The 140,362-nt window shown below is 59.1% G+C and overlaps 2 protein-coding genes and 3 pseudogenes across 2 annotated transcripts; 2 read left to right on the forward strand and 3 right to left on the reverse strand.

Annotated features, from left to right (window-relative positions):
* Positions 1-22,558: 22,558 nt before the first annotated feature.
* On the reverse strand, positions 22,559-26,118 carry LOC129133527 (Fc receptor-like protein 3). The gene is given in 11 exon segments (XM_077191908.1): positions 22,559-22,668; positions 22,926-22,947; positions 23,512-23,786; positions 23,876-24,145; positions 24,518-24,565; positions 24,568-24,750; positions 24,753-24,796; positions 24,897-25,149; positions 25,357-25,590; positions 25,679-25,696; positions 25,989-26,118. Coding segments are annotated over 11 exon segments (1,587 nt in total).
* A 12,262-nt stretch (positions 26,119-38,380) lies between these two features.
* Positions 38,381-84,571, reverse strand: LOC129133524 (Fc receptor-like protein 2; annotated as a pseudogene).
* Positions 84,572-85,685: 1,114 nt separating this feature from the next.
* LOC129133522 (Fc receptor-like protein 2) lies at positions 85,686-96,406 on the reverse strand (annotated as a pseudogene).
* Positions 96,407-99,560: 3,154 nt separating this feature from the next.
* On the forward strand, positions 99,561-119,042 carry LOC129133547 (Fc receptor-like B; annotated as a pseudogene).
* A 2,834-nt stretch (positions 119,043-121,876) lies between these two features.
* LOC143691893 (low affinity immunoglobulin gamma Fc region receptor III-A-like) lies at positions 121,877-124,390 on the forward strand. The gene is made up of 6 exons (XM_077191909.1): positions 121,877-121,907; positions 122,343-122,363; positions 122,451-122,681; positions 122,919-123,173; positions 123,676-123,945; positions 124,035-124,390. Exons 1-6 carry the CDS (start codon positions 121,877-121,879, stop codon positions 124,388-124,390), a joined length of 1,164 nt encoding a protein of 387 aa, XP_077048024.1.
* Positions 124,391-140,362: the final 15,972 nt, after the last annotated feature.

Below are 140,362 nucleotides of genomic sequence, written 5' to 3' on the forward strand. Positions count from 1 at the left end.
TGAAAGCTGGGCTAGGGGCAGGCTCAGGGGGCACCAGGCCCGCTGCTCCTCCTGCACCTGCCCTTGGGCCCTGCCCCATGGACACCTTGGCACTGAGCGCTGTCTCTGGCTGCTTCTTTTGCAGGCAGCTCTGGTGACTGTGCAGGTGCCCGGGTTGCTCAAGGCCATGATCCCTTATTCTGAGCAACTGTTTCTGGCACTGCTCTTCCATATTGTCATCACTACGCAGCAGCCGCCAGCAGAGGAAGTTGGTAGCTTCTGGGGAGCGTGCCAGGAGGAGCAGCGCCTTCCCATCACTCTTAACAGGTGCCAGTCCTCCTGTCCTTGCCGTGCCCTTGTGGCCAGCGCCAGCGCTCCTAGTGTGACCTGGGCTTTGCTCTGCACACAGGTTTGCAGTGCAGGCCATGAAGGTTCTGCTCTGCCGACTGCGGTGTGAGCACGTGGTGATGTCTATGGAGCGCAAGTGTGCCTGGGAGACGCTGCTGTGTGCTGACAGCCAGCACTATGCCATGGCTCTGCTGGCCAGGTGAGACCCCCTTGTCCCCGCTGTCCCCGGCATTTGTGCTCTGTGCTCCAGGCAGTCCCTGTGGTCATGGGCCACAGAGGCTCGTCACTGAGGGACGGCCAAGGAGGCTGAAAAAGGCTGGGAGAGGAGAGTGCCCAGAAGGGGCCACCTCCCAGAGCAGCCACATCCCCTGCAGGGATGCTGGGGAAAGAGCAGGCCTCTGTGAGTCAGTTCTGGGAGAGGTTTGTCCCCCACCTCAGGCTCTCGGTGCCTTTGTTCCCCCTGCCAGGGAGATGCGTTATGACTTGAGCCCACTGTGTTCCCATGTGGCATATCGCCTTCTCCTGCTGCTCAGCAGTGAAAAGCCAAGCTGGGATCTGCCCTTGCTGGCATTCCTTGTGGAGGTGAGCCTGGTGGCCAGCAGTGCCTGGCTGAGCTGCCTCGCAGCTCTCTGGCCTCTCAGAGCCACAGCTGCCTGGGCCAGTGGCCACGCCCTGTGCTGCTGCCTGGGCCCGGCCCTGTGGGGTTCTGGGCTCCTGCTGGATGGTTCCCCTGTCACTGCCCCGTGCCTTTCAGGTCCTCGAGTGCCTGCACTTGAGGAAATGTGCTGGCACTGTTGTGAAGATGATGTCAAGTTGCCTGCAGATGGAGTGCAGGGAGCGGCGGCGCCTGGCGCTCAGAGGCCTGGTGGTGCTCAGCAGGGAGCCCTGGATGGTGAGAAGGGGGCTGCGGCTGAAGCTGCGCTGTGCAAAGCAGCCCCTTGGGCGTGCAGGGCTTCAGGAGCTGAGGCAGCTGCTCCCAGCTCTCCTGCCTCAGCTGCCCCAGTGCTTTGGCTCAGGCCTTTGGCCTGTGGGCCCTGCAGCAGCAGCAGCAGCAGCAGCAGCAGCAGCAGCAGCAGGGTGGGCTTGCAGTGCCAGGGCGGTGTTGGCGGTGCAGCCGTCCATGGCTTTGCAGCGCAGCCTTGTGTTCCACGCAGGCCAGGAGAATGTGCAGCCTTTCTGAGAGCCTTCTGGAGCTGCTGGGTGAGGCCGATGGAAAGGTGGTCAGCATGTCCATGCATGTGTTGACAAATGTGCTCCAGGCAGACATGCTGGTATCCAGCTCCACTGCCCCCAAGCTGGCTGAGGCACTGCTGCTGCTCTTTGACCACGTAAGGCTCTGTGTGCCCAGCTGCGGGCACTGGCTGCTGCCCAGAAACTTTGGCCAGGTGAGCGTGGAGTATTTGGTGTAAAGGCCTGATCCTCTTGCATTCCTCCAGGACAACAGCTATGTGCAAGTGCTCTCCCTTGAGCTCTTCTTCAGGGTGATGGAGTCGGTAGTGGAGGAGGGAAAAAAGCCCCTTGCGAAGGTTTTGAGCCAAAGCCTCCTTCCACTCTTCTTCCAGTGCCATGATGAGAAGCGGTGTGTGGCAAAGGTGAGGTTTTGTGTGATGCTGGTGGATCTTGGGGAGGGGGCTGGGCTGCCTCCTGCCCTGGCACCTCCAGGAGTGCAGCCTGGTGCAGGCCTTGGCACAGGGATGTGGGTCCTGTGCCTTGGCCCGTGGGGCCATCTGTGGGTGTCTGGTGCCCTGCAGGCCTCTCGGGAAACGCTGCTTGGTGTGGCCAAGTTCCTGAAGAGGAGGAAGCTGAAGCAGCTGGTGAAGAAGGGGCAGCTGTCAAAGTTCAGCGAGGTGCTGGTAAGGAGGGCCTGGAAGGCCCAGGCTGAGGCTGGAGAAGGCCCCTGAGGGCGGTGCTCAGGGTGCGGGGCCGGGCAGCTGTGCCCCTGGCCGCTGCTGCAGGCAGAGGCCGCGCGGGCTCTTCTCCAGGCTCCCGTGGGCCCGAGGCGGGTGCCCATGGAGCCCCGGCCCGGCGGGGCTGCGGGGCGGCACGGCGGCTCCCCGGGCAGCAGCCGTCCCTCTGCCCCCTCCCCTCGGGAGCCCTTGGCCGGCGGCTGCTGTGGCCACGCCTCAGGGCGGTGCGGGCAGGGGAGGCCGGGGCTGGGCGCAGGCAGCGCCCGGCCCAGGGGCTGAGCCCGCGCCAACGCTTCCCTCCTGCCGCTCTCTGCAGCTGGCAGAGGACAGGAGCCGAGCGGCCGAGCACCTGCGCGGGGCCCTGCGCTACCTGCAGAGCCCACAGGAGCCCCTGCGAGAGGCGGCCGTCAGGATCATCGGTGAGTGCCGAGCCCGGGCTCCCTCCCCGGGCCGCCGCAGCTCGGCCCCGGCCCCGCCTGCTGCCCCGGCAGCGCCGGCCGGGCCCGGCGCCGTGGAGCCCCGGCCGGGCTGGGGGCTGCTGCCGCCCTCTGGCAGCCGCGCCCTGGGGCGGCAGCGTGCGGCAAGGGCGCGGGCTGAGCCCTGCCGGGCCAGCAGCCCGTGTGGCCGCGGCGCCGGCAGCGGCGCTGGCAGGGAGCTGCGCCGCTGCTGGGGCCGTGACAGGCTCTGTTTTGGCAGGGATGGCCGGGATGGTCATGAGGGGCCGCAAGGAAGAGCTCCAGCTCCTCAATGAGGGTGAGTGCGGGCAGCGGGCTGACAGCGGGGGCTGCCGCTGGGGGAACTGCAAATCCTGGCCTGGCTGTGGCAGGCTTCGCTCCCTGTGTGGACAAGCACAGAGAGATCTCAGGGAGATGCGCAGGGGAGATTGGTGGCCAGCACCTTCTAACCCATCCCATTGTCTCCTGCTGCCTCCTGTCCATGGCCAGAGTTAGGAGCTATGGCCCTGGCAGGAAGGCCTCCTTGGCTACCTGCAGATCCAGGCTCTGACCGTGGCTCTGCTCATGTCTCTTGCAGCCCTTCGAGGCCTGAGAAGAGATGACAGCCCTTCCCAAAGGAACATAGCGCTTCAGCAGAGAATCATGGAGAGATCTGCAGAACTCCGTTTATCTGGCGGCTCAGAAGAACCATTGCTGCTAAAAGGCCTGAAGACACCATGGAAGAGGAGATCACCTGGAGAGACCAGAAGAGACCAGGAGAGACCAGCTGGAGCTTCAGGCACAGCTGATGATTGGCACAGCTGAGCCTGTGGGAAGTTGCCATAGCTCCTGCCTTCTCCCTGCCTGTTGACAAGTGCGTGCCTCCCCAGCCCTCAGACCCTGCCCGTCCCCTTTCTTCCCTCACCACTCCTCCCTTTGCTTGGCCTTCCGTGAATAAACAGTTTGGCTTCTTCACTTTGCCCACATGCCTGTGGAGGTGAAGCAAATCCGGGGCCCTGGGACACACAGGCCCCTGCTGCCGTTCTCTGCCACGCCGTGTTTTGTGCACAGAGCCAGAGGAACAAGGGCAGGCCAGGCTGGAAAGGTCCCTGTGCTGAAGGTGCAGTTGCAGAGCACTGTGCATCCAGATCTTGCTGAGCACACTGGAGGCCAGCAGTGGCACAAGGAGCCTGTGTGTCAGGACCAAAGTGGTGTCAAAGGCCCTGCCATATTTGGACACACGCTGTTGTGCGTGTCAACAAGATAATGAAGAACAGACAATGAAGGAAACCTTATGGTTTAACTGGTGGGAATTTGACCCTTGAGGGAAACAATGGACTGGTCAATGGATGGGAAGCTGTGCCACAATGGAGCTGTGCTTGGCATGGAGGGAGTATCACAAGTCATTGCAGCCTCATCTCACGCACTGGCCAAGCGTGAGATGACGTTGTAACGGGAAAAGCTCCATTCCAGAGGAGGAGATGTCAGGCCTGGTTCTGGGCTGGAGGGATGAAAAGGACAAAATGCCCGTCCTTTTGACGCAGGGCATGGCCTGCATGTGGGTGGCCGGCCTGCCCCTCCCACTGGAGCAGCATGCTGCGATAGGCTGAGAGCAGCCCGGTGCTCCTTGCTCCTCTCTGCTGAGCCGGGAGCGTTTGTCTGCTTTCGGCATGGCCCTGGCTGTGTGTCAGGGCTGCTGCGTGGACACGAGACAGCCGGTCCTGTCCCGCTGGGTGCCAGCGGTGCCTGGCAGCAGCCCTGCATCCACATCAGGATGCTGGCCAAGAGAGGCCCTGGAAGCTGAGGCAGCTGATTTGAAGCTTTTGCGGATACGCACAGGGGATGGCCAGCAGCGTTCCCTCAGGATACAGCAGTGCTGAGGGGTCTCCCCAGAGCTGCCTGATGCCACCCAGTTCTTGTGGCAGCAGTGTCTTTCCTGTGGGATGTTCTAGCTCCCCCAAGAGTGAAGAAGGAGCTGGAGAAAGAGCTTGCCAGGCTGCTCTGGATCCTTTCCCAGCAGGCCTGCCAGAGTGGAGAAGTGCGAGCTGAGCGCAGATGTGCCCATGGAAGAGCCGTGCACGGGAAGGCTGGCTGGCAAGGATGACCCAGGAACCATAGGCCTGGCAGGCTGGCTTTGCTCCAAGCCAGGGAAGGCCTTGGAGCAGATCCTCCTGAGTGCCATCCCACGGCAGGTGCAGGGAAGCAGGGGCCCCGCTGGAGGCTGGGAAAGCTCTGCGGAGGGACGGGCAGAGCTGGGGGTCCTGGCAGGGTGTTGAGGGCTTCTGTGGGGGTGTTTGGGGGGGTGGGTTTTGGGGAAGGAGTTTTCTGGAAGGTGAGAGGTCTGGGCTTGAATTTGAGTCCCTTTGAAGGCAGCATCTGTGCTTTGGCACAGCTTTGGTTCTGGAGGGCAGAAAAAAATCTCTGTGACTATTTCTTTTCCTGGTCCTGTTTCTCCTGCAGGGAACAAGAGGGGAGAGCTGTACTTTCTTGGCCACTTAGATATCTGTACTGGGGGAGGATTAGCCCTTTTGCCATCTACTCATTTGTTTGGGTTACTCTTGTAACGCTGAGTGGTCTTTCATTTCTTGAGAGCTTTTATTCCTTTAAGAGAATGAGGAGATGATCATCCCTTCTTGGAAAAGCACTTGCCAATCAAAGAATGGCCTTCTTTTTGGCTCTGTGTAGTGTTATGTTTGGTCAAGTGACTTGCAGTGGATGATGTTAAGGCAAAGGAGTTGCTGCTTTGAGAAGGGAAGAAACTTCCAAAGCATTCCCATTCTCGTGGCTATTCATTGGAGAAGTTTGCAACTTTTGCAAGTGCTTGAGTTGAGCAATGGCAAGTAAAGCTTTCCTGAAGTGAGGATTCTTAACTGGCCCGAGCCCACAGAGCAGGGCAGCATTTGCTGATGTTTGGAGCAGTTGCAAGAGATCCTGTGGGGCTGCCTGAGACACGTGGGCGCAGGGATTGCTTCCAGCCTGGGCCACTTTGGCCGGGCTGGGGGCGGCCCCGGGGCAGGCGGCAGTGTGTGCAAGGGCCCTGGCTGGCACGCTGCAGCAGGGTGGGCGTTGCATGGAATGGAAGCCGGTGACCAAGGGCCCTTTGTGACACGTGGGAAATAGAAGCTTGCCCGGGTGCTCGGAACAGGCAACGGGACAGAAGGGGACAGAGCGGTGCCGTGAGGAGCCCCCGCACAGCTCGCTCGTTCCCGTCTCAGCCGGAGCTTTTCCGCAGCGTCATTCCCGCAGCTGAGCTCGAGGCCAGCCTGCGGGACTCTGTGACTCGGAGCTTTTCCGAGGCGTCTGCCATTCCTGCGGCCAGCGCCATCAAGTCCAGACGGTGGGATTTGGTCACCTGAATGGCTTAGGAGGAGTCTCCTGTCATTGTGGCAGGAGCCCTCAAGACCACAGTGCAGGACTTGCTGTCCTGCAGCCTTCCTGAGGCTTGTCTGTCACAGGTGCCTTGAAGGCACAAGCGCAGTTGTTGACTTGGTGATATCCTGAGGCATCTCTCTTGAAGGCACCCTCAAGAATAGACTCTGGCATGGCAGCCAGATTGCCCAGCTTGTTGAAAGTGTTCAGGGGGGAAAAAAAGAGAAGCCCTGGAGCCGCCCCAGCACAAGAGCCTGAAGACCCGGAGCAGATCCAGACGCTGCAGGATGGTGAGTAGCAGAGCTGGGCCATAGGGCTGATGGCTACAGCCAGCATGGCCCCATGCCATCCCATCCCATGCCCTGGGGACATGCCCATGGACAGGATGGACGAGGGGCAGAGCAGACAGCCCACAATGGCCGCGCTCCATCGCCTGGGTCATGCCGGGGCTCTCCCTGCCTGGGGAGCGCAGGGCTGGGCTGTGTTCTCCGGCCTCTCCCGCAGCCCCTCAGCTCTGGCTGCGCTCGCTCTTTGCCAGGTGCAGCCCTGGAGAAGACACAAGAGCAGGAAGCCGGCCGCAGCCGCTTGCTCAAAACCCTGAAGGTACCTGCAGTTACCCCCGGCTGGGCTGGGCCTGCTGTCCCTGCTGAGCCCAGCAGCATGCTTGGAGCATGCCACGGAGCATGCCTGGCTTCCCTGCCCTTTATTCTCCTGCAGATGTTTGGGAAATTGCTGCGCATTCGACGACGTAGAAAGGTGGGCCCCACAGCAGCTGAGGGCACAGCCCGGCCTGCCTCGGGGCTGACCGAGCTCCAGGCAGAGCCTGATGTCAACCCAGATTGGGCTGAGCGCTCAGCAGACTCTGAGGCTGCAATGAAGGAGGACAGGGCAAAGGCAGACGAGGCAGCGAGTGAGGATGTGGCCGTGACGAACAGCAACACCGCCGAGACCGAGGACATCTCAAATACTGGCAGCGGGCCCACTCTCACTGGGATTCATTCTCCCACTAGGGATCTTTTGGAGGACAGTGCTGCTCCTTCTCAGGAGCAGGTAAGCAGCCTGGGGCCGGGCCTGGAGGCCTGCCAGGATGGTGTGTCCCCTCAAGCCATGGTCCCTGGGCCCCTCAGCCTTTGAGGCCAGCAGAGTGTGGCGGGAAGGGAAGCACTTCTTGGGGGAAGCTGGGCAAGTTGCTCCCTTGGACAGCACTCCAAATCTCCCCCATGCCTCCTCCAGGTGCCGGCCATGGTAAGAAACATCCACCAGACTCTACTGTCCCATGGCACTGTGGACGCCAGGCTGCACAGCCACATTGTGAGGCTGGCTGAAGAGCACCCTGCCGACGTGGTGCTGACCCTCCTGCGCTGTGCCCCAACATGTGACAGGTACGGGGCCCACGTGCCTGGAGAGCTCAGGGCTCAGCAGCCTTTAGGGCCCGTGGCCCTGCGCAGCCTGTGCTATGGGGTCTGCCGGACAGGCAGAGAGGTCCAGGAGCCTCGGGCCCCTCTGTTTCCCGAGCCTGCTGCCAATGCTCCTCCCTGCCCCCCAGGGCACCGGGGCTCTTTCACCTGCACTCGCACAGCTGCACAGGGCACGGTACTGTGACTGAGATGCCCCTGACACAGAGATCTGATCCCACAGAGCTGCTGCGAGGATATGGAGAAGCATTGGCTCGTCAGGAGTAACAGTGGAGAAAGTGCTGCCAACACTGCTCCGTGTAATGGAGGATTGGCCACTGCACAGCGCATGCGCCTCTGCTGGGGACGACAGGGACCTTTTTGCCCTGGCTGTGAGTTTCTGGGCCCATGCTCAGGGCCGCCAGGTGGCCTCTGCAGTAGCTCTCAGTGCTCTCAGTGCCGGAGTCACTGGGCTGAAAGCTGGGCTAGGGGCAGGCTCAGGGGGCACCAGGCCCGCTGCTCCTCCTGCACCTGCCCTTGGGCCCTGCCCCATGGACACCTTGGCACTGAGCGCTGTCTCTGGCTGCTTCTTTTGCAGGCAGCTCTGGTGACTGTGCAGGTGCCCGGGTTGCTCAAGGCCATGATCCCTTATTCTGAGCAACTGTTTCTGGCACTGCTCTTCCATATTGTCATCACTACGCAGCAGCCGCCAGCAGAGGAAGTTGGTAGCTTCTGGGGAGCGTGCCAGGAGGAGCAGCGCCTTCCCATCACTCTTAACAGGTGCCAGTCCTCCTGTCCTTGCCATGCCCTTGTGGCCAGCGCCAGCGCTCCTAGTGTGACCTGGGCTTTGCTCTGCACACAGGTTTGCAGTGCAGGCCATGAAGGTTCTGCTCTGCCGACTGCGGTGTGAGCACGTGGTGATGTCTATGGAGCGCAAGTGTGCCTGGGAGACGCTGCTGTGTGCTGACAGCCAGCACTATGCCATGGCTCTGCTGGCCAGGTGAGACCCCCTTGTCCCCGCTGTCCCCGGCATTTGTGCTCTGTGCTCCAGGCAGTCCCTGTGGTCATGGGCCACAGAGGCTCGTCACTGAGGGACGGCCAAGGAGGCTGAAAAAGGCTGGGAGAGGAGAGTGCCCAGAAGGGGCCACCTCCCAGAGCAGCCACATCCCCTGCAGGGATGCTGGGGAAAGAGCAGGCCTCTGTGAGTCAGTTCTGGGAGAGGTTTGTCCCCCACCTCAGGCTCTCGGTGCCTTTGTTCCCCCTGCCAGGGAGATGCGTTATGACTTGAGCCCACTGTGTTCCCATGTGGCATATCGCCTTCTCCTGCTGCTCAGCAGTGAAAAGCCAAGCTGGGATCTGCCCTTGCTGGCATTCCTTGTGGAGGTGAGCCTGGTGGCCAGCAGTGCCTGGCTGAGCTGCCTCGCAGCTCTCTGGCCTCTCAGAGCCACAGCTGCCTGGGCCAGTGGCCACGCCCTGTGCTGCTGCCTGGGCCCGGCCCTGTGGGGTTCTGGGCTCCTGCTGGATGGTTCCCCTGTCACTGCCCCGTGCCTTTCAGGTCCTCGAGTGCCTGCACTTGAGGAAATGTGCTGGCACTGTTGTGAAGATGATGTCAAGTTGCCTGCAGATGGAGTGCAGGGAGCGGCGGCGCCTGGCGCTCAGAGGCCTGGTGGTGCTCAGCAGGGAGCCCTGGATGGTGAGAAGGGGGCTGCGGCTGAAGCTGCGCTGTGCAAAGCAGCCCCTTGGGCGTGCAGGGCTTCAGGAGCTGAGGCAGCTGCTCCCAGCTCTCCTGCCTCAGCTGCCCCAGTGCTTTGGCTCAGGCCTTTGGCCTGTGGGCCCTGCAGCAGCAGCAGCAGCAGCAGGGTGGGCTTGCAGTGCCAGGGCGGTGTTGGCGGTGCAGCCGTCCATGGCTTTGCAGCGCAGCCTTGTGTTCCACGCAGGCCAGGAGAATGTGCAGCCTTTCTGAGAGCCTTCTGGAGCTGCTGGGTGAGGCCGATGGAAAGGTGGTCAGCATGTCCATGCATGTGTTGACAAATGTGCTCCAGGCAGACATGCTGGTATCCAGCTCCACTGCCCCCAAGCTGGCTGAGGCACTGCTGCTGCTCTTTGACCACGTAAGGCTCTGTGTGCCCAGCTGCGGGCACTGGCTGCTGCCCAGAAACTTTGGCCAGGTGAGCGTGGAGTATTTGGTGTAAAGGCCTGATCCTCTTGCATTCCTCCAGGACAACAGCTATGTGCAAGTGCTCTCCCTTGAGCTCTTCTTCAGGGTGATGGAGTCGGTAGTGGAGGAGGGAAAAAAGCCCCTTGCGAAGGTTTTGAGCCAAAGCCTCCTTCCACTCTTCTTCCAGTGCCATGATGAGAAGCGGTGTGTGGCAAAGGTGAGGTTTTGTGTGATGCTGGTGGATCTTGGGGAGGGGGCTGGGCTGCCTCCTGCCCTGGCACCTCCAGGAGTGCAGCCTGGTGCAGGCCTTGGCACAGGGATGTGGGTCCTGTGCCTTGGCCCGTGGGGCCATCTGTGGGTGTCTGGTGCCCTGCAGGCCTCTCGGGAAACGCTGCTTGGTGTGGCCAAGTTCCTGAAGAGGAGGAAGCTGAAGCAGCTGGTGAAGAAGGGGCAGCTGTCAAAGTTCAGCGAGGTGCTGGTAAGGAGGGCCTGGAAGGCCCAGGCTGAGGCTGGAGAAGGCCCCTGAGGGCGGTGCTCAGGGTGCGGGGCCGGGCAGCTGTGCCCCTGGCCGCTGCTGCAGGCAGAGGCCGCGCGGGCTCTTCTCCAGGCTCCCGTGGGCCCGAGGCGGGTGCCCATGGAGCCCCGGCCCGGCGGGGCTGCGGGGCGGCACGGCGGCTCCCCGGGCAGCAGCCGTCCCTCTGCCCCCTCCCCTCGGGAGCCCTTGGCCGGCGGCTGCTGTGGCCACGCCTCAGGGCGGTGCGGGCAGGGGAGGCCGGGGCTGGGCGCAGGCAGCGCCCGGCCCAGGGGCTGAGCCCGCGCCAACGCTTCCCTCCTGCCGCTCTCTGCAGCTGGCAGAGGACAGGAGCCGAGCGGCCGAGCACCTGCGCGGGGCCCTGCGCTACCTGCAGAGCCCACAGGAGCCCCTGCGAGAGGCGGCCGTCGGGATCATCGGTGAGTGCCGAGCCCGGGCTCCCTCCCCGGGCCGCCGCAGCTCGGCCCCGGCCCCGCCTGCTGCCCCGGCAGCGCCGGCCGGGCCCGGCGCCGTGGAGCCCCGGCCGGGCTGGGGGCTGCTGCCGCCCTCTGGCAGCCGCGCCCTGGGGCGGCAGCGTGCGGCAAGGGCGCGGGCTGAGCCCTGCCGGGCCAGCAGCCCGTGTGGCCGCGGCGCCGGCAGCGGCGCTGGCAGGGAGCTGCGCCGCTGCTGGGGCCGTGACAGGCTCTGTTTTGGCAGGGATGGCCGGGATGGTCATGAGGGGCCGCAAGGAAGAGCTCCAGCTCCTCAATGAGGGTGAGTGCGGGCAGCGGGCTGACAGCGGGGGCTGCCGCTGGGGGAACTGCAAATCCTGGCCTGGCTGCGGCAGGCTTCGCTCCCTGTGTGGACAAGCACAGAGAGATCTCAGGGAGACGCGCAGGGGAGATTGGTGGCCAGCACCTTCTAACCCATCCCATTGTCTCCTGCTGCCTCCTGTCCATGGCCAGAGTTAGGAGCTATGGCCCTGGCAGGAAGGCCTCCTTGGCTACCTGCAGATCCAGGCTCTGACCGTGGCTCTGCTCATGTCTCTTGCAGCCCTTCGAGGCCTGAGAAGAGATGACAGCCCTTCCCAAAGGAACATAGCGCTTCAGCAGAGAATCATGGAGAGATCTGCAGAACTCCGTTTATCTGGCGGCTCAGAAGAACCATTGCTGCTAAAAGGCCTGAAGACACCATGGAAGAGGAGATCACCTGGAGAGACCAGAAGAGACCAGGAGAGACCAGCTGGAGCTTCAGGCACAGCTGATGATTGGCACAGCTGAGCCTGTGGGAAGTTGCCATAGCTCCTGCCTTCTCCCTGCCTGTTGACAAGTGCGTGCCTCCCCAGCCCTCAGACCCTGCCCGTCCCCTTTCTTCCCTCACCACTCCTCCCTTTGCTTGGCCTTCCGTGAATAAACAGTTTGGCTTCTTCACTTTGCCCGCATGCCTGTGGAGGTGAAGCAAATCCGGGGCCCTGGGACACACAGGCCCCTGCTGCCGTTCTCTGCCACGCCGTGTTTTGTGCACAGAGCCAGAGGAACAAGGGCAGGCCAGGCTGGAAAGGTCCCTGTGCTGAAGGTGCAGTTGCAGAGCACTGTGCATCCAGATCTTGCTGAGCACACTGGAGGCCAGCAGTGGCACAAGGAGCCTGTGTGTCAGGACCAAAGTGGTGTCAAAGGCCCTGCCATATTTGGACACACGCTGTTGTGCGTGTCAACAAGATAATGAAGAACAGACAATGAAGGAAACCTTATGGTTTAACTGGTGGGAATTTGACCCTTGAGGGAAACAATGGACTGGTCAATGGATGGGAAGCTGTGCCACAATGGAGCTGTGCTTGGCATGGAGGGAGTATCACAAGTCATTGCAGCCTCATCTCACGCACTGGCCAAGCGTGAGATGACGTTGTAACGGGAAAAGCTCCATTCCAGAGGAGGAGATGTCAGGCCTGGTTCTGGGCTGGAGGGATGAAAAGGACAAAATGCCCGTCCTTTTGACGCAGGGCATGGCCTGCATGTGGGTGGCCGGCCTGCCCCTCCCACTGGAGCAGCATGCTGCGATAGGCTGAGAGCAGCCCGGTGCTCCTTGCTCCTCTCTGCTGAGCCGGGAGCGTTTGTCTGCTTTCGGCATGGCCCTGGCTGTGTGTCAGGGCTGCTGCGTGGACACGAGACAGCCGGTCCTGTCCCGCTGGGTGCCAGCGGTGCCTGGCAGCAGCCCTGCATCCACATCAGGATGCTGGCCAAGAGAGGCCCTGGAAGCTGAGGCAGCTGATTTGAAGCTTTTGCGGATACGCACAGGGGATGGCCAGCAGCGTTCCCTCAGGATACAGCAGTGCTGAGGGGTCTCCCCAGAGCTGCCTGATGCCACCCACTTCTTGTGGCAGCAGTGTCTTTCCTGTGGGATGTTCTAGCTCCCCCAAGAGTGAAGAAGGAGCTGGAGAAAGAGCTTGCCAGGCTGCTCTGGATCCTTTCCCAGCAGGCCTGCCAGAGTGGAGAAGTGCGAGCTGAGCGCAGATGTGCCCATGGAAGAGCCGTGCACGGGAAGGCTGGCTGGCAAGGATGACCCAGGAACCATAGGCCTGGCAGGCTGGCTTTGCTCCAAGCCAGGGAAGGCCTTGGAGCAGATCCTCCTGAGTGCCATCCCACGGCAGGTGCAGGGAAGCAGGGGCCCCGCTGGAGGCTGGGAAAGCTCTGCGCAGGGACGGGCAGAGCTGGGGGTCCTGGCGGGGTGTTGAGGGCTTCTGTGGGGGTGTTTGGGGGGGTGGGTTTTGGGGAAGGAGTTTTCTGGAAGGTGAGAGGTCTGGGCTTGAATTTGAGTCCCTTTGAAGGCAGCATCTGTGCTTTGGCACAGCTTTGGTTCTGGAGGGCAGAAAAAAATCTCTGTGACTATTTCTTTTCCTGGTCCTGTTTCTCCTGCAGGGAACAAGAGGGGAGAGCTGTACTTTCTTGGCCACTTAGATATCTGTACTGGGGGAGGATTAGCCCTTTTGCCATCTACTCATTTGTTTGGGTTACTCTTGTAACGCTGAGTGGTCTTTCATTTCTTGAGAGCTTTTATTCCTTTAAGAGAATGAGGAGATGATCATCCCTTCTTGGAAAAGCACTTGCCAATCAAAGAATGGCCTTCTTTTTGGCTCTGTGTAGTGTTATGTTTGGTCAAGTGACTTGCAGTGGATGATGTTAAGGCAAAGGAGTTGCTGCTTTGAGAAGGGAAGAAACTTCCAAAGCATTCCCATTCTCGTGGCTATTCATTGGAGAAGTTTGCAACTTTTGCAAGTGCTTGAGTTGAGCAATGGCAAGTAAAGCTTTCCTGAAGTGAGGATTCTTAACTGGCCCGAGCCCACAGAGCAGGGCAGCATTTGCTGATGTTTGGAGCAGTTGCAAGAGATCCTGTGGGGCTGCCTGAGACACGTGGGCGCAGGGATTGCTTCCAGCCTGGGCCACTTTGGCCGGGCTGGGGGCGGCCCCGGGGCAGGCGGCAGTGTGTGCAAGGGCCCTGGCTGGCACGCTGCAGCAGGGTGGGCGTTGCATGGAATGGAAGCCGGTGACCAAGGGCCCTTTGTGACACGTGGGAAATAGAAGCTTGCCCGGGTGCTCGGAACAGGCGACGGGACAGAAGGGGACAGAGCGGTGCCGTGAGGAGCCCCCGCACAGCTCGCTCGTTCCCGTCTCAGCCGGAGCTTTTCCGCAGCGTCATTCCCGCAGCTGAGCTCGAGGCCAGCCTGCGGGACTCTGTGACTCGGAGCTTTTCCGAGGCGTCTGCCATTCCTGCGGCCAGCGCCATCAAGTCCAGACGGTGGGATTTGGTCACCTGAATGGCTTAGGAGGAGTCTCCTGTCATTGTGGCAGGAGCCCTCAAGACCACAGTGCAGGACTTGCTGTCCTGCAGCCTTCCTGAGGCTTGTCTGTCACAGGTGCCTTGAAGGCACAAGCGCAGTTGTTGACTTGGTGATATCCTGAGGCATCTCTCTTGAAGGCACCCTCAAGAATAGACTCTGGCATGGCAGCCAGATTGCCCAGCTTGTTGAAAGTGTTCAGGGGGGAAAAAAAGAGAAGCCCTGGAGCCGCCCCAGCACAAGAGCCTGAAGACCCGGAGCAGATCCAGACGCTGCAGGATGGTGAGTAGCAGAGCTGGGCCATAGGGCTGATGGCTACAGCCAGCATGGCCCCATGCCATCCCATCCCATGCCCTGGGGACATGCCCATGGACAGGATGGACGAGGGGCAGAGCAGACAGCCCACAATGGCCGCGCTCCATCGCCTGGGTCATGCCGGGGCTCTCCCTGCCTGGGGAGCGCAGGGCTGGGCTGTGTTCTCCGGCCTCTCCCGCAGCCCCTCAGCTCTGGCTGCGCTCGCTCTTTGCCAGGTGCAGCCCTGGAGAAGACACAAGAGCAGGAAGCCGGCCGCAGCCGCTTGCTCAAAACCCTGAAGGTACCTGCAGTTACCCCCGGCTGGGCTGGGCCTGCTGTCCCTGCTGAGCCCAGCAGCATGCTTGGAGCATGCCACGGAGCATGCTTGGCTTCCCTGCCCTTTATTCTCCTGCAGATGTTTGGGAAATTGCTGCGCATTCGACGACGTAGAAAGGTGGGCCCCACAGCAGCTGAGGGCACAGCCCGGCCTGCCTCGGGGCTGACCGAGCTCCAGGCAGAGCCTGATGTCAACCCAGATTGGGCTGAGCGCTCAGCAGACTCTGAGGCTGCAATGAAGGAGGACAGGGCAAAGGCAGACGAGGCAGCGAGTGAGGATGTGGCCGTGACGAACAGCAACACCGCCGAGACCGAGGACATCTCAAATACTGGCAGCGGGCCCACTCTCACTGGGATTCATTCTCCCACTAGGGATCTTTTGGAGGACAGTGCTGCTCCTTCTCAGGAGCAGGTAAGCAGCCTGGGGCCGGGCCTGGAGGCCTGCCAGGATGGTGTGTCCCCTCAAGCCATGGTCCCTGGGCCCCTCAGCCTTTGAGGCCAGCAGAGTGTGGCGGGAAGGGAAGCACTTCTTGGGGGAAGCTGGGCAAGTTGCTCCCTTGGACAGCACTCCAAATCTCCCCCATGCCTCCTCCAGGTGCCGGCCATGGTAAGAAACATCCACCAGACTCTACTGTCCCATGGCACTGTGGACGCCAGGCTGCACAGCCACATTGTGAGGCTGGCTGAAGAGCACCCTGCCGACGTGGTGCTGACCCTCCTGCGCTGTGCCCCAACATGTGACAGGTACGGGGCCCACGTGCCTGGAGAGCTCAGGGCTCAGCAGCCTTTAGGGCCCGTGGCCCTGCGCAGCCTGTGCTATGGGGTCTGCCGGACAGGCAGAGAGGTCCAGGAGCCTCGGGCCCCTCTGTTTCCCGAGCCTGCTGCCAATGCTCCTCCCTGCCCCCCAGGGCACCGGGGCTCTTTCACCTGCACTCGCACAGCTGCACAGGGCACGGTACTGTGACTGAGATGCCCCTGACACAGAGATCTGATCCCACAGAGCTGCTGCGAGGATATGGAGAAGCATTGGCTCGTCAGGAGTAACAGTGGAGAAAGTGCTGCCAACACTGCTCCGTGTAATGGAGGATTGGCCACTGCACAGCGCATGCGCCTCTGCTGGGGACGACAGGGACCTTTTTGCCCTGGCTGTGAGTTTCTGGGCCCATGCTCAGGGCCGCCAGGTGGCCTCTGCAGTAGCTCTCAGTGCTCTCAGTGCCGGAGTCACTGGGCTGAAAGCTGGGCTAGGGGCAGGCTCAGGGGGCACCAGGCCCGCTGCTCCTCCTGCACCTGCCCTTGGGCCCTGCCCCATGGACACCTTGGCACTGAGCGCTGTCTCTGGCTGCTTCTTTTGCAGGCAGCTCTGGTGACTGTGCAGGTGCCCGGGTTGCTCAAGGCCATGATCCCTTATTCTGAGCAACTGTTTCTGGCACTGCTCTTCCATATTGTCATCACTACGCAGCAGCCGCCAGCAGAGGAAGTTGGTAGCTTCTGGGGAGCGTGCCAGGAGGAGCAGCGCCTTCCCATCACTCTTAACAGGTGCCAGTCCTCCTGTCCTTGCCATGCCCTTGTGGCCAGCGCCAGCGCTCCTAGTGTGACCTGGGCTTTGCTCTGCACACAGGTTTGCAGTGCAGGCCATGAAGGTTCTGCTCTGCCGACTGCGGTGTGAGCACGTGGTGATGTCTATGGAGCGCAAGTGTGCCTGGGAGACGCTGCTGTGTGCTGACAGCCAGCACTATGCCATGGCTCTGCTGGCCAGGTGAGACCCCCTTGTCCCCGCTGTCCCCGGCATTTGTGCTCTGTGCTCCAGGCAGTCCCTGTGGTCATGGGCCACAGAGGCTCGTCACTGAGGGACGGCCAAGGAGGCTGAAAAAGGCTGGGAGAGGAGAGTGCCCAGAAGGGGCCACCTCCCAGAGCAGCCACATCCCCTGCAGGGATGCTGGGGAAAGAGCAGGCCTCTGTGAGTCAGTTCTGGGAGAGGTTTGTCCCCCACCTCAGGCTCTCGGTGCCTTTGTTCCCCCTGCCAGGGAGATGCGTTATGACTTGAGCCCACTGTGTTCCCATGTGGCATATCGCCTTCTCCTGCTGCTCAGCAGTGAAAAGCCAAGCTGGGATCTGCCCTTGCTGGCATTCCTTGTGGAGGTGAGCCTGGTGGCCAGCAGTGCCTGGCTGAGCTGCCTCGCAGCTCTCTGGCCTCTCAGAGCCACAGCTGCCTGGGCCAGTGGCCACGCCCTGTGCTGCTGCCTGGGCCCGGCCCTGTGGGGTTCTGGGCTCCTGCTGGATGGTTCCCCTGTCACTGCCCCGTGCCTTTCAGGTCCTCGAGTGCCTGCACTTGAGGAAATGTGCTGGCACTGTTGTGAAGATGATGTCAAGTTGCCTGCAGATGGAGTGCAGGGAGCGGCGGCGCCTGGCGCTCAGAGGCCTGGTGGTGCTCAGCAGGGAGCCCTGGATGGTGAGAAGGGGGCTGCGGCTGAAGCTGCGCTGTGCAAAGCAGCCCCTTGGGCGTGCAGGGCTTCAGGAGCTGAGGCAGCTGCTCCCAGCTCTCCTGCCTCAGCTGCCCCAGTGCTTTGGCTCAGGCCTTTGGCCTGTGGGCCCTGCAGCAGCAGCAGCAGCAGCAGGGTGGGCTTGCAGTGCCAGGGCGGTGTTGGCGGTGCAGCCGTCCATGGCTTTGCAGCGCAGCCTTGTGTTCCACGCAGGCCAGGAGAATGTGCAGCCTTTCTGAGAGCCTTCTGGAGCTGCTGGGTGAGGCCGATGGAAAGGTGGTCAGCATGTCCATGCATGTGTTGACAAATGTGCTCCAGGCAGACATGCTGGTATCCAGCTCCACTGCCCCCAAGCTGGCTGAGGCACTGCTGCTGCTCTTTGACCACGTAAGGCTCTGTGTGCCCAGCTGCGGGCACTGGCTGCTGCCCAGAAACTTTGGCCAGGTGAGCGTGGAGTATTTGGTGTAAAGGCCTGATCCTCTTGCATTCCTCCAGGACAACAGCTATGTGCAAGTGCTCTCCCTTGAGCTCTTCTTCAGGGTGATGGAGTCGGTAGTGGAGGAGGGAAAAAAGCCCCTTGCGAAGGTTTTGAGCCAAAGCCTCCTTCCACTCTTCTTCCAGTGCCATGATGAGAAGCGGTGTGTGGCAAAGGTGAGGTTTTGTGTGATGCTGGTGGATCTTGGGGAGGGGGCTGGGCTGCCTCCTGCCCTGGCACCTCCAGGAGTGCAGCCTGGTGCAGGCCTTGGCACAGGGATGTGGGTCCTGTGCCTTGGCCCGTGGGGCCATCTGTGGGTGTCTGGTGCCCTGCAGGCCTCTCGGGAAACGCTGCTTGGTGTGGCCAAGTTCCTGAAGAGGAGGAAGCTGAAGCAGCTGGTGAAGAAGGGGCAGCTGTCAAAGTTCAGCGAGGTGCTGGTAAGGAGGGCCTGGAAGGCCCAGGCTGAGGCTGGAGAAGGCCCCTGAGGGCGGTGCTCAGGGTGCGGGGCCGGGCAGCTGTGCCCCTGGCCGCTGCTGCAGGCAGAGGCCGCGCGGGCTCTTCTCCAGGCTCCCGTGGGCCCGAGGCGGGTGCCCATGGAGCCCCGGCCCGGCGGGGCTGCGGGGCGGCACGGCGGCTCCCCGGGCAGCAGCCGTCCCTCTGCCCCCTCCCCTCGGGAGCCCTTGGCCGGCGGCTGCTGTGGCCACGCCTCAGGGCGGTGCGGGCAGGGGAGGCCGGGGCTGGGCGCAGGCAGCGCCCGGCCCAGGGGCTGAGCCCGCGCCAACGCTTCCCTCCTGCCGCTCTCTGCAGCTGGCAGAGGACAGGAGCCGAGCGGCCGAGCACCTGCGCGGGGCCCTGCGCTACCTGCAGAGCCCACAGGAGCCCCTGCGAGAGGCGGCCGTCAGGATCATCGGTGAGTGCCGAGCCCGGGCTCCCTCCCCGGGCCGCCGCAGCTCGGCCCCGGCCCCGCCTGCTGCCCCGGCAGCGCCGGCCGGGCCCGGCGCCGTGGAGCCCCGGCCGGGCTGGGGGCTGCTGCCGCCCTCTGGCAGCCGCGCCCTGGGGCGGCAGCGTGCGGCAAGGGCGCGGGCTGAGCCCTGCCGGGCCAGCAGCCCGTGTGGCCGCGGCGCCGGCAGCGGCGCTGGCAGGGAGCTGCGCCGCTGCTGGGGCCGTGACAGGCTCTGTTTTGGCAGGGATGGCCGGGATGGTCATGAGGGGCCGCAAGGAAGAGCTCCAGCTCCTCAATGAGGGTGAGTGCGGGCAGCGGGCTGACAGCGGGGGCTGCCGCTGGGGGAACTGCAAATCCTGGCCTGGCTGTGGCAGGCTTCGCTCCCTGTGTGGACAAGCACAGAGAGATCTCAGGGAGATGCGCAGGGGAGATTGGTGGCCAGCACCTTCTAACCCATCCCATTGTCTCCTGCTGCCTCCTGTCCATGGCCAGAGTTAGGAGCTATGGCCCTGGCAGGAAGGCCTCCTTGGCTACCTGCAGATCCAGGCTCTGACCGTGGCTCTGCTCATGTCTCTTGCAGCCCTTCGAGGCCTGAGAAGAGATGACAGCCCTTCCCAAAGGAACATAGCGCTTCAGCAGAGAATCATGGAGAGATCTGCAGAACTCCGTTTATCTGGCGGCTCAGAAGAACCATTGCTGCTAAAAGGCCTGAAGACACCATGGAAGAGGAGATCACCTGGAGAGACCAGAAGAGACCAGGAGAGACCAGCTGGAGCTTCAGGCACAGCTGATGATTGGCACAGCTGAGCCTGTGGGAAGTTGCCATAGCTCCTGCCTTCTCCCTGCCTGTTGACAAGTGCGTGCCTCCCCAGCCCTCAGACCCTGCCCGTCCCCTTTCTTCCCTCACCACTCCTCCCTTTGCTTGGCCTTCCGTGAATAAACAGTTTGGCTTCTTCACTTTGCCCGCATGCCTGTGGAGGTGAAGCAAATCCGGGGCCCTGGGACACACAGGCCCCTGCTGCCGTTCTCTGCCACGCCGTGTTTTGTGCACAGAGCCAGAGGAACAAGGGCAGGCCAGGCTGGAAAGGTCCCTGTGCTGAAGGTGCAGTTGCAGAGCACTGTGCAGTTCCAGATCTTGCTGAGCACACTGGAGGCCAGCAGTGGCACAAGGAGCCTGTGTGTCAGGACCAAAGTGGTGTCAAAGGCCCTGCCATATTTGGACACACGCTGTTGTGCGTGTCAACAAGATAATGAAGAACAGACAATGAAGGAAACCTTATGGTTTAACTGGTGGGAATTTGACCCTTGAGGGAAACAATGGACTGGTCAATGGATGGGAAGCTGTGCCACAATGGAGCTGTGCTTGGCATGGAGGGAGTATCACAATTCATTGCAGCCTCATCTCACGCACTGGCCAAGCGTGAGATGACGTTGTAACGGGAAAAGCTCCATTCCAGAGGAGGAGATGTCAGGCCTGGCCATGGCACAGGCACTGAATCATCCCCAGCACACCCAAAAACCTTCCCAGCAATAAAGGAAGCTCTTTTTGGGCAGAGCTGGGGGCATCTGACCCCCAAATGGTATCAAATACTGCCTTGTGTAGCCAAAAAGCCCTGTGAGAGGCAGCAGAGCCCTGTGTTTGTGCACAGGGATACTTTAGGAGCACGGCTGAACTTCAGTAACTCCAGCTAAAATTACAACACCTCGTTAAGAGTCTGAGCTCCCAGAGCGGAACCGGGGCATTGGCCCAACCTGCTGCAGTTTTGCCGCATTTTGCCCTCCCAAGGCACTGCTTCCAGCCCAGGCTCTCCCTGTGCTCCAGGTGCAGCTGCACAGCCCTTGGGGCTGTGGCTCTGCTCTCCTCCTCCTCCTCCTCCCCCCCCACCCCCGTGAATACTGTGATGGGATCAGCAGTGGCCCAGGAAGAGCAGGAACTCCAAACGCGCTCTGGAGGTCCCGGACGAGCTCTGGCAGAGTCAGCACCGAGCACCAGCTTTCCTCAACATCGCAGGGCAATTCAGCAATCCCAGAGCTGCTGTATGAGGGCTGGAAAAGGAAAGAGGAGTGAAAGGCTGAGGGTTTGCAGGAATTGTGGCACAAAGCCAGCAGAGATGCTGCTGTGGACCCAAGACCTGCCTGAGGTCGGGCGCCGCATTCCTCCCATTCGGGATCATGGAGAGCGGTCGCGGGTGTTGTGCAGGGCGTGTGCCTGGCCCCGGGACACTGCTACGCTGCCAGTGGGCACTGGGATCCAACCTGCTGCCTTGGCAGCTTCTGCCCGCTGCCGGTGGTGGTGCCGGGACTGATTGGTGGCTGTGAGTTTGCAAAAGGAGCGATTTCCCCTCCTCCCTCGCGGCCGGGGCCGCCATGGCCCCTGAGGGGATGGAGGTGGAGCGGGGCGCCCCCTGCTGGCCGGGAGTGCTCCCTGCAGCACCCCCTGCTGGCCGCGGTGATAACTGCCACAAAAACCAACAGCGCTGAGCGGGAGGGCAAGTTCTGCGTTTGTGTTGTTGGTTCTGTTCTGCTTTATAAATTTCCTAGTAAAGAGCCCTATTACTTTTCTTACACTTTTGCCTGGAAGCCTCATCATTTTTGAAATTAAAACAAATTTTAGACATGTGTCTTCTTTCGATTCCAGGAATGTTCCCACTTTCCATGTGTCCTAGGGTGACGTTATGATGCTTGTATCCCCATTCATGTGTTCTGTTAATGTTGGATATTATGTTCTGTAACTTTAAGACCGGCTCTGAAGAGGGAAAGTTTTGTTTTGGTTTCCTTATCAGCCTGGCGGGACACAGAGACTGCAGCTTTTGCTTTTGCTGCTTTTGCTTTTGCTGCTTTTGCTCTCTCGCTCTTGCTTGCTTCACTTCTGCTTGCTTTTGCTCTTTAGCTAGTTCAGCTAAACTGTCCAATTTCTTCCCAGACGGTTTCTCCTTTCCTTTTTCTGATCATTTCGAACCTGCTCCGGACTGGGACCTGAGAAACACCAAGATCCTGCACCTTCTGGCCTGCAGCAGCTCCCCCAGTGCCGGAGTGACTGAGAACAGAGTGACCACCCCCAGAGAGACTTTCTGAATTTGTCATCTTTTTCAGAGCGGTGTCATCCGGTATTGTTCATTAGTGTGCTGGGGGGTGCTGTGCTTGTTAAATAAACAGGTTCTTTCCACTCCTCTCCGAGAAATCCTTCTCGAACCGGTTGGGGGGAGGGGCTGTGTGGGTTTGCTTACTGGAGGAGCCCTAATTTGGAAATTCTCCTCCAAATTTGCCCTAAACCTCGACACCATGGCAGATATTTCTCATTTAAATGAGTTGCCAACTCCTGGGTTCCAGTGTGGATGAGACAGACAACCCAAGAGCAGACACAGTCAGGGAGTTGGCCACCTCATGGTCTGCCTTTTGAGCCATTAGGGCCACCAAGGGCCCTCTCCCCAGCTGGCACTTCTGGTCATGTGGACACTCAGGAGCTGGCTTTGGCAGAGTGTCATGCTGTCCCCAATGTGCCAAGGCTGACAGACTGATGGACAGATGGGGCCCTGTCTCACCAAAAGCAAGGCCTGACCCACCCCTGCCACATGGAGGTGTTCCAAAATGTCTCCAGACATCAAACTTTTCCTGTCTCTGACACCCCACCCTGTGCCATGGCCTGATCCCGATGGCCCTGGGACAGGGAGAGGCTCTGGAATCCACCCAGGGCCTTTGTGACATTATGGTGTGGGGAACACAGCAGAGGAGGGGTTTGGGACAGAGGACAAGAGAATCCAGAGCCTCCTGAAGGCCACTTCAGAACAAGGAAGGTCCAGGGCCCTGCAGGTTCCCCTAGTGGAGAAAATGTGCTGGGGCAATCATCTGGGATTTGCCTCTATTTTGGGGGCTTTCCCAGGAAATCATTCGTTTTCTGATCCTTTGGACTCTGCACCTTGTTGCTGTTTCTGTTGGTTTTATTCTCTCTCATTGCTGTTTCAGGAAATTGTTCTTCTCTCAGCCCTTTGGCATCTTTGTGCCCCCACGGGGAGTAAGAGGGGCAGTTTTTAGTGGCAGCACAGACACGAGTGGGTGCCCATGGGTGGGGACTCCCAGTGCCCCCAGTTCCCCCCAGTGTCACAGCACATTCCCGTAGATGTCACCGGGTTCCCGTGGTCGCCCCTGGGGTCCCCGCAGCTCCGCGTAGGTCACCTGGGGATCCTGGAGGGTGGTGGCACGGGGGGACGCTGCGAGAGACACGGGCTGTGGGATCTGGGTGGGGTGACACTGGTGTGTAACGTGTCCCTCTGTGTGTGTCCCCCCCGTACTCACCCCCTGCCTTCTTGGTGACCACGACGTGGGTGTACAGCACCTCCCCCTCCTCTGGGGGGGCTGGGGGATCCGGGGGGGCCCTGAGGGAATTAAAGGGGATGTGGGGGAGGGAATGGGAGATCTTGGGGGGTTCAGGTAAAAGGGGAGAGTGTGGTTTGAGCACCCCACTCACCTTTCCTGGTGCTTCCTGGTAGCTGCAAAAGAAAGAGAGGAGGAGTCACTGTGGAGTCCCAGGGCCCTGACCCCTGTCAGGATTGCTGAACCCCCATGGGATGCCCAAGCATCCCTGAAGCCCCCCAGAATCTGTGAACCTCTCCAGTGGCCCCAACCAAGTCAGCCTCAAACACCCAAACCCAGCTGGGACAAATACCACCAAACACCCCCAGGGCCCCCGTGAAGAACCCCAAACATCCCTGCAGGACCATCCAGCAACTGCCCAAACCCTACAGGACTCCCAGCCAAAGTCACATTTCTGGGGCTGTGGGTGCTGCCCTATCGCTCCTCAACTATGTGGGCCTCTACGGCTCCCTGGGACCCCCGTCCCTGTTGTCACCCACCCACACGGTGCCACCAGTGCCAGGCAACGACACCCACGATCAGGAGCAGGAACAAAAGGGCCCCACTGACCCCTGCAGCCACAGCAAGAAACAGAGGGGGACACATCAGGGTCACCCATCACCCCTAGGGTCTTGCATCCCCGAGTAACCCTGTGTGACTCCACCTGTGACCCTGTGTTTCTCTGTGTCCCACGCTGTCACCTCCAGGGCCAGCTCAGGGCTGAGTGCCCGGAACACGCGGTGCCCGTCCTGTCCCAGCTGGTTGGTGGCCACGCACTGGTAGGTGCCCGAATGTCCCATATCGATGGCCCTGAGCTCCAGGAGGGGACCCTGGGCCACCTCCTTCCCGTTGTGCAGCCAGGTGAAGGTGACAGGGGCTGAGCCCACCTGCACTGAGCAGTGCAGGGTTACGTTGTCACCTGCATGCACCTGGTGTGATGGGGGACTGGGGATGATGGTTGCATTGGCCACAGGCACTGTGGGGACATAAAGAAGGCTGGCACTGGGTGAGGTGGGATGGGGGTGCTGCGGTTGGGGTCACCCCCAGCCCAAGGGTCCCGCTCACCCAGGACGGTGACATTCAGGGGGTCACTCTCGGCCACGCTGTCCCCATTGCTGACCCAGCATCGGTACTGGCCGCTGTCATTTTCCCCAGCGTGGTGCAGCTCTAGGTGGGAGCTGCTGCCCAGCAGTGCCCCTGAGCCCTTCCGGTGCCAGGAGAAGGACAGGGGACCTTTCCCTGCGGCCACCGTGCAGCTCAGCACCAGGCGGTCCCCCAGTGCCACCTGTCCCCTGAGGGGCTGTCCTGACAGGGACACGCCCGAGAGCCGGACCCCTATGAGAGGAGGTGACAGAAGGGGACAGTGAGGGACCTGGGGGGTAAGGGAGGGGAAGAGGGATCCCAGTGAGGGAGAGGCTGCGAAGAGACTGGGGGATCTTGAAAGGGACTCCGAGGAAGGATGCGAGGTCAGAGAAGGGACACCTGGTGAGGGAGGGGGCTGACACCAGGGAGGGTACAGGGACCCAAGGGAGGGGATGGTGAGGCCTGGGGAATGTGATGGGACTTCAGAGAGGGGGGAGGGGACCTCGGGAGGGGTGAAGGGACCCAGTGAGGGATGGGGTTTCCTGGCACTGATGGAGGTCCCCAGAGAGTGATGGGGGACCCAAGCAGACTGTGAGGGATCCCCATGCCCATCTCCGTACTCACTGCGCACCGTGACACGGAGCCGGGCTCTGCTCTTCCGCACGACCCCCCCTTGGAGTGCACCTGGCAGCTGTAATTCCCTGAGTGGGAGACCCCCAGGGCGGGCACCAGCAGCTGCGGGGACCCCTGCAGGCCCCCCACCACCTGCCCATCCCGGTAGAACACGTGCAGGAGGGGGGCTCGGGGCCGCAGGGGGCTGGGGGTGCTGAGGCAGCTGAGAGTCAGGGGGGACCCCTGGTGGGCTTTGGGGGACCCTCCAGCACCGGCACCAAGAAGAGCTCAGGGAAGGAGAGGGGAGGTGAGGACTGTGACTCTGAGTCTGCTGGGAAGGGGCTTTGGAGGTGTCAGGAGATCAGAATTCCAACTGTGGGGGTGCTCACCGTGCACTGTCACTGTCACTGTTGCTGACCGTGAAAGAAAGGGCCTCACAAAGCCACTGCAGCTGTAGTGACTGCTGTGGTGCAGCTGCAGAGGGGACAGGGACAGCTCGGTTCCCCTGAGGGACCCCCACAGATCCTTCTCCTCCCAGTAAAATCGCACCCTGGTGACTGGGTTGTCCTTCCGGCCCCGGCAGCGCAGTGTCACTGTGTCCCCCTCCAGCAGTGCCCGTGCTGGCACCTGCAGCACCAGCTCATCTGTGTGACAGGAGGGTCCCATCTCACTGAGAGGCTTGAGACAGGTCCAAGGAGGGTCCCCATGGCACTGGGGACATGTGGGTGCACTGGGATGAACTGGGATGTTCCTGTGTGCAGGGCACCACACAAGGGATGTGAGGCCACCCACAGAGTGGAGCCCACCCAGATCTATCAGCGCCACCCAGATGATTTAAGATCCCCACTCACCATCTAAGACTCTAACGGGGGGGCTGTGCCCACTGCCAGGTCTGTCACACGTGTAGGTGCCACTCTCAGTGACACTCAGGTGGTCGAGTCCCTGCTGCGCCCAGAGCTGCCCATCCTTATACCAAGTTGTGGCACCGGTGGTCCCCGAGCCCTGGCAGGTCAGTGTCACCCGGTCCCACAGCACCGCCGGCCTCCAGGGGGGCTCCACCAGGAGCTGGGTGGTCTGGGCACCTGTGGGTGACAGGGGACACCAGCCTGCCAGTGCCAGTGTGGGGCTGGGGACAGTGGGGTGGGGCCACGGCATCCCCTAAGGACTCATCAGCAAGGCCGAGGGTCTGGGCTGGAAGGGAGAAGGGACAGGGCTGGGTGAGGGTGGCACCGTGGAGACAGAGGCACTGGGGGCACAGGGTGTGGGAGATGTCCCCAAACTGTCCCCATGTGGACAGCAGTACATTCCTGTCCCCCTTCCTCTATCCCCACATCCACCCCATGGCTCTGGTGACCTCATGCTCTTGCTCTGCTTGCATTGGAGACCTCAGGGGACCCCACAGCCCCCCTGTGCCCCCTCCCTTCCCCATCCCCGGGGTGTCAGGCCCGTGCCCGGGGCAGTCACCCCACAGGAGCAGCGCCACCTTCCCGGCCATCCCGGTGTCTCCAGCCATGTGCACTGGCTGTCACTCGCTGCCGGGGGTGGCTGTCCCCTGGCTGGTGGCTCTTTGGCCAAAGAGGAAGGAAGCGAGGTCGGGTCTCGTCCTCATGCATAGGTGGCACCTGGTGGGGGCTGGGTGGCCACAAGCTGGGGACAGGCTGTGAGCAGGGTGGGGACAGGATGGGGACAAGGCTGGTTGGGACAAGGTGGGACTTGGGGTTCTCAGGAGTGGGGGGCTCAGAGGGTTTGGGAATGGGGAATGGGTGTCCAGGGGATGGGGGGTCCCAGGGATGGGGTCCCTGGGAATGGAGGTGCTGAGGAGGGAGAGTCATTGGGAATGGGGGTGCCATGGGAATGGGGGTGCCCAGGGCTTGGGGGACTCAGGGATGGGAGTCCCAGGGGAACATGGGCTACAGGGATTTGGGGTCATGGGATGGGGATGCTGGGGGAAAGGAGGGTCCCATGGGAGTGGGGGTCCTGGTAGAATCAAGGTCCTGGAGGAAGGAGGATTGCAGGAGATGAAATGAACAGGAGAGGTGTCGCAGACATCTTTCATGAAAAATCCTTTCTTAGGATTTTTCCTTGTGAGAAGCTGCAGTTTCAGCAACCAAAAGTAAACAATGGTTATCTGCTGCTGTGGAATGCAACTGGTAGACCCATGATTGGTCTCCTGTGGGTGTTTGGATTTCTTGACCACTCATGGCAGAGCTGGCTCTTGCTCTGTCTGAGACACAGATCTTTGTTATTCATTCTTTGCTATTCTTATCTTAGCTAGCTGCTGAAGAAACCTTTTCCTTTCTATTGCTTTTTAGTATAGTCTAATGTAACATATATCATAAAATATATATCATAAAACATATATCATAAAATAATAAATCAAGCCTTCTGATCATGGAGTCAACATTCTCGTCTCTTCTTCATCCTGAAAACCCTTGTGACCACAGGCACAGAGAGGGTTCCTTGGGAATGGGGTCCTGGGCCATGGACATCTTGGGGAATGTCAGTATTAGGATGGGGGTCCCAGGGAGGGGGGGACACAAGGAAAGGGGGGTCCCATGGTTGGTTCCCATGGGAATGGAGGTCCCAGGGATGGGCAATTGCTGGGTGGGCCTGTGGGTCAAAGCGCCTTCCCTGGGTGCCTCAGATTTTGGGGTGACCCAAGCCCAGCACAGGCCCCACAAGGTGCCGGCGGCCTGGGCGTCGCCCCAGAGAGATTCTGAGGGGCTCTGAGTCTATGGAGGTGCCGCAGAGGTGAGAATTCTGTGGGGGAAAAAGGCCTGCCTGTGGTTTGCTCAGCCCGGCAAGGAGCACAAAACCCAATGGGAGCCCAAGCAGTGGCTCTGCGAGGGCCTTTGATGGTTTTCAGAGCAGAGCTGGCTGGAAACCCCCCTACAAGGGCAGCTCTGGAGGAAGCAGTCCGGAAATGCAGCAATTGATCACTTTGTCCCTAGCAGCAAGGGTCTGAGATAGCTCCCTAACTTCTGCAAACACAATAATGTTTTGCACAACAACCTGACTGGGTCCCTCCTCATTCTGTCTAAAACCTGAAGCCCTTTGGAATGTCCTGGGAAGAATATTTGGGTTCTTGCTTGGCTGCCAGACAAGAGGGAAAAATGAGGGAATACAGAGCAGTGGCTCTGCCTGCTGCCGTGGTGGGGCTGTGGGGAGTGACCCTTTCTGGATTCCTGGTGTTCCCAAAGCTGCTCCATCCATGCGCTCCTCACTTGCACAGGGCACAGGGAATAGACAGGGCTCTGCCCTGCCCCTGCCCCGCCCCTTCCAGGGTCCCCCTCCACTTCCCGGAGCTGTGGGGGCCTTACCCTGGCAACGCTCGGTCCCGACACATCGCGACAGTGGCTTCGGACATGCTGCCACAGTCGGTTCAGACACCCCGTGACCATCCCGGCACTCACAGCGCGATGGCAGCTGGGCCCCTTCCCGGTGCTCCGGGACCACCATTGCGGTCCCTCCTTTCCGCAGACCCCACCGCAGGGTCTCTGCTCCCTCCTGTCCCGGGGTCTCCCCTCCGCCATTTCGCTCCCTCCACGCTCGGGGCTCCCCAGTGGGGTCCCGGTCCCTCCATCCCAGCCCCTCCCACCCGCTGCCCCCCGGCCCCTCCGGCCGCGCCCCCCGACAGCCCCGGGGCCGGCACCGCCAGAGGCTGCCGAGCTCCTGCAGGATGAGACGTTCCTGGGGCAGCGCCGGCTGAGCGGGGCCCGGCTCCCTCACGCTGTCCTTGCCCGCAGCACTCGGGCTCCAGCAGCCCCGGGCTGCTCCTTCGGGATGTGCCGACTGCTCCCGGAGCGCTGCCCTTTGTCAGGAATTAGCCCGAGAGTGCCCAAATCATCCCCAAGGTCTGGGCTGGGACCTCCTGTGAGGCTGTGCCTGAGCCCTGAGGGGTTTGGGAGCCCGATGGGTTTCACTGCTCTGTCCCAAAATCTGGGGGGAACAGGAATGGCAAGCGGTGCCCTGTGGCCTTCGTCTGAGCACCCTGCAGAATTCCCGGCACTTCTCACCATGGCCAGGTGCTGTTCCAGTGGCCCACTTGCTCCAGCTGCTGCTGCCTCAGTTGCAGGATCCCAAAATCCCCAGGAGAGGCACCAGAACCCTGTGTTTGTGCACAGGGATGTTTTAGGAGCATGGCTGAACTTTAGGAACTCCAGAACTAATTATAAAACCTCCTTAAGGGTCTGCCGGTCCCTGAGCAGAACAGGGGCATTAGCCCGACTAGATCCAGTTTCTCCCCATTTTTCCCTCCCAAGGCACTGCTCCCGGCCAGGGCTGTCCCTGTGCTCCAGCGGCAGCTTCAGAGCCCTTGGAATTGTGGCTCTGCTTTCCATCTGCTCTTCCTTTCCCTGCAGATGCTGTGTGGGGACCAGCAGTGGCCCAGGAAGAGCAGGAACTCCAAATGTGCTCTGGAGCGCCCCCCTGAGGAGCCCGGGCAGAGCCAGGACTGAACATCAGCTTTCCTCAACATTCCAGAGCAATTCAACATTTGCAGATTGGCTGTGACAGGGCTGAAAGAGGAAAAGGGAGAGAAAGGCTGAGGATTTGCAGGAATTGTGGTGTAAAACCACCAGAGGTGCTGCTGTGGACCCAAAACCAGTCAAGGGTCAGGTGCTGCTTTCCTTCCATTTGAGATCATGGAGAGCGGTCGTGGGTGTTGTGCAGGGCGTGTGCCTGGCCCCCGGACACTGCTACGCTGCCAGTGGGCACTGGGATCCAACCTGCTGCCTTGGCGGCTTCTGCCCGCTGCCGGTGGTGGTGCCGGGACCGATCGGTGGTCGTGAGTTTGCAAAAGGAGCGATTTCCCCTCCTCCCTTGCGGCCGGGGCCGCCGTGGCCCCTGAGGGGATGGAGCTGGAGCGGGGCGCCCCCTGCTGGCCGGGAGTGCTCCCTGCAGCGCCCCCTGCTGGCCGCGGTGATAACTGCCACAAAAACCAACAGCGCTGAGCGGGAGGGAAAGTTCTGCGTTTGTGTTTTTGCTTCTCTTCTGCTTTATAAATTTGTCAGTAAAGAGGTACTATTCCTTTTCCAACACTTTGGTCTGAAAGCCAAATAATTTTTGAAATGAAAAAAGAGTTTTATATGTGGGTCTTCTTTCCATTCCAGGAATGTTCCCACTTTCTTTCGCAGACATTTCTCATTTAAATGAGTTGCCGAATCCTGAGTTCCAGTTTGGATGGGACCAACCCCTCAAGAGAAGACACAGTCAGGGACTTGGTCACCTCATGCTCTGCCTTTTAAGCCAGTTGGGCCACCAAGGGCCATGTCCCCAGCTGGCACTTCTGGTCACCCGGCCACTCAGGAGCTGGCTTTGCCAGAGCATCAAACTGTCCCCAGTGTGCCATGGCTGACAGACTGATGGACAGATTGGGCCCTGTCTCACCAAAAGTACGGCCTGACCCACCCCTGCCACATGAAGGTGTTCCAAAATGTCTCCAGACATCAAACTTTTCCTGTCTCTGACACCCCACCCTGTGCCATGGCCTGATCCTGACTGCCCTGGAAAAGGGGAAGGCTCCAGAACCCCCACAGGGCCTTTGTGACATCCTCATGTGGGGAACAGGGCAGAGGAGGTGTTTGGGACAGGGGAGAAGAGAATCCAGAGCCACCTTGTGGTGGTTTGACAGGAAATGTGTTTTTTGGGATGCTGTGTTTTGGGCCAATGGATATTCAGGCTTTAATATTGGCATTTAACCCGGCCATTTAGGACATGGACATGCCTCTGAGAACACGGGGTTAAAAGCAGAGCTCTCCCTTGGGAGGGTCCTTTTGGGTTTCCAGCGGGAAAGAGTTCGGGTCTCTGCCCCGGCCCAGCTGCTGGCTGGGCAGGGGGAGGGGAAAAGCCATGTGGCTGAGAGAGGTAGGCCTGAGCCCGGGGGTGGAAGGGTGGAAGAGAGAGAGAGAGAGAGACCGGGAGCCACGGGGCAGCCCCCCCTGAGAGACAGAGAGAGAGAGAGAGAGAGAGCCGCTGCCTGGGACTGTAACCTTGAAACTGGATAAACATGGGCCTGTGCCGGCAGCACGGCTGGGAAGGAGAAGAAGGGGGGGGTGCAGCCGGCCACTTGTAGGAGCTTTTAACCCCTTTTTGGAGAATGAGAACTTTACAGATCATTGACCTCTCCTGGAAGATAGAGTGGAAGATGAGGAAGGAAATGTGCAAGTGTGAGAGAGGTCTGGGTGAGCGAGAGATAGTAGAAGAGTGGAGAAGAATCCTAGTGGGAAGAGATGATGGAGTGGCTTTTGCTGGACTCTTTTTGTATAGCCATGGACAGAACCATGTTCCTTGTGACACAGAGACTGCATTCTAGGGGGAGGCAATGGCCACAGAACCAAGAGGGTTCAGTGTTGGTGCCCCTCGGCCCCAGGGGGTGAAAAAATATGGGGGGGACAGGTGTCCCAAAGGAGAGACTGTGCCTTTTTTGGATTGGGACAGAGCATTCTTAAAAAAGACAACCCTAGAAGCAGCTCTGGTCCGTGTTCAGTGGTGAGAGCACTGGACATGAAAAGGAAGAGGTCATGACGGCAGATGTACTCCAGGCGGTGCCACGAGTGACACGGAAACACAGGAGGCTTCGACTGTGTTTCCAGGGGAAGCCCATGGTACAAGAAGGACTCCTCTCCTCTTGATGAACTGAGGATTGATTGTCTAAAAGATGGTGCTGGACCGAGAGTTGGTGATTTGAGGAATAGATGTATTGTGTTGGAAATTTGGTGGGGGGAGGAGGAAATGCATTTGTGAGGTTTTCATTTTCCCTGTGTGTGTGTTCCTTTTTATTTGTAGTTGTAGAGTAGTTAATAAAGTTCTGTTTTCTTTTCTTTCCTAAGTAAGAGCCTGCTTTGCTTATTCCTGGTCACATCTCACAGCAGCTGCCAGGGAGAGGGTATCTTCATGGGGGCACTGGCATTGTGCCAGTGTCAAACCATGACGCTCCTGAAAGCCGCTTTGGCCACCAGAGCAAGGAAGGTCCAGGGCCCTGCCAGTTCCTCTGGTGGAGAAACGTGCTGAGGGAAACATCTGGGGTTTGTTCCTCTTTGTGGCTTTCCCTGGAAATCGTTGCTTGTGTTCCATTTGGACTCTGAACCTTGTTGCTGTTGGTTTCATTCTCTCTCGTTGCTGTTTCAGGAAATTGTTCTTCTCTCAGCCCTTTGGCATCTTTGTGCCCCCACGGGGAGTAAGAGGGACAGTTTTTAGTGGCAGCACAGACATGAGTGGGTGCCCATGGGTGGGGACCCCCAGTGCCCCCAGTTCCCCCCAGTGTCACAGCACATTCCCGTAGATGTCACCAGGTTCCCGCGGTCGCCCCTGGGGTCCCCGCAGCTCCGCGTTGGTCACCTGGGGATGCTGGAGGGTGGTGGCACGGGGGGACGCTGCGAGAGACACGGGCTGTGGGATCTGGGTGGGGTGACACTGGTGGGTGACGTGTCCCTCTGCGTGTTTCCCCCCTGTATTCACCCCCTGCCCTCTTGGTGACCACGACGTGGGTGTACAGCACCTCCCCCTCCTCTGGGGGGGCGGGGGGATCCGGGGGGGCCCTGAGGGAATAAAGGAGATGTGGAGGAGGGAGTGGGAGGTCTTGGGGGTTGGGGGAAAAGGAGAGCAGTTGGTTTGAGCCCCCCACTCACCTTTCCTGCTGCTTCCTGGCAGCTTCAAAGGAAGGAGGGGACGGGTGACTGTGGGGTCCCAGGGCCCTGAACCTTATCAGGATTCCTGAAATCCCATGGTACCCCCAAGCATCCCTGAAGCCCCCCAGAATTCATGAACCTCTCTAAACCCCCTGACCAAGTCAGCCTCAAGGACCTAAAGCCTGCCAGGGACAGAAAAACCCATCACCCCCAGGGCCCCTGAAAGAATCCCCAACATCCCTGCAGGACCTTCCAGCACCTCACCATACTCTACAAGACCCCCAGGCAAGGTCACAATTCTGGGGCTGTGGGATCCTCCCTATTGCTCCCCAACTCTGGGGGCCTCTGCAGCTCCCTGGGACCCCTGTCTCCCCATTGTCACCCACCCACACAGTGCCACCGGTGCCAGGCCACAGTGACACCCACGAGCAGGAGCAGGAACAAAAGGGCCCCACTGACCCCTGCAGCCACTGCAAGAAACAGAGGGGGACACATCAGGGTCACCCATCACCCCAGGGGTCCTGCACCCTACAGTGACCCCGTGTAAACCCACCTATGTCCCTGTGTGTCCCTTTGTCCCACAGTGTATCCTCCAGGGCGAGCTCTGGGCTAAGAACCCGGAACACGCAGTGCCCGTCCTGTCCCAGCTGGTTGGTGGCCACGCACTGGTAGGTGCCCACATGTCCCACATTGATGTCCCTGAGCTCCAGGAGGGGACCTCGGGCCACCTCCTGCCCATTGTGCAGCCAGGTGAAGGTGACAGGGGCTGAGCCCACCTGCACTGAGCAGTGCAGGGTCACGTTGCCACCTGCATACACCTGGCGTGACAGGGGACTGGGAGTGATGGTGGCATTGGCCACAGGCACTATGGGGACAGAGACAGGGCTGAGGCCACAGGGAGGGGCTGGCAGCAGGTGTGGGGGGATAGGGACAGGGGGGATGGGTGTGGTGGGGGATTTTGGCTATGGGGTCACACCACAGAGGGGCGAGGGGACAAGGGGAGTGATGGAAGGACCCAAGAAAGGGGTCAGGGGGACATGGAGGTACCCAACCAGAAGACACAAGCAGGCCATGGGGGCTCCCCATGCCCATCCCCACACTCACTGCGCACCATGACCTGGAGCTCGGCACTGCTATTCCACACGGTCCCTCCTTGGAGCGCACGTGGCAGCCATAATTCCCCGAGTGGGAGACCCCCGTGGCGGGCACCAGCAGCTGCGGGGACCCCTGTGGGCCCCCCACCACCTGCCCGTCCCGGTAGAACACGTGCAGGAGGGGGGCTCGGGGCCGCAGGGGGCTGGGGGTGCTGAGGCAGCTGAGAGTCAGAGGGGACTCCTTGGTGGGCTTGGGGGGATCCCCCAACACCAGCACCGTGAAGAGCTCAGGGAAGAAGAGGAGAGTTGAGGACTGTGACTCTGAGTCTGATGGGAAGTGGCTTTGGGATGTGAGGACATTGGAGTTCCAGGCATGGGGGTCCTGACCATGCACTATCACTGTCACTGCTGCTGACCATGACATAAAGGACCTCACCAAGCCCCCGCAGCTGTAGCTGCTGCTGTGGTTCAGCTGCAGATGGGACAGGGACAGCTCAGTCCCATTGATGGGCCCCCTGAGATCCTTCTTGTCCCGGTAAATTCGCACCTTGGTGTCCGTGTGGTTCCACCAGTCCTGGCAGCGCAGGGTCACTGTGTCCCCCTCCAGCAGTGCCTGCGCTGCCACCTGCAGCACCAGCTCATCTGTGGGACAGGAGGGTTCCATTCCACTGAGGGGTTGAGACAGGTCCAAGGTGGGTGTCCAAGGCACCAGGGACATCTGGTTGCACTGGGGTGCCCTGGGGTGCACTGGGATGTCCAGGTGTCCTGTGGACAGGCTCTCGTGCTGAGAGCCAGGGGGTGTGAGGCCACCCACGGAGTGGAGCCCACGCAAACCTCTCAGGGGTAACCCTGATCATTAAAGATCCCCCCTCACCATTTGAGATTGTCAAGGGGGGGCTGCGCCCAGTGCTGGGTCTGTCACACGTGTAGGTGCCTCTCTCAGTGACAATGAGGCGGTCACGTCCCTGCTGCCCCCAGCGCTGCCCGTCCTTGTACCAGGTGCTGACACCGGCGGTCCCCAAGCCCTGGCAGGTCAGTGTCACCTGGTCCCACAGCACTGCCGGCCTCCAGGGGGGCTCCACCAGGAGCTGGGTAATCTGGGCACCTGTGGGTGACAGGGGACACCAGCCTGCCAGGGCCAGTGTGGGGCTGGGGACAGCAGGGTGGGGCCATGGCATCCCCCAAGGACTCACCAGCAAGGCCGAGGGTCTGGGCTGGAAGGGAGAAGGGACAGGGCTGGGTGGGGGTGGCATCGTGGGGACAGCAGCACGGGAGCATGGGGTGTGGTGGCTGTCCCCAAACTGTCTCGGTATGGACAGCAATTCTTGTGGGGAAGTGTGTCTGGATGGTCCCCAAAAGTTTTGGCAAGGCAGGGGTACATGTCTGTGTCACAGCCACCCATGCACCACATCTGTGTGGCACAGATGCCTTGGGAACAGGGACACTGAGGCCACCCTGGGCTAAGGAAGAACATGGGGACACTGTGGACACCCTGGGCACAAGGACACCACGGACACAGCCCATGCTGGCCCAGGTCAACCTCACCAGCTCATGATCCCATCCCCATGATCCCATCCCCATGGCCACATCCTCACATTTCTTCTCCCTGCATCCCAGTTCCCTTGTCCCTATCCACAGAGCTGCCTAAGCCCAAAGGTGCCAGTCCCCACATTCCTGTGCCCACATCCCCATCCCCAAATTCCTCCCCCCAAAGCCACCCTACATCCCCAGTGCCACCAAGGTCCACTGTGGGTAACATGGACTGGCACTGCTGGCATTGGGGACCCCAGGGTACCCTGCAGCCCCCTGTGCCCCCTCCCCTCCCTATCCCCAGGGTGTCATGCCCGTGCCCGGGGCACTCACCCCACAGGAGCAGCGCCACCTTCCTGGCCATCCCGGTGTCCCCAGCCATGTGCACTGGCTGTCACTCGCTGCTGTGGCCACCACTCCCCTGGCTGGCGGCTCTTGGGATGAAGGGGAAGGAAGCGAGGTCACGTCTGTCCCCATGTGTTGGTGGCCATGGTGGGGGCAGGGTGGGGACAGGCTGGGGACACGGGTGGGTGGGACAATGTAGGACATGGGGTTCCCAGGAGTGGGGGGCTCTGTGGGTTTGGGGAGGCAGGAATGGGGTCACTGGGAAATGGGGGTGGTGAGGAGGGGGAATGTCCGGCAATGGGTCTGCCATGGGAATGAGCGTCCCCATAGCTGGGGGGACTCAGGGATGGGAGTCCCAGGGGAGCGTGGGCTCCAGGGATTTGAGTTCATGGGATGGGGGAATGGTGGGTCCTAGGAGGATTTCAGGGGATGGAATGAACGGGAGGTGTTTCCTTGGGAATGGGGTCCTGGGCCATGGAGATCCTGGGGAATGTCAGTATTGGGATGGGGGTTGCAGAGTGGGTGGGACATAAGAAATGGGGGTCCCATGTTTCAGTTCCCGGACAAATGGGGGTGCCAGTGGCTGGGTGAGCCCATGGGTCGTAGCTCCTTCCCTGGATGCCTCCGATTTTGGACTGATCCAGAGCTCAACATAGCCCCCACAAGGTGCCGGCGGTGTGGGGATTACCACAGACAGATCCCAAGGGGCTCTGGGTCTGTGCGCCTCCAGACCCCAGTGACTTTTCCCTCTCTTTATTCCATTTTCACCATTTTACCCCTCAATTTCAGAAACCCCCAGTTTGTGCCTTGATGATCCTGGTGGGCACCTGAGCAGGGAACAGCTTGGGGGAAGCCCAGGGTGGGGGAAGCAGGGGTGAGGGGTCTGCAGGGAGGGCTGGGGAGGCTGTGGGGGATGGGGGAGTGCAGCTTTTACCGCTCCAACGCTTTCACTTTCTCTGTACTGTGGCAGAAGGAAGAGGCTGTTTGACACGTTTGTCACACGGAGGGGGGGTTCTGTCCTGGGGGGGCACATCCAGGGGGCTCCTGTCCTGGGGGGATCCTGTCCCAGGGGGGACACATGCTGGACAAGGGGCTCCTGTCCTGGAGCATGGCAGATTCGGAGGGGTCCAGACTTGTCCATTCTTGCTCGTCCCCTGCAGGATCTGAGCCAGCAAGAGCAGCTGGGGAATGGAGCCCCTGGGCAGGAAGGAGCTCCCAAACTCCTGCTCCTGGAAGCCAGAGGCCAGCCAAGGGTGGGGCCCAGTCATGACCCAGCCCCACTGCACAGGGATGGCCACTGCCCAGCCCTGCTCTGCCCAGCCCCAGGTGGCAGCCAGCACCTGAGGGTCCCCCCTGCCCCCTTGGCTTTGATTCTGGCAGCTTTAGAGCTGCTGCAGAGGTGAGAATTCTGTGGGGGGAAAAGGCCCTGCCTGTGGTTTGCACAGCCCAGCAAGAAGCACAAACCCCAAAGAAAGTACAAGCAGTGGCTCTCCCAGGGCCTTTGATGGTTTTCAGAGCAGGGCTGACTAGAAACCTCCCCTGCAGGGGCAGCTGAGAGGGAACCAGTCCAGCAATTGATCATTTCTTCCTCTTGGGAAGCGACTGACAGAGGCCCAGAACAACTGCAAATCCTACAATAATCTGCTCAAAACTGGAGCTTGACCATTGTCCGTGAACCAAACCTGCAGCCCACAGGATCCTCATGGAAAGAATGCTTGGATTTGGATTGTAGTGGCCAGATAAGAGAGAAATGTATGGAAATATCAGTCAGTGGATCTGCCTGTGGTCATGGAAAGGCTGTGGGGAGTGTCCCTTGCCTGGATTCCAGGTGTGCCCAAAACTGCTCCATCCCTGCCCTCCTCACCTGAGTGAAAGGCTGAGGATTTGCAGGAACTGTGGAGTAAAGGCACCAGAGGTGCTGCTGTAGACCCGAGACTTGCCCGGGGTCAGGTTCTGCCTTCCTTCCATTCGGGATCATTGAGAGCGGTCGCGGGTGTTGTGCAGGGCGTGTGCCTGGCCCCGGGACACTGCTATGCTGCCAGTGGGCACTGGGATCCAACCTGCTGCCTTGGCGGCTTCTGCCCGCTGCCGGTGGTGGTGCCGGGACCGATTGGTGGCCGTGAGTTTGCAAAAGGAGCGATTTGCCCTCCTCCCTCCCGGCCGAGGCCGCCATGGCCCCTGAGGGGATGGAGCTGGAGCGGGGCGCCCCCTGCTGGCCGGGAGTGCTCCCTGCAGCGCCCCCTGCTGGCCGTGGTTATAACTGCCACAAAAACCAACAGCGCTGAGCGGGAGGGAAAGTTCTGCGTTTGTGTTGTTGGTTCTGTTCTGCTTCATAAATTTCCTAGGAAACAGCTGTTATTCCTTTTCCTACCTTTTGGTCTGAAAGCCAAATAATTTTGAAATGAAAAAAGAGTTTTAGATGTGGGTCTTCTTTCCATTCCAGGAACGCTCCCATTTACCTTGGCAGATATTTCTCATTTAAACGAGTTTCTGAATCCTGAGTTCCAGCCTGGATGGGACAGACACTCTCAAGAGGAGACACAGTCAGGGACTTGGCCACCTCATGCTCTGCCTTTTAAGCCAGATGGGCCACCAAGGACCCTCTCCCCAGCTGGCACTTCTGGTCACCCAGCCACTCAGGGGCTGGCTTTGCCAGAGCATCATACTGTCCCCAGTGTGCCATGGCTGACAGACTGATGGACAGGCGGGGCCCTGTCTCACCAAAAGTAAGGCCTGACCCACCCCTGCCACATGGAGGTGTTCCAAAATGTCTCCAGACATCAAACTTTTCCTGTCTCTGACACCCGCCCTGTGCCATGGCCTGATCCCGACTGCCCTGGAAAAGGGGAAGGCTCCAGAACCCCCACAAGGCCTTAGTGACATCCTGGTGTAGGGAACAGGGCAGAGGAGGTGTTTGGGACAGGGAACAAGAGAATCCAGAGCCTCCTGAAGGCCACTTTGGCCACCAGAGCAAGGAAGGTCCAGGGCCCTGCAGGTTCCTCTGGTAGAGACACGTGCTGAGGGAAACATCTGGGGTTTGTTCCTCGTTGTGGCTTTCCCTGGAAATTGTTCCTTCTGTGATCCTTTGGACTCTCAACCCTTTTGCGGTTGCTGTTGGTTTCATTCTCTTGTTGCTGTTACAGCAAATTATTCTTCTCTCAGCCCTTTGGCATCTTTGTTCCTCGATGGGGTGCAGGAGGGGCAGTTTTTAGTGGCAGCACAGACACGAGTGGGTGCCCATGGGTGGGGACCCCCAGTGCCCCCAGTTCCCCCCAGTGTCACAGCACATTCCCGTAGATGTCACCGGGTTCCCGCGGTCGCCCCTGGGGTCCCCGCAGCTCCGCGTTGGTCACCTGGGCATCCTGGAGGGTGGTGGCACAGGGGGACGCTGCGAGAGACATGGGCTGTGGGATCTGGGTGGGGTGACACTGGTGTGTAACGTGTCCCTCTGCGTGTGTCCCCCCCGTACTCACCCCCTGCCTTCTTGGTGACCACGACGTGGGTGTACAGCACCTCCCCCTCCTCTGGGGGGGCTGGGGGATCCGGGGGGGCCCTGAGGGAACAAAGGGGATGTGGGGGAGGGAATGGGAGGTTTTGGGAGTTGGGGAAAAAGGAGAGCAGTTGGTTTGAGCCTCCCACTCATCTTTCCTGCTGCTTCCTGGCAGCTTCAAAGGAAGGAGGGGATGGGTGACTGTGGGGTCCCAGGGCCCTGAATATTATCAGGATTCCTAAACTCCCAAGGTACCCCCAAGAATCCCCGAAGCCCCCCAGAAATCATTAACCTCTCCCGACCCCCTGACCAAGTCAGCCTCAAGAACCCAAAGCCTGCCAAGGACAGAAAATCCATCACCCCCAGGGCCCCTGAAAGAAACCCCAACATCCATGCAGGACCTTCCAGCACCTCACCATATTCCACAGGACCCCCAAACAAGGTCACAATATTGGGGCTGGGGTGCTTCCCTATTGCTCCCCAACTCTGGGGGCCTCAGGAGCTCCCTGGGACCCCCATCCACCCACTGTCACCCACCGACATGGTGCCACCAGTGCCAGGCCACAATGACACCCATGAGCAGGAGCAGGAACAAAAGGGCCCCACCGACCCCTGCGTCCACTGCAAGAAACAGAGGGGAACACATCAGGGTCACCCATCACCCCAGGGGTCCTGCACCCTACAGTGACCCTGTGTAAACCCACCTATGTCCCTGTGTGTCCCTTTGTCCTGCGGTGTCACCTCCAGGGCCAGCTCAGGGCTGAGTGCCCGGAACACACAGTGCCTGTCCTTTCCCAGCTGGTTGGTGGCCATGCACTGGTAGGTGCCTGAATGTCCCACATTGATGTCCCTGAGCTCCAGGAGTGGACCCTGGGCCACCTCCTGCCTGTTGTGCAGCCAGGTGAAGGTGACAGGGGCTGAGCCCACCTGCACTGAGCAGTGCAGAGTCTCATTGTCACCTGCACACACCTGGCATGACAGGGGACTGGGAGTGATGGTGGCATTGGCCACAGGCACTGTGGGGACAGAGACAGGGCTGAGGCCACAGGGAGGGGCTGGCAGCAAGTGTGGGGGGATAGGGGCAGGGGGGATGGGTGTGGTGGGGGATTTTGGCTATGGGGTCACACCACAGAGGGGCGAGGGGACAAGGGGAGTGATGGAAGGACCCAAGAAAGGGGTCAGGGGGACATGGAGGTACCCAACCAGAAGACACAAGCAGGCCATGGGGGCTCCCCATGCCCATCCCCACACTCACTGCGCACCATGACCTGGAGCTCGGCACTGCTATTCCACACGGCCCCTCCTTGGAGCGCACCTGGCAGCTGTAATTCCCCGAGTGGGAAACCCCCGTGGCGGGCACCAGCAGCTGCGAGAACCCCTGCGCATCCCCCATCACCTGCCCGTCCCGGTAGAACTTGTGCAGGAGGGGGGCTCGGGGCTGCAGGGGGCTTGGGGTGCTGAGGCAGCTGAGAGTCAGGGGGGACCCCAGGGTGGGCTTGGGGGGACCCTCCAGCACTGGCACCAGAGGGGAGGGGGATTTGTGAGCCTGAGTCCCTGGGGAGGGGCTGTGGAGTTGTCAGGGTGGCAGCAGTGGGGTGCTCACCGTGCACTGTCACTGTCACTGGCACTGACTCCTTCCACCCCCAGGGTTTCACCCCGGCTTTGCAGCAAGAGCTGCCACTGTGGTTCAGCTGCTGAGGGGACAGGGACAGCTCGGTCCAATTGGGGACCACCTGCAGCTCTTTCTCCTCATGGTAGAAGGATACTTAGGTGACTGTTCTCTTCCGCCAGCCCCAGCAGCGCAGTGTCACCGTGTCCCCCTCCTGCAGTGCCCATGCTGGCACCTGCAGCACCAGCCAGTCTGGGGGACAGAGGGGTCCTGTCACATCTCAGGCATCTGGAGGGTGCCCATGTCACAAGGATGCCCCCACACAAGCTGGGGACAGGCTGTGGGCAGGGTGGGGACAGGATGGGGACAAGGCTGCGTGGGACACAGTGGGACATGGGGCTTCTAGGAGTGTGGGGGGCTCAGGGGTTTGGGGATGTGGGGATGGGTGTCCAGGGGAATGGGGGATCTCAGGGATGGGGTCCCTGGGAATGGGGGTGCTGAGGAGGGGGAGTCACTGGGAATGGGGGTCCCCAGGGCTGAGGGGACTCAGGGATGGGAGTGCCAGAGGAATGTGGGCTCCAGGGATTTGGGGTCATGGGATGGGGATGCTGGGGGAAAGGGGGATCCCGTGGGAATGGGGGTTCCTGGGAGAATCAAGGTTCCAGGGAATAGATTTCAGGGGATGAAATGAACAGGAGAGGGTTCCTTGGGAATGGGGTCCTGGGCCATGGAGATTCTTGGGAATGTGAGTACTGGGATACGGGTTCCAGAGAGGGGGATAAATAAGAAATGGGGTACAATGATTTGATTTCCAGGAGAATGGAGGTCCCAGGGATGGGCAATTGCTGGATGGGCCCATAGGTCTCAGCTCCTTCCCTGGGATCCTCAGATTTTGGGTCACCCAGAGCCCAGCACAGTCCCCACAAGGTGCCGGCGCCCTGGGCGTCACCCAAAATAGATTCCGAGAGGCTCTGGGTCTTTGGAGCTGCTGCAGAGGTGAGAATTATGCTGGTAGAAAAAGGCCTGGCTGTGGTTTGCTCAGCCCTGCAAGAAGCACAAAGCCCAAAGGGAGCCCAAGCAGTGGCTCTGCGAGGGCCTTTGATGGTTTTCAGAGCAGGGCTGGCTGGAAAGTGCCCCTGCAGGAGCAGCTGTGGGGGAAGCAGTCCAGAAATGCAGCAATTTTTCATTTGTTCCTCTTTGTAAGGGACAGAGAGAACCACAAAACTACTGCACAACCCACAACATTCTGCTCAACAACCTGACCCGGACCATCCTTCTTGAACAAAACCTGCAGCTTTCTGGAACCTCCTGGAAAGAATGGGTTTGGGTTTGGAATGTGTCCACCAGATAAGAGGGAAAGCTGTGGGAATACCGAGCAGGGGCTCTGCCCGTGGCCATGGTGGGGCAGTGGGAGTGTCCCTGTCTGGATTCCAGGTGGCCCCAAAGCTGCTCCATCCCTGCCCTCCTCACCTGAGTGAAAGGCTGAGGGTTTGCAGGAATTGTGGTGTAAAGCCACCAGAGGTGCTGCTGTGGACCCGAGACCTGCCTGGGGTCAGGTGCTGCCTTCCTTCCATTCAGGATCATGGAGAGCAGTCGCGGGTGTTGTGCAGGGCGTGTGCCTGGCCCCGGGACACTGCTACGCTGCCAGTGGGCACTGGGATCCAACCTGCTGCCTTGGTGGCTTCTGCCCGCTGCCGGTGGTGGTGCCGGGACCGATTGGTGGTCGTGAGTTTGCAAAAGGAGCGATTTGCCCTCCTCCCTCCTGCCCGAGGCCGCCATGGCCCCTGAGGGGATGGAGCTGGAGCGGGGCGCCCCCTGCTGGCCGGGAGTGCTCCCTGCAGCGCCCCCTGCTGGCCGCGGTGATAACTGCCACAAAAACCAACAGCGCTGAGCGGGAGGGAAAGTTCTGCGTTTGTGTTGTTGGTTCTGTTCTGCTTTATAAATTTCCCAGTAAAGAGCTGGTATTCCTTTTCCAACACTTTTGCCTGGAAGCCCCATCATTTTTGAAATTAAAAAGATTTTTAGACATGTGTCTTCTTTCCATTCCAGGAACATTCTCACTTTCTTTTGTAGATATTTAAATGAGTTGCCAACTCCTGTGTTCCAGTGTGGATGGGACAGACACTCCACAAGAAGACACGGTCAGGGACATGGCCACCTCATGCTTTGTCCTTTAAGCCAGTTGGGCCACCAAGGGCCCTCTCCATAGCTGGCACTTCTGATCATGCGGCCACTCAGGAGCTGGATTTGGCAAAGCATCACACTGTCCCCAGTGTGCCACGGCTGACAAACTGATGGACAGACGGGGCCCCATCTCACCAAAAGGAAGGCCTGACCCACCCCGGCCACACACAGCTGTTCCAAAATGTATCCTGACATCAAACTCTTCCTGTCTCTGACACCTGTCCTGTGCCATGGCCTGATCCCGACTGGGGGATCGGGGGATCAGGGCAGAGGAGGTGTTTGGGACATTGGAGAAGAGAATCCAGAGCTCCTAAAGGCTGTGTTGGCCATCAGAGGTAGGGAGCTCGAGGGCCCTGCCAGCTTCCTCTGGTGGAGGAAACGTGCTGGGGACAGTGTCTGGGGTTTGTTCCTTATTGGGGGCTTTCCCTGGAAATCGTTCCTTGTCTGACTATTTGGACTCTGAACCTTGTTGCTGTTGCTCTTGGTTTTGTTCACTTGCTGCTGATTCAGGAAATTGTTCTTCTCTCAGCTCTTTTGGATCTTTGTGCCTCCACTGGGAGGGTGAGGGGCATCAGCCCCTGGTTTTTAGTGCAGCCCAGAACTGGAGAATCCCATTGCCAAAGCCCGACAAAGCTGAACAAACACCATCTCTGCCAGTTTAACCAAAAAGCTGCATTTCGGACCAAATAAGAAGGAAATGGCTCCTGTGCCCCCTGGCACTGGGAGGAGCCTGGGGGGCCATGGGTGTACTGGATGCACTGGGATAGGGAAAGGAGTGCACTGGGGGCCCTGTGCTGCCCAACTCGTGATCATCACCCCAGGCAGGATGGGCCACAATGGGAGCCATGGGATGGGGACTCCCAGTGTCCCCCAGTGTCACAACACGTTCCCATGGATGTCACTGGTGTCCTGCAGTCGCCCGTGTGGTCCTGGCAGCTCTGCCTGGGTCACCTGGGGGTCCTTGGGGGGGACAGTAAGGGACACCTGGCTGGGGGTGACACCCATGGGTGACATGTCCGTGTCCCCACCCATCCCCCATACTCACCCCCTGCCCCCTCGGTGTCCAGCCCCTCCCCCTCCTCCAGGGGATAAGGGGCTTCTGGGGGGGCCCTGTGGGGATAAGGGGGGGTCTGAGGGATGTCTGGGGAGGGGGTCAAGGAGAGCCATGGCTGGAGCTCCCCACTCACCTGTCCTGGGATTTCCTGAGAGCTGCAAGAAAAAGAGGACGGGGTGATCATGGGGTGCCCTGGGGCCTTTCCCCACCTGGGGCCTTTAAATGCCCACTGGACCCCTGAGCCCCCACCAGACACTGATTTCTACTGGACTCCCAGGCCCCTGCACCCCAAACCACCCCTGAGGAGCCCCAGAACACCTGAGCCACCCAGGTACCCCAACCCCCTCCCCAGGACCCCTGAACTGCCTCGGGACCCTGATTCTTCACACAGCCCCTGAGCACCCCTCAAGCCCCCAAAAACCCCAAGAATGGAATGCAGGGAAGCCTCCAAACAGCTCCAGGATCCCTGGAGAGCTCTCAACATCGCTGCACAACTCTCCAACACCTCCCTAAAAGCCCCCAGGAGATCCCAGAGTCACCCCAATATTCCTCAAGGCCCTTCCTGGGACAGCCCAGGACCCTCCAAAATGTCCCCAATCCTGTTAGCACCCCAAGCAAATGTCACTGGGGGCTCAGCTTCCTCCAGGTCAGGAGCTTTGGGTGATGCCTCAAGTGCCCCCCAAGTGTGTGGGGCTTCCCCCCAGTTCCTGTAGGACCTCGTGCCCCCCCCATTGTCACCCACCGCGGCGGTGCCAGCAGTGACAGCCCCCGATGACAGCCAGGAGCAGGAGCAGGAACAGGAGGGTCCTGCCGACATTCACAGCCACTGCTGGGGACAGAGGGGACACATTGGGGTCACCTGGAACCCTGGAGGTCCTGAACACCCCAGTGACCCCATGTGACCCCACCTGTGACCCAGGGTGTGCCAGGTGTCACCTCCAGGCCCAGCTCTGGGCTGAGTGCCCGGAACACGCGGTGCCCGTCCTGTCCCAGCTGGTTGGTGGCCACGCACTGGTAGGTGCCCCACTGTCCCACATTGATGTCCCTGAGCTCCAGGAGGGGACCCTGGGCCACCTCCTGCCCATTGTGCAGCCAGGTGAAGGTGACAGGGGCTGAGCCCACCTGCACTGAGCAGTGCAGGGTCATGTTGTCACCTGCATGCACCTGGTGTAACAGGGGACCGGGGGTGATGGTGGCATTGGCCACGGGCACTGTGGGGACAGAGACGGGGCTGGCACCGGGCGAGGTGGGATGGGGGTGCTATGGGGGGGTCACTCCCAGCCCGAGGGTCCTGCTCACCCAGGACGGTGACATTCATGGGGTCACTCTTGGCCACGCTGTCCCCGTCACTGACCCGGCACCCAGCGGTACTGGCCGCTGTCATTGTCCCCAGCCTGGCTCAGCTCCAGGCAGGGGCCGGTCCCCAGCGGTGCCCCCGAGCCCTCCCGGTGCCAGGAGAAGGACAGGGGACCTGTCCCCATGGCCCCTGCGCAGCTCAGCCTCAGGCTGTCCCCAAGTGCCACCTGTCCCCCGGGGGGCTGTGCTGACAGGGACACCCCCGAGAGCGGGACACCTATGGGGGGGCACAGGAGGGATTGGGGACCCAGGGGAGGTGGGGGACATGGAGGGGAAAGAAGGGGATTGGAGGGGAGCAGAGAGGATCCCAGTGCGCACAAGAGTACCCTGGGAGGCACAATGGGCCTGGGGACAATGGCGAGACCCCATAGAAAGGGGGAGAGACCCAGGCAGGGATGGGGAATCAGACGAGAGACTGAGGAGCCTCAGGGAATGATTTGGGGTTTAGAGATGGGCGGGAGGACCCAGGGAAGGCACAGAGACCAGAGGGTAGAGCAGGGACCTTGGAAGGGGTGGGGAATCCAGGGAGGGCTGGGGAGGACAAAGAGAGGGATGAGGGATCTGCAGGGGGAACTGGGCAGTACTGGGGGAAACCAAGAGGGACTTGGGAAATTTGGGGTGACCCAGAGAGGAGTAAAGGGAGGGATGAAGGATTCAGGCAGTGCTGGGGAAACCCTCAAAGGATGTTGGGCTTCCCTGTCCCCATCCTTGCACTCACTGTGCCCTGTCACTATCACCCAGTTTGACATGCTTCACAGTGACACCACCTGGCCCGCGCAGTGGTAGAGGCCACTGTGGTGCAGCTGCAGAGGGGACAGGGACAACTCGGTCCTATCATGGAGCCCCTCCAGTTTCCTCCCCTCGTGGTAGAAGGACACCGAGGTGACCGTGCTGTTCCAAGAGCCCTGGCAGCGCAGTGTCACTGTGTCCCCCTCCAGCAGCGCCCACGCAGGCACCTGCAGCACCAGCCAGTCCGGGGGACAGAGGGGTCCTGCAACACACACAATGGCACCAGGACTCCCCATTCGGTGACACCCAGTACACCAGGGGTCCTCATTTCCCACATGGTTTTCCCCACTCTGGGATGCTCTGGGATGTCCCCAGAGCAGGGCACAGGCTCAGGTCACACAGGAGACGACCCATGGAGCAGAGCCCACCCAGAGCCCTCGAGGTCCCTGCAGGTGCCAGGCTGGGGACACCCAAACCCCCCTCACCATTTAAGACTGTTACGGGGGGGGCTGAGCCCGGTGCCAGGTCTGCCACACTCATAGGTGCCACTCTCAGAGACACTGAAGTTGTTGCATTGCTCCTGTCCCCAGTGCTGCCCGTCCTTGTACCACGTGGTGGCACCGGTGGTCCCCGAGCCCTGGCAGGTCAGTGTCACCCGGTCCCACAGCACCGCCGGCCTCCAGGGGGGCTCCACCAGGAGCTGGGTGGTCTGGGCACCTGTGGGTGACAGAGGACACCAGGCCTGCCAGGGCCAGCGTGGGGCTGGGGGCAGCGGGGTGGGGCCATGGCATCCCCCGAGGACTCACCAGCGAGGCCGAGGGTCTGGGCTGTAAAGAAGAAGGAATGGACAGGGCTGGGTTCCCAGCTGTTGCCTGGATGCTTCAGCCAGGAAATGCAGGGAGACAGGAAAAAGCCCAGGGGTGAGTGGGGCAGAGACACAGAACCTCCCAGGAGAGCCATGGGGTGCCCCAGGGTGGGGACTGTGCTGGGCTCTGAGTCACCCCAAAATCTGAGGGTACCACATGAAGGAGCTGTGACCCCCGTGGGCACCCAGCCACTGCCCATCCCTGGCACCCCCATTCCCCTGGGAACCCAACCATGGGACCCCCATTGCCTTGGTCTCTCCTCCCTGGGGACCCCCATGCCAGGACTGACATTGCCCAGCCCCACCATTGACTTGATCCCATCCCATGGGCTGCTTCTTCCCCAGAGCCCCTATTCCCAACGGTCCCCTTTTTCCTCCTGCACCCCCAGCCCTGGCACCCACATGCTATGACCCCAAATCCCTGGGGACCATGTTCCCACAGCACCCCCATCCCTGAATCCCCCCAGGCATGGAGACCCCAATTGCAGTGGATTCCCATTCTCCTGGACACCCATCCTTGGTTCCCCACATCCCCTGAGCCCCCCACTCCTGGCAACAGCATCCCCCACCATGTCCCCAGGCTGTCCCCACCCTGCCCACAGCCCTCTACCCAGCTTGTGGCCACCCTGCCCCCACCAAGGGCCACCTACACATGGGGACAGATGTGACCTCGCTTCCTTCCCCTTCATCCAAAGGGCCGCCAGCCAGGGGAGCGGTGGCCACAGCAGCGAGTGACAGCCAGCGCACATGGCTGGGACACCGGGATGGCCGGGAAGGTGGCGCTGCTCCTGTGGGGTGAGTGCCCCGGGCATGGGCCTGACACCCGGGGATAGGGAGGGAAGGGGGCACAGGGGGGCTGCGGGGCCCTGAGGTCCCCAATGCCAGCAGAGCCAGAGCAGGGCATGGAGCCCAGTGTGACCAGAGTTGTGGGGTGGCTTTAGGGACAGGAGCAGGGGAACTGGGATGTGGGGACAGGAACAGGGGGGTAGAGATGTGGGAACAAGTATGTGGCAGAAGTAAACTTGGGGCTTGGGTAGCTGTGGGGACCGGGACAGGCGAACAGGGATGCTGGGACAGGGACAAGGGCCATGTTGCATGGGGATGGGCCGGGAGAACAGGTGCCATTGGAATGGGATGATGGGCACAGGGCCATGGATTTATGGCTGTGGGGAAAGGTGCTGTAGGGCTGGTGGAGGTGATGTGTGCAAACATGGGGTGTCCACAGTGTCCCCATGACCCTCACCCAGCCCTGTCCCTTCTCCCTTCCAGCCCAGACCCTCGGCCTCAATAGTGAGTCCTCAGGGGATGCCATGGCCCCACCCTACTGTCCCCAGCCCCATGCTGGCCCTGGCAGGCTGGTGTCCCCTGTCACCCACAGGTGCCCAGACCACCCAGCTCCTGGTGGAGCCCCCCTGGAGGCCGGGTGTGCTGTGGGACCGGGTGACACTGACCTGCCAGGGCTTGGGGACCCCCGGTGCCACCACGTGGTACAAGGATGGGCAGCACTGGGGGCAGGAGGGACCTGAACACCTCACTGTCCCCGAGAGTGGCACCTACACATGTGACAGACGTGGCATCAGTCTCAGTCCCCCTGTGAGTGTCTGAGACATTGAGAGGGGTTTGGGTGTCCCCAGCCTTGCACCTGCAGGGACCTCAAGGGCTCTCAGTGGGCTCCACTCCATGGGTCACCTCCTGGTGTAACCAGAGCCTGTCCCCTGCTATGGGGACATCCCAGAGTATCCTAGTGTCAGGGAAACCATGTGGGAATTGGGGACCCCTGGTGCACTGGGTGTATCCCAGATGGGGTCCCGGTGCCATCGGGTGTGACAGGACCCCTCTGTCCCCCAGGCCCGCTGGTGCTGCAGGTGCCGGCACAGGCGCTGCTGGAGGGGGACACGGTGACACTGCGCTGCCAGGGCTGGTGGAACAGCACGGTCACCTCGGTGTCCCTCTACTGTGAGGAGAATGGTCCGGGGGGGCTCCATGATGGCACCGAGCTGTCCCTGTCCCCTCTGCAGCTGCACCACAGTGGTCGCTACAGCTGCAGGGTCTGGTGAAATCCTGGAGGTCAGGGAGGTCGTGAAATTCAGCACCGGTGAAGGTGCAGGGCACGGTGAGCACCCCACAGCTGCCACCCTGACACCCCCACAGCCCCTCCCCAGGGATTCAGGCTCACAAATCCCCCTCCCCTCTCCTTCCCAGAGCCTGAGCGGGCTCCATCATGGCACGGGGAAGGGCATGGGGAGCCCCCACAGCCTCCTCACCTCTCCCAGGCCTTCAAGAATGCCCAGTCCTTCCAGACACCTGCCCTGTGGCCCCAACCTTTCCCAGATTCCTCCCTTGCTCCCCTGCTCCCTTCTCATGTCCCTCTCAGGGTCCCCCACCCCTAGAGGGCTGCCCCCATCCTACCCCTACACATTTTCCGTGTCCTGCCATCCCTGCCCCGGGTCCCTCCCCAGGTCCCCCCATTCCTGGCTTGTGTCTCCCCATCCCTCTCTGAGTCCCCTCACCCCTCCCAGAATCCCTCCCACCCCTCTCTGAGGTCACCACACATTCCCCAGGTCACATCATTCCCTCCCTGAGTCCCCATACCCACCCTGGTGTCATCCGCCCTCCTCTCCAGGTGCCCCTTGGGGTTCCTTTCCAAGCCCCACCAATCTCTGCACCCCCTCTCCCTCACTGGGGTCTCCCTGCCGTTCCCCTACCACCCCCCCGGGTCCCTCCCTATCCCTTGCTATCCTCCCCTCCCGCAGGGGTCCTGCTCTCGGGGGTGTCCCTGTCAGTGCAGCCCCCCAGGGGACAGGTGGCACTCAGGGACAGGCTGGTTCTGAACTGCACGGTGGCCACGGGGACAGGTCCCCTGTCCTTCTCCTGGCACTGAGAGGGCTCGGGGGCACCGCTGGGCACTGGCTGCTGCCTGGAGCTGTGTCACACTGGGGACAATGACAGCGGCCAGTACCGGTGCCGGGTCAGCGATGGGGACTGCGTGGCCAAGAGTGACCCCATGAATGTCACTGTCCAGGATGAGCGGGACCCTCGGGCTGGGGATGAGCCCACCCAGAGCACTCCCATCCCACTTCACGAGGTGCCAGCCCCGTCTTTGTCGCCACAGTGCCCGTGGCCAATGCCACCATCACCCCTGGTCCCCTGGCACACCAGGTGTGTGCAGGTGACCCCATGACCCTGAACTTCTCAGTACAGGTGGGCTCAGCCCCTGTCACCTTCTCCTGGCTGCACAACAGGCTGGAGGTGCCCCAGGGTCCACTCCTGGAGCTCAGAGACATCAACGTGGGACATTTGGGCACCTACCAGTGTGTGGCCACCATCCAGCTGGGAGAGGACGGGCACCGCGTGTTCCGGGCACTCAGCCCTGAGCTGGCCCTGGAGGTGACACCACGGGGACACTGCAACAAAGGTGGGGTCACACAGGGTCACCAGGGAGTGCAGGACCCCTGGGGTGATGGGTGACCCTGATGTGTTCCCCTCTGTTTCTTGCAGTGGCCGCAGGGGTCAGTTGGGCCCTTTTATTCCTGCTCCTGCTCATGGGTGTCATTGTAGTCTGGCACCGGTGGCACCGTGTGGGTAGGTGACAATGGGGGCACAGGCGTCCCAGGGAGCTGTAGAGGCACCCAGTGTTGGACAATGATTGGGCAGCACCCACAGCCCCAAAACTGTGGCATTGTCTGGGGGTCCTTTAGGGTTTGGGGAGGTGCTGGAGGGTCCTGCAGGGATGCTGGGGGTTCTCTCAGAGGCCCTTGGGGCAGTTAGGAGGTCTCTGTCCCTGCTGGGCTTTGGGTTCTTGAGGCTGAGTTGGCTGGGGACACTGGGGAGGTTCCTGAATTCTGGGAGGCTTCAGGGATGCTTGAGGGTTCTGTTGTAAATTGAGGGTCCCGTGGGGGGTCAGGAATCCTGGGAGGGTTCAGGGCCCCGGGGAACCCCTGGAGTCACCCTTCCCCTCTTCCCTCTACAGCTGCCAGGAAGCACCAGGAAAGGTTGGTGAAGGGCTCCCGACATGACTCCCCTTTTACCCCCACCTCAAAGCTCACCATTCTCTCCCCCACATCCCCTTTATTCCCTCAGGGCCCCCCTGGATCCCCCGACCCCCCCAGAGCAGGGGGAGGTGCTGTACACCCACGTCGTGGTCACCAAGAGGGCAGGGGGTGAGTACGGGGGGGACACACACAGAGGGACACGTCACCCACCAGTGTCACCCCACCCAGATCCCACAGCCCGTGTCTCTCGCAGCGTCCCCCCGTGCCACCGCCCTCCAGGATCCTCAGGTGACCAACGCGGAGCTGCAGCGACCCCAGGGTCGACCACGGGAACCCGGTGACATCTACGGGAATGTGCTGTGACACTGGGGGGAACTGGGGGCACTGGGGGTCCCCACCCATGGGCACCCACTCGTGTCTGTGTTGCCACTAAAAACTGCCCTAATCCCTCCCCATGGGGGGGACAAAGATCCCAAAAGAGGTAAAAGATGAACAATTTCCTGAAACAGCAATGAGAGAGAATAAAACCAACAGAAACAGCAACAAGGTTCAGTGTCCAAGTTGTCACACAAGGAACAATTTCCAGGGAAAGCCCCCAAAAGGGAACAAACCCCAGACATTTCCCCCAGCAGGTTTCCTCCACCAGAGGAATCTTGCAGGGCCCTGGACCTTGCTTGCTCTGATGGCCAAAGCAGCCTTTAGGAGGCTCTGGATTCTCTTGTACCCTGTCCCAAACCATCCTCTGCCCTGTTCCCCCCACAAGGATGTCAGAAAGGCCCTGTGGGGGTTCCAGAGTCTCCCCCTTTTCCAGTGCAGTCGGGATCAGGCCATGGAACAGGGCGGGATGTCAGAGACAGGAAAAGTTTGATGTCTGGAGACATTTTGAAAGACCTGTGTGTGGCAGGGGTGGGCCAGGCCTTGCTTTTGGTGAGACAGGGCCCCGTCTGTCCATCAGTCTGTCAGCCATGGCACACTGGGGACAGTGTGATGCTCTGCCAAAACCAGCTCCTGAGTGGGCCGGGTGACCAGAAGTGCCAGCTATGGAGAGGGACCTTGGTGGCCCAACTGGCTTAAAAGGCAGAGCATGAGGCAGCCAAGTCCCTGACCGTGTCTCCTCTTGGGTTGTCTTTCCCATCCAGGCTGGAACCCAGGAGTTGGCAACTTGTTTAAATGAGAAATATCTGCCAAGGTAAATGGGAGCGCTCCTGGAATGGAAAGAAGACCCCTGTCTAAAACTTTTTTGAATTTTAAAACTGATAGGGCTTCCAGGCAAAAGTGTGGGAAAAGGAATACCAGCTCTTTACTGGGAAATTTATAAACCAGAAAAGAACCAACAACAGAAACCCAGAACTTTCCCTCCCGCTCAGCGCTGTTGGTTTTTGTGGCAGTTATAACCGCGGCCAGCAGGGGGCGCTGCACGGAGCACTCCCGGCCAGCAGGGGGCGCCCCGCTCCAGCTCCATCCCCTCAGGGGCCATGGCGGCCTCGGGCGGGAGGCAGGAGGGCAAATCGCTCCTTTTGCAAACTCACGGCCACCAATCGGTCCCGCACCACCACCGGCAGCGGGCAGAAGCCGCCAAGGCAGCAGGTTGGATCCCAGTGCCCAGTGGCAGTGTAGCAGTGTCCCGGGGCCAGGCACACGCCCTGTGCAACACCCGCGACTGCTCTCCATGATCCCGAATGGAAGGAAGGCAGTGCCTGACCCCAGGCACGTGTTGTGTCCACAGCAGCACCTCTGGTGGCTTAACACCACAATTCCTGCAAACCCTCAGCCTTTCACTCAGGTGAGGAGGGCAGGGAAGGAGCAGCTTTGGGGACACCTGGAATCCAGACAGGGTCACTCCCCACGGCCCCACCATGGCCGCGGGCAGAGCCCCTGCTCGGTATTCCCACAGCTTTCCCTCTTATCTGGTGGACACATTCCAAACCCAAACCCATTCTTTCCAGGAGGTTCCAGAAGGCTGCAGGTTTTGTTCAAGAAGGATGGTCCGGGTCAAGTTGTTGAGCAGAATGTTGTGGGTTGTGCAGTAGTTTTGTGGTTCTCTCTGTCCCTTACAAAGAGGAACAAATGAACAATTGCTGCATTTCCGGACTTGTACCCTCACAGGTGCCCGCCCCTGCAGGGGCACTTTCCAGCCAGCCCTGCTCTGAAAACCATCAAAGGCCTTCGCTTGGGCTCCCTTTGGGCTTTGTGCTTCTTGCAGGGCTGAGCAAACCACAGCCAGGCCTTTTTCTACTAACAGAATTCTCACCTCTGCAGCAGCTCCACAGACCCAGAGCCTCTCGGAATCTGTTTTGGGTGACCCCCAGGGCGCCGGCACCTTGTGGGGGCTGTGCTGGGCTCTGGGTGACCCAAAATCTGACGATCCCAGGGAAGGAGCTGAGACCTATGGGCCCATCCAGCAATTGCCCATCCCAGGGACCTCCATTCTCCTGGAAATCAAATCATTGTACCCCATTTCTTATGTCTCCCCCTCTCTGGAACCTGTATCCTGGTACTCACATTCCCCAGGATCTCCATGGCCCAAGACCCCCCATTCCCAAGGAAACCTCTCCTGTTCTTTCCATCCCCTGAAATCCTCCTTCCCCTGGCACCTTGATTCTCTCTGGAACCCCCATTCCCACGGGATCCCCCTTTCCCCCAGCATCCCCATCCCATGACCCCAAATCCCTGGAGCCCACATTCCTCTTGCACTCCCATCCCTGAGTCCCCTCAGCCCTGGGACCCCCATTCCCAGTGACTCCCCCTCCTCAGCACCCCCATTCCCAGGGACCCCATCCCTGAGACCCCCCATTCCCCTGGACACCCATCCAAACATCCCCAAACCCCCTGAGGACCCCACACTCCTGGGAGCCCCATGTCCCACTGTGTCCCACGCAGCCTTGTCCCCATCCTGTCCCCACCCTGCTCACAGCCTGTGCCCAGCTTGTGGCCACCCTGCCCCCACCAGGTGCCACCTATACATGGGGATGAGACCTGACCTCGCTTCCTTCCCCTTTGGCCAAAAAGCCACCAGCCAGGGGACAACCACACCTGGCAGCGAGTGACAGCCAGTGCACATGGCTGGGGACACCGGGATGGCCGGGAAGGTGGCGCTGCTCCTGTGGGGTGAGTGCCCCGGGCACGGGCCTGACACCCCAGGGATGGGGAGGGGGCACAGGGGGGCTGCGGGGTCCCCTGATGTCCCCAATGCCAGCAGGGTATGGAGGCAGTGTGACCAGAGCTGTGGGGTAGCTTTGAGGACAGAAACAAGAGACAGGAATGTGGGGACAGGGACAGGGGGATGAAGATGTGGGGACAAGGATGTGGCAGAAGGAACCTTGGGGCTGGGGCAGCTGTGGGGAAGGGGACACAGGGCTGAAGGGACAGGGACAAGGGGAGAAGCACCATGTGTTTGAGCCATGGGGACAGGTGCCACTGGAATGGGACCATGGGCACAGGGCCGTGGGGATGTGTCCGTGGGGCTGGCAGGGATGACCTGTGCTAGGACAGGGTCCCCATGCCTGAGCAAGGGTTGGCTGCTGTGTCCCTGTCCTCGAGACCTCTGTGCCACACCAGTGCACCCACTGAGTCTGTTTGGGAACAGCCCCTAAACCCCATGCCCTCGTGCTGCTGTCCCCACAGTGCCACCCCCACCCAGCCCTGTCCCTTCTCCCTTCCAGCCCAGACCCTCGGCCTCGCTGGTGAGTCCTTGGGGGATGCCATGGTCCCACCCCACTGTCCCCAGCCCCATGCTGGCCCTGGCAGGCTGGTGTCCCCTGTCACCCACAGGCGCCCAGACCACCCAGCTCCTGGTGGAGCCCCCCTGGAGGCCGGCGGTGCTGTGGGACCGGGTGACACTGACCTGCCAGGGCTCGGGGACCGCCGGTGCCACCACCTGGTACAAGGATGGGCAGCGCTGGGGACAGGAGCAACACGACAACTTCAGTGTCACTGAGAGTGGCACCTGTGAGTGTGGCAGACCTGGCACCGGGCTCAGCCCCCCCGTAACAGTCTTAAATAGTGAGGGGTGTTTGGGTGTCCCCAGCCTGGCACCTGCAGGGACCTCGAGGGCTCCGGGTGGGCTCTACTCCATGGGTCACCTCCTGTGTGACCTGAGCCTGTGCCCTGCTCTGGGGACATCCCAGAGCATCCCAGAGTGGGGAAAACCATGTGGGAAATGAGGACCCCTGCTGTGCTGGGTGTCACCGAATGGGGAGTCCTGGTGCCATCGGGTGTGACTGGACCCCTCTGTCCCCCGGACTGGCTGGTGCTGCAGGTGCCTGCGTTGCTGCTGTTGGAGGGGGACATGGTGACACTGTGCTGCCGGGGCTCTTGGAACAGCACGGTCACCTTGGTGTCCTTCTACCACGAGGGAAGGAAACTGGAGGGGCTCCATGATAGGACTGAGTTGTCCCTGTCCCCCCTGCAGCTGCACCACAGTGGCCTCTACCACTGCGCGGGCCAGGTGGTGTCACTGTGGAGCATGTCGAACTGGGTGACAGTGACAGTGCACAGTGAGTGCAAGGATGGGGACAGGGAAGCCCAACATCCTTTGAGGGTTTCCCCAGCACTGCCTGAATCCTTCATCCCTCCCTTTACTCCTCTCTGGGTCACCCCAAATTTCCCAAGTCCCTCTTGGTTTCCCCCAGTACTGCCCAGTTCCCCCTGCAGATCCCTCATCCCTCTCTTTGTCCTCCCCAGCCCTCCCTGGATTCCCCACCCCTTCCAAGGTCCCTGTTTTACCCTCTGGTCTCTGTGCCTTCCCTGGGTCCTCCCGCCCATCTCTAAACCCCAAATCATTCCCTGAGGCTCCTCAGTCTCTCGTCTGGTTCCCCATCCCTGCCTGGGTCTCTCCCCCTTTCTATGGGGTCTCGCCATTGTCCCCAGGTTCCAACGTGCCTCCCAGGGTCCCCTTCTGCTCACTGGGATCCTCTCTGCTCCCCTCCAATCCCCTTCTTTCCCCTCCTGTGTCCCCCACCCCCCCTGGCTCCCCAAAGCCTCCTGTGTCCCCCCCATAGTGGTTCTGCTCCGGGGGTGTCCCTATCACACAGACCCCGGGGGACAGGTGGCACTTGGGGACAGCCTGGGGCTGAGTTGTGCAGCAGAAGGTCCGCTGTCCTTCTCCTGGCACTGAGAGCGCTCGGGGGCACCGCTGGGCACTGGCTGCTGCCTGGAGCTGTGTCACACTGGGGACAATGACAGCGGCCAGTACCGGTGCTGGGTCAGCGACGGGGACAGCGTGGCCGAGAGTGACCCCCTGAATGTCACCGTCCTGGGTGAGCAGGACCCTCGGGCTGGGAGTGACCCCCCCATAGCACCCCCATCCCACCTCGCCCGGTGCCAGCCCCGTCTGTGTCCCCACAGTGTCTGTGGCCAATGCCACCATCACCCCCGGTCCCCTGTCACACCAGGTCCATGCAGGTGACAACATGACCCTGCACTGCTCAGTGCAGGTGGGCTCAGTCCCTGTCACCTTCACCTGGCTGCACAATGGGTAGGAGGTGGCCCAGGGTCCCCTCCTGGAGCTCGGTGACATCGATTTGGGACATTAAGGCACCTACCAGTGCGTGGCCACCAACCAGCTGGGACAGGACGGGCACCGCGTGTTCCAGGCACTCAGCCCAGAGCTGGCCCTGGAGGTGACACCTGGCACACCCTGGGTCACAGGTGGGGTCACACGGGGTCACCGGGGTGTTCAGGACCTCCAGGGTTCCAGGTGACCCCAATGTGTCCCCTCTGTCCCCAGCAGTGGCTGTGAATGTCGGCAGGACCCTCCTGTTCCTGCTCCTGCTCCTGGCTGTCATCGGGGGCTGTCACTGGTGGCACCACCAGGGTGGGTGACAATGGGGGGTCACGAGGTCCTACAGGAACTGGGGGGAAGCCCCACACACTGGGGGGGCACTTGAGGCATCACCCAAAGCTCCTGACCTGGAGGAAGCTGAGCCCCCAGTGACATTTGCTTGGGGTGCTCACAGGTTTGGGGACATTTTGGAGGGTCCTGGGCTGTCCCAGGAAGGGCCTTGAGGAATATTGGGGTGACTCTGGGATCTCCTGGGGGCTTTTAGGGAGGTGTTGGAGAGTTGTGCAGCGATGTTGAGAGCTCTCCAGGGATCCTGGAGCTGTTTGGAGGCTTCCCTGCATTCCATTCTTGGGGTTTTTGGGGGCTTGAGGGGTGCTCAGGGGCTGTGTGAAGAATCAGGGTCCCGAGGCAGTTCAGGGGTCCTGGGGAGGGGGTTGGAGTACCTGGGTGGCTCAGGTGTTCTGGGGCACCTCAGGGGTGGTTTGGGGTGCAGGGGCCTGGGAGTCCAATAGAAATCAGTGTCTGGTGGGGGCTCAGGGGTCCAGTGGGCATTAAAGGCCCCAGGGCACCCCATGATCACCCCGTCCTCTTTTTCTTGCAGCTCTCAGGAAATCCCAGGACAGGTGAGTGGGGAGCTCCAGCCATGGCTCTCCTTGACCCCCTCCCCAGACATCCCTCAGACCCCCCCTTATCCCCACAGGGCCCCCCCAGAAGCCCCTTATCCCCTGGAGGAGGGGGAGGGGCTGGACACAGAGGGGGCAGGGGGTGAGTATGGGGGATGGGTGGGGACACGGACATGTCACCCATGGGTGTCACCCCCAGCCAGGTGTCCCTTACTGTCCCCCCCAAGGACCCCCAGGTGACCCAGGCAGAGCTGCCAGGACCACACGGGCGACTGCAGGACACCAGTGACATCCATGGGAACGTGTTGTGACACTGGGGGACACTGGGAGTCCCCATCCCATGGCTCCCATTGTGGCCCATCCTGCCTGGGGTGATGATCACGAGTTGGGGGGGCAGCACAGGGCCCCCAGTGCACTCCTTTCCCTATCCCAGTGCATCCAGTACACCCATGGCCCCCCAGGCTCCTCCCAGTGCCAGGGGGCACAGGAGCCATTTCCTTCTTATTTGGTCCGAAATGCAGCTTTTTGGTTAAACTGGCAGAGATGGTGTTTGTTCAGCTTTGTCGGGCTTTGGCAATGGGATTCTCCAGTTCTGGGCTGCACTAAAAACCAGGGGCTGATGCCCCTCACCCTCCCAGTGGAGGCACAAAGATCCAAAAGAGCTGAGAGAAGAACAATTTCCTGAATCACCAATGAGAGAACAAAACCAAGAGCAACAGCAACAAGGTTCAGAGTCCAAATAGTCAGACAAGGAACGATTTCCAGGGAAAGCCCCCAATAAGGAACAAACCCCAGACACTGTCCCCAGCACGTTTCCTCCACCAGACGAACCTGGCAGGGCCTCAACCTTCCTTGCTCGGATGGCCAACACAGCCTTTAGGAGGCTCTGGATGCTCTTCTCCAATGTCCCAAACACCTCCTCTGCCCTGTTCTCCACACGAGGATGTCACAAAGGCCCTGTGGGGGTTCCGGAGCCTCCCCCTTTTCCAGGGCAGTCAGGATCAGGCCATGGCACAGGGTGGGTGTCAGAGACAGGAAAAGTTTGATGTCTGGAGATATTTTGGAACAGCTGTGTGTAGCAGGGGTGGGTCAAGCCTTGCTTTTGGTGAGACAGGGCCCCATCTGTCCATCAGTCTGTCAGCCGTGGCACACTGGGGACAGTTTGATGCTCTGGCAAAGCCAGCTCCTGAGTGGCCGGGTGACCAGAAGTGCCAGCTGGGGACATGGCCCTTGGTGGCCCAACTGGCTTAAAAGTCAGAGCATAAGGTGACCGTGTCCTTGATCCTGTCTCCTTTTGGGGTGTCTGTCCCCAACCGAGGAGTTGGCATCTAGTTTAAATGAGAAATATCTGCCAAGGAAAGTGGGAACCTTCCTGGAATGGAAAGAAGACCCGTGTGTAATATTTTCTTTAATTTCAAAAATGATGGGGCTTGCAGGCAAAAGTGTTGGAAAGGGAATAATAGCTCTGTAGTAGGAAATTTATAAAGCAGAAGAGAAGCAACAACACAAACCCAGAACTTCCCCTCCCGCTCAGCGCTGTTGGTTTTTGTGGCAGTTATCACCGCGGCCAGCAGGGGGCGCTGCAGGGAGCACTCCCGGCCAGCAGGGGGCGCCCCGCTCCAGCTCCATCCCCTCAGGGGCCATGGCGGCCTCGGGCGGGAGGCAGGAGGGCAAATCGCTCCTTTTGCAAACTCACGGCCACCAATCGGTCCCGGCACCACCACCGGCAGCGGGCAGAAGCCGCCAAGGCAGCAGGTTGGATCCCAGTGCCCACTGGCAGCGTAGCAGTGTCCCGGGGCCAGGCACACGCCCTGCACAACACCCGCGACCGCTCTCCATGATCCCGAATGGAAGGAAGGCAGCGCCTGACCCCAAGCAGGTGTCGTGTCCACAGCAGCACCTCTGGTGGTTTTACACCACAATTCCTGCAAATCTTCAACCTTTCACTCAGGTGAGGAGGGCAGGGAGCAGCTTTGGGGACACCTGGAATCCAGAGAGGGTCACTCCCCACAGCCCCACCATGGCTGTGGGTTAGAGCCCCTGCTCGTTATTCCCGCACATTTCCCTGTTGTCTTGGAGCCGAATCAGAACCCAATTATTCTTCCAGGGCCATTCCAAAGGGCTGCAGGTTTGAGACAGGAAGGACGTGGGTCCAGGTCAGGTTTTTGAGCAGACTGTTGTCTTTGCAGGGTTTCTGGGGCTCTCTCAGATCCTTGTTGCAAGGGACCTAATGATCAGTTGGTGCATTTCCAGACTGCTTGCCTCTTAGTTTCCAGCCAGCCCTGCTCTGAAAACCATCAAAGGCCCTCCCAGAGCCACTGCTTCGGCTCCCATTGGGTTCTGTGCTTCTTGCAGGGCTGAGCAAACCACAGGCAGGGCCTTTTTCCACCCACAGAATTCTCACCTCTGCAGCAGCTCTAAAGCTGCCAGAATCAAAGCCAAGGGGGCAGGGGGGACCCTCAGGTGCTGGCTGCCACCTGGGGCTGGGCAGAGCAGGGCTGGGCAATGGCCATCCCTGTGCAGTGGGGCTGGGCCAAGGCTGGGCCCCACCCTTGCATTGACAGGGGTCCCCAGGATGTGCCACCCCTGGGACAGGCGCCCGGCCAGGAATGTGCAGGGACATTTCCGGAACTGCCATACCTAGGACAGGACCCCCCATGCCAGGATGTGTCACCCCCTGGGACAGGATCCTCTCATGAGAGGACCCCCCCTGGATTTGCTGCTCAGGACAGAACCCTCCCCCCCCATTATACTCAGCACAAACGGCCTCTTCATTCTTCTGCAGGAGAGAGAAAGTGTTGGGGGGCACAGCTCAACACTCCCCTCCCCCACAGCCTCCCCACCCTTCCCTGCACCCCCCACTTCCCCGTTTCCTCCCTCCTCTGAGTCATCCCAACTCATTCCCTGCTCAGGTGCTCTCCAGGATTGCTGAGCTGGGAACGGGGCATGATGGGACCTGGCAGAAAAGTGAGGAAAATAAGAAAAAAGATAAATAAAGACTCAAAAAAGTCAAGGGCACAGCAGCAGAGCTACCCAGGACCCCTATGCCCAGGAAACGAGCACCCCAGGGGAGCAGCGCTAGGCCCTGATTCACCCCAAAATCGGAGGCACCCAGGGAAGGAGCTGTGACCCACCAGCCCACCCAAGCAACTGTTCATCTCTGGCACCCCCTTCCCCTGGCACCCCAGCCATATGATCCCCACTCCTTCCATCCCAACTTCCCTGGGCCATCATCCCAGGGCTGGCAGTCCCCAGGATCTTAATTCCCAAGGAACCCCAGCTTGGTAATTCTGGCCTCTGGGATCCCCCTTCCCCTGGGGGCCTTGGTTCCACCAGGAATCTCATTCCCATGGCATGCCAATCCCTCAGCCCCATCCCGTGATCACAAATCCCTGGAGGCCACGTTGTCCTGGGACCCTCACCCCAAGCCTGAGTCCACCAAATCCTTGGGTCCCCCATTCCCCTGAGACGCCATCCCTGGGCCTCCCATTCCCCTGAACACCCATCCCTGGCCCCCTATACCGCCTCAGCCTCAAAATTCTGGCAACACCATGTCCCCACCATGTCCCACCATCACAAACATGTGCCACCATCACCCCCATGTGCTACCAAACGTAGAGACGAAGTCCTTTGGTGCAGTCCAGCTGAGGATCTGCCTGTTACATCGGGGAGATCTTAGAGGTGCAGTTCATCTGGACTCCAATTTTACTCTCTTTCGATGGGGGAAGGGGGAATGGTATTTGCAAAGGGTACACAGAGTCCATGTTCTCAGCAGTGGGCGAGAGCCATTGTGTTCATGGTCCAATGCTCACACCTGCAACATCCATCTTGCTTTGGTCAGCTTGCCTCCCCCTGCACGTCTCTGCCGGGTTGGGGGTTTCAGTCCCAGGCCTTGGAAGGAGGAGAGGGGGCCTTCTCACATAGGGGTTTCATGTCTTGGTCTTTGATGGAAAGGCTTCTTACATCTCAGTCTGTCTGTCACAGTGGTTGCAAATGAGTGAGAAGGGTCTTCTGCAGGGGACCACCCAGAACTCAGGAAAAGTCCAGCCAGGCTGAGAGGTGGGACAGCTTCCAAGGCTATTGTTGCAAAAAGGGCATGGTGCCCCCTTCTTCTTCTCATTGGGCTTGGTGTAGCATACAGCAAACAACACCTGTGAAAACAAAAACATAGCAATGCTCTCAGGTCTCAGGGCTTGTTGGCATGTGACTTTCTCCTTCAGAGCCAGAGATTTTAGACAGGGGGGGTCTTCTCTTCAGTGGTTCCCCAATGACGATCGTGAGGCAGATGAGGGAAAATTCGGACTGACTCTCACAGGACTCCCAAAACTCCTCACCATTTAAGACTGTCCCAGGGGGGCTGAGCCCAGTTGGTGGCACCTGTCCCCATGGCCCAAACACATGGTGCTTGTCCCCTTGTCCCTGTCCCTGCATCTCTGTGTCCCTGTCCCCACAGCTGCCCCGGCCCCAAGGTTCCTTCTGCCACATCATTGTCACAACATCTCCATCCCATGCTCCTGTGCACTCATCCAAGTTCCCCTGTTCCTGTCCCCCTTTTCCTGTCCCCACAGCCATCCCACAGCTCTGGTCACACTGGGCTCCATGCCCTGGTGGCCCTGGGGATCTCAAGGAACTGTGCAGCCCCCCTGTGCCCCCTACCCACTCATCTCTCCCTCACCAGGGCCCATCACCAGGGTGTCAGACGCCTGCCCAGGGCACTCACCCCACAGGAGCAGCGCCACCTTCCCGGCCATCCCGGTGTCCCCAGCCATGTGCACTGGCTGTCACTCACTGCCAGGGGTGGCTGTCCCCTGGGTGGTGGCCCTTTGGCCAAAGGGGAAGGAAGAGAGGTCAGGTCTTGTCCTCATGCATAGGTGGCACCTGGTGGTGGCAGGGTGGCCACAAGCTGGGCACAGGCTGTTGGCAGGGTGGGGACAGGATGGGGACAAGGCTTGGTGGGACAAGGTGGGACATGGGGTTCCCAGGAGAATGGGGTCCTGGGCCATGGACATCTTGGGGAATGTCAGTATTAGGATGGGGGTCCCAGGGAGGGGGGGACACAAGGAAAGGGGGTTCCATGGTTGGTTCCCATGGGAATGGAGGTCCCAGGGATGGGCAATTGCTGAGTGGGCCTGTGGGTCAAAGCGCCTTCCCTGGGTGCCTTAGATTTTGGGGGGACCCAAGCCCAGCCATGGCCCCACAAGGTGCCGACGGCCTGGACGTCACCCCAGAGAGATTTTGAGGGGCTCTGAGTCTATGGAGGTGCTGCAGAGGTGAGAATTCTGTGGGTGGAAAAAGGCCTGCCTGTGGTTTGCTCAGCCCTGAAAGAAGCACAAAACCCAATGGGAGCCCAAGCAGTGGCTCTGCGAGGGCCTTTGGTGGTTTTCAGAGCAGGGCTGGCTGGAAACCGCCCTTGCAAGGGCAGCTCTGGAGGAAGCAGTCCGGAATTGCAGCAATTGATCACTTTTCCCTAGCAGCAAGGGGCTGAGATAGCTCCCTAACTTCTGCAAACACAATAATGTTTTGCACAACAACCTGACTGGGTCCCTCCTCCTTCCTGTCTCAAACCTGCAGCCCTTTGGAATGTCCTGGGAAGAATATTTGGGTTCTTGCTTGGCTGCCAGACAAGAGGGAAAAGTGAGGGAATACAGAGCAGTGGCTCTGCCTGCGGCCGTGGTGGGGCTGTGGGGAGTGACCCTGTCTGGATTCCAGGTGTTCCCAGAGCTGCTCCATCCCTGCCCTCCTCACCTGCACAGGGCACAGGGAATAGACAGGGCTCTGCCCTGCCCCTGCCCCGCCCCTTCCAGGGTCCCCCTCCACTTCCCGGAGCTGTGGGGGCCTTACCCTGGCAACGCTCGGTCCCGACACATCGCGACAGTGGCTTCGGACACGCTGCCACAGTCGGTTCGGACACCCCGGGACCGTCCCGGCACTCGCAGCGCGATGGCAGCTGGGCCCCGTCCCGGTGCTCCGGGACCACCATTGCGGTCCCTCCTTTCCGCAGACCCCACCGCAGAGTCTCTGCTCCCCCCTGTCCCAGGGTCTCCCCTCCGCCATTTCGCTCCCTCCACGCTCGGGGCTCCCCAGTGGGGTCCCGGTCCCTCCATCCTGGCCTCTCCCACCCGCTGCCCCCCGGCCCCTCCGGCCGCGCCCCCCGACAGCCCCGGGGCCGGCACCGGCAGAGGCTGCCGAGCTCCTGCAAGATGAGACGTCCCTGGGGCAGCGCTGGCTGAGCAGGGCCCGGCTCCCTCACTGCGTCCTTGCCCGCAGCACTCGGGCTCCAGCAGCCCCGGGCTGCTCCTTCGGGATGTGCCGACCGCTCCCGGAGTGCTGCCCTTTGTTGGGAACGAGCCTGAGAGTGCCCAAATCATCCCCAAGGCCTGGGCTGGGACCTCCTGTGAGGCTGTGCCCGAGCCCTGAGGGGTTTGGGAGCCCGATGGGTTTCACTGCTCCATCCGAAAATCTGGGGGGAGCAGGAATGGCAAGCGGTGCCCTGTGGCCCTCGTCTGAGCACCCTGCAGAATTCCCGGCACTCCTGCTCCTCTCCATGGCCAGGTGCTGTTCCAGTGGGCCACTTGCTGCAGCTGCTGCTGCCTCAGCTGCAGGATCCCAAAATCCCCAGGAGAGGCACCAGAACCCTGTGTTTGTGCCCAGAGATGTTTTAGGAGCATGGCTGAACTTTAGGAACTCCAGAACTAATTATAACACTTCCTTAAGGGTCTGCCAGTCCCTGAGCAGAACAGGGGCATCAGCCCAACGAGATCCAGTTTCTCCCCATTTTTCCCTCCCAAGGCACTGCTCCCGGCCAGGGCTGTCCCTGTGCTCCAGCGGCAGCTGCAGGGCCCTTGGAATTGTGGCTCCGCTCTCCATCTGCTCTTCCTTTCCCTGCAGATGTTGTGTTGGGACCAGCAGTGGCCCAGGAAGAGCAGGAACTCCAAATGTGCTCTGGAGCCCCCAGAGGAGCCCAGGCAGAGCCAGGACTGAACATCAGCTTTCCTCAACATTCCAGAGCAATTCAACATTTGCAGATTGGCTGTGACAGGGCTGAAAGAGGAAAAGGGAGAGAAAGGCTGAGGATTTGCAGGAATTGTGGTGTAAAACCACCAGAGGTGCGGCTGTGGACCCAAAACCTGTCAAGGGTCAGGTGCTGCTTTCCTTCCATCTGGGATCATAGAGAGCGGTCGCGGGTGTGGGGCAGGGCGTGTGCCTGGCCCCGGGACACTGCTACGCTGCCACTGGGCACTGGGATCCAACCTGCTGCCTTGGCGGCTTCTGCCCGCTGCCGGTGGTGGTGCCGGGACCGATTGGTGGCCGTGAGTTTGCAAAAGGAGCGATTTCCCCTCCTCCCTCCCGCCTGAGGCCGCCACGGCCCCTGAGGGGATGGAGCTGGAGCGGGGCGCCCCCTGCTGGCCGGGAGTGCTCCCTGCAGCACCCCCTGCTGGCCACGGTTATAACTGCCACAGAAACCAACAGCGCTGAGCGGGAGGGAAAGTTCTGGGTTTGTGTTGTTGGTTCTGTTCTGGTTTATAAATTTCCTAGAAAAGACCTGTTATTCCTTTTCCTACCTTTTGGTCTGAAAGCCAAATAGTTTTGAAATTAAAAAAGAGTTTTAGAAGTGGGTCTTCTTTCAATTCCAGGAATGTTCCCACTTTCCTTGGCAGATGTTTCTCATTTAAACGAGTTGCCGAAAACTGAGTTCCAGCCTGGATGGGACAGACACTCTCAAGAGGAGACACAGTCAGGGACTTGGTCACCTCATGCTCTGTCTTTTAAGCCAGTTGGGCCACCAAGGACCCTCTCCCCAGCTGGCACTCCTGGTCACCTGGCCACTCAGGAGCTGGCTTTGGCAGAGCATCACACTGTCCCTAGTGTGCCATGGCTGATAGACTGATGGACAGATGGGGCCCTGTCTCACCAAAAGCAAGGCCTGACCCACCCGGGCCACATGGAGGTGTTCCATGTCTCCAGACATCAAACTTTTCCTGTCTCTGACACCCTGCCCTGTGCCATGGCCTGATCCTGACTGCCCTGGAAAAGGGGGGGGCTCTGGAACCCCCACAGGGCCTTTGTGACATCCTGGTGTAGGGAACAGGGAAGAGGAGGGCTTTGGGACAGGGGAGAAGAGAATCCAGAGCCTCCTGAAGGCCACTTTGGCCACCAGAGCAAGGAAGGTCCAGGGCCGTGCCAGTTCCTCTGGTGGAGAAACGTGCTGAGGGAAACATCTGGGGTTTGTACCTGGTTGTGGCTTTTCCTGGAAATCGGTCCTTGCATGACCATTTGGACTCAACCTTTTTGCGGTTGCTGTTGGTTTCATTCTCTCTCGTTGCGGTTTCAGGAAATTGATCTTCTCTCAGCCCTTTGGCATCTTTGTGCCTCGATGGGGTGCAGGAGGGGCAGTTTTTTGTGGCAGCACAGACACGAGTGGGTGCCCATGGGTGGGGACCCCCAGTGCCCCCAGTTCCCCCCAGTGTCACAGCACATTCCCATAGATGTCACCGGGTTCCCGCGGTCACCCCTGGGGTCCCCGCAGCTCCGCGTTGGTCACCTGGGGATCCTGGAGGGTGGTGGCACAGGGGGACGCTGCGAGAGACACGGGCTGTGGGATCTGGGTGGGGTGACACTGGTGGGTGACGTGTCCCTCTGTGTGTGTGTCCCCCCCCGTACTCACCCCCTGCCCTCTTGGTGACCACGACGTGGCTGTGCAGCACCTCCCTCTCCTCTGGGGGGGCTGGAGGATGCGGGAGGGCCCTGAGGCAATAAAGGGGATGTGGGGGGAGGGGGGGTGAATGGGAGGTCTTGGGGGTTGGGGAAAAAGGAGAGCGGTTGGTTTGAGCCTCCCACTCACTTTTCCTGCTGCTTCCTGGCAGCTTCAAAGGAAGGAGGGGATGGGTGACTGGGGTCCCAGGGCGCTGAATATTATCAGGATTCCTAAACTCCCAAGGTACTCCTAAGAATCCCCGAAGCCCCCCAGAAATCATGAACCTCTCCCAACCCTCTGACCAAGTCAGCCAAAGCTTGCCAGGGACAGAAAACCCCATCACCCCCAGGGCCCCTGAAAGAAACGCCAACATCCATGCAGGACCTTCCAGCACCTAAGCATACTCCACAGGACCCTCAGACAAGGTCAAAATTTTGGGGCTGGGGTGCTTCCCTATTGCTCCCCAACTCTGGGGGCCTCAGGAGCTCCCTGGAACCCCCATCCACCCACTGTCACCCACCCACATGGTGCCACCAGTGCCAGGCCACAATGACACCCACGAGCAGGAGCAGGAACAAAAGGGCCCCACCGACCCCTACGGCCACTGCAAGAAACAGAGGGGGACACATCAGGGTCGCCCATCACCCCAGGGGTCCTGCACCCTACAGTGACCCTGTGTAAACCCACCTATGTCCCTGTGTGTCCCTTTGTCCCGCGGTGTCGCCTCCAGGGCCAGCTCAGGGCTTAGTGCCCGGAACACACAGTGCCTGTCCTGTCCCAGCTGGTTGGTGGCCATGCACTGGTAGGTGCCCACATGTCCCCCATCGATGTCCCTGAGCTCCAGGAGGGGACCCCGGGCCACCTCCTGCCCATTGTGCAGCCAGGTGAAGGTGACAGGGGCTGAGCCCACCTGCACTGAGCAGTGCAGGGTCACATTGTCACCTGCATGCACCTGGTGTGAGAGGGGACTGGGAGTGATGGTGGCATTGGCCACGGGCACTGCGGGGACAGAGACAGGGCTGAGGCCACAGGGAGGGGCTGGCAGCCGGTGTGGGGGGATAGGGGCAGGGGGGATGGGTGTGGTGGGGGATTTTGGCTATGGGGTCACACCACAGAGGGGCGAGGGGACAAGGGGAGTGATGGAAGGACCCAAGAAAGGTGTCAGGGGGACATGGAGGTACCCAACCAGAAGACACGAGCAGGCTGTGGATGCTCCCCATGCCCATCCCAACACTCACTGCACACTGTGACACAGAGCCAGGTGCTGCTCTTCCACACGGCCCCTCCTCAGAGTGCAGCTGGCAGCTGTAATTCCCCGAGTGGGAGACCCCCGTGGCGGGCACCAGCAGCTGCGAGAACCCTTGCACATCCCCCACCACCTGCCCGTCCCGGTAGAACACGTGCAGGAGGGGGGCTCCGGGCTGCAGGGGGCTGGGGGTGCTGAAGCAGCTGAGAGTCAGGGGGGACCCCAGAGTGGGCTTGGGGGGACCCTCCAGCACAGGCAGCAGAGGGGAGGGGGATTTGTGAGCCTGAGTCCCTGGGGAGGGGCTGTGGAGATGTCAGGGTGGCAGCAGTGGGGTACTCACCGCGCACTGTCACTGTCACTGGCGCTGACTCCTTCCACCCCCAGGGTTTCACCCAGGCTTTGCAGCAAGAGCTGCCACTGTGGTTCAGCTGCAGAGGGGACAGGGACAGCTCGGTCCAATTGAGGACCACCTGCAGCTCTTTCTTCTCATGGTAGAACGACACCGAGTTGACCGTTCTGTTCCGCCAGCCCCAGCAGCGCAGTGTCACCGTGTCCCCCTCCTGCAGTGCCCATGCTGGCACCTGCAGCACCAGCCAGTCTGGGGGACAGAGGGGTCCTGTCACATCTCAGGCATCTGGAGGGTGCCCATGTCACAAGGATCCCCCCACTGGGTGACACCCAGCGCACCAGGTGTCCCCAGCACCCACATGGTTTTCTGCACACTGGATGCTCTGGGATGTCCTCAAAGCAGGGGTGGGCTCTGGTAACACAGGAGGTGAACCATGGTGCGGAGCCCACCCAGAGCCCTCGGGGTCTAGAGGGTGCCAGGCTGGGGACAGCCAAACCTCCCTCACCATCTGAGATGTTCACAGGCAGGTTGAACACACTGTCAGGTCTGCCACAGGTGCAGGTGCCACTCAGGGTTACAGTGAGGAGGTCGAGTCCCTCCTGCCCCCAGCGCTGCCCGTTCTTGTACCAGGTGGTGGCACCGGCGGTCCCTGAGCCCTGGCAGGTCAGTGTCACCCGGTCCCACAGCACCACCGGCCTCCAGGGGGTTCCACCAGGAGCTGGGTGGTCTGGGCACCTGCGGGTGACAGGGGACACCAGCCTGCCAGGGCCAGTGTGGGGCTGGGGACAGTGGAGTGGGGCCATGGCATTCCCCGAGGACTCACCAGCGATGCCAAGGGTCTGGGCTGGAAAGGAGAAGTCCCCGTGGACTCACCAGCTGGGTGGGGCTGGCACTGTAGGGACAGCAGCATGAGGGCACAGGGTGTGGTGTCTGTCCCCAAAAGGTCTCTGTGGGGGCACTGGGGTGGCAAATATGTCTCGAGGACAGGGACACAGCAGCCAAGCTGTGTCCCTGTGCTGGTACAGGTCACCCCTGCCAGCCCCACAGCGACATTCCCATGGCCCTGTCCCCATGGTCCCATTTTGGTGGCACCTGTTCCCATGGCGCATCAACATGGTGCTTGTCCCCTTGTTCCTGTCCCTGCATCCCTGTGTCCCTGTCTCCACAGCGGCCCAAGCCCCAAGGTTACTTCTGCCACATCCTTGTCCCCACATCTCCATCCTCCTGTCCCTGTCTCCATATCCCATTTCCCCTGTTCCTGTCCCCCTGTTCCTGTCCCCAAAGCCACCCCACAACTCTGGTCACACTGGGGTCTTTGCCCTGTTGGCATTGGGGAGATCAGGGGACCCCGCAGCTCCCTGTACCCCCTCCCCTCCCCATCCCCGGGGTGTCAGGCCCATTCCCGGGGCACTCACCCCACAGGAGCAGCGCCACCTTCCCGGCCATCCCGGTGTCCCCAGCCATGTGCACTGGCTGTCACTCGCTGCTGTGGCCACCGCTCCCCTGGCTGGCAGCTCTTCGGATGAAGGGCAAGGAAGCGAGGTCACGTCCGTCCCCATGTGTAGGTGGCCCTTGGTGGGGGCAGTGGGTAGGGTGGGGACAGCCTGGGGACATGGTGGGGGGATGCTGTTGCCAGGAGTGGGGGGCTCAGGGGATTTGGGGAACCAAGGATGGGTGTCCAGGAGAATGGGCGTCCAGTGGAGTTGGGGTCTCCATGCCTGGGGGGGATTCAGGGATGGGGGTGCTGTGGGAACATGGTCCCCAGGGATTTGGGGTCATGGCAAGTGGGTGCCAGGGCTGGGGGTGCATGGGGGAAAAAGGGGACCCTCGGGAATAGGGGTTCTGGGGAAGAAGCAGCCCATGGGATGGGATCAAGGCAATGGTAGTGCTGGGCAATGTCAGTCCTGGGATGGGGGTCCCTAGGGAGGAGAGACCAAGGCAATGGGGGTCCCATGGTTGGGTTCCCAGGGGAATGGGGGTGCCAGGGATGGGCAGTGGCTGGGTGGCCACGGGGGTCACAGCTCCTTTCCAGGGTGCCTCAGATTTTTGAGTGACTCAGAGCCCAGCACAGTCCCCACCCTGGGGCACCCCAGGGCTCTCCTGGGAGTCTCTGTGTCCCTTCCCCACTCACCCCTGGGTCAGGTCCCCCCATTGCCTGGCTCAGCCATCCCAGGAAACACTTGATGCCCAATTGACTGTGACAAAATTATACATCCATAGAAAAAAGGCATAAATCTTCCCCACACCTTTTTTTTTTTCCCAATAAAGTACAAAATCAGCAAAAATCAATCTGGCAAGGTATAAAATACTCTGGTTTATAGAATCCATTGCTTTCTCAACAAGACCCTCACAATAAAACACAAATCACAATGAAATGAGACTTTTTGGTTCCCTTTAGCAGCCCCCTGCTGCATCCCATAGCAGCGTTTGCTTGTGGATAACACAGAGTGTGGAATCTCCCTGAGTGTCCAACAGCTCCATGGGATTGTTCCCTGCCTGCTGGGCAGCAACCCAGCCCCTAAGGAAGCCGTTTCTTGGGCCATATTTAGGAACTCTCCCCATTTTGCTCGTTCCCACCCTGAAACTTGATTGACTTCCCATGGAGGAAGGGGAGAAGCTCTGTCCATGCTTGGGACAGTGCACAGGAATCGGTGGAAATGCCCCTGTGTGCCTCAGGGTCTGATTCCCTGGTAAATCCACTCCAGCCTGCCCTGAATTCCCCTGCCTGGGCACTCCCTGCTCCTGCTGTGACACCCCTGTTCCCCAGCCCCTCGTGTGCAGCCCTTGCTCAATATTTCCACACTTTTCCCTCTTATTTGGTAGCCAGAGCCCAAACCCAAATATTCTTTCCATGATGTTCCAGAAGTCTGCAGATTTTCTTCAAGAAGGGGCGTTCCAGTCAGGTTGTTGAGCAGATTGTTATTGTCTTTACAGTAGTTTTGTGGTTTCCTCAGTCCCTTGTTGAGAGGGACAAAATGATCAATTGCTGCATTTCCGGATTCGTTCCCTCACAGTCGCCTCTGCAGGGGGGGTTTCCAGCCAGCCCTGCTCTGAAAACCATCAAAGGCCCTCACAGAGCCACTGCTTGAGCTCCCTTTGGGTTTTGTGCTTCTTGCAGGGCTGAGCAAACCACAGGCAGGGCATTTTTCGCCCACAGAATTCTCACCTCTGCAGTAGCTCTAAAGCTGCCAGAATCAAAGCCAAGGGGGCAGGGGGGACCCTCAGGTGCTGGCTGCCACCTGGGGCTGGGCAGAGCAGGGCTGGGCAATGGCCATCCCTGTGCAGTGGGGCTGAGCCATGGCTGGGCCCCACCCTTGCATTGACAGGGGTCCCCAGGATGTGCCACCCCTGGGACAGGCACCCGGCCAGGAATGTGCAGGGACATTTCTGGAACTGCCACACCTGGGACAGGACCCCCCATGCCAGGATGTGTCACCCCCTGGGACAGGATCCCCCCAGGACAGGAGCCTCTGGATGTGCCCCCCCAGGACAGAACCCCCCCTTTCCCATCTGACTCTCAGCACAAACGGCCTCTTCCTTCTTGTCCAGGAAAAAGAACGTGAAAGTGTTGAGGGGGCACAGCCCAACACCTCCATCCCCCCCAGCCTCCCCACCCTTCCCTGCATCCCCTGCTCCCATTTTCCCCCTCCTCTGGGTCCCCCAAACCCGTTCACTGCTCAGGTGCTCCCCGGGATTGTTGAGCAAGGAACGGGGGCAGAGGGGACATGGCACAAAAGTGAGGAAAATAAGGAAAGAAAAGCAATAAAAACACAAAAAAGTCAAGGACATTGGAGGGCACGGAGGCCGTGCTACCCAGGACCCCCATGTGATTCCTGCACAGGAAACAAGAATCCCAGGGGGGCTTTGCTTGCTCTGGGTCACCCCAAAATCTGAGGCACCCAGGGAAGGAGCTGAGACTCCTGAGCCCATCCAGCAACTCCTCATCCCTGGCACCCCCATTCCTCCTGGAATCTAAACATGGGATCCCCATTCCTTATGGCCCCACATCCCTGGGACCCCCATCCCAGTACTGACATTCCCCAGGATCTCCATGGCCCAGCACCCCTTTCCCAAGGAACCCTCTCCTGTTCATTCAGTCCTCTGATATCCCCCTTCCCCCATGACCTTGATTCTCTCAGGAATGCCATTCCCATGGACAACCCCCATTCCCCCAGCATCCCCATCTCATGACCCCAAATCCTGGAGCCCACGCTCACCTGGGACTCCCATCCCTGAGTCCCCTCAGCCCTGGACACCCCCAGACCCATGACTCCCCCTCCTCAGGAACCACATTCCCCTGGACATCCATCCCTGGCTCCCCAAACCCACCGAGCCCCCCACTCCTGCAAACCACATCTCCCACCTTGTCCCACACACCCTCATCCCCAATCTGTGCCCAGCTCCACCCTGCCCCCACCAAGGGCCCCCTATGCATGGGGACAGACGTGACCTCGCTTCCTTCCCCTTCATCCCAAGAGCCGCCAGCCAGGGGAGCCGTGGCCACAGCAGCGAGTGACAGCCAGTGCACATGGCTGGGGACACCGGGATGGCCGGGAAGGTGGCGCTGCTCCTGTGGGGTGAGTGCCCCGGGCATGGGCCTGACACCCCGGGGATGGGGAGAGGGCACAGGGGGGCGGCAGGGTCCCCAGAGGTCCCCAATGGCAGCAGAGCCAGTCTATGTTAACCACAGTGGACCTTGGCGGGATTGGGGATGTAGGTTGGCTTTGGGGACAGGAATAGGGGGGCAGGAATTTGGGGATGGGGATGTGGGGACAGGAATGTAAGGACTGCCACCTTTGGGCTCATGTAACTCTGGGGATAAGGACAAGGGAACTGGGATGCAGGGACAGAAGGGGACAAGAACCATGAGGATGTGGCCATGGGGATGGGATCATGGGGATGGGATCATGAGCTGGTGGGGGTGACCTGGGCCAGCATGGGCTGTGTCCATGGTGTCCTCATGCCAGGGGTGTCCACAGTGTCCCCATGTTCTGCCTCAGTCCAGGGTGGCCTCAGTGTCCCTGTGCCCAAGGTGTTTGTGCCACAGGGATGTGGTGCACGGGTGGCTGTGACACAGACATGTCCCCCTGCCTCTCCAAATCTTTTTGAGACCACCCACACACACTTTCCCACAAGAAATGCTATCCCCACGGGGACAGTTTTTGGGGACAGCCACCACACCCTGTACCCTGGTGCTTCCTTCCCTGCAGTGCCACCCCCACCCAGCCCTGTCCCTTCTCCCTTCCAGCCCAGACCCTCGGCCTCGCTGGTGAGTCCTCAGGGGATGCCATGGCCCCACCCCGCTGTCCCCAGCCCCGCACTGGCCCTGGCAGGCTGGTGTCCCCTGTCACCCACAGGTGCCCAGACCACCCAGCTCCTGGTGGAGCCCCCCTGGAGGCCGGCGGTGCTGTGGGACTGGGTGACACTGACCTGCCAGGGCTCGGGGACCACCGGTGCCACCACCTGGTACAAGGATGGGCAGCGCTGGGGGCAGCAGGGACGTGACCGCCTCAGTGTCACCAGGAGTGGCACCTACACATGTGGCAGACCCGGCACCAAGCACAGCCCCTCCGTGACAGTCTTAGATGGTGAGGGGGGATCTTTAATGATCAGGGTGGCCCCTGAGAGGTCAGGGTGGGCTCCACTCCATGGGTGGCCTCACACCCCTCATGTGGCAAGAGCCTGTGCCCTGCACACAGGGACATCCCAGTGCAGCCCAGTGCACTCCAGAGCACCCAGATGTCCCTGGCGCTATGGGCACCCACCTCAGAATGGTCTCATCAGAGAGATGTGACCTTCCTGTCCCACAGACCCACTGGTGCTGCAGGTGCCAGCGCGGGCATTGCTGGAGGGGGACACAGTGACACTGCGCTGCCGGTGCCAGCAGGAAAACCATCTCAGCAGGGTGCGATTTTACCGGGATGAGAAGGATCTTGGGGGGTCCCTCAGGGGAACCGAGCTGTCCCTGTCCCCCCTGCAGCTGCACCACAGCGGCCGCTACAGCTGTGCAGGCTTGGTGGGGTCCTGGCAGTCCCGGTCAGCACCAGTGACAGTGAAAGTGCAGGGTGAGCACCCCCATGGCTGGAACTCCAATATCTTGACAACCCCAAAGCCACTTCCCAGTGGATTCAGAGCCACAGTCCTCACCTCCCCTCTCCTTCCCAGAGCTCTTCTTGGTGCCGGTGCTGGAGGGTTCCCCCACACCCACCGAGGGGTCCCCCCTGACTCTCAGCTGCCTCAGCACCCCCAGCCCCCTGCGGCCCCGAGCCCCCCTCCTGCACGTGTTCTAGCAGGACGGGCAGGTGGTGGGGGGCGCGCAGGGGTCCCCGCAGCTGCTGGTGCCCGCCGTGGGGGTCTCCCACTCGGGGAATTATGGCTGTGAGGTGCACTCCCAGGGTGGGGCCGTGCGGAAGAGCAGCACCCGGCTCCGCGTCACGGTGCGCAGTGAGTGCGGGGATGGGCACGGGGAGCCCCCACAGCCTCCTTGGGTCCCCCACACTGCCTGGCATCGCCCAGCCCTCCCTGATGCCTGCTCTGGGCTACCCAACCTTTCCCAGATCCCTCCCTGGCTCCCACCCTTTTTTCTTGTGTCCCTCCCTGGGACCCCCCCAGCCCCTACATGGGTACCCCCATCCTTCCCTGGCACCGTTTCCATGTCCTGCCATTGCTGCCCCGGGTCCCTCCCCAGGTCCCCCCATTCCTGGCTTGTGTTTCCCTCCATCCCACATTGGGTACCCTCACCCCTCCCTGGGTCCCATCACCCCTCTCTGACTTCTCTGCACATTCCCTAGATCACACCCTCCCCTCCCTGGGTCCCCGTACCTGCCCTGGTGTTGCCCACCTCCCTCTCCAGGTGTTCCGTCCCTGACCCCCCCAGCATCCCTCAGGGTTCCTTTCGAAGCACTGCCCCCCCTCCATCTCTGCGCCCGCTCTCCTTCACTGGAGTTCCCCTGCCCCTCCCTGAACCCCCTGGGTCCCTCACTGTTCCCTGGTGTCCCCATCTCCTGCAGGGGTCCCGCCCTTGGGGGTGTCCCTGTCAGCACAGCCCCCCGGGGCACAGGTTGCACTCGGGGACAGCCTGGAGCTGAACTGCTCAGTGACCATGGGAACAGGTGCCCTGTCCTTCTCCTGGCACCGGGAGGGCTCGGGGGCACTGCTGGGCACCGGCCCCCGCCTGGAGCTGCGCCACGTTGGGGACAATGACAGCGGCCAGTACCAGTGCCGGGTCAGCGACGGGGACAGCGTGGCTGAGAGTGACCCCATGAATGTCACCGTCCTGGGTGAGCGGGACCCTCGGGCTGGGGATGACCCCACCCACAGCACCCCCATCCCACCCTGCCAGGTGCCAGCCCTGTCTCTGTCCCCACAGTGCCCGTGGCCAATGCCACCATCATCCCCAGTCCCCCATCACACCAGGTGCATGCAGGTGACAATGTGACCCTGCACTGCTCAGGGCAGGTGGGCTCAGCCCCTCTCACCTTCACCTGGCTGCACAACGGGCAGGTGGTGGCCCAGGGTTCCCTCCTGCAGCTCAGTGACATTGAAGTGGGACATTCGGGCACCTACCAGTGCGTGGCCACCAACCAGCTGGGACAGGACGGGCACCGTGTGTTCCGGGCACTCAGCCCTGAGCTGGCCCTGGAGGTGACACCTCAGTCATCCGTGCTCACAGGTGGAGTCACACGGGGTTGTTGGGGTGTTCAGGATGCCTGCAGTTCAGGGTGACCCCAATGTGTCCCCTCTGTCCCCAGCAGTGGCTGTGAATGTCAGCAGGACCCTCCTGTTCCTGCTCCTGCTCCTGGCTGTCATCGGGGACTGTCACTGGTGGCACCACCGGGGTGGGTGACAATGGGGGGGATGGGGGGTCCTGGAGTGAGGGGGAGCCCCCAGAGCTGAGGCAGAGATTGGCAGCACCCAGGGCCCCTGTGCTGGGGGACACTGAGCCTGCAGTGACCTCAGCTGGGGGTCCTGATTGATCTGGGGGAAATTTGGAGGGTCTTGGTTGGGCTCCAGGGCCTTCCCTGGGGGGGCTTTGAGGAACATTGGTGTGGCACAGGGAGCTCGTGGAGCATTTTTGGAGGTCCTGGATGTCTGTGCAGGGATGTTGGGGGATCTTTCTGGGGTCCTATGGGAGTTTGGGGGTGCCCATCCCTGCCAGGCTTGAGGTTCTGGGGGCTCATAGGGTTGGGGGCACCAGGAGGACTGGAGGCACTGCAGTGATGCAGAAGTTCCGGGGGGTTCAGTGGTGCTCAGAGTCTCTGGGGGGAGTCAGGGATCCATCAGGAATTGGGGCTGCAGTGGGGATTTGGGGGTCCCGTGGGTGGTTGGAACTGTCGAGGTCCCAGGAAGGTTCAGGGGTCCCAGTGTCCCCATGGTCACCCCCTCCCCTTTCCCTTGCAGCTGCCAGGAAGCTCCAGGACAGGTGAGTGGGGGGCTCAGGCTGGGACTCCCCTTTCCCCCTCCCCAGACACCACCCAGGCCCCCCTTTATCCCCACAGGATGTCCCCGTGGAGGAGGGGGCTGTGCTCAACACCCACATCAGGGGCACCAAGTGGGCAGAGGGTGAGTACAGGGGGGGACAGGGACACGTCACCCACAGGTGTCACCCCCCCAACCAGATCCCCACAACCGGTGTCTCTCTCAGGGCCCCCACGGGTGTCCCCCAGCCCTGCCCCACCTCAGGATCCACAAGTGACCAACACGGAGCTGTCGGGACCCCACGAGGGACAGTGGGACCCCTGTGACTACGATGATGTGCTGTGACACTGGGGGCACTGGGGGCATCGATTCCCCTCAGAGGTCTCTTCTTCCTCTTCACAGCACCCCACAGGGCTCCTCATTCCCCCTCCCAGAGCCAGGGGGGCACACAATGTTTTTCCCTCTTATTGTACACAAAGTGACACGTTTGATTAAACTGTGTGAGAAACAAGGCTCACTCTTTAAAATTTGTAAATGTTTAATAATGAATAAAAGGGACAGTAAACAGCATGCTGGGTGCTTGGCAACTGCCAGAGGCCTACAGTTAACTACAACAATTCTCCTTACATACCTTTTCATTATATTGGATAAATACATACTCAGGAGGGTTATACATATTCAAACACTCTTTCCAGTTTACATGTTCCGGGAATTCTTTTGCTTAGTTTGACCCTTGATTAATTTTCATAAAGTACACACCATACTGTAGATTAAATTTAAATATTTTATATTCTCACAAGTCCCCCCTGTTCTGTGGTTTGACAGTTCTTGATAAATGAAGGATCAGTGGTAAATTCCTCTTTGCATTCTCTTTTTTGATGTTTATTTACTCACTACTTGTCAATGTGTTCTTCTCATACAGATAAGATAATCCACTAGTACATTAAATCAACATTAGTTATTTCACAAAATTATCTGAGTTATTCTCACCATTGTCACTTAGTTACACAAAGAAAGGTATTAGCTACTTCTGCAACAGTTAATGTTGTAATACACAGCACATTGTCTCTATCTTGGTACTTTGTGAGTGCCTAAACTAGAATATATTTATTACACTATAAATATATATTTTACACGGGGATTAGGGTAAAAGGCTGACAAAAATTGTGTATCAAAAGCAGTTAAAAAGTGATTACAAACTGTATTATACCAAAATAATTTGGAAAAACCAATATAATAGTGAAAGCCAATGACTACACAGTTATTCATAACAGGGAGAAGGTGTGTGGAAGGGTTTATTTGATTTCTCCTTACCCTGCTCTGATTTTGTCAGCAATAAATTCAATTCATGTCTCTAATTCCGAGGCAGTTTTGCCCATGACAGGATTTGATGAGTGATCTCTCCTGGTCCTTGTCTCAACCCAGGAACCTTTCATTCAATTTTCTCTCCCCATCTGGGTGTGGAGGGCAGTGAGAGAGCGGCTGTGGTGGGTGCGGGGCATCCGGGCACTGTCCATGCATGGCAAGGCAGGGAGGAGGAGGAGGGTCCAGGTCAGGTTGTTGAGCAGATTGGTGTGGGATTTGCAGAAGTTTTGTGGATTTCTTAGTCCCTTGGGCAAAGGGACAGAGGATCAATTAATACACTTCTGGACTGGTTCCCCCACAGCTGCCTCTGCAGGGGCAGTTTCCAGCCAGCCCTGCTCTGAAAACCATCAAAGGCCCTCACAGAGCCACTGCTTGGGCTGCCTTTGTGATTTCTGCTTCTTGCAGGGCTGAGCAAACCACAGGCAGGGCCTTTTTCCCCCACAGAATTCTCACCTCTGCAGCAGCTCCAAAGCTGCCAGAATCAAAGCCAAGGGGGCAGGGGGGACCCTCAGGTGCTGGCTGCCACCTGGGGCTGGGCAGAGCAGGGCTGGGCAATGGCCATCCCTGTGCAGTGGGGCTGGGCCATGGCTGGGCCCCACCCTTGGATGGGCACCCCAACAACATCAGCCACTCCACAATACACAGCACTGTCCTAACAACATCACAATATTTAATCAACAAGATAATCAATAATGTAATATCAATTCATATATTATCACACGAAAGTCAACTTCCATTACTTTGTTTCTCACAATACATACCAGTAAAGAACTGTATTCCTGTTCCCACTTTTTTGCCTAAATGCCCCATAATTTCAATGTTACAATAATTCAGAGAGATGGGGGTTGTATTTTCCATTCTAATGGAGGTTCCCACCTTGTTCAGCTTCCTTGACAGAGCAGAACAAAGAAACACCATTTCTGCCTGTTTAACCAAAGAGCTGCATTTTTGTCCCAGGAGCAGGGAACCAGGTCCTGTACCCCTTTGGAACTGGGACGGGCACCAGTAAGCCACCTTAGTGGGAGCACTGGGAGGGGGATTGCAGAGCCACTAAGCACACTGGGGTTAAGAGGAAAAAATCTGATTTTGATTTCTGTCTCAACATATGCTACACATGAGGTGAAAAATGAACATGTGCTGGGAACCCTGTCCCTGGCGAGGCTTCACACAACAGAGAATCAGGGGAGAGAAAGCTCCAGTGATTGAGCTGTGAGTGATCCCTGCTGGCTGGTGGGACAGATGCGCAGGAAAAAAATCCCAGGAAATCCGGCTGTGGGAGGAGCCTTTGCAAATCAAAGCAGCAAACTGTGACACAACAGGAGTGTTTTGATTTGGCTTTCTTGGAGGGATCAGGGGCTTGCTCGGAGGGTCAGCTTGGCCCTCCTCCCCTGTGGGATTCACATTCTCTGAACCTGGGAGAAGCAGTGAGAGAAGCAAAGAATGATCCAAAGAGTTCTTACCTCATTTACTGCTCCTGTGTTTTTCACAAGTGGAATGCATTGTGGAAGATTGTGTACCTGAAGGGAATTGGTAACTGGATTCTGGTGTGAGTGTTTTGATTCACTGACCAATTGAATCCAGGTGTGTGCATGTCAGGACTGTTGGCTGACAGTCATGAGATTGTGTGCAGTGGAGGGCAGTTGAGTGCTTGGCAGATTCAGTTTAGATGTAATGTAATATGGCATAGAATAATAGAGTATAATAAAGTAATTAATTAGCCTTCTGATAAGATGGAGTCAGGTGCATCATTTCTCTCGGACATTGGGCAAAAATATCACCGATACTCCCCCCCTTTCACCTTTTCCTCCCGGTGGTCCTTCTTCCCTGTCCGCACCCGTTCTTCCCTGCTTCGCTGCTTCCCCGAGGCAGCTCATTCCTGCTCCTCCTGGACGTTCCTTCATTGCTTCCCCGATGGAGCGGATGCTGCCTGCACCCACTCGCCGCCTCTGCCGCGTTTCCCACGCTGCCCACAGCCCCGAGCCTGCTGCACCTGCCCACGGCAGCCCCAGCCCGCGGCAGCCAGCCCAGAGCCACCAGTGCCCAGCACCAGCTCGCAGCCAGCCCGCAGCAGCCCCTGCAGCCATCGCTCGCAATGCCAGAGACACGCAGGGGCCGTCCTTGGAAATCACGCCCAGCCACTCACAAAAGCCATGTGGGCTCGCCCTGGCTTGCAGCACACACACTCCATCTGCCGAGCTGATGCCCACAGAGCGCCCGGGCTTCTTGCGGTAACGCTGTCCCTGTCTTCTGTTTCTCTCTCTGTCCTTTTCCCTTTCTACTCCCTTCTCTCCCCCTTCAGTAAGAACCCTTACCCTCCTTTATCAATAAACAATTCTCAGATATAATATTGCCGTGTTTGTGCTTCATTTTCATCTGAGAAACCTTTCAGCAAGAATCCTCCCCAACTCCCCCTTTTACAGTGGGATGGGACAGGGGTAGTGGGAGGGGGAATGGGGCAGCCCTGGGTGTACTGCAAGCACAGTGGGGAGAGAATGGGGCAGTCCCTGAGGGTACTTGGGTACTTGGATGGGGCTGGGGAGCCCCTGCAGGTACGAGCAAAAGGGATGGGGGAGCCCTTGGGGGTACTGGGAGAGGAAATGGGGAGCACAGGGTGCCCTGTGTAGCCTCCCCCTGACCCATCCCTTGGAAGGATGGGCAACCACAGGAGCCATGGAGGGAGCACCCCCAGTGTCACCCAGTGCCTCCCGCTTCCCAGAGCATCACAACTTTTGGTGTAGATTGTCATAGATGTCACTGGGCTCCCACGGTTGCCTTTGCAGCTCCATGTATGTCGCCTGAGGATCCTCCACTGAGGGTGCCAGGGGGTCTTGGGGGGCCCTGTGGAATAAGGGGGTGTGTGGAAGGGGATGGGAGGTGCTGGGGGTTTGGGTAAAAGGTGTATCATGGCTGGAGCCTGCCCTCACCTTTCCTGGTGCTTCCTGGCATCTGCAAAGGAAAACTGGAGGGGTGAATTTGGAGGCCCAGGGGCCCCCATCCACCCTTGGGAATGTTGAACCACCACCAGACACACAATCCTCCCCAGGCCCCCCCCCAGTATCCCTAACCCACCCCACTTGCACCAACAGCCTGAGCCCCCAGAACCCCAAGCCTGGCAGGGAGGGGAACCCCTGACAGAACCCCCAACATCCCTGCAGGACCCTCCAACAGCTCCCAGGGCTCTGAGCCATGGACACTGAGGGCTCAGCCCCTCCCAAGTCAGGGGCTGTGGGTGCTGCCCTAGGGCCACACTTCTCTGGAGGCCTTTTCACCCCCTCCATGACCTCCGTCCCCCCATTGTCTCCCACCCACACGGTGCCACCAGTGCCAGGCCACAATGACACCCATGAGCAGAAGCAGGAACAAAAGGGCCCCACCGACCCCTGTGGCCACTGCAAGAAACGGAGGGGGACACATCAGGGTCACCCATCACCCCAGGGGTCCTGCACTCCCTGGTGACCCCGTGTGACCTCACCTGTATCCCTGTGTGTCCCTGTGTCCTGCAGTGTCACGTCCAGGACACTGGGTGTGATGGTGTCATTGGCCACGGGCACTGCGAGGACAGAGACAGGGCTGAGGACACAGAGAGGGGCTGACAGCCGGCAATGGGATAAAAGGGACGGGGGTTTGGGTGTGATGGGGGATGTCAGGGATGGGGTCACACCACAGAGGGGTGAGGCGACACAGTGCAGATGTGGGGGGACGAAACAAAGGTGTCTGGGGAACATGGAGGTGCCCAGGCAGGGGACCTCAGGAGGCTGGGAGGGCTCCCCGTGCCCATCCCCACACTCACTGTGCACCGTGACGCGGAGCCGGGCACTGCTCCTCCGCATGGCCCCCCCTTGGAGCGCACCTGGCAGCTGTAATTCCCCGAGTGGGAGACCCCCAGGGCGGGCACCAGCAGCTGCGGGGCCCCCTGCGGGCCCCCCACCACCTGCCCGTCCTGGTAGAACACGTGCAGGAGGGGGGCTCGGGGCCGCAGGGGGCTGGGGGTGCTGAGGCAGCTGAGAGTCAGAGGGGCCCCCAGGGTGGGCTTGGGGGGACCCTCCAGCACCGGCACAGGGAAGAGCTCTGGGAAGGAGAGAGGAGGTGAGGACTGTGACTCTGAGTGCACTGGGCTGTGCTTTTGGGGGTGTCAGGAGATTGGAGTTCCAGCCGTGGGGTGCTCACCCTGCACTGTCACTGTCACTGGTGCTGAGAGCGCCCATGGTGACACTTTGGACTCCACCCAGTCCCCGCAGCTGTAGTGGCCACTGTGGTGCAGCTGCAGGCAGGACAGGGACAGCTCGGCCCCATTGAGGGACCTCCCCACCTCCTTCTCTCCATGGTGGAATCACACCTCAGTGACTGGGTTGTTCTGCCAACGCCGGCAGCGCAGTGTCACCGTGTCCCCCTCCAGCAGCTCCCACGCTGACACCTGCCACTCTAACTGGGCTGCGCGACACGGGGGTCCTGTCACACCGGCGGTCCTGTTTGCATGAGCATTCCCCATTGGGTCATCCCCAGCACACCAGAGATCCCCACTTCCAACACGGGGCTCCCCCCACACTGGGATGCTCTGGGATGCTCACCATGCACTGTCACTGTCACAGGTGCTGACTCCTCCAACACTCAGGACCTCACCCAGCCCCTGCAGCTGTAGTTGCCGCTGTGGTGCAGCTGCAGAGGAGACAGGGACAGCTCAGTCCCATTGCGGAGCCCCTCCAGTTTCTTCCCCTTGTGGGAGAAGGACATGGATTTGACATTGAGGTTCCGCCAGCCCCGGCAGCGCAGTGTCACCATGTCCGCCTCCAGCAGTGCCTGTACTGACACCTGCAGCACCAGCCACACTGGGGGACAGAGGAGTCCTGTCACACCTGATGGCACCGTAACCCCCCCATAGGGTCACACCCAGTGCACCAGGGGTCCCCATATCCAGCATGGGGATCCTCCCAGCCTAGGATGCTCTGGGATGTCCCCTGAGCAGGGGGCAGGCTGTGATCACACAGGAGGTGACCCATGGAGGAGAGCCCACCCAGAGCCCTTGGGGTCCCCACGGGTGCCAGCCTGGGGACAGCCAAACCCCCTTCACCATCTGAGATTCTCACTGGGGGGCTGAGCCCAGTGTCGGGTCTGTCACACATGTTGGTGCCACTCACGATAACAGTGAAGGGGTCAGGTCCCTTCTGCCCCCAGGGCTTACTGTCCTTGTACCAGGTGGTGGCACCAGTGGTCCCCGAGCCCTGGCAGGTCAGTGTCACCCGGTCCCACAGCACACCCGGCCTCCAGGGAGGCTCCATTAGGAGCTGGGTGGTCTGGGCACCTGTGGGTGACAGGGGACACCAGCCTGCCAGGGCCAGCGTGGGGCTGGGGACAGCGGGGTGGGGCCATGGCATCCCCCGAGGACTCACCAGCGAGGCCAAGGGTCTGGGCTGGAAGGGAGAAGGGACAGGGCTGGGTGGGGGTGGCACTGCAGGGACAGAGGCACACAAGGTACAGGGCGTGAGGGCTGTCCCCAAATTGTCCTCATGGGGACAGCAGTTCTTGTGGGAAAGTGTGTCTGAGTGGTCCCCAAAAGATTTTTCGCTGCAGGGGGACATGTCTGTGTCACAGCCATCTGTGCACTACATCCCTGTGGAACAGACACCTTGGGAACAGGGACACCGAGGCCACCCTGGGCTGAGGCAGAACATGGGGACACTGTGGACTCTCCGGGCACAAGGACACCACAGACACAGCCCATGCTGTCCCAGGTCACCCCCACCAGCTCGTGATCCCATCCCCATGGCCATATTCTCACCGTTCTTGTTCCCTTCTGCCCCTGCATCCCAGGTCCCTTGTCCTTATCTCCACAGCTACCTGAGCCCAAAGGTGCCAGTCCCCACATTCCTGTGCCCACATCCCCATCCCCAAATTCCTGCCCCTCTATTCCTGTCCCCAAAGCCACCCTACATCCCCAGTCCCACCAAGGTCCACTGTGGGTAACATGGACTGGCACTGCTGCCATTGGGGACCTCAGGGGACCCCACAGCCCCCTGTGCCCCCTCCCCTCCCCATCCCCAGGGTGTCAGGCATGTGCCCAGGGCACTCACCCCACAGGAGCAGCGCCACCTTCCCGGCCATCCCGGTGTCCCCAGCCATGTGCACTGGCTGTCACTTGCTGCCAGGGGTGGCTGTCCCCTGGGTGGTGGCTCTTTGGCCAAAGGGGAAGGAAGCCAGGTCAGGCCTCTCCCTCATGTGTAGGTGGCCCTTGGTGGGGGCAGGGTGGCCACAAGCAGGGCACAGGCTGTGGGCAGGGTGGGGACAGGATGGGGACAAAACTGGGTGAGGCAAGGTGCAATATGGGGTTCCCAGTAGTGGGGGGCTCAGAGGGTTTGGGGACCAGGGATGGGTGTCCAGGAGAATGGGGGGTCCCAGGGATGGGGTCTGTGGGAATGAGGGTGCTTCAGAGGTGGAATCACCAGGGATGGGGGTGCCATGGGAATGGGGGTGCCCAGGGCTTGGGGGACTCAGGGATGGGAGTCCCAGGGGAATGTGGGCTCCAGGGTCATGGGATGAGGATGCTGGGGGAATGGGGGCTCCCGTGGGAATGGGGGTCCTGGGAGAATCAAGGTCGTGGGGGAAGGAGGATTTCAGAGGATAAAATGAACAGGACAGGGTTCCTTGGGAATGGGGTCTTGGGCCATGGAGATCCTGGGTAATGTCAGTACTGGGATAGGGGTCCCAGGTACAGTGGGACCTAAAGAATGGGACTCCCATGGTTTTATTTCCAGGGAAATGAGATTGCCAGGGAAGGGCAGGGGGTGGATGGACGCGTGGTCGCAGCTCCTTCCCTTGATGCCTCACATTTTGGGGTGGCCCACGACCTAACAGCCCCAACAAGGTGCCAGCAGCCTGGGCATCACCACGGACAGATTCCAAGGGGCTCTGGGTTTTTGGAGCTGCTGCAGAGGTGAGAATTCTGTGGGGGAAAAAGGCCCTGCCTGTGGTTTGCTCAGCCCTGCAAGAAGCACAAAGCCCAAAGGGAGCCCAAGCAGTGGCTCTGCGAGGGCCTTTGATGGTTTTCAGAGCAGGGCTGGCTGGAAACTGCCCCTGCAGGGGCAGCTGTGGGGGAACCAGTCTGGAAATGCAACAATTGTTCATTTGTTCCTCTTTGTAAGGGACAGAGAGAACCACAAAACTACTGCACAACCCACAACATTCTGCTCAACAATTTGACCTGGACCATCCTTCTTGAACAAAACCTGCAGCCTTCTGGAACCTCCTGGAAAGAATGGGTTTGGGTTTGGAATGTGTCCACCAGATAAGAGGGAAAGCTGTGGGAATACTGAGCAGGGGCTCTGCCCGCAGCCATGCTGGGGAAGTGAGGAGTGACCCTGTCTGGATTCCAGGTGTCTCCAAAGCTGCTCCATCCCTGCCCTCCTCACCTGAGTGAAAGGCTGAGGGATTGCAGGAATTGTGGTGTAAAGCCACCACAGATGCTGCTGTGGACCCGAGACCTGCCTGGGGTAAGGTGTTGCCTGCCTTCCATTCGGGATCATGGAGAGCGGTCGCGGGTGTTGTGCAGGGCGTGTGCCTGGCCCCGGGACACTGCTATGCTGCCAGTGGGCACTGGGATCCAACCTGCTGCCTTGGCGGCTTCTACCCGCTGCCGGTGGTGGTGCCGGGACCGATTGGTGGCCGTGAGTTTGCAGAAGGAGCGATTTCCCCTCCTCCCTCTCGCCCGAGGCCGCCATCGCCCCTGAGGGGATGGAGCTGGAGCGGGGCGCCCCCTGCTGGCCGGGAGTGCTCCCTGCAGCGCCCCCTGCTGGCCGCGGTTATAACTGCCACAAAAACCAACAGCACTGAGCGGGAGGGAAAGTTCTGGATTTGAGTTGTTTGTTCTGTTCTGGTTTATAAATTTCTCGGTAAAGAGGACTTATTCCTTTTCCTACACTTTTGCCTGGAAGCCTCATCATTTCTGAAACTAAAAAAAGTTTTAGAGATGGGTCTTCTTTCAATTCCAGAAACATTCCCAATTTCCTGGGTAGGTATTTCTCATTTAAATGAGTTGCCAACTCTTGGGTTCCAGTGTGGATGGGACAGACACCCCAAGAGGAGACATGGTCAGGGACTTGGCTACCTTATGCTCTGCCCTTTAAGCCAGTTGGGCCACCAAGGGCCCTCTCCCCAGCTGGCACTTCTTGTCACCCGGCCACTTAGGAGCTGGCTTTGGCAGACTGTCACACTGTCCCCAGTGTGCTGTGGCTGACAAACTGATAAACAGATGGGGCCCTGTCTCATCAAATGCCAGGCCTGACCCACCCCTGCCACACCCCTGCTACACACAGGTGTTCCAAAATGTCTCCCGACAGCAAAATTTTTCTGTCTCTGACACCTCGCCCTGTGCCATGGCCTGATCCCGACTGCCCTGGAAAAGGAGGAGGCTCCAGAACCCCCCTATGGCATTTGTGACATCCTTGTGTGGGGAAAAGGGAAGAGGAGGGGTTTGGGACAGGAGTGAAGAGAATCCAGAGCCTCCTGAAGGCCACTTTGGCCATCAGAGCAAAGAAGGTCGAGGCCCTGCCAGGTTCCTCTGGCAGAGGAAACGTGCTGGGGGAAACATCTGGGGTTCGTTCCTTTTTGAGGGCTTTCCAAGGAAATAGTTCATTTTTTGACCATTTAGACTCTGCACCTTGTTGCTGTTGGTTTTATTCTCTCTCATTGCTGTTTCAGGAAATTGTTCTTCTTTCAGACCTTTGAGATCTTTGTGCCCCCAGAGGGGAGGGATTGGGGCAGTTTTTAGTGGCAGCACATACACGAGTGGGTGCCCATGGGTGGGGACCCCCAGTGCCCCCAGTGCCCCCAGTGTCACAGCACATTCCCGTAGATGTCACCGGGTTCCCGTGGTCGCCCCTGGGGTCCCCGCAGCTCCACATTGGTCACCTGGGGATCCTGGAGGGTGGTGGCACGGGGGGACGCTGTGAGAGACACGGGCTGTGGGATCTGGGTGGGGTGACACTGGTGGGTGACGTGTCCCTCTGCGTGTGTCCCCCCCGTACTCACCCCCTGCCCTCTTGGTGACCATGATGTGGGTGTACAGCACCTCCCCCTCCTCTGGGTGGCCGAGGGATCCAGGGGGGCCCTGAGGGAAAAAAATGGATGTGGGGAGAAGAATGGGAGGCCTTGGGGGTTTGGGTAAAAAGGGGAGAGTGTGGTTTGAGCCCCCTACTCACCTTTCCTGGTGCTTCCTGGCAGCTGCAGACGAAAGAGGGAAGGGGTGATTAAGGAGTCCCCAGGGCCCTGAAACCTCTTAGGAATCCTTTACCTCCATGGGACCCTCAATTCCCCTCAGGACCCCCAAGAATCCCTGCAGCCCCCCAGAATTCATGAACCTCCCCAGTGGCCCCAAACAAATCACCCTCAAGAACCCAAAGCCCAGCAGGGACCGAGACCCCCGAACACCCCCAGGGCCCCTGAAAGAGCCCCCAGCATCCCTGCAGGACCCTCCAGCACCTCCCCAAACCCTACAGGACCCTCAGCCAAAGTCACAATTGTGGGTATGTGGGTCGTTTCTTATGGTTCCCCAATTCTGTGGGCCTCTACAGCTCCCTGGGACCCCCCATCCACCCACTGTCACCCACCCACACGGTGCCACCAGTGCCAGGTCACAACGACAGCCATGAGGAGGACCAGGAAGGAAAGGGCCCCACCAACCCCTGCAGCCACTGCAAGAAAGAGAGAGGGGCACATCAGGGTCACTCATCACCCCAGGGGTCCTGTACTCCCTGGTGACCCCACCTGTGTGACCCCACCTGTGACCCAGGGTGAGCCAGGTGTCACCTCCAGGGCCAGCTCAGGGCTGAGTGCCTGGAACATGCGGTGCCCATCCTGTCCCAGCTGGTTGGTGGCCACACACTGGTAGGTGCCCGAATGTCCCACTTCAACATCATTGAGCTGCAGGAGGGGACCCTGGGCCACCTCCTGCCTGTTGTGCAGCCAGGTGAAGGTGACAGGGGCTGAGCCCACCTGCACTGAGCAGTGCAGGGTCACGTTGTCACCTGTGCGCACCTGGTGTGACAGGGGACTGGGGGTGATGGTGGCATTACCCACGGGCACTGTGGGGACACAGACAGGGCTGGCACCTGGCAAGGTGGGATGGGAGTTTTCTGGGGGGGGGTCATCCCCAGCCCGAGGGTCCCGCTCACCCAGGACGGTGACATTCATGGGGTCACTCTCAGCCACGCTGTCCCCGTCGCTGACCTGGCACCGGTACTGGCCGCTGTCATTGTCCCCAGCGTGGCGAAGCTCCAGGCGGGGGCCGGTGCCCAGCAGTGCCTCCAAGCCCTCCCGGTGCCAGGAGAAGGACAGGGGACCTGTTCCCATGGTCACTGAGCAGTTCAGCTCCAGGCTGTCCCCGAGTGCCACCTGTCCCCCGGGGGGCTGCACTGACAGGGACACCCCCAAGGGCGGGACCCCTGCAGGAGAGGGGGACACCAGGGGACAGTGAGGGACCCAGGGGGTTCAGGGAGGGGCAGGGGAACTCCAGTGAAGGAGAGCGGGCGCAGAGATGGAGGGGGGGGGGGGCAGTGCTTCGAAAGGAACCCTGAGGGATGCCGGGGGGGTCAGGGAGGGAACACCTGGAAAGGGATGTGGGCAACACCAGGGCAAGTACAGGGACGCAGGGAGGGGAGGGTGTGATCTAGGGAATGTGTGGAGAACTCAGAGAGGGGTGATGGGACCCAGGGAGGGGTGAGGGGACCCAATGTGGGATGGAGGGAAACACGAGTCAGGAATGGGGGGACCTGGGGAGGGATCCACGGCAGCAATGGCAGGACATGGAAACGGTGCCAGGGAAGGATGGGGGTACCCATGTAGGGGCTGGGGGTCCCGGGGAGGGACACAAGAAAAAAGGGTGGGAGCCAGGGAGGGATCTGGGAAAGGTTGGGTAGCCCAGAGCAGGCATCAGGGAGGGCTGGGCGATGCCAGGCAGTGTGGGGGACCCAAGGAGGCTGTGGGGGCTCCCCGTGCCCATCCCCGCACTCACTGCGCACCGTGACGCGGAGCCGGGCACTGCTCTTCCGCACGGCCCCACCCTGGGAGTGCACCTCACAGCCATAATTCCCCGAGTGGGAGACCCCCACGGCGGGCACCAGCAGCTGCGGGGACCCCTGCGCGCCCCCCACCACCTGCCCGTCCTGGTAGAACACGTGCAGGAGGGGGGCTCGGGGCCACAGGGGGCTGGGGGTGCTGAGGCAGCTGAGAGTCAGGGGGGACCCCTCAATGGGTGTGGGGGGACCCTCCAGCACCGGCACCAAGAAGAGCTCTGGGAAGGAGAGGGGAGGTGAGGACTGTGGCTCTGAATCCACTGGGAAGTGGCTTTGGGGTTGTCAAGATATTGGAGTTCCAGCCCTGGGGGTGCTCACCGTGCACTGTCACTGTCACTGTCACTGCTGCTGACCGGGACTGCCAGGACCCCACCAAGCCTGCACAGCTGTAGCGGCCGCTGTGGTGCAGCTCCAGGGGGGACAGGGACAGCTCGGTTCCCCTGAGGGACCCCCTAAGATCCTTCTCATCCCGGTAAAATCGCACCCTGCTGAGATGGTTTTCCTGCCGGCACCGGCAGCACAGTGTCACTGTGTCCCCCTCCAGCAGTGCCCGTGCTGGCACCTGCAGCACCAGTGGGTCTGTGGGACAGGAAGGTCACATTTTACTGATGAGACCATTCTGAGGTGGGTGCCCATAGCACCAGGGACATCTGGGTGCTCTGGAGTGCACTGGGCTGCACTGGGATGTCCCTGTGTGCAGGGCACAGGCTCTCGCCACATGAGGGGTGTGAGGCCACCCATGGAGTGGAGCCCACCCTGACCTCTCAGGGGCCACCCTGATCATTAAAGATCCACCCTCACCATCTAAGACTGTCATGGGGGGGCTGCGCCTGTTGCTGGGTCTGTCACACGTGTAGGTGCCACTCTCAGTGTCACTAAGGCGGTCACGTCCCTGCTGCCCCCAGCGCTGCCCATCCTTGTACCAGGTGGTGGCACCAGCGGTCCCTGAGCCCAGGCAGGTCAGTGTCACCCGGTCCCACAGCACCGCCAGCCTCCAGGGGGGCTCCACCAGGAGCTGGGTGGTCTGGGCACCTGTGGGTGACAGGGGACACCAGCCTGCCAGGGCCAGCGTCGGGCAGGGGACAGCGGGGTGGGGCCATGGCATCCCCTGAGGACTCACCAGCGAGGCCGAGGGTCTGGGCTGGAAGGGAGAAGGGACAGGGCTGGGTGGGGGTGGCACTGCAGGGAAGGAAGCACCAGGGTACAGGGTGTGGTGGCTGTCCCCAAAAACTGTCCCTGTGGGGACAGCATTTCTTGTGGGAAAGTGTGTGTGGGTGGTCTCAAAAAGATTTGGAGAGGCAGGGGGACATGTCTGTGTCACAGCCACCTGTGCACCACATCCCTGTGACACAAACACCTTGGGCACAGGGACACTGAGGCCACCCTGGACTGAGGCAGAACATGGGGACACTGTGGATACCCACGAGGACACCACGGACACAGCCCATGCTGGCCCAGGTCACCCCACCAGCTCATGATCCCATCCCCATGATCCCATCTCCATGGGCACATCCTCATGGTGCTTGTTGCTTTCTGTCCCTGCATCCCAGTTCCCTTGTCCTTATCCCCAGATCTACCTGAGCCCAAAGGTGCCAGTCCCCACATTCCTGTCCCCACATCCCCATCCCCAAATTCCTGCCCCCTATTCCTGTCCCCAAAGTCACCCCACATCCCCAGTCCTGCCAAGATCCACTGTGGGTAACATGGACTGGCACTGCTGGCATTGGGGAGATCAGGGGACCCTGCAGCCCCCCTGTGCCCCCTCCCCTCCCCATCCCTGGGGTGTCAGTCCCGTGCCCGGGGCACTCACCCCACAGGAGCAGCGCCACCTTCCCGGCCATCCCGGTGTCCCCAGCCATGTGCACTGGCTGTCACTCGCTGCTGTGGCCACCGCTCCCCTGGCTGGCGGCTCTTGGGATGAAGGGGAAGGAAGCGAGGTCATGTCCGTCCCCATGCATAGGTGGCCCTTGGTGGGGGCAGGGTGGCCACAAGCTGGGCACAGGATGGGGATGAGGGTGGGTGGGACAAGGTGGGAGATGTGGTTTGCAGGAGTGGGGGGCTCGGTGGGTTTGGGGAGCCAGGGATGGATGTCCAGGGGAATGTGGTTCCTGAGGAGGGGGAGTCATGGGTCTGGGGGTATCCAGGGCTGAGGGGACTCAGGGATGGGAGTCCCAGGTGAGCATGGGCTCCAGGATTTGGGGTCATGAGATGGGGATGCTGAGGGAATGGGGGTTGTCCATGGGAATGGCATTCCTGAGAGAATCAAGGTCATGGAGGGAGGGGGATATCAGAGGACTGAATGAACAGGAGAGGGTTCCTTGGGAAAGGGGTGCTGGGCCATGGAGATCCTGGGGAATGTCATTACTGGAATGGGGGTCCCAGGGATGAAAGGGCATAAGGAATGGGGATCTCATGTTTAGATTCCAGGAGGAATGGGGGTGCCAGGCATGAGCAGTTGCTGGATGGGCACAGGAGTCAGCTCCTTCCCTGTGTGCCTCAGATTTTGGGGTGACCCAGAGCAAGCAAAGCCCCCCTGGGATGCTTGTTTCCTGTGCAGGCATCACATGGGGGTCCTGGGTAGCTCTGCCTCTGTGCCCTCCACTGTCCTTGACTTTTTTGTGTTTTTATTGCTATTTTTCCTTATTTTCCTCACTTTTGTGCCCGGTCCCCTCTCCCCCTGTTCCTGGCTCAGCAATCCCGGGGAGCACCTGAGCAGTGAACGGGTTTGGGGGACCCAGAGGAGGGGGAAAATGGGGGGAAGGAGGTGCAGGGAATGGTGGGGAGGCTGTGGGGGATGGAGGTGTTGGGCTGTGCCCCCTCAACACTTTCACTTTCTTTTTCCTGGACAAGGAGGAAGAGGCCGTTTGTGCTGAGAGTCAGATGGGAAAGGGGGGGTTTTGTCCTGGGGGGGCACATCCAGAGGCTCCTGTCCTGGGGGGATCCTGTCCCGGGGGTGACACATCCTCGCATGGGGGCTCCTGTCCCAGGGTGTGGCAGTTCCAGAAATGTCCCTGCACATTCCTGGCCGGGTGCCTGTCCCAGGGGTGGCACATCCTGGGGACCCCTGTCAATGCAAGGGTGGGGCCCAGCCATGGCCCAGCCCCACTGCACAGGGATGGCCATTGCCCAGCCCTGCTCTGCCCAGCCCCAGGTGGCAGCCAGCACCTGAGGGTCCCCCCTGCCCCCTTGGCTTTGATTCTGGCAGCTTTAGAGCTGCTGCAGAGGTGAGAATTCTGTGGGTGGAAAAAGGCCCTGCCTGTGGTTTGCTCAGCCCTGCAAGAAGAACAGAACCCAATGGGAGCCGAAGCAGTGGCTCTGGGAGGGCCTTTGATGGTTTTCAGAGCAGGGCTGGCTGGAAACTGCCCTGTGCAGGGGCAGCTAAGAGGCAAGCAGTCTGGAAATGCATCAACTGATCATTAGGTCCCTTGCAGCAAGGATCTGAGAGAGCCCCAGAAACCCTGCAAAGATAACAATCTGCTCAAAAACCTGACCTGGACCCACATCCTTCCTGTCTCAAACCTGAAGCCCTTTTAAATGGCCCGGGAAGAATAATTGGGTTCTGATTCGGCTCCAAGACAACAGGGAAATGTGTGGGAATACTGAGCAGGGGCTCTAACCCACAGTCATGGTGGGGCTGTGGGGAGTGACCCTGTCAGGTTTCCAGGTGTCCCCAAAGCTGCTCCATCCCTGCCCTCCTCACCTGAGTGAAAGGATGAGGGTTTGCAGGAATTGTGGTGTAAAGCCACCTGAGATGCTGCTGTAGGCCCGAGACATCCCTGGGGTCAGGCGCTGCCTTCCTTCCATTCGGGATCATGGAGAGCGGTCGTGGGTGTTGTGCAGGGCGTGTGCCTGGCCCCGGGACACTGCTACGCTGCCAGTGGGCACTGGGATCCAACCTGCTGCCTTGGCGGCTTCTGCCCGCTGCCGGTGGTGGTGCCGGGACCGATTGGTGGCCGTGAGTTTGTAAAAGGAGCGATTTGCCCTCCTCCCTCCCGCCCGAGGCCGCCATGGCCCTTGAGGGGATGGAGCTGGAGCGGGGCGCCCCCTGCTGGCCGGGAGTGCTCCCTGCAGCGCCCCCTGCTGGCCGCGGTTATAACTGCCACAAAAACCAACAGCACTGAGCGGGAGGGAAAGTTCTGGGCTTCTGTTGTTTGTTCTGTTCTGCTTTATAAATTTCCCAGTAAAGACCTGTTATTCCTTTTCCTACACTTTTGCCTGGAAACCCCATCATTTTTGAAATTAATGAAAATATTACACACATGTTTCTTTCAATTCCAGTAATGTTCCCACTTTCCTTGGCAGATATTTCTCATTTAAACGAGTTGCCAAGTCCTCGGTTGAGGACAGACACCCCAAAAGGAGCCAGGATCAAGGACTTGGTCACCTTATGCTCTTACTTTTATGGCAGTTGGGCCACCAAGGGCCATGTCGCCAGCTGGCACTTCTGGTCACCCGGCCACTCAGGAGCTGGCTTTGCCAGAGCATCAAACTGTCCCCAATATGCCACGGGTGACAGACTGATGGACAGGCGGGGCCCTGTCTCACCATAAGCAAGGCCTGACCCACCCCTGCCACACACAGGTGTTCCAAAATGTCTCCAGACATCAAAATTTCCTGTCTCTGACACCCCGCCCTGTGCCATGGCCTGATCCCGACTGCCCTGGGAAAGGAGGCGGCTCCAGAACCCCCACAGGTCCTTGGTGACATCCTCGTGTAGGGAACAGGGCAGAGGAGGTGTTTGGGACAGGGGAGAAGAGAATCCAGAGCCTCCTGAAGGCCACTTTGGCCATCAGAGCAAGGAAGCTCCAGAGCCCTGCCAGTTCCTCTGGTGGAGGAAACGTGCTGGGAGGAAATGTCTGGGGTTTGTTCCCTTTTGGGGGCTTTCCCTGGAAATTGTTCCTTGTGTGACAATTTGGACACTGAACCTGGTTGCTGTTGCTGTTGGTTTTATTCTCTCTCATTACTGTTTCAGGAAATTATTCTTCTCTCAGCCCTTTGGGATGTTTGTGCCCCCACGGGGAGGGATTGGGGCAGTTTTTAGTGGCAGCACAGACACGAGTGGGTGCCCATGGGTGGGGACCCCCAGTGCCCCCAGTTCTCCCCAGTGTCACAGCACATTCCCGTAGATGTCACCGGGTTCCCGCAGTCGCCCCTGGGGTCCCCGCAGCTCCGCGTAGGTCACCTGGGGGTCTTTGAGGGTGGTGGCACGGGGGGACGCTGCGAGAGACACGGGCTGTGGGATCTGGGTGGGGTGACACTGGTGGGTGACGTGTCCCTCTGCGTGTGTCCCCCCCGTACTCACCCCCTGCCCTCTTGGTGACCACGACGTGGGTGTACAGCACCTCCCCCTCCTCTGGGGGGGCCGGGGGATCCGGGAGGGCTCTGAGGGAATAAAGGGGATGTGGGGGAGGAAATAGGAGGTCTTTAGGGTTGGGGAAAATAGGGAGCGCGTAGTTTGAGCCTCCTACTCACCTTTCCTGGTTCTTCCTGGCAGCTGCAGAGGAAAGAGGGGAGGGGTGATTGAGGGGTCCCCAGGGGCCGGACTGCTCTCAGGATTCCTGAACTCCCATGGGACCCTCAATCTTCAACAGGACCCTCATGCATCCCTGGAGCCCCCCAGAATTCATGAACATCCTCAGTGCCCCGAATCAACTCAGCCTTAAGTACCAAAAGCCCAGGAGGTACAGAGGCCCCCCAGACACCCTAGGGCCCCTGAAAGAACCCTCAACCTGCCTGAACAACCATCCAGCACCTCCCCAAGCTCTACAGCACCCCCAGCCAATGTCACAATTCTGGGATTGTGAATGCCACACTATCGTTCCCCAATTATGGGGGCCTCTACAGGCCCCTGGGACCCCCGTCCCCCCATTGTCACCCACCCACACGGTGCCACCAGTTCCAGGCCACAATGACACCCACGAGCAGGAGCAGGAACAAAAGGGCCCCACCGACCCCTGCGGCCACTGCAAGAAACAGAGGGGGACACATCAGGGTCACCCATGACCCCAGGGGTCCTGCACTCCCTGGTTACCCTCTGGGACCCCACCTGTGTCCCTGTGTGTCCCTGTGTCCTGCGGTGTCACGTCCAGGGCACAGGGGGTGATGGTGGCATTGGCCACAAGCACTGCGGGGACAGAGACAGGGCTGACGGGACAGGGAGGGGCTGGCAGCCGGTGTGGGGGGACAGGGATGGGGGATAGGTGTGATGGGGGATGTCAGCGGTGGGGTCATAACACAGAAAGGTGTGGGCACAAGGGGAGTAATAGAAGGACCAAGGAAATTTTTGTTGGGGACTTGGAGATGCCCAATCAGGGGACCCGAGGTGTCTGTGGGGGCTCCCTGTGCCAATCCCGCACTCCCTGTGCACCATGACATGGAGCCAGGTGCTGCTTTTCCCCACGGCCCCCCGCCTCAGGGTGCAGCTGACAGCCATAATTCCCTGAGGGTGAGACCCCCAGGGCAGGCACCAGCAGCTGTGGGGACCCCTGCGGGTCTCCCACCATCTTCCCATCCTGGTAGAACACGTGCAGGAGGGGGGCTCGGGGCCGCAGGGGGCTGGGGGTGCTGAGGCAGCTGAGAGTCAGGAGGGACCCCGGGGTGGGCCGGGGGGACCCTCCAGCACCGGCACTGAGAAGAGCTCAGGGAAGGAGAGGGGAGAGGGAATTTTGGCCCCGAGTCCCTGGGGAGGGGCTTTGGAGGTGTCGGGGTGGGGACTTTATGGTGCTCACCGTGCACTGTCACTGTCACTGGTGGTGACTCCCTCCACCCCGAGGATCCCACCTTGCCTCTGCAGCTGTAGTGGCCACTGTGGCTCAGCTGCAGAGGGGACAGGGACATCTCAGTGACATCAGGGAACACCCCCAGTTCCTTCCCCTCGTGGTAGAAGGACACCGAGGTGACTGTGCTCTTCCAATAACCCCGGCAGCGCAGTGTCACCGTGTCCCCCTCCAGCAGCGCCCGCGCCGGCACCTGCAGCACCAGATCATCTGGGGGACAGAGGGGATTCATCACATCACAGGGATGTCAAGGGTCCCGCTGACATTGGGACCCTCACTGAGTCACACCCAGTGCACCAGAGGTCATCAATTCCACAAACAGGGTCCTCTTGCTCTGGGATGCTCTGGCTCCCCAGAGCAGGGGATGGGGTCTGGTCACACAGGAGGTGACCCATGGAGCGGAGCCCACCCAGAGCCCTTGGGGTCCCCATGGGTGCCAGGCGGTGGACGGCCAAACCCCTCTCACCTTCTGAGACAATCACAGGGGGGCTGAGCCCAGTGCCAGGTCTGTCACATGTGTAGGTGCCACTCATGGCGACAGTGAGGTGTTCAGGTCCCTCCTGCTCCCAGCGCTGCCCGTCCTTGTAGCAGGTGGTGGCACCGGCGGTCCCCGAGCCCTGGCAGGTCAGTGTCACCCAGTCCCACAGCACCGCCGGCCTCCAGGGGGGCTCCACCAGGAGCTGGGTGGTCTGGGCACCTGTGGGTGACAGGGGACACCAGCCTGCCAGGGCCAGCGAGGGGCTGGGGACAGCGGGGTGGGTCCATGGCATCCCCCGAGGACTCACCAGCGAGGCCGAGGGTCTGGGCTGGAAGGGAGAAGGAACAGGCCTGGGTGGGGGTGGCACTGTGCGGTCAGAGGCACAGGGGCAGGGGGCTGTCCCTGAAAAATGTCTGAGTGGTTGCATTGGTGTGACACAGAGGTCTAAAGGACAGGGGCCCCACAGCCCCCCTGTGCCCCCTCCCCTCCCCATCCCCGGGGTGTCAGGCCCGTGCCCGGGGCACTCACCCCACAGGAGCAGCGCCACCTTCCCGGCCATCCCGGTGTCCCTAGCCATGTGCACTGGCTGTCACTCGCTGCTGTGGCCACCGCTCCCCTGGCTGGCGGCTCTTTGGATGAAGGGGAAGGAAGCGAGGTCACGTCCGTCCCCATGCGTAGGTGGCCTTTGGTGGGGGCAGGGTGGCCACAAGCTGGGGACAGGCTGTGGGCAGGGTGGGGACAGCCTGGGGACATGGTGGGGGATGCTGTTGCCAGGAGTGGGGGGCTCAGGGGATGTGGGGAACCAAGGATGGGTGTCCAGGAGAATGGGAGTCCACTGGAATTGGGGTTTCCATGCCTGGGGGGGATTCAGGGATGGGGGTGCTGTGGGAACATGGTCCCCAGGGATTTGGGGTCATGGCAAGTGGGTGCCAGGGCTGGGGGTGCAGGGGAAAAAAGGGGACCCTCGGGAATAGGGGCTCTGGGGAAGAAGCAGCCCATGGGATGGGATCAAGGCACTGGTGGTGCTGGGCAATGTCAGTCCTGGGATGGGGGTCCCCAGGGAGGAGAGACCAAGGCAATGGGGGTCCCATGGTTGGGTTCCCAGGGGAATGGGGGTGCCAGGGATGGGCAGTGGCTGGGTGGCCACGGGGGTCACAGCTCCCTCATGGAGTTCCTCAGATTTTGGGGTGACTCAGAGCCCAGCACAGTCCCCACCCTGGGGCACCCCATGGCTCTCCTGGGAGGTTCTGTGTCTCTGCCCCACTCACCCCTGGGCTTTTTCCTGTCTCCCCGCATTTCCTGGCTGAACCATCCCAAGGAACAGCTGGGAGAATCCCAGGATGGGAAAAAAGGGGTTGGGGGGTGCAGGCAGTGGTTTCAGGGCTGTGGGGGATGGGGCTCCCTGTCTGTGACCCCCCAACTCTTTCTCTTTCCTGCAGCGGTTTGTGCTGAGGCAAGGACATGAATTCTGTCCAGGGGGCACATCCAGAGGGGTCCTGCCTTTAGGGAAAAGGGCAGCTCTGCTGTGCTGACACCCGGCTCTTGTCCCAGCCTCTTGTCCCTGGGAGCTCCTCCTCGTTCTGGGGGTGCCACATCCTTGGGGATTCCTTTCCCAGAGGTGGCACATCCTGGGGTCCTCTGTCCTGGCTGGGCCTTGAGCATTCCCACTGTCCCCCGTGGGTTACTGTGACCTCTGGGGTGCCCAACTTAAGGAGGCATCTCTTATGACCTTGCCCTGATGATGGTAAATCCCAGGATCAAGCTGGTTGAATTCCCTGATGCCCAATTGCTTTGGACAATTTTGGGGTCATATTTTGGTCTCAGATTTTGAGATGACTCAGAGCCCAGCACAGAGCCCACCCTGGGGCACCCCAGGCTTGTCCTGGGAGGCTCTGGGTCTCTGCCCCACAAATCCCTGGGCTTTTTCCTGTCACCCAAATTTCCTGTCTTAGCAATCTCAGGCAACACTTGATGCCCAATTGACTGTGACAAAATTATACATCCATAGAAAAAAGGCATAAATTTTTTCCTATATCATTATTTTCTCAACAAAAAACAAACTCCTGAAAAATCAAAGTGACAAGGTATAAAATGCTCTGGTTTAGAGAATCCTTTTAATCATTGCTTTCCCAACAAGAGGAAATCAAAACACAAAAAACCAAAAAAACGGGGATATAAAAACCACAATAAAACCACAAACAAATCACAGTGAAATGAGACTTTTTGGTTCCCTTTAGCAGCCCCCTGCTGCATCCCATAGCAGCGTTTGCTTGTGGATAACACAGGGGGTGGAATCTCCCTGAGTGTCCAACAGTTCCATGGGATTGTTCCCTGCCTGCTGGGCAGCAACCCAGCCCCTGAGGAAGCCTTTTTTGGGCCATATTAAGGAACTCTCCCCATTTTTCTCGTTCCCACTCTCAACTTGATTGACTTCCCATGGAGGAAGGGGAGAAGCTCTCCATGCTTGGGACAGTGCACAGGAATCTGTGGAAATGCCCCTGTGTGCCTCAGGGTCTGATTCCCTGGTAAATCCACTCCAGCCTGCCCTGAATTCCCCTGCCTGGGCACTCCCTGCTCCTGCTGTGACACCCCTGTTCCCCAGCCCCTCGTGTGCAGCCCTTGCTCAATATTTTCACACTTTTCCCTCTCTTCTGGTGTGCACATCCAGAACACAAACATTCTTTCCAGAAGTTCCAAAGGGCAGGAGGTTTTGTTCAAGAAGGACGGTGCAGGTCAGGTTGTTGAGAAAATCGGTGTGGGATTTGCAGCAGTTTTGGGACTCTCTCAGTCCCTTGTTGACAAGGACAAAATAATGAGTTGCTGCATTTCCGGACTGGTTCCCTCACTGCTGAACCTGCAGGGGCAGTTTCCAGCCAGCCCTGCTCTGAAAACCATCAAAGGCCCTCCCAGAGCCACTGCTTGAGCTCCCATTGGGGTTTGTGCTTCTTGCAGGGCTGAGCAAACCACAGGCAGGGCCTTTTTCCACCCACAGAATTCTCACCTCTGCAGCAGCTCTAAAGCTGCCAGAATCAAAGCCAAGGGGGCAGGGGGGACCCTCAGGTGCTGGCTGCCACCTGGGGCTGGGCAGAGCAGGGCTGGGTAATGGCCATCCCTGTGCAGTGGGGCTGGGCTATGGCTGGGCCCCACCCTTGCATTGACAGGGGTCCCCAGGATGTGCCACCCCTGGGACAGGCACCCAGCCAGGAATGTGCAGGGACATTTCCAGAACTGCCATACCCAGGACGGGACCCCCCATGCTAGGCTGTGTCACCCCCTGGGACAGGATCCTCTCATGAGAGGACCCCCCCCTGGATTTGCTGTCTAGGACAGAACTGCCCCCCTTTCCCATCTGACTCTCAGCACAAACGGCCTCTTCCTTCTTGTCCAGGAAAAGGAAAGTGAAAGTGTTGAGGGGGCACAGCCCAACACCTCCATCCCCCACAGCCTCCCCACCCTTCCCTGCACCTCCTTCCCCCCATTTTCCCCCTCCCCTGGGTCCCCCCAACCCGTTCACTGCTCAGGTGCTTCCCAGGATTGCTGAGCCAGGAATCGGGGGTGAGAGGACATGGCAAAATGTAAGGAGAATAAGGAAGAAAGAGAAATAAAGAGAGAAAAAAGTCAGGGAGGACACAGAGACTGAGCTGCCCAGGACCCCCATGCAATGCCTGACCAGGAAATGAGCACCCCAGGGGTGATTTTGCAGGGCCCTGGGTAACCCCAAAATCTGAGGCATCCAGGGAAGGAGCTGTGACCCCCCGGCCCCCCCAGCCACCGCCCATCCCTGGCACCCCCATTCGCCTGGGACCCCAACCTTGGGACCCAATTTCCTTCTGTCCCCCCTTCCCTGAGACCCCCATCCCTGGACTGCAATTCCCCAGGATTGCCAACCCCAAGGAACCCCATCCCAGTAATTCCAGTCCCTGGGACACCCCTTCCCTTGGGGACCTTGATTTCCCCAGGGCCCCCATTCTCACAGGGACCCCCTTGCCCCTGGCACCCCCATGCCATGGCCCCCATCCCATGATCACAAATCCCTGGAGGCCACGTTGTTCTGGGACCCTCATTCCCATGTCTGAGTCCACCCAACCCTTGGGACCCCCATTTCCCTGGGACCCCATCCCTGGGCACCCCATTCCCCTGGACACCCATCCCTGGCTCCCTACACAGCCTTAGACCCCAGATTCTGGCAACACCATGTCCCCACCATGTCCCAGCATCCCCCCCATGTCCCACAGCGTCCCCACCCTGCCCCCACCAAGGGCCACCTACACATGGGGACAGATGTGACCTCGCTTCCTTCCCCTTCATCCAAAGAGCTGCCAGCCAGGGGAGCGGTGGCCACAGCAGCGAGTGACAGCCAGTGCACATGGCTGGGGACACCGGGATGGCCGGGAAGGTGGCGCTGCTCCTGTGGGGTGAGTGCCCCGGGGACGGGCCTGACACCCCGGGGATGGGGAGGGGAGGGGACACAGGGGGGCTGCGGGATCCCCTGAGGTCCCCAATGCCAGCAGAGCCAGAGCAGGGCATGGAGCCCAGTGTGACCAGAGTTGGGGAGTGGCTTTAGGGCCAGCAACAGGGGAACGGGGATGTGGGGACAGGAACAGGGGGGTAGAGATTTGGGAACAAGGATGTAGCAGAAGGAGCCTTGGGGCTTGGGTAGCTGTGGGGACAGGGACAGGGGAACAGGGATGCAGGGACAGGGACAAGGGCCATGTTGCGTGGGGATGGACCGGGAGAACAGGTGCCATTGGAATGGGATGATGGGCACAGGGCCATGGATTTATGGCTGTGCGGACAGGTGCTGTAGGGCTGCTGGAGGTGACGTGTGCAAACATGGGGTGTCCACAGTGCCCACATGACCCCCACCCAGCCCTGTCCCTTCTCCCTTCCAGCCCAGACCCTCGGCCTCGCTGTTGAGTCCTCAGGGGATGCCATGGCCCCACCCCACTGTCCCCAGCCCCACACTGGCCCTGGCAGGCTGGTGTCCCCTGTCACCCACAGGTGCCCAGACCACCCAGCTCCTGGTGGAGCCCCCCTGGAGGCCGGCGGTGCTGTGGGACTGGGTGACACTGACCTGCCAGGGCTCGGGGATCGCCGGTGCCACCACCTGGTACAAGGATGGGCAGCGCTGGGGGCAGGAGGTACCTGAACACCTCACTGTCACCAAGAGTGGCACGTACACATGTGACAGACCTGGCATTGGTCTCTGTCCCCCTGTGACTGTCTCAGACATTGAGAGGCGTTTGGGTGTCCCCAGCCTGGCACCCAGGGGACCCTGAGGGCTCTCAGTGGGCTCCACTCCATGGTTCACCTCCTGCTGTAACCAGAGCCTGTCTCCTGCTATGGGGACATCCCAGATTATCCTAGTGTTGGGGAAACCATGTGGGAATTTGTAGTAAACCCCGTAGATTTTGGAAAAGCACCATGGAGGATATGAACAATAGGAATGCTGAAACAGCAAAAGAAAATTCCTGTTTTCCTGTCCTCCACCCCTTAACCTACCTCTGTAACCCTATAAGGCAATGTCATGTTAACCCCTTACCCATTGGTCAAGCTTGGATCCTTTCCAACCCTATAGAAGAAGCATGCTGTACCCCATTAGGGGAGAAAGAAGAAGAGCAGAGACCCTTCACGGACCTCCCCAAATAAAGCCATCTTCATGGAACAGCCTGCGCCTTCTCCTTCTCCTCTCTCTCCGTCTGCTGCAGCCTCCAGCCCAGGGCACCACTACCTAGCAAGCAGAGCTGAAATCCTGAGAGCTTGTAATCACTATAGAGCTGATAATCACCATGCTTGCTAGATGGTAGCCCCGCGGCCTTGGCATGAGCGAGCTAGCTTTGGGCACCCAGTCCGTACTCAGGCACTGAGCTCCTGAGCCCTATTGCTCTGCTTTATGTTAAGGCCGAATGAGGCTTTATTAAGTGGCGTCCCAACAACTTCGGACAATGGACTCCCCCAGAGGCGACATCCATCGGTTGAGCAACGAAGCCCCCCCCAGGGTTTTCTGTGATTGCCTGTTTGGGAAGCCGCTACTTCTGTGAAGGGTCTTTTCGTTTTAGAAAATCCTTTCCCCAGGATGGTCAGTTCGACACTCAAAACTTACATCTGAACGAGAGAAAATTCCGAGTAGAACTGACGACAGCAGACCCCTTTCACAGATCTTGGACCCCAGAATCTGTAAGTATTAGCTAATATTGCGCGCATAACTTCGGGGCTCTAAAACTTTTTTTTTCGTTTTTTTTCTTTTTTTTCATGTTTTTTCTGCTGGAAGGGCTAACCATTAACATGGGTACAATTTTTAGTACATTAAAACTAAGTAAAACCGAGAGAGAGATATATTCAACTATTTTAGAAATCTTATCTGCTAACAACTTCTCCTTTTCTAAAGGCAAGCTCTCAAAAACTAACCTTAAAAAATTTGTAACTTGGATTATTTCGCAATACCCTGATACTGATAAGAAAGCAGTCATTGAAAATTCATTTTGGGATGTGATCGGGAACACAATATGTATCTCCCAAACAAACCAGGATTTCTCTGTAACTAACTATTTGCCTTTATTCCATATAGTAACTAAAACCGTTGAAAGATTTAACAGAGAAAAAATCTTGCAGGGCTTAACAGACACTTCCTCTTCAAATACTAATGAGATTGATAAGGACTCAGAGGAATGTCACTTGCATATCTCACACCACCCCTTCGTTCCTAAAGTCCCCCTCGCCTCCGTTACTCCTAAAGCAGAGGTTACGCTGCCCACCCCAGTTCCCCCCCCCACATCCTCCACCCCTGTGGGGCCTGCGCTGCCCAACTCCGCGGATCCTGTCTTATCTATAATTCCACACATCCCCCCTACCCCTGGCTTGGCTTTCTCCTTGCTTCCAGTCCCGGGGGTCCCTTTTCCTGCCTCTGCCGCCCCCTCCACCCCTGCGTCGGCTCTGCCCCCCTCCGCTGCGGCCCCCCCCACCCCCGCGCTGGTGTCCCCCACCGTCCCTCCCGCCGCTGCGCCCGCCGCCCCCACTCCCCCCGCCCCGGCTCCAACCGGCCCGGCCCCTCCCGAGGGCTCCCCGAGCCTCACCCCCGCCGCTCCCGAGCCCGTGTCCATCCCCGCCCCCTCCCCCTGCTCCCTGCCTGCCACAGCAGGGACATCTCACACAAGCCCAATCCCAGACACCCCCCACGGTGCTACCCCCCCCACCCGGTCCTGTGCGTGCTGTGCTGCCATCCCAGCTCCATTGGCACCTCCCCCTAGCCGGGTCATGCCATGTCTCCCCCCCCAGCCACTGAAACCTTTGAAAAACGCTTCTAAACGAAAAAAGCGCAAGTCACAGATAGCAACCCTCCCTCAGTCCTCCTCAGAGGACCAGAGCTCTTGCAGTGAATCTGATTCTGATACGATCCACACGGATCCATGGGCTCTTATTAAATTAGAAGCGACAAAGGCTGGAGATTGGGAGCTGGCACAGAAAATTAATGCTTTCCCAGTAGAATATAAGCAAGGACGGAATGGTGGCGAGTCCGCTATAAAGACGTGGAAAGCTAACTCGAACAAGGAACTAGTGCAATTAAGAAATATAGCCAAAGAACATGGGCAAAGCTCACATATTTTTAGAAATTTCTTAGAAGCCATGTTCTCAGCACATGTCTTACTTCCCCACAATATAAAAAATATTTCACACTGCCTCCTGTCCCCAGCAGAATATTTGTTATGGGACAGGCATTGGAAAAGACATTTAAAAACATTATCAGATTCATATTCTGCGGATGCTAATAAGACGAATTTTACGGTAGCCCAACTAGCTGGTGAAGGTGACTTACAGAAACCAGCAGACCAATTGGAAACCTTGAATAAAGAGGCACTGCAGGACATCGCTCTCGCAGCAAAAACCTCTTTACTTCTCGTGCATGATGAGTCAATGCCAACAATGCATTTTTCTACTATTAAACAAGAGATAGATGAAAGTTTTATCAAATTTGTGGACAGACTTAGAGATGCTCTGGAGAAACAGATAGAGAGCACAGAGGCAAAGAAGGAACTCTTATGTAAACTTGCCTTGTGTAACTCAAATGAAAAATGCAAAGCCATTTTGAGGTCTCTACCCATGGATACAGACCCCACCATAGAGCAAATGCTGGAATGCTGTACACGCCACATGTCCACTGAAAATACAGTGGCCCAAGCAGTTGCTAAAGGTATTGCTGATGGAGTTTCTGGTACATATGCAGTAATAGCTTCTAAAGACCAAGCTAAATGCTATCACTGTGGGGATCTTGGACATTATATAAAGGACTGCCCAGAGAGATCACACCCCCGATACCACCGTAACAATTACCAAAGACCCCAGAATCAGCAGCGCTACCAGCAGCATTTGGGAAACTTCTTGCGCAGCCCAGTCGAGCCCCGGGCGCTGACAACAAATCCAAGGCCACCCAGACCCAACCCCGCACCATCCCAGGACGTTCCGGACCACAAGAAGAGGATCCAACCCATGGGGCAACCCAGATGGGAACCCGCTGTCAACTGGTAACTGCTTTGTCCATTGACTTTATTAATGAGAATATTCACCGTGTTCCCACAGGCAAATATGGGCCAAAAGGTGGTCCTTCGCACATTTTAATTATAGGTGACTCTCTTAATAGCCCAAAGGAGATCTTTGTTGTTCCAGAAGTGCTGACAGTGCAGCCAGGACAAGAGATTCTCGTCCAGGTGTACTGCATAGACTCACCATTTTTTCTTTCAAAGGGAACTCCAATAGCACAAGCCTTTTTACTCCCAAAGGATCACAGGGAACAGATTCCTCTCAACCCTACAGCTATGTGGGCACAAGTCGTGGGACCATCCAAGCCTACCATCGAGTGCGGCCTCACCTGCAAAGGCAAGACCCACCTACCAGGGATGCTGGACACCGGTGCTGATGTGACCATCATTGCCCGCTCAGAATGGCCAGCACACTGGGATCTACAACCTGTTGCAGGCATGATTTCAGGGATTGGTGGAGCCACAGTGTCCATGAGAAGCAAGAACAACATCCTCGTGGAAGGGCCTGAAGGCAAGCTGGCAACCATTCGTCCATTTGTGGTAAGGGCCCCCATCACCCTTTGGGGCAGAGACGTTCTATCCCAGTGGGGAGCTTCCCTACGTATTCCCACTCAGGATTTCTAACTGGGGCCACTGAGCTAAGTGCGCTGCCAGAAACACCTCGTCTCACCTGGAAAAGTCACAAGCCACTCTGGATTGAACAGTGGCCCCTCAATAAAGCCAAACTGTGCAACCTAAACACCCTTGTGGAAGAACAGCTCACGAAAGGCCACATAGTGGAGTCCAACAGCCCTTGGAACTCTCCAGTCTTCGTTCTACCAAAACCTGGGACAAACAGGTGGAGGCTCCTCCACGACCTTCGCAGAATCAACGAGGTCATCGAGGACATGGGCCCCCTCCAGCCTGGCCTGCCCTCCCCATCGACGCTGCCTAGAGACTGGACACTTGCTATCATAGACATTAAGGACTGTTTCTTCAGCATTCCTCTGCACCCTGAGGATGCTCCACGGTTTGCTTTTTCCATTCCCTCTCTTAACAAGGAGACCCCGTGAAAAAGATATCATTGGCGTTATCTTCCTCAAAGCCTGAAAAACAGCCCCACTATTTGCCAGTGGTACGTAGCTCACATCCTGTCTCCCATTCGGAAATCATTCCCCGATGCTATCATCCATCACTATATGGATGACATCCTGGTGTGTGCTTCAGACAAAGCTTACTTGGACAAAACAGTTAAAAAGACTATTGAAACCATAGAAAAGGCAGGAATGGAGATTCGAGAGGACAAAATCCAGTACACCAAGCCATGGACTTACCTTGGAGTCCAGATCCGGGAAAGAACCATCGTACCTCAGCAGATCACCATAAATGACGACCCAAAAACCCTCAGGGACTTACACAGCCTTTGCGGATCCATCAACTGGGTACGTCCACTGCTAGGAATTACAACAGAGGACCTTGCTCCCTTGTTCAACCTTCTTCGCGGACCTAAGGACCTGGACTCTCCCTGCACTCTCACAGAAGAAGCCAGAGGTGCCATCACCAAAGTCCAGGAAGCCCTGTCTTCACGCAAAGCCCATCGCTTCGAGCCCAGCCTGCCTTTCCAGTTCATCATCCTGGGAAAAGCACCTCGATTCCATGGACTGATTTTCCAGAATGGGTCTTTACAAACAGCCAGCCCACAAAGACACTCACCACCTACCAGGAGGTCATAGCACATTTAATAAAAAAGGCTAGGACTTGCCTTCGCTCTCTTTCAGGTTGTGAGTTCAAATGCGTACACTTACCAATAACTTACAGACTTTGAGGATTTGATCCAGACCAATGAAAGCCTCCAGTTTGCCCTGGATAGCTACATGGGCCAAATTTCAGTTAGGATCCCAAAACACAAACTTTTTAACCCTGATGTAACCTTCCGTTTGATTCCAAAACAAATCCAAAGTAGAAAACCTCTCAAGGCTCTAACCCTCTTTACAGATGGCTCAGGGTCTTCCCACAAGTCGGTGGTTACATGGAGAGACCCTCAAACACAAGATTGGTACTCTGACATACAAATAGTGGAGGGATCTCCACAGAATGCAGAATTAGCAGCTGTTGTCAGAGCCTTTGAAAAGTTTAAAAACGAGCCTTTCAATCTGGTTACAGATTCAGCTTATGTTGCTGGGATAGCGATGTGAGCAGAACATGCTCTTCTCAAAGAGGTCTCTAATACAAAGTTGTGCCAACTGCTCTCTAAATTAATATACCTAATCTCCCACAGAAAGCAACCTTACCATATAATGCATGTGAGGTCACACACAGACCTCCCAGGTTTTGTTGCAGAAGGCAACAGAAAAGCGGATGCATTAGCAATGGCAGCAGAAACTGCTAATGTTCCTAACATCTTTGCCCAGGCAAAGTTGTCACACGCGTTTTTTCATCAAAATATACCTGCCCTTATGAGAATGTTTAAGCTCTCAAAGGATCAGGCAAAGGCTATCGTCGCTACGTGTCCGAACTGGCAGAACTATCAGATACCATCCATGGGGATGGGAGTCAATCCCCGAGGTCTGAATAGCTGCCAGCTGTGGCAGACAGATGTAACTCACTTCGCACATTTTGGAAGATCAAAATACGTGCATGTATCGGTTGACACATTTTCAGGAGCAGTATTTGCATCATCACATGCAGGAGAAAATACCATGCACACAATAAAACACTTTCTCCTCGCTTTTGCCACCCTGGGTGTACCAAAAGAGATTAAAACAGATAATGGACCAGCCTACACTTCCTGCAAGGTAAAGGAGTTCTTCAATGAATGGGGAATAGCACACAAGACCGGCATACCTGTAAACCCCACAGGATAATCCATCGTGGAAAGGACACATCAAAGCCTCAAAAGAGTCCTTGAGCAACAGAACAGAGACACGAGAATCACATCTCCAGTGGAAAGACTTTGCAAGGCTCTCTACGTCATCAACTTCCTGAACTGTACAGCATCAGAGCCTGACCCACCAATCCTTCGCCACTTTGCAAATACCACCCAAGCAAAGCTCACCGAGAAACCACCTGTGCTCGTGAAGGACCCTGAAACACACCAAATTTCTGGGCCTCATCAGTTGATTACCTGGGGTAGAGGATATGCATGCGTGCTACTACCTGCCGGTCCGAGGTGGTACCCAGGAAAAAACATAAAGCCTTACTTAGGCACTGCGAACACTCCTCCTGCAAACGGGGACAAGAACTCTCCAGAGGCAAACACAAGACCACCTCAAAACCAAACCAGCTCTGCCTGGAGATGAAGACGTCGCCGCATACCCACAAACACAAGAACAGACCACCCCATTACAAGACAGCAGACAAAACTGATAGCTAAACAACAGTCTGCTGCATCAGACCATAGATAGCCTTAACACAAAATGTTCTCTGAACTATATGTTGTTACACTGGTTTTTTTTTGTATTTAAAGAAAGAAAAAAGAAAAAAAAAAAACCCTGTTATTCCCCCTCCCTAACCTTTTAAAACCCCTTAACCTTCTACCCACTCCTCCTCCCTTAGTGTAGCTTAGAAATTAAAAGAAAAAGGGGGAGAGGAGGGGAACACAGAAAAGAACAAGGCAGAAAACCCTCTCATCATAAAGATAACAAATTCTGCTTATATTCCCTATCAGAAGCCCTATTCCTGCCCAAAGATGAAAAATATCTATGTTGCTACTGTCCTCATTGCTGCCTGGATGTTCTTCACTGTATCGCGTGCCTTCGGCTGGATTAGCCCACAGCCCAGCCATAATGTTTGGGTAACCTTAGCAAAAAAATTAAAACTGGACAACATGTGCTTGTCCATGGGAAGCATTGATAACCCACTTTCCACATGTCTAGTAGGAATTCCCTTTGTAGCAGATGACTGGCCTGTCTATAACTCAGAGCTTCTCCGCACCACAGGTAAGAGACCCAATGTGGCTGATACTTAGGACGAGTGGACAAAAATTCTGCCAGATGCTCGAGAGGAACCCCAAGAATTGGATCTGTTGGGATCCTCCAAGGCCACATACTGTGTCAAATTTTACTTTAGAGGTCCAAAAAACAATTGGCCAGAAATTGACCAGAACAAAAACACATATCGAAAAGAGATATCACCAATTAACAAAGCCTATAACTCTCACGATTGGTGCAATTACATGGCTCGTGTGATTTCTGTGTCCTCTCTCCATCTCAAAGTATTACCCAAGGGAATGTTTCTCATCTGTGGTGACAGAGTATGGACTGGGATCCCCTCCCGTCTCCAGGGAGGTCCCTGTACCCTTGGAAAACTTTCCACCCTTACTCCAAACATCACCCTGTTACATAATTGGAAAAAAGAAAGCGAATCAAAACGACAAAAAAGGTCCTACACTGAATTTGATGAAAATTATGATCCTAAATTATATGATTGGAACAAACCAAAAAAGATTGCTGTCTCCCTGTTTTTACCCTGGGTAGCTGCAGCTAAAGCCCTCGGTGAAATCAATCACCTTGGGTGCTGGCTCAGTAAACAAGCTAACAGTACATCTGCAGCCTTGAGTGATCTCTTAAAGGAAGAAGAAACCACAAGACAGGCTTCGCTCCAAAATCGAGCAGCAATTGACTTCCTGCTACTTGCCCATGGACACGGCTGTGAAGACTTCGAAGGGATGTGCTGCTTCAACCTCTCTTCACGCTCAGAATCCATCCATGCGAACATCCAGAAACTGAAAGATCTCGTGAAGGACTTGAAAGTAGAAAGAATCCCAGACTGGGTCAATGAACTTTTCGGGCAATGGGGATTAACAGGATGGGCTGCATCCTTGGTTAAGGGAATGTTGTTGATTCTCCTTGTAGTTGTTATTGAGTTAGCTATGTTCTCGTGCCTTGTTCACTGTCAAAAGAGCTATAGCGAATGCCTTTTTTGTAAAAACAGAAAGTGGAGTTGTAGTAAACCCCATAGATTTAGGAAAAGCACCATGAAGAATCTGAACAATAGGAATGCTGAAACAGCAAAAGAAAATTCCTGTTTCCCTGTCCTCCACCCTTAACCTATCTCTGTAACCCTATAAGGCAATGTCATGTTAACCCCTTACCATTGGTCAAGCTTGGATCCTTTCCAACCCTATAAAAGAAGCATACTGTACCCCATTAGGGGAGAAAGAAGAAGAGCAGAGACCCTTCACGGACCTCCCCAAATAAAGCCATCTTCGTGGAACAGCCTGCGCCTTCTCCTTCTCCTCTCTCTCCGTCTGCTGCAGCCTCCAGCCCAGGGCACCACTACCTAGCAAGCAGAGCTGAAATCCTAAGAGCTTGCAATCACTATAGAGCTGATAATCACCATGCTTGCTAGATGGTAGCCCCACGGCGTTGGCATGAGCAAGCCAGCTTCGGGCACCCGGTCCCTACCCAGGGACTGAGCTCCTGAGCCCTATTGCTCTGCTTTATGATAAGGCCAAATCAGAGAGGCTGTTACTCAGGGACATCGATGTGGGACATTCGGGCACCTACCAGTGCATGGCCACTAACCAAATGGGACAGGATGGGCATCGCGTATTCTGGGCACTAAGCCCTGAGCTGGCCCTGGACGTGACACTGTGGGACAAAGGTACACACAGGGACATAGGTGGGTTTACACGGGGTCACTATAGGGTGCAGCACCCCTGGGGTGATGGGTGACTCTGATGTGTCCCCCTCTGTTTCTTGCAGTGGCCGCAGGGGTCAGTGGGGCCCTTTTGTTCCTGCTCCTGCTCGTGGGTGTCATTGTGGCCTGGCACTGGTGGCACCATGTCGGTGGGTGACAGTGGGTGGATGGGGCTCCCAGGGAGCTCCTGAGGCCCTCAGAGTTGGGGAGCAATAGGGAAGCACCCCAGCCCCAAAATTGTGACCTTGTCTGGGGGTCCTGTAGAGTATGGTGAGGTTCTGGAAGGTCCTGCATGGATGTTGGGGGTTCTTTCAGGGGCCCTGGCGGTGATGGGTTTTTCTGTCCCTGGCAGGCTTTGGGTTCTTGAGGCTGACTTGGTAAGGGGGTTTGGAGAGGTTCATGAATTCTGGGGGGCTTCGGGGATGCTTGGGGGTGCCATGGGATTTTAGGAATCCTGATAAGGTTCAGGGCCTTGGGACCCCACAGTCACCCATCCCTTCCTAGGTTTGAAGCTGCCAGGAAGCAGCAGGAAAGGTGAGTGGGAGGCTCAAACCAACTGCTCTCCTTTTTCCCTAATCCCAAGACCTCCCATTCTGCCCCCCCCCCCCCCCCCCCCACATTCCCTTTCTTCCCTCAGGGCCCCCCCAGATACCCTGGCCACCCAGAGGAGGGGGAGGTGCTGTACACCCACGTCGTGGTCACCAAGAGGGCAGGGGGTGAGTACGGGGGGGACACACGCAGAGGGACGCGTCACCCACCAGTGTCACCCCACCCAGATCCCACAGCCCGTGTCTCTTGCAGCGTCCCCCCGTGCCACCACCCTCCAGGATCCCCAGGTGAACAACATGGAGCTGCGGGGACCCCAGGGGCGACCGTGGGAACCCAGTGACATCTACAGGAATGTGCTGTGACACTGGGGGGAACTGGGGGGCACAGGAGGTCCCCACCCATGGGCACCCACTCGTGTCTGTGCTGCCACTAAAAACTGCCCCTCCTGCACCCCATTGAGGTACAAAGATTCCAAAGGGCTGAGAGAAGAACAATTTCCTGAAACAGCAACCACAGAGAATGAAACCAACAGCAACCACAACAAGGTTGAGAGTCCAAATGGTCACTCAAGGACTGATTTCCAGGAAAAGTCACAACAAGGAACAAACCCCAGATGTTTCCCTCAGCACGTTTCTCCACCAGAGGAACTGGCAGGGCCCTGGACCTTCCTTCTCTGGTGGCCAAAGTGGCTTTCAGGAGGCTCTGGATTCTCTTGTTTCCTGTCCCAAAGCCCTCCTCTGCCATGTTCCCAACACCAGGATGCCAGAAAGGCCCTGTAGGGGTTCTGGAGCCTCCCCCTTTTCCAGGGCAGTCAGGATCAGACCATGGCACAGGGTGGGGTGTCAGAGAAAGGAAAAGTTTTGATGTCTGGAGACATTTTGGAACAGCTGTGTGTGGCAGGGGTGGGTCAGGCCTTGCTTTGGTGAGACAGGGCCCCTTCTGTCCATCAGTCTGTCAGCCATGGCACATTGGGGACAGTGTGACACTCTGCCAAAGCCAGCTCCTGAGTGGCTGGGTGACCAGAAGTGCCAGCTGGGGAGAGGGTCCTTGGTGGGCTTACTGCCTTAAAAGGCAGAGCATAAGGTGGCCATGTCCCTGACTGTGTCTTCTCTCTAGAGTGTCTGTCCCATCCACACTGGAACTCAGGAGCTGGCATCTCATTTAAATGAGAAATGTCTGCCAAAGAAAGTGGGAACCTTCCTAGAATGGAAAGAAGACCCATCTCTAAAACTTTTTTTAATTTCAAAAATTTTTTGTCTTCCAGGCCAAAATATATGGAAAGAAATAACAGCTCTTTTCTAGGAAATTTATAAACCAGAACAGAACAAACAACAGAAACCCAGAACTTTCCCTCCCGCTCAGCGCTGTTGGTTTTTGTGGCAGTTATAACCGCGGCCAGCAGGGGGCGCTGCACGGAGCACTCCCGGCCAGCAGGGGGCGCCCCGCTCCAGCTCCATCCCCTCAGGGGCCATGGCGGCCTCGGCCGGGAGGGAGGAGGGGAAATCGCTCCTTTTGCAAACTCACGGCCACCAATCGGTCCCGGCACCACCACCGGCAGCGGGCAGAAGCTGCCAAGGCAGCAGGTTGGATCCCAGTGCCCACTGGCAGCGTAGCAGTGTCCCGGGGCCAGGCACACGCCCTGCACAACACCTGCAACCACTCTGTATGATCCCGAATGGAAGGAAAGCGGCACCTGACCCCAGGCAGGTCTTGGGTCCACAGCAGCACCTCTGGTGGCTTTAAACCCCAATTCCTGCAAACCCTCAGCCTTTCACTTAATTTTCCTCCTTCAGCCCTGACACACCAGCTCTGGGAATGTTGAATCACCCTGAGATGTTGAGGAAAGCTGGTGCTGCTGCTGAGTCTGCCCGGGCCCCTGAATGGGCTCCAGAGCATGTTTGGAGCTCCTGCTCTTCCTGGGCCACTGCAGGTCCCGACACAGCAGCCACAGGGGGAGGAGGAGTAGGAGAGCAGAGCCACTGCCCTGAGTGCTCTGCAGCTGCAGCTGGAGCACAGGGACAGCCCAGGCTGGGAGCAGTGCCTTGGGCGGGTGAAAATGGGGTGAAACAGGAGGTGGTTGGGCCAATGCCCCAGTTCCGCTCTGGGAGCTGCAGACCCTTAAAGAGGTGTTGCAATTAGGGTTCCTGAAGTGTTCCTGAAGTTCAGCTGTTGCTCCTAAAGCATCCCTGTGCACAAACACACAGCTTTGCTGCCTTTCCTGGGGATTTTTGGCTACACAAGGCAGCATTGGGTAACATTTGGAGGTCGGATGTACCCAGGTCTGCCAACAAGGAGCTTTCTTTACTGCCAGCAAGGTTTTTGCTGCTGCTGGGGATGATTCAGTGCCTGTGCCATGTGGCTGCTGCTTCCTGCTGTCCGGCTGGGAAGCCCAAGCTGGAGCAACAGCTGAGGTGGGAGCGGCTGGAACAGGTGACCCATGGGAACAGCACCTGGCCATGCAGGTGGAGCAGGAGCACCATGAATATCGTAAAGTGCTCAGGTGAGGCCCATGGGGCTGGATCATGGTGGGGCACCACTTACCATTCCTGCTTCCCCCAGATTTTGGGACGAAGCAGTGACACCCATGGGGTTGTGACACACTGACAGCCCTCACGGCTCAGGCTCATCCTAGCCTCACAGGAGGTCCCAGGGATGATTTGGGTGTTCCCAGGCTCGTTCCAGACAAAGGGCAGCACTCCAGGAGCGGTCGGCACATCATGAAGGAGCAGCCTGGGGCTGCTGGAGCCCGAGTGCTGCAGGCAAGGGCGGCGTGAGGGAGCCGGGCCCCGCTCAGCCGGCACTGCCCCAGGAACGTCTCATCCTGCAGGAGCTCGGCAGCCTCTGCCGGTGCCGGCCCCGGGGCTGTCGGGGGGCGCGGCCGGAGGGGCCGGGGGGCAGCGGGTGGGAGGGGCCGGGATGGAGGGACCGGGACACCACTGGGGAGCCCCGAGCGTGGAGGGAGCGAAATGGTGGAGGGGAGACCCCGGGACAGGGGGGAGCAGAGACCCTGCGGTGGGGTCTGCGGAAAGAAGGGACCGCAATGGTGGTCCTGGAGCACTGGGAAGGGGCCCAGCTGCCATCGCGCTGCGAGTGCCGGGACGGTCACGGGGTGTCCGAACCGACTGTGGCAGCGTGTCCGAAGCCACTGTCGCGATGTGTCGGGACTGAGCGTTGCCAGGGTAAGGCCCCCCCAGCTCCGGGAAGTGGAGGGGGACCCTGGAAGGGGCGGGGCAGGGGCGGGGCAGAGCCCTGTCTATTCCCTGTGCCGGTGAGGAGGGCAGGGATGCAGCAGCTCTGGGAACACCTGGAATCCAGACATGGTCACTCCCTACAGCCCCACCATGGCCACAGGCAGAGCCACTGCTCTGTATTCCCTCACTTTTCCCTCTTGTCTGGCAGCCGAGCAAGAATCCAAATATTCTTCTCAGGACATTCCAAAGGGCTGCAGGTTTGAGACAGGAAGGAGGAGGGATGTGACGGTGTTCACAGGGGTCTCAGGTTGAGGGAAGAGATGAGGATTTGACTCCATGTTTCAGAAGGCTTGATTTATTATTTTATTATATATATTACATTAAAAGTATACTAAAAGAATAGAAGAAAAGATTTCATCAGAAGGCTAGGTAAGAATAGAATAGGAAGGAATAATAACAAAGGTTTGTGGCTCAGAGAGAGAGCCTGAGCCAGCTGGGCTGTGATTGGCCATTAATTACAAACATTCAACATGGGCCAATCAAAGTTCCACCTGTTGCATTCCACAGCAGCAGATAATCACTTTTTACATTTTGTTCCTGAGGCCTCTCAGCTTCTCAGGAGGAAAAATCCTAAGGAAAGGATTTTTCATAAAAGTTGTCTGTGACATATCACTCTTTTTTATTTTAGTTAAATTAAAAGAAAATTGTTTGTAATTTTCTCTGCTGGGCTCATGCAGAAGTGAGAACAAACACTTGACAGGTTATCTGTTGCCAATCCAAATCTCAATCCAGTGCTGATGTGGAATGATCAGGGAAATTCTTCACCTGTAGAACATAAAACTCTTATCATATCACTTAAAACAATCTTACAATATAAGAAAATGCAAAAACAATGCAAAGAAAGTTCATTGCTCCAAGTCCAGACAGCTGAGTTTCAGGACAAAGTCCATGGACTGAAGATGTTCCTCTTTGACATCTCTGAAAGTCCCTTTTGGTCCTGAAACAGGCTTTCAGAATCTTGAAACAAAATACTGCTAAAGAAAATCATCAATGATTATCAAACATCCATTGACAGTTCTCAAACAATTTTGAGAAAATTTCTGGAATGTCTTGGCCACAGCCCTTTTTTGAACCACTTGGGCTGAGGCTAATTTTTGGCTCTTCAATGCTTTTGAGCTGCTACTAGCTCTTTCAACTCCTTTTATTTTTTTTTTTTTTTATTTTCCAGAAAGAGCACCACCAGAGAGGAGCCTCTCAGGCCCTGAGGGGGTCTGGCCCTCGTGGAAGGATCAGGAACCCCAGACCTGGCCCACAGAACGGTGGCCCAGGTCCTGACAGGGGAAGCAAAGCCCCCCAACCCAACAGCCGGCCAGGCGGTGACCCTGGCCCAGGGAACCGAGCCAAACGGCCCAGGCCCAGCCCGCGAGGCGGGCTCTGTGTTCTCACAACCCAGCACCCTGCTGCCAATTCCTGGGCAGCAGTGACCAAACGCTTCCCTCTCCCTGGACTACCGGTACATACCAGCACTTGTGGGAAGAGAAGCTTTCCCAGGGACCACCACCCCGGTTCGGGGGGTGTTTTGTCCCCACAGCAAGTGAGCAATGGTCGCTTTCTGCTGTTCCTCCTGCCTCTGCAATGCAAATGCAAAAGGTGTTCCTGCTTCCAGCCCCTCGGTACCACCCCAACCCCGTCTAGGCTGGGGACCAGAGGCAGAACTTTCGGGACCCACCTCCCCCTCGCTGTTGGGGTGCGCAAGGGACGGCAGGGAACTTTGGTCAGGAGCTTCCCGTTGGGGGTTGGAAGCTCCCTACCAAACGAGAGCCGGCCCGCGAAAAACGCTGAGTTTGAAAGCAGGCAGCCGGGCTGCGCCCACACTCAGCTGTCAGGCCGTGCCTCCTCCACAGAAGGACAGGCTGACGCCCCCTTCCCTGTCCCAGCTCTCTCTGCAGGGCCAGCCCCAGGACAGCCCGAAAAACTCCGGGGGGAAGCCAGGCTGGTCGCAGGTGCCGCGGCAGCTGCCACTGGGGGCGGCGGGACCGCGGGCAGCTCCGAAGACGGTCCCACGGGCTCAGCGCCGTTTTCAGCATCATCTTGAACTTGGATCGTGCCGGCAGAAGGTCAGCAGAACCACCGGGGGGGCCAGTAGGGGTGGTGCCGCTTGCTGATCGCGGTTCTCAGCTTCAACCTCCTCCACCGGCACGGCTGGTGAAGGCGGGGCTGCCGCGGCTGGAGCCCCCACAGGCTCTGCTGGAGGGGCGACAGCGGGAGGGGCTGCAGGGACCGACAGGGTCCGCGGCGCTGGCAGGGGTGGGACCTGCAGTACTGGTGCTCCTGTGCCCTCCCCTGCCCTGGATTTTTTCCTCTCTTTATTTCTCTTTTTTCCTTATTTTCTTCACTTTTGTGCCATGTACCCTTACCCCTGGTTCCTGGCTCAGCAATCCTGGGAAGCACTTGAGCAGGGAACGGGTTGGGGGGAGACAGGGGAGGCAGAAAATGTGCTGTGGGGGGTGCAGGGAAGGGTGAGGAGGCTTTGGGGGATGGGGCTGTCTGGCTGTCCCCCCCCATCATTTTCACTTTCTTTTTCCTGGACAAGAAGGAAGAGGCCGTTTGTGCTGAGAGTTAGATGGGAAAGGGTGGGGTTCTGTCCTGGGGGGGCACATCCAGAGGCTCCTGTCCTGGGAGGATCCTGTCCCAGGGGGTGACCCACCCTGGCATGGCGGGTCCTGTCCCAGGTGGTGGCAGTTCTGGAAATGTCCCTGCACATTCCTGGCCGGGTGCCTGTCCCAGGGGTGGCACATCCTGGGGACCCCTGTCAATGCAAGGGTGGGGCCCAGCCATGGCCCAGCCCCACTGCACAGGGATGGCCATTGCCCAGCCCTGCTCTGCCCAGCCCCAGGTGGCAGCCAGCACCTGAGGGTCCCCCCTGCCCCCTTGACCCAAAGGGAGCCTAAGGAGGGGCTCTGTGAGGGCCTTTGATGGTTTTCAGAGCAGGACTAGTTGGAAACCTCCCCTGCAGGGGCAGCTGAGAGGCAACCAGTCTGGAAATGCAGCAATTGATCCTTTTCTCACTGTCCCCAAAGGAGAGAGAGAGCCCAAGAACTACACCAAAGACAAAAAAAGTTGGGCTCCCTTTGGGGTTTTGTGCTTCTTGCAGGGCTGAGCAAACCACTGGCCTCTGTGGGGGCCTTTTTCCCCCACAGAATTCTCACTTCTGAAGCAGCTCTAAAGCTGCCAGAATCAAAGCCAAGGGGGCAGGGGGGACCTCTCCTTCATGTGCCCAGCTTGTGGCCACCCTGCCCCCACCAAGGGCCACCTACACATGGGGATGGACGTGACCTCGCTCCCTTCCCCTTCATCCAAAGAGCCGCCAACCAGGGGAGCAGTGGCCACAGCAGCGAGTGACAGCCAGTGCACATGGCTGGGGACACCGGGATGGCCGGGAAGGTGGCGCTGCTCCTGTGGGGTGAGTGCCCTGAGCACGGGCCTGACACTTCTGGGATGAATAGGGGAGGGGGCACAGGGGGGCAGTGGGGTCCCCTGAGGTCCCCAATGCCAGCAGAGCCAGAACATGAGGTGACCGCAGCCATGGGGTGGCTGTGGGGACAGATGAGAGAGGACAATGGCCACAGTGTCACTGCAAGTGGCACCTATATGTGTGACAGACCCGGCACTGGGTTCAGCCCCCCATGATGGTCTCAGATGATGAGGGGGGGCTCTTAAATGATCAGGGTGCCCCCTGACAGGTCTGGGTGGGCTCTACGCCGTGGGTGACCTCACACCTGTCGTGTGGCAAGAGCCTTTGCCCTGCCCATAGGGACATCCCAGTTCATCCCAGTGCACCCAGATGTCCCCAGGGCCATGGGGACCTGTATTGGACCTGTCTCGAGCCTCTCAGTGAGATGGGACCCTCCAGTCCATTAGATGATCTGGTGCTGAAGGTGCCAGCACGGGCACTGCTGGAGGGGAACACAGTGACACTGCGCTGCCAGGGCTGGTGGGACTGCCTGGTCACCAGGGTGCGATTTCACTGGGATGAGAAGGATCTGGGGTGGCCCCTCTATGGCCAGCTGTCCCTGTCCCCTCTGCAGCTGAACCATAGTGGCAGCAACTGCTGCGAGGGCTTGGTGAGGTCCTTTATGTCACGGTCAGCAGCAGTGACAGTGACAGTGCATGGTCAGCACCCCCATGGCTTGAACTCCAATATCCTGACACCCCAAAAGCCACTTCCCAGTGGACTCAGAGTCACAGTCCTCACCTCCCCTCTCCTTCCCTGAGCTCTTCTTGGTGCTGGTGCTGGAGGGTCCCCCCAAGCCCACCCAGGGGTCCCCCCTGACTCTCAGCTGCCTCAGCACCCCCATCCCCCTGCGGGCTCGAGCCCCCCTCCTGCACGTGTTCTACCGGGATGGGCAGGTGGTGGGGGGCCCGCAGGGGTCCCTGCAGCTGCTGGTGCCCGCCCTGGGGGTCTCCCACTCAGGGAATTACAGCTGCCAGGTGCGCTCCTAGGGGGGGCCATGCAGAATAGCAGCAACTGGCTCCGTGTCACGGTGTGCAGTGAGTGTGGGGATGGGCTCGTGGAGCCCCCACAGCCTCCTCGGGTCCCCCTGCCTTTGTACCTCCATGTCCCCCTGACACGTTTCTTCTGTCCCCCACCTGTGCTCTGTATCCCCTCAACCCTCCCTGTTGTGACCCCATCCCTGACATCTCCCACCACACCCATCCCCCTCGTCCCTATCCCCCCACATCGGCTGCCAACCCTTCTCTGTGGCCTCAGCCCTGTCTCTTTCCCTGCAGTGCCTGTGGCCAATGCCACCATCAACCCCGGTCCCCTGTCATGCCAGATCAGCGCAGGTGACAACGTGACCCTGCGCTGCTCAGTGCAGATGGACTCAGAACCTGTCACCTTTACCTGGCTGCACAATGGACAGGAGGTGGCCCGGAGTCCCCTCCTGGAGCTCAGGGACATCGATGTGGGACATTCAGGCACCTACCAGTGCGTGGCCTCCAACCAGCTGGGACAGGACGGGCACCACATGTTCCGGGCATTCAGCCCTGAGCTGGCACTGGAGGTGTCACCTGGCTCACCCTGGGTCACAGGTGGGGTCCCATGGGGTCACTGGGTGTTCAGGAGCCTCAGGGTTCTGGGTGACCCCAATGTGTCCCCTCTGTCCCCAGCAGTGGCTGTGAATGTCGGCAGGACCCTCCTGTTCCTGCTCCTGCTCCTGGCTGTCATCGGGGGCTGTCACTGGTGGCACCACCGGGGTGGGTGACAATGGGGGGGATGGGGGTCCTGAAATGATGGGAAGCCCCCAGAGTGGTAGCAGAGGTAAGGGAATCAGGGATGCAGTGGAGATTTGAGAGCTGCATGGGTCATTGTAGCTGCTGAGGTCCCAGGAAGGTTCAGGGGTGCTGGGGTCCCCTCGGTCACCCCCTCCCCTTTTCTTGCAGCCATCAGGAAGCTCCAGGACAGGTGAGTGGGGGGCTTGGACTGGGACTCCCCTTTCCCCCTCCCCAGACATCACCCATACTCCCCCCCCCCTTATCCCCACAAGACCCCCCATGGAGGAGGGGGCTGTTCTCAACACCCACGTTATGGGCACCAAGTGGGCAGGGGATGAGTACAGTTGGTTACACTGGGACCGTCACCCACAGGTGTCACCCCCCACCCAGGTCCCCACAACTGGTGTCACTCTCATGACCCCCACGGGTGTCCCCCAGCCCTGCCCCACTTCGGGATCCACAAGTGACCAACATGGAGCTGTCGGGACCCCACGAGGGACAGTGGGACCCCCGTGACTACGAGAATGTGCTGTGACACTGGGGGCACTGGGAGGTACTGGGGGCATCAATTCCCCTCAGAGGTCCCTTCTTCCTCTTTACAGCACCCCACAGGGCTCCTCATTCTCCTCCAAGAGCGAGGGGGGCACATGTCGTTTTTTCCCTCTTATTGTACCCAAAATGCAGTTTTTTGGTTAAACAGTGTGAGAAGCAAGGCTCACTCTTTAAAATTTGTAAATGTTTAATAAGGGATAAAAGGGACAGTAAACTGTGGGCTGGGTGCTTGGCAACTATCAGAGGCACAGGAGTAACTATATGAATTCTTCCTACATACCTTTTCATTCTGTTGGCAAATACATACTCAGGAGAGTTATACATATTCAAACATTCTTTCCAGTTTACATGTTCTGGGAATTCTTTCACTTGGTTTGACCCTTGATTCATTTTCATAAAGTCCATGCCATACTGCAGATTAAGTTTATATAGTTTATGTCCTCACAAGGTCCCCCCTGTTCTGTGGTTTGACAGTTCTTGATAAATGAAGGGTCAGTGGTAAATTCCTCTTTGCATTCTTCCTTTTGATGTTTATTTACTTGCTACTTTTCAATGTGTTCTTCTCATACAGGTGAGACCCTCCACCAGTACATTAAATCAACATTAGCGATTTCACAAATTTATCTGAGTTATTCTCACCATTGTCAGTTAGTCACACAAATAAAGGCATTAGCTACTTCTACCACAGTTAATGTTATAACACACGGCACATTGTCTCTATCTTGATATTTTTTGAAAGCCTAAACTATAACATATTTATCACACTAAAATATATATTGTACACATAGATTAGGGTAAAAGGCTGACAAAAATTGTAGTGTATCAAAAGCAGTTAAAAAGTGATTACAAACTATATTATACCAAAATAATTTGGAAAAACCAATATAATAGTGAAAGCCAATGACTACATAGTTATTCATAACAGGGAGAAGGTGTATGGAAGGGTTTATTTGACTTCTCCTTATCCTGTTCTGATTTTGTCAGCAATAAATTCAATTCATATCTCTAATTCCGAGGCAGTTTTGCCCGTGACAGGATTTGATGAGTGATCTCTCCTAGTCCTTGTCTCAATCCAGGAACCTTTCATTCAATTTTCTCTCCCCATCCAGGTGTGGAGGGCAGTGAGAGAGCGGCTGTGGTGGGTGCGGGGCATCCGGGCACTGTCCATCCATGGCAAGGCAGGGAGGAGGAGGAGGGTCCAGGTCAGGTTGTTGAGCAGCTTGGTGTGGGATTGGCAGTAGTTCTGGGGCTCTCCCAGACCCTTGGGGACAGGGACAAAGTGATCAATTGCTGCATTTCCAGACTGGTTCCCTCTCAGCTGCCCCTGCAGGGGTGGTTTCCAGCCCGCCCTGCTCTGAAAACCATCAAAGGCCCTCCCAGAGCCACTGCTTGGGCTCCCATTGGGGTTTGTGCTTCTTGCAGGGCTGAGCAAACCACAGGCAGGGCCTTTTTCCCCCACAGAATTCTCACCTCTGCAGCAGCTCTAAAGCTGCCAGAATCAAAGCCAAGGGGGCAGAGGGGACCCTCAGGTGCTGGCTGCCACCTGGGGCTGGGCAGAGCAGGGCTGGGCAATGGCCATCCCTGTGCAGTGGGGCTGGGCCATGGCTGGGCCCCAGTCTTGGATGGCCACTGGCTTCAAGGAGCAGGAGTTTGTGTCTTCTTCCTGCCTGGGGCTCCATTCCCCAGCTGCTCTTGCTGGCTCAGATCCTGCAGGGGAGGATCAAGAATGGAGAAGTCTGGACCCCTCTGGAGCTGTCATCCCCCAGGACAGGAGCCCCTTGCCCAGCATGTGTCCCCCCTGGGAAAGGATCCTCACAGGACAGGAGCCCCCTGGATGTGCCCCCCCAGAACAGAACCTGCCCCCCCTCTCCCCCCCGTGTGACACTCAGCACAAACGGCCTCTTCCATTTTCTGCAGCAGAGAGAAAGTGAAAGTGTTGGGGAGGGCACAGTTGGACACCCCCATCCCCCACAGCCTCCCCAGCCCTCCCTGCAGACCCCTCACCCCTGCTTCCCCCACCCTGGGCTTCCCCCAACCCCTTCCCTGCTCTGGTGCCCACCAGGATCATCAGGGCACAAACTGGGGACTTATGAAATTGAGGGGTAAAATGATGGAAATGGAAATAAAGAGAGGGAAAAGTCCCTGGGGGCTGGGGGGACACAGACCCAGAGCACCTCAGACTCTGTCTGGAGTGACCCCCGGGCTGCCAGCACCTTGTGGGGGCAGGACTGGGCCCTGGGTCACCCCAAAATCTGAGGCACCCAGGGAAGGAGCTGTGAACCACGGGCTCACCAAGCCACTGCCCATCCCCGTGACCTCCATTCCCCTGGAAATCAAATCATGGGACCCCCATTTCTTGTGTCCCTCCCCTCTGCAACCCCTATCCCAGCACTGACATTGCCCAGTATCTCCATGGCCCAGCAGCCTACTCCCAAGGAACCCTCTCCAGTTCATTCCATCTCCTGAAATCCTCCTTTCCCCAGGACCTTGATTCTTCCAGGACCTCCATTCCCACGGGATCCACTATTCCCCCAGCATCCCCATCCCATGACCCAAAATCCCTGGAGCCCACGTTACCCTGGGACTCCCATCCCTGAGTCCCTCCAGCTCTGGGGACCCCCATTCCCATGGCAACCCCATTCCCAGTAACTCCCCCAGTTCAGGACTGCCATTCCCTGGCACCCCATCCCTGGCTCCCCAAATCCCTGAGCCCCCCACTCCTGGGAAACCCATGTCCCACTTCGTCCACCCAGCCTTGTACCCAGACTGTTTGCACCCTTCCCACAGCTGTCCCCATGGCCACATTCCCATGATCCTGTGCTTGTGGCCACCCTGCCCCCACCAGAGGCCACCAACACGTGAGGACAAGACCTGACCTCGCTTCATTCCCCATTGGCCAAAGAGCCACCACCGGGGGGACAGGGACAGCCACCCCCGGCAGCAAGTGACAGCCAGTGCACATGGCTGGGGACACCGGGATGGCCGGGAAGGTGGTGCTGCTCCTGTGGGGTGAATGCCCTGAGCACGGGCCTGACACCACTGAGATGGGGAGGGGAGGGGGCACAGGGGTCTGTGGGGTCCCCAGAGGTCCCCAAGGCCATCAGAACCAGTGCATGAGGTGCCTGGGGTCATGGGGTGGCTGTGGGGGCAGGGGAAGGGGGACAGGAATGTGGGGACAATAACAGGGGGTCAGAGATTTGGGGAGGCATCATGGGGCTTCTGGGGGTGACCTGTGCCAGCATGGGGTGGCTGTGACATCCCCAGTTCAGGGGTGCCCACAGTGTCCCCATGTCCTTCCTGAGCAAGTTGCAACCGCAGTGTCCCTGACCCCAAGGGGTCCATGTCACACAAGGGCACTTTGGGCACATCCCCCACACTCCCTATCCCTGTGTCTCTGTCCCCATGGTTCCATCCCCACCCAGCCCTGTCCCTTCTCTCTTCCAGCCCAGACCCTCGGTCTCGCTGGTGAGTCCTAAGGGGATGCCATGGCCCCACCCCACTGCCCCAGCCCCACACTGGCCCTGGCAGGCTGGTGTCCCCTGTCACCCACAGGTGCCCAGACCACCCAGCTCCTGGTGGAGCCCCCCTGGAGGCCGGTGGTGCTGTGGGACCGGGTGACACTGACCTGCCAGGGCTCGGGGACCGCCGGTGCCACCACCTGGTACAAGGATGGGCAGCGCTGGGGACAGCAGGGACGTGACCACCTCATTGTCACCGAAGGTGGCACCTACACGTGTGACAGACCTGGCACCGGGCACAGCCCTATGGTGACAGTGTTACATGGTGAGGGGGGTTTGGGTGTCCCCAGCCTGGCACCTATGGGGACCCCAAGGGTTCTGGGTGGGCTCTGCCCCATGGGTCACCTCTGTGTGACCAGAGCGCGTCCCCTGCTCTGGGGACATCCCAGACCATCCCTGTGCAAGGAGACTTCTCTCTCACAATGGGCAGCTCCTGGTGCCTCCTGGTGCCATCATGACCCTCCTGATGGCCCTGGTGTGACAAGACCCCTCTCTCCCCCAGACCGGCTGGTGCTGCAGGTGCCAGCACGGGCACTGCTGGAGGGGGACACGGTGACACTGCGCTGCCGGAGCTGGCAGAACAAACCACTCACGGATGTGTACTTCTGCCATGATGGGAAGAAACTGGAGGGGCTCCATGATGGGACTGAGCTCTCCCTGTCCTCCCTGCGGCTGCATCACAGTGGCCGCTACCTCTGCGGGGGCCGGGTGGTGTCACAGTGGAGAGAGTCAGAGCAGGTGACAGTGCCAGTGCACAGTGAGTGCAGGGATGGGGACAGGGAAGCCTGACATTCTCCGAGGGTTTCCCGAGGACTACCTGAATCCTACATCCCTCCCTTTACTTCTCTCTGGGTCACCCCAAATTTCCCAAGTCCCTCTTGGTTTCCCCCATGACTTCCCAGTTCCCCCTGCAGATCCCACATTCCTCTCTTTGTCCTCCCCATCACTCCCTGGATTCCCCACCCCTTCCAAGGTCCCTGCTCCACCCTCTGGTCTCTGTGCCTTCCCTGGGTCCTCCCGGCCATCTCTAAACCCCAAATCATTTCCTGAGGCTCCTCAGTCTCTCATCTGGTTCCCCATCCCTGCCTGGGTCTCTCCCCCTTTCCATGGGATCTCACCATTGTCCCCAGGTCCCAACATGCCTCCCAGGGTCCCCTTCTGCTCACTGAGATCCTCTCTGCTCCCCTCCAATCCCCTTCTTTCCCCTCCATGTCCCCCATCCCTCCGGGGTCACCAATCCCTCTGGTGTCCCCCTGCAGGGGTCCCGCCCTTGGGGGTGTATCTGTCAGCGCAGCCCCCCGGAGGACAGGTGGCACTTGGGGACAGCCTGGTGCTGAGCTGCATGGTGGCCATGGGGACAGGACCCCTGTCCTTCTCCTGGCACCGGGAGGGCTCATGGGCACTACTGGGCACTGGCCCCCACCTGGAGCTGCACCACGTTGGGGACAATGACAGCGGCCAGTACCAGTGCCGGGTCAGTGACAGGGACAGCGTGGCTGAGTGTGACCCCCTGAATGTCACCGTCCTGGGTGAGCAGGACCCTTGGGGTGGAGGTGACCCCACCCATTGCACCCCCATCTCACCTTTCTTTGTGCCAGCCCTTTCCCTGTCCCCACAGTGCCCGTGGCCAATGCCACCATCAACCCTGGTCCCCTGTCACACCAGGTGCGTGCAGGTGACCCCGTGACCCTGCGCTGCTCAGTGCAGGTGGACTCAGAACCTGTCACCTTTACCTGGCTGCACAATGGACAGGAGGTGGCCCGGAGTCCCCTCCTGGAGCTCAGGGACATCGATGCGGGACATTTGGGCATCTACCAGTGCGTGCCCACTAACCAGCTGGGACAGGACGGGCACCGCGTGTTCCGGGCACTCAGCCCTGAGCTGGCACTGGAGGTGAGACCTTGGTCACCCTGGGTCACAGGTGGGGTCACACAGGGTCACCAGGGAGTGCAGGACCACTGGGGTGATGGGTGACCCTGATGTGTCCCCCTCCATGGCTCCTGTGGTTGCCCATCCTTCCAAGGGAGGTGGTCATGGGTCAGGGGGAGGCTACACAGGGCACCCTGTGCTCCCCATTTCCTCTCCCAGTACCCCCAGGGGCTCCCCCATCCCTTTGCTCGTACCTGCAGGGGCTCCCCAGCCCCATCCAAGTGCCCAAGTACCCTCAGGGACTGCCCCATTCTCTCCCCACAGTGCTTGCAGTACACCCAGGGCTGCCCCATTCCCCCTCCCACTACCCCTGTCCCATCCCACTGTAAAAGGGGGAGTCAGGGAGGATTCTTGCTGAAAGGTTTCTCAGATGAAAATGAAGCACAAACATGGCAATATTATATCTGAGAACTGTTTATTGATAAAGGAGGGTAAGGGTTCTTACCAAAGGCGGAGAGAAGGGAATAGAAAGGGAAAAGGACAGAGAGAGAAACAGAAGACAGGGACAGCGTTACCGCAAGAAGCCCGGGCGCTCTGTGGGCATCAGCTCGGCAGATGGAGTGTGTGTGCTGCAAGCCAGGGCGAGCCCACATGGTTTTTGTGAGTGGCTGGGCGTGATTTCCAAGGACGGCCCCTGCGTGTCTCTGGCATTGGGAGCGATGGCTGCAGGGGCTGCTGCGGGCTGGCTGTGGGCTGGTGCTGGGCACTGGTGGCTCTGGGCTGGCTGCCGCGGGCTGGGGCTGCCGTGGGCAGGTGCAGCAGGCTCGGGGCTGTGGGCAGCGTGGGAAACGCGGCAGAGGCGGCGGGTGGGTGCAGGCAGCATCCGCTCCATCGGGGAAGCAATGAAGGAACGTCCAGGAGGAGCAGGAATGAGCTGCCTTGGGGAAGCAGCGAAGCAGGGAAGAACGGGTGCGGACAGGGAAGAAGGACCACTGGGAGGAAAAGGTGAGGAGGGGGAATATCGGTGATATTTTTGCTTGATGACTGGGAGGAATGATGCACCTGACTCCATCTTTTCAGAAGGCTAATTATTTACTTTATTATACTATATTATTCTATACCATATTACATTACATTTTAACTGAATCTGCCAAGCACTCAACTGCACTCCACTGCACACAATCTCATGACTGTCAGCCAACAGTCCCCACACACACACACCTGGATTCAATTGGTCAGTGAATCAAAACACTCACACCAGACTCCAATTACCAATTCCCTTCAGGTAAACAATCTTCCACAATTCATTCCACTTGTGAAAAACACAGGAGCAGTAAATGAGATAAGAACTCTTGGGATCATTCTTTGATTCTCTCACTGCTTCTCCCAGGTTCAGAGAATGTCAATCCCACAGGGGAGGAGGGCCAAGCTGACCCTCCGAGCAAGCCCCTGATCCCTCCAAGAAACCCAAAGCAAAACGCTCCTGTTGTGTCACAGTTTGCTGCTTTGATTTGCAAAGGCTCCTCCCACAGCCGGATTTCCTGGGCATTTTTTCCCAGACATTTTTCCTGGGCATCTGTCCCACCAGCCTGTGGGGGTCACTCACAGCCAGATCACTGAAGCTTTCTCTCCCCTGATTCTCTGTTGTGTGAAGCCTTGCCAGGGACAGGGTTCCCAGCACATGGACAACCACAGAGTCATTTTTCAGTCACGTGTAGCATATGTTGAGACATAAATTCAGAATTGTTCCTCTTAACCCCAGTGTGCTTAGTGGCTCTGCAATCCCCCTCCCAGTGCTCCCACTAAGGTGGCTTACAGGTGCCCATCCCAGTTCCAAAGGGGTACAGGACCTGGTTCCCTGCTCCTGGGACAAAAATGCAGCTTTTTGGTTAAAATGGCAGAAATGGTGCTTTTTTGTTCTGCATGTCAAGGAAGCTGAACAAGGTGGGAACCTCCCTTGGAATGGAAAATACAATACCCCATATCTCTGAAATATTATAACATTGAAAATACGGGGCTTTTAGGCAAAGATGTGAGAACAGGAATAAGAGCTCTTTACTGGTATGTATTGTGAGAAACAAGTTAATGGAAGTTGACGTTTGCTGGATATTATATGAATTGATATTACATTATTGATTATCTCGTTGATTAAATATTGTGATGTTGTTAGTGTTGGGACAGTGATGTGTATTGTGGAGTGGCTGATGCTGGGGTGCCCATCCAAGGGTGGGGCCCAGCCATGGCCCAGCCCCACTGCACAGGGATGGCCATTGCCCAGCCCTGCTCTGCCCAGCCCAAGGTGGCAGCCAGGACCTGAGGGTCCCCCCTGCCCCTTTGGCTTTGATTCTGGCAGCTTTAGAGCTGCTGCAGAGGTGAGAATTCTATGAGGGAGAAGGCCTGCTGTGGTTTGCTCAGCCCTGCAAGAAGCACAAAGCCCAAAGGGAGCCCAAGCAGTGGCTTTGCGAGGGCCTTTGATGGTTTTCAGAGCAGGGCTGGCTGGAAACTTCCCCTGCAGGGGCAGCTTCAATGGAACCAGTCCGGAAATGCAGCAATTGATCATTTTGTCCCTCTTGGCAAGGGACTGAGAGAGCCCCAGAACTACTGCAAAGACAACAACACTCTGCTCAACAAGCTGAAGTGGGCCCTCATTTTTGAACAAAACCTGCAGCCTTCTGCAACCTCATGGAAAGAATGTTTGGCCTCAGGGTGTGGTCATCAGATAAGGGAGAAAAGTGTGGAAATATGGAGCAGGAGCTCTGGCCATTGTGGGGAGTGACCCTGTCACGATTCCAGGTGTCTCAAAAGCTGCTCCATCCCTGCATTTCTCACCTGAGTGAAAGGCTGAGGATTTGCAGGAATTGTGGTGTAAAGCCACCACAGATGCTGCTGTGGACACGAGACCTGCCTGAGGTCAGGCGCTGCCTTCCTTCCATTCAGGATCATGGAGAGCGGTTGCGGGTGTTGTGCACAACGTGTGCCTGGCCCCGGGACACTGCTACGCTGCCAGTGGGCACTGGGATCCAACCTGCTGCCTTGGCGGCTTCTGCCCACTGCCTGTGGTGGTGCTGGGACCGATTGGTGGCCGTGAGTTTGCAAAAGGAGCGATTTGCCCTCCTCCCTCCCGGCCGAGGCCGCCATGGCCCCTGAGGGGATGGAGCTGGAGCGGGGCGCCCCCTGCTGGCCGGGAGTGCTCCCTGCAGCGCTCCCTGCTGGCCGCGGTTATAACTGCCACAAAAACCAACAGCGCTGCGCGGGAGGGAAAGTTCTGGGTTTGTGTTGTTTGTTCTGTTCTGATTTAATAATTTCTCCGTAAAGAGCTCTTATTCCTTTTCCTACACTTTTGCCTGGAAGCCTTATCTTTTCTGCAACTAAAAAATGTTTTAGATATGGGTCTTCTCTCCATTCCAGGAATGTTCCCACTTTCCTTGGTAGACATTTCTTATTTAAATGAGTTGCCAACTCCTGGGTTCAGTGTGGATGGGACAGACACCCCAAGAGGAGACAGGGTCAGGGACTTGGCTACCTCATGCTCTGCCTTTTAAGTCAGTTGGGCCACCAAGGGCCCACTTCTAGTCACTTGGACACTCAGCAGCTGGCTTTGGCAGAGCATCATGCTGTCCTCAATATGCCATGGTTGAGAGACTGATGGACAGACGGGGCTCTGTCTCACCAAAAGCAAGGCCTGACCCACCCCTGCCACACGCAGGTGTTCCAAATTGTCTCCAGGCATCAAGCTTTTCCTGTCTCTGACACCCCACCCTGTGCCATGGCCTGATCCTGACTGCCCTGGAAAAGGGGGAAGCTCTGGAACCCCCACAGGGCTTTTGTGACATCCTCGTGTGGGGAACACAGCAGAGGATGGGTTTGGGACAGGGAACAAGAGAATCCAGAGCCTCCTGAAGGCCACTTTGGCCATCAGAGCAAGGAAGGTCGAGGCCCTGCCAGGTTCCTCTGATGTAGGAAACCTGCTGGGGGAAATATCTGGGGTTTGTTCCTTTTTGGTGGCTTTCCCTGGAAATCGTTCCTTGTGTGACCCTTGGGACTCAGAACCTTGTTGCTGTTAGTTTTATTCTCTCTCTGGTTGATGTTTCAGGAAATTGTTCTTCTCTCAACCCTTTGGGATCTTTGTGCCTCCATGGGGAGGGATTGGAGCAGTTTTTAGTGGCAGCACACACACAAGTGGGTGCCCATGGGTGGGGACCCCCAGTGCCCCCAGTTCCCCCCAGTGTCACAGCACATTCCCGTAGATGTCACCAGGTTCCCGCAGTCGCCCCTGGGGTCCCCGCAGCTCCGCGTTGGTCACTTGGGGATGCTGGAGGGTGGTGGCACGGGGGGACGCTGCGAGAGACACGGGCTGTGGGATCTGGGTGGGGGTGACACTGGTGGGTGACGTGTCCCTCTGCGTGTGTCCCGCCCGTACTCACCCCCTGCCCTCTTGGTGACCACGACGTGGGTGTACAGCACCTCCCCCTCCTCTGGGGGGGCTGGGGGTTCTGGGGGGGGGCCCTGAGGGAATAAAGGGGATGTGGGGGGGGAATGGGAGTTCTTGGGAGTTGGGGTAAAATGGGGAGGAGTGTGGTTTGGGCCCCCCACTCACCTTTCCTGGTTCTTCCTAGCAGACACAATGGAAGCAAGGGAGGAGTAACTGTGGGGTCCCAGGGCCCTGAAGCCTCTCAGGATTCCTGAACTCCCATAGGGCCCCGAAGTATCCCTGAAGCCCCCCAGAAGTTATGAACCTCATAAGTGCCCCCTACCAACTCAGCCTCAAAAACCCAAAGCCTACCAAGGACAGAGAGTCCCCAAACACTCCCAGGACTCCTTAAAGAACCCCCAACATCCCTGCACAACCCTCCAGCACCTCCCCAAACTCTAAAGGACCCGCAGACAAGTTTACAATTCTGGGGCTTGGATGCTTCCCTATCGGTCCCCAACTCTGAGGGCCTCTACAGCTCCGTGGGATGCCTGTCCCCCCCATTGTCACCCACCCATACGATGCCACCGGTGCCAGGCCACAATGACAGCCACGAGCAGGAAAAGGAACAAAAGGGCCCCACCGACCCCTGCGGCCACTGGAAGAAACAGAGGGGGACACATCAGGGTCACCCATCACCCCAGGGGTCCTGCACCCCACAGTGACCCCGTGTGACCCCCACCTGTGTCCCTATGTGTCCCTTTGTTCTGTGGTATCACCTCCAGTGCCAGCTCTGGGCTGAGTGCCCGGAACACGCGGTGCCCATGCTGTCCCAGCTGGTTGGTGGCCACGCACTGGTAGGTGCTAGAATGTCCCACATCGACTGTCCCGTGCTCCAGGAGGGGTCCGTGGGCCACCTCCTGCCCATTGTGCAGCCAGGTGAAGGTGACAGGGGCTGAGCCCACCTGCACTGAGCAGCGCAGGGTCACAGGGTCACCTGCATGCACCTGGTGTGATATGGGACTGGGGGTGATGGTGGCATTGGCCACGGGCACTGTGGTGACACAGACAGAGTTGAGGCCACAGGGAGGGGCTGGCAGCCACTGTGGGGGGATAGGGACAGTGCGGGATGGGTGTGAGTGGGGATGTTGGGGATGAGCTCACACCATGGGAGTGTGACTAGGGGACAAGGGGAATGATGGAAAGACCTGGGAAAGGTGTCAGGGGGAACATGGAGATGCCCAACCAGGGGACCCGAGCAGGCCATAGGGGCTCCCCATGCCCATCCCCGCACTCACTGCATACTGTGTTGTGGAGCCAGGTGCTGCTTTTCTGCACGGCCCCCCCTTGGAATGCACTTCACAGCCATAATTCCCCAAATGGGAGACCCCCACAATGGTCAACAGAAGCTGTGGGGATCCCTGCACACCCTTCCCGCCTTCCCCCACCTGCCCGTCCCGGTAGAACACGTGCCTCCTGCACAGGGGCTTGGGGCCGCAGGGGGATGGGGGTGCTGAAGCAGCTGAGAGTCAGGGGGGACCCCTCGGTGGGCTCAGGGGGACCCTCAAGCACCAGCACCAAGAAGAGCTCTGGGGAGGAGAGGGGAGGTGAGGACCGTGATTCAGAGTCCACTAGGAAGTGGCTTTTGGGGTGTCAGGAGATTGGAGTTCCAGCCGTGCAGGTGCTCACCGTGCACTGTCACTGTCACTGCTGCTGACCGTGACATAAAGTACCTCACCAAGCCCCCGCAGCCGTAGCAGCCACTGTAATTCAGCTGCAGGGGGAACAGGGACCGCTCAGTCCCATTGATGAACCCCCTCAGATCCTTCTTGTCCTGGTAAAATCGCACCCTGGTGACCGTGTGGTTCCACCAGCCCCGGCAGCGTAGTGTCACAGTGTCCCCCTCCAGCAGCGCCCGTGCTGGCACCTGCAGCACCAAATCATCTGTGAGGCAGGAGGGTCCCATCTCACTGAGGGGACAGGTCTGAGGTGGATGCCCATGGCACTGAGGACATGTGCCTGCACTGGGGTGCAGTGGGACGTCCACGTGTCCTGGAGAGAGGCTCTCACCACACGATGAGTGTGAGGCCACGCAGGGAGTGGAGCCCACCCAGCTTTGATCATTTAAGATACCCCCTCACCATCTGAGACTGTCACAGGGGGGCTGTGCCCAGTGCCGGGTCTGTCACATGTGTAGGTGCCTCTCTCCGTGTCAGAGACGTGGGCTGGGTCCCTGCTGCCCCCAGCGCTGCCCGTCCTTGTACCAGGTGGTGGCACCGGCAGTCCCCGAGCCCTGGCAGGTCAGTGTCACCTGGTCCCACAGCACCGCCGGCCTCCAGGGGGGCTCCACCAGGAGCTGGGTGGTCTGGGCACCTGCGGGTGACAGGGGACACCAGCCTGCCAGGGCCAGTGCAGGGCTGGGGACAGCGGGGTGGGGCCAAGGCATCCCCCAAGGACTCACCAGCGAGGCTGAGGGTCTGGGCTGGAAGGGAGAAGGGACAGGGCTGGGTGAGGGTGGCACTGCAGGGACAGCACCATCTTGGGTGCAAGGTGTGGTGGCTGTTCCCAAACTATTCCCATGGGGACAGCAGTTCTTGTGAGAAAGTGCATGGTGGTGGTGCCCAAAAGATTTGGCGAGGCAGGGGGATATGTCTGTGTCACAGCCACCCATGCACCACATCCCTGTGGTACAGACACCTTGGGAATAGCGACACCGCGGCCACCCTGGCTGGGGCAGAGCATGGGGATGCTGTGGACACCCCAGGAATGAGGACACCATGGACACAGCCCATGCTGGCCCAGGTCACCCCCACCAGCTCATGATCCCATCCCCATGATCCCATCCCCAGGGCCACATCCTCACAGTACTTTTCCCCTTCTGTCCCTGTATCCCAGTTCCTTTGTCCCTATGCCCAAAGCTACCTGAACCCAAAGGTGCCAGTCCCCGCATTCCTGTTCCCTCATCCCCATCCCCAAATTCCTGCCCCTCTATTCCTGCCACCTCTTCCTGTCCCCCAAAGCCACCCTACATCCCCAGTCCCACCAAGTTCCACTGTGGGTGACATGGACTGGCTCTGCTGGCATTGGGGACCTCAGGGAACCCCACAGTCCCTTGTGCCCCCTCCCCTCCCCATCCCCAGGGTGTCAGGCCTGTGCCCGGGGCACTCACCCCACAGGAGCAGCGCCACCTTCCCGGCCATCCCGGTGTCCCCAGCCATGTGCACTGGCTGTCACTCGCTGCTGTGGCCACTGCTCCCCTGGCTGGCAGCTCTTTGGATGAAGGGGAAGGAAGCGAGGTCACGTCCGACCCCATGTGCAGGTGGCCCTTGGTGGGGGTAGGGTGGCCACAAACTGGGGACAGGCTGGGGACAAGGCTGGGTGGGACAAGGTGGGACATGGGGTGCCCAGGAGTGGGGGGCTCAGTGGGTTTGGGGAGCCGGGAATGGGTGTCCCTTGGGAATAGGAGATCCAAAGGATGGGGTCCATGCGAATGGTGGTGCCCAGGGCTGGGGGGACTCAGGGATGGGAGTCCCAGGGGAGCGTGGGCTCCAGGGATTTGGGGTCAGGGGATGCTGGGGGAATGGGGGTTCCTGAGAGAATCAAGGTTCTGTGGGAAGGAAGATTTCAGGGGATGGAATGAACAGGAGAGGATTCCTTGGGAATGGGGGCCCTGGGCCTTGGAGATCCTGGGGAATGTCAATAATGGGATGGGAGGATATAAGGAACAGGGGTTCTATGATTTGATTTCTGGGGGAATGGAGGTCCCAGGAATGGGCAGTGGCTGGGCAGGCCCAGAGGTCTCAGCTCCCTCCCTGGGTGCCTCAGACTTTGGGGTGACCCAGGGCCCAACACTGCCCTCCTGGGTTGCTCATTTTCTGGGCATGAGGGTCCTTGGTAGCTTGGCCTCTGTGTCCTCCCTTGCCCTTCACTTCTTCCTCTCTTTATTTCTCTTTTTTCCGTATTTTCCTCAATTTTGTGCCACGTCCCCTCTCCCCTGGTTCCTGACTCAGCAATCCAAGGGAGCACCTGAGCCGGGGAGGGGTTGGGGGACTGAGGAGAGGGGGAAAATGGGGAGCAGGGGGTGCAGGGAAGGGTGGGGAGGCTGGGGGGGATGGAGGTGTTAGGCTGTGTCCTCCCAACACTTTCAATTTCCTTTTCCTGGACAAGAAGGAAGAGGCCGTTTGTGCTGAGAGTCAAATGGGAAAGGGGGGGTTCTGTCCTGGGGGGGCACATCCAGGGGGGTCCTGTCCTGGAGGGATCCTGTCCCAGGGGGTGACACATCCTGGCATGGGGGGTCCTGTCCCAGGTGGTGGCAGTTCAGGAAATGTCCCTGCACATTCCTGGCCGGGTGCCTGTCCCAGGGGTGGCACATCCTGGGGACCCCTGTCAATGCAAGGGTGGGGCCTAGCCATGGCCCAGCCCCACTGCACAGGGATGGCCATTGCCCAGCCCTGCTCTGCCCAGCCCCAGGTGGCAGCCAGCACCTGAGGGTCCCCCCTGCCCCCTTGGCTTTGATTCTGGCAGCTTTAGAGCTGCTGCAGAAGTGAGAATTCTGTGGGTGGTGGTTTCCTCAGTCCTGCAAGAAGCACAAAACCCCAAAGGGACCCCAACTGTAGGATTCTTTGCAGTAGTTCTTGGGCTCTCTCAGTCCCTTGGGGACAGGGGCAAAAGGATCAATTGCTGAATTTCCAGACTGGTTGCCTCTCAGCTGCCCCTACCGGGGAGGTTTCCAGCCAGCCCTGCTCTGACAACCATCAAAAGCCCTCGCAGAGCCACTGCTTGGGCTCCCACAAAAGTGAAGAAAATAAGGAAAAAAGAGAAATAAAGAGGAGAAGTCCAGGGCAGTGGAGGGCACAGAAGCAGATCTACCCAGGACCCCCATGTGATGCCTGCACAGGAAATAAGCAACCCAGGGGAGCAGTGCTGGGCCCTGGGTCACTCCAAAATTTGAGGCCCCCAGGAAAGGAGCTGTGACCCCTGTGCCCCCCACCCACTGCCCATCCCTCGCACCCCCATTCCTATGGGACTCCAACCATGGGACCCTATTTCTTTCAGTCCCCCCTTCCCTGAGACTCCCAACCCTTGACTCCAATTTCTGAGAACTTCCATTCCCAAGGAACCCCATCCCGGTAATTTCAGACCTGGGGACACCCCTTCCCTCTGGGACCTGATTCTCTCAGGGCCCCCATTCTCACAGGGCCCCCCTTACCCTGGGCACTCCCATCCTTGGCCATCAGCCCATTATCACAAATCCCTGGAGGCCACGTTGTTCATGGACCCTCATCCCCAAGTCTGAGTCCACCCAACCCTTGGGAACCCCCCTTCCCATTGGACCCCATCCCTGGGCACCCCATTCCCCTGGACACCCAGCCCTGGCTCCCTACACCACCTCAGCCTCCAAATTCTGGCAACACCATGTCCCCACATTGTCCCACTATCCCCCCCATGTCCCACAAGTTCCCCAGCCTGCCCCCATCCTGTCACCACCTCGCCCCCACCAAGGGCCACCTACACATGGGGACGGACGTGACCTCACTTCCTTCCCCTTCATCCCAAGAGCCGCCAGCCAGGGGAGCGGTGGCCACAGCAGCGAGTGACAGCCAGTGCACATGGCTGGGGACACCGGGATGGCCGGGAAGGTGGCGCTGCTCCTGTGGGGTGAGTGCCCTGGGCATGGGCCTGACACCCCGGGGATGGGGAGGGGGCACAGGGGGGCTGAGGTGTCCCCTGGGGTCCTCAAGGCCAGTAGAGCCAGTCCATGTTACCCACTGTTGCAGTGCGATTTCCTATTTTACCTATCCCAACCTCCCCAGGTGTGCCAACCTTTCCCCCTCCCCCTTTTGCCCTCCTGCCTAAGAGCTGTCCATCAATCTTAACATTCCAGCAAGGCGTCGTGTGGTTGGCAGATGCTCCTCTGGTCTGGGTTCATTGGCCTGTCCTAGTGCCTATCTCCCTTGACCCTTCCCCTGCTCACACCTGGTTGGCCCTCACCTGTCCCTCCTCTCCCCCGGTCCCCAGGGCTTAAAAGGACATGAGACCATGCAGCTGGGTGTCTGTCTGGGAGCTGTTACCACATTCAGAGGTCTACCATGCTGCAATAAAACTCTGGACTAAGACTCTATGACAGAACCCGCTCCTTTTCTCTTCACTGCCACTTGAACCTTTTCCACCAAAGGTAAACTGAGTTCCTACCTTGCCTGGATTTGTTCTGAGTGCCCAGCTGCAGCACCCAGCTGGCCAAAGGTATCTCTGGGTGAAAACACCATAGCTGCAGCCTTTGGTCCAGCAGCAAGGGCCAGACGAAGCCAGGCAGGACACACCCAGAAACATTCGGGGTCTAATATTTAATACCCACAGTGGACCTTGGTGGGACTGGGGATGTAGGGTGGCTTTGGGGAAGGGAACAGGGGGCAGGAATTTGGGGACAGGCATGTGGGGATGGGAATGTGGGGACTGACACCATTGGGCTCAGGTAGCTGTGGGGATAGGGACAAGGGAACTGGGATGCAGGGGACAAGGACCTCTTCCCAAGATATCTGTGCCACAGGGATTTGGTGCACAGGTGGCTGTGACACAGACATGTCCCCCTGCCTTGCCAAATCTTTTGGGGACCACTCAGACACATTTTCCCACAAGAACTGCTGTCCCCACGGTGCCACCCCCACCCAGCCCTGTCCCTTCTCCCTTCCAGCCCAGACCCTCGGCCTCACTGGTGAGTCCTCGGGGGATGCCATGGCCCTACCCCACTGTCCCCAGCCCCACGCTGGCCCTGGCAGGCTGGTGTCCCCTGTCACCCACAGGTGCCCAGACCACCCAGCTCCTGGTGGAGCCCCCCTGAAGGCTGGTGGTGCTGTGGGAACGGGTGACACTGACCTGGCAGGGCTCAGGGACCACCAGGGCCACCACCTGGTACAGGAATGGGCAGCATCTGGGACAGGAGGGACACAACCATTTCACTGTCACCGAGAGTGGCACCTACACGTGTGACAGACCTGGCACTGGGCTCAGCTCCCCCATGAGAGTCTCGAAGGGTGAGTGGGGTTTGGGTGTCCCCAGCCTGGCACCCCTGGGGACCCGAAGGGCTCTGGGTGGTCTCTGCTCCATGGGTCACCTCCTATGTGATCCGAGGCCGTCTCCTGCTCTGGGGACGTCCCAGAGCATCTCAGAGCAGGGGAACCCCGTTTTGGAATTGGGCACTCCTGGTGCGATGGGTGGGACCCAATTGGGGAATCCCCATGAAAATGGGACCCCCGGTGTGACAGGTCCCCTCTGGTCCCCAGACGGGCTGGTGCTGAAGATGCTGGTGCAAGCGCTGCTGGAGGGGGACACGGTGGCACTGCGCTGCCGGGGCTGGCAGAACAAAGAGCTCAAGGGCGTGCACTTCCACCGTGAAGAGAAGTATCTGAGGCGGCCCCAGGATGGGACCGAGCAGTCCCTGTCCCCACTGCAGCTGAACCAAAGTGGCCGCTACCGCTGCAAAGGCTGGGTGGGCAATGTGGTGTCACAGTGGAGAGAGTTGGAGCTGGTGACATTGACAGTGCCCATGAGTGCTGGGATTGGGACAGGGAAGCCTGACATCCTCTGAGGGTTTCCCCAGCACTGCCTGAATCCTTCATCCCTCCCTGGGTCACCCCAAATTTCCCAAGTCCCTCCTGGTTTCCCCCAGGACTGCCCAGTTTCTCCTGCAGATCCCTCATCCCTCTCTTTGTCCTCCCCAGCCCTCCCTGGATTCCCCACCCCTTGAAGGTCCCTGCTCCACCCTCTGATCTCAATTCTATCCCTGGGTCCACCCACTCATCTCTGAAACCCCAAATCATTCCCTGAGGCTCCTCAGTCTCTCGTCTGGTTCCCCATCCCTGCCGGGGTCTCTCCCCATTTCCACGGGGTCTTGCCATTGTCCCCAGGTCCCAACATCCCTCCCAGGGTCTCCTTCTGCTCACTGGGATCCTCTCTGCTCCCCTCCAGTCCCCCTCTTTCCACTTCCATGTCCCCCACCCCTCCGGGGTCCCCAATCCCTCCTCTGTCCCCCCCATAGGAGTTCCGCCCGTGGGGGTGTCCCTGTCAGCACAGCCCCCGGGGGACATGCGGCACTTGGGGACAGCCTGGTGCTGAGCTGCATGGTGGCCATGGGGACAGGTCCCCTGTCCTTCTCCTGGCACCAAGAGGGCTCGGGAGCACTGCTGGGCACTGTCCCCTGCCTGGAGCTGTTCCATCTTGGAGACAATGACAGCGGACAGTACCAGTGCCGGGTCAGCGACGGAGACTGCGTGGCTGAGAGTGACCCCCTGAATGTCACTGTCCTGGGCAAACAGGACCCTCGGGCTGGGGGTGTCCCCAACCACAGCACCCCCATCCGACTTCACCAGGTGCCAGCCCTGTCTGTGTCCCCACAGTGCCCGTGGCCAATGCCACCATCACCCCTGGTCCCCTGTCACACCCGGTGTGAGCAGGCGACCCTGTGACCCTGCACTGCTCTGCGCAGGTGGGCTCAGCCCCTGTCACCTTCACCTGGTGGTGGAACGGACAGGAGGTGGCCCAGGGTCCCCTCCTGGAGCTTAGGGATGTCGATGTGGGACATTCAGGCACCTACCAGTGCATGGCCACCAACCAGCTGGGACAGAATGGACACCGCCTGTTCCAGGCACTCAGCCCAGAGCTGGCCCTGGAGGTGTCACCTGGCTCACCCTGGGTCACAGGTGGCGTCACACGGGGTCACCAGGGAGTGCAGGACCCCTGGAGTGATGCGTGAAATTGATGTGTCCCCCTCTGTTTCTTCCAGTGGCCGCAGGGGTCGAGGGGGCCCTTTTGTTCCTGCTCGTGGGTGTCATAGTGGCCTGGCACCGGTGGCATCGTATGGGTGGGCGACAATGGGGAGACAGGCATCCCACGGAGCTGTAGAGACCCTCAGAGTTGGGGACCGATAGGGAAGCATCCAAGCCCCAGAATTGTGACCTTGTCTGCGGGTCCTATAGAGTTTGGGGAGGTGCTGGAGGGTTGTGCAGAGATGTTGGGGGTTCTTTAAGGAGCCCTGGGGGTGTTTGGGGACACTCTGTCGTTGGCAGGCTTTGGGTTTTTGAGGCTGAGTTGGTAGGGGGCACTAAGGAGGTTCATGACTTCTGGGGGGCTTTAGGGATGCTTTGGGGCCCTATGGGAGTTCAGGAATCCTGAGAGGCTTCAGGGCCCTGGGACCCCACAGTTACTCCTCCCCTGCTTCCATTGCAGCTGCTAGGAAGAACCAGGAAAGGTGAGTGGGGAGTTAAAACCACACTCTCCCCCATTTTACCCCAACCCCCAAGACCTCCCATCCCCTCCCCCACATCCCCTTTGTTCCCTCAGGGCCCGCCCGGATCCCCCGGCCCCCCCAGAGGAGGGGGAGGTGCTGTACACCCACTTTGTGGTCACCAAGAGGGCAGGGGGTGAGTACGGGGGGGACACACACAGAGCAACACGTCACCCACCAGTGTCACCCCCACCCAGATCCCACAGCCCGTGTCTCTCGCAGCGTCCCCCCGTGCCACCACCCTCCAGCATCCCCAGGTGACCAACGTGGAGCTGCGGGGACCCCAGGGGCGACCGCGGGAACCTGGTGACATCTACGGGAATGTGCTGTGACACTGGGGGGAACTGGGGGGCACTGGGGGTCCCCACCCATGGGCACCCACTTGTGTGTGTGCTGCCACTAAAAACTGCTCCAATCCCTCCCCATGGAGGCACAAAGATCCCAAAGGGCTGAGAGAAGAACAATTTCCTGAAACATCAACCAGAGAGAGTAAAAACCAACAGCAACAAGGTTCTGAGTCCCAAGGGTCACACAAGGAACGATTTCCAGGGAAAGCCACCAAAAAGGAACAAACCCCAGATATTTCCCCCAGCAGGTTTCCTACATCAGAGGAACCTGGCAGGGCCTCGACCTTCCTTGCTCTGATGGCCAAAGTGGCCTTCAGGAGGCTCTGGATTCTCTTGTTCCCTGTCCCAAACCTATCCTCTGCCATGTTCCCCACACGAGGATGTCACAAAAGCCCTGTGGGGGTTCCAGAGCTTCCCCCTTTTCCAGGGCAGTCAGGATCAGGCCATGGCACAGGGTGGGGTGTCAGAGACAGGAAAAGCTTGATGTCTGGAGACATTTTGGAAAAGCTGTGTGTGGCAGGGGTGTTTTAGTCCTAGCTTTTGGTGAGACAGGGCCCCGCCTGTCCATCAGTCTGTCAGCCATGGCCCGCTGGGGACAGCATGCCACTCTGCAAAAGCCAGCTCCTGAGTGGCTGGGTGACCAGGAGTGCCAGCTGGGGAGAGGGTCCGTGGTGGCCCAACTGGCTTAAAAGGCAGAGCATGAGGTGGCCAAGTCCCTGACCGTGTCTCCTCTTGGGGTGTTTTTCCCATCCAGGCTGGAAACCAGGAGTGGGCAACTCATATAAATGAGAAACATCTGCCAAGGAAAGTGGGAACGTTCCTGGCATCGAAAGAAGACCCATATCTAAAACATTTTTTAGTTGCAGAAAAGGCCTCCAGGCAAAAGTGTAGGAAATGAATAACAACTCTTTACGGAGAAATTAATAAACCAGAGCAGAAAAAACAACTCAAACCCAGAACTTTCCCTCCCGCTCAGCGCTGTTGGTTTTTGTGGCAGTTATAACCGCGGCCAGCAGGGGGCGCTGCAGGGAGCACTCCCGGCCAGCAGGGGGCGCCCCGCTCCAGCGCCATCCCCTCAGGGGCCATGGCGGCCTCGGGCGGGAGGCAGGAGGGGAAATCGCTCCTTTTGCAAACTCACGGCCACCAATCGGTCCCGGCACCACCACCGGCAGTGGGCAGAAGCCGCCAAGGCAGCAGGTTGGATCCCAGTGCCCACTGGCAGCGTAGCAGTGTCCCGGGGCCAGGCACACGCCCTGCGCAACACCTGCGACCGCTCTCCATGATCCCGAATGGAAGGAAGGCAGTGCCTGACCGTGCTGGCACCTTCAGCACCAGATCATCTAACGGACAGGAGGGTCCCATCTCACTGAGAGGCTCGAGATAGGTCCAATACAGGTCCCCATGGCCCTGGGGACATCTGGGTGCACTGGGATGAACTGGGATGTCCCTATGGGCAGGGCAAAGGCTCTTGCCACACGACAGGTGTGAGGTCACCCATGGCGTGGAGCCCACCCAGACCTTTCAGGAGCCACCCTGATCATTTAAGATCCCCCCTCACCATCTGAGACCATCATGGGGGGCTGGACCCAGTGCCGAGTCTGTCACACATGTAGGTGCCACTCTCAGTGACACTGAGGCCATTGTCCTCTCTCATCTGTTCCCACAGCCACCCCATGACTGCGGTCACCTCATGCTCTGGCTCTGCTGGCATTGGGGACCTCAGCGGACCCTGCAGCTCCCTCTGTGCCCCCTCCCCTCCCTATCCCTGGGGTGTCAGGCCCGTGCTCAGGGCACTCACCCCACAGGAGCAGCGCCACCTTCCCGGCCATCCCGGTGTCCCCAGCCATGTGCACTGGCTGTCACTCACTACTGTGGCCACCGCTCCCCTGGCTGGCGGCTCCTCGGATGAAGGGGAAAGAAGCGAGGTCATGTCCATCCCCATGTGTAGGTGGCCCTTGGTGGGGGCAGGGTGGCCACAAGCTGGGGACACGAAGGAGACAAGGGTGGGTGGGACAAGGTGGGACATGGGGTTCCCAGGA

Source organism: Agelaius phoeniceus, chromosome 31 (genome assembly GCF_051311805.1).
Source record: "Agelaius phoeniceus isolate bAgePho1 chromosome 31, bAgePho1.hap1, whole genome shotgun sequence".
Classification (NCBI taxonomy): Eukaryota; Metazoa; Chordata; class Aves; order Passeriformes; family Icteridae; genus Agelaius; species Agelaius phoeniceus.

Coding starts and splice junctions, on each gene's coding strand:
- LOC143691893 (XM_077191909.1), top strand. CDS start 121,877: ATGGCCGGGAAGGTGGTGCTGCTCCTGTGGG. Junction 122,364..122,450: donor CCAGACCCTCGGTCTCGCTG/GTGAGTCCTAAG, acceptor TGTCACCCACAG/GTGCCCAGACCACCCAGCTC. Junction 123,946..124,034: donor CCTGAATGTCACCGTCCTGG/GTGAGCAGGACC, acceptor CTGTCCCCACAG/TGCCCGTGGCCAATGCCACC.